At 36.3% G+C, this 144,179-nt stretch overlaps 1 protein-coding gene across 9 annotated transcripts; it reads left to right on the top strand.

Annotated features, from left to right (window-relative positions):
* The first annotated feature begins 226 nt into the window (after nt 1-226).
* Nucleotides 227-80,741, top strand: LOC145690672 (zinc finger MYM-type protein 1-like). Of its 9 annotated transcripts, none has more exons than XM_081765805.1 (4): nt 227-371; nt 9,038-9,232; nt 65,235-67,394; nt 74,543-74,679. In XM_081765805.1, exons 2-3 carry the CDS (start codon nt 9,082-9,084, stop codon nt 67,391-67,393), a joined length of 2,310 nt encoding a protein of 769 aa, XP_081621931.1. In that variant the 5' UTR covers nt 227-371; nt 9,038-9,081; the 3' UTR covers nt 67,394; nt 74,543-74,679. The 9 variants fall into 9 exon arrangements, with proteins under 9 accessions (XP_081621931.1, XP_081621925.1, XP_081621928.1 ...); XM_081765799.1 differs by lacking the exon at nt 227-371 and adding an exon at nt 501-641; XM_081765802.1 differs by lacking the exon at nt 227-371 and adding an exon at nt 507-625.
* The last annotated feature ends 63,438 nt before the right edge of the window (nt 80,742-144,179 follow it).

A 144,179-nucleotide genomic window follows, 5' to 3' on the forward strand; every position in this document is an offset into this window, starting at 1 on the left:
TGTGTAATGACATCAGCAAAGGCGGGGCATTAGAAATACTTATCATTCTTGGTCTGATAGAGAAATTGATACCATCAATCACATAAAATTGTTTGAAAGTGAATCATTCAAATCAAATAGGTATAAATTATTACATCAAATTCATCAGCTACTTGGATTGAACTTTTTTCATATAGTCGAACAGCTGTGTACAATTGGAAAGCTACAAGAATCATTATTAAATTTTTAACTGTTTCTGGGATAAGATAGAAATAATCTGGCACAGATTCATGGAATAATATTAACAGTAATAAGTAAACAAAGAGTAAAGAAATTTAAAATAAATTTGACAAAAGAATTCCAGATAAAATTTGTGACATTGTAGATGAAGAGTAAGTTGACTGAAGAAGATTTAATTATAGCATCGAAATACTCCTCCAGCCACTTATACTATTAGAAAACAAATATAAATCCATTGTTTAATCAATTTTTCTCTATAGCTCATAGAGTCTGGATAACTCTAGTCTGGAGAAATAATTTTTAAGAACACCTTGCAAGTATTGCATAAGAAAGTTCCAAAAGCAACAAAATTCTGAGATACTAGAGATACAGTTTATTTTATTTTGTATTTTCACAGTCACCGTAGGTGATGATTGTTTATGGTTTGTTTTCGTTGTTAGTTATGTGAATTATGTATCATAGTTGGTAAAATATTTTGAATAGTGAACTTCAATGTATTTGTATTTCAGGGTGATTATTTTTTTGGGTGATATAATGAGTAGTTCATAGGGAAACTGTGCTGAGAATAACGTTACCAAATCTTTGACAGCTTCTTAGCTTACATCTGTTCCATAATCCGTAGTGTGCTGTATAATCCAGTTTCTTGGTATAGGAAAGAATAGCTTATTATTATTTTAAAGCTGTGACTTGTACTGCTTAAATCATTACCTAGGACGTTCTGGCCTATTATTCCCCTGGCGCATGCCCAAATTGGGTACAGATTGATAATGTGCTTGTGAACTAATTGTCCTGAAAATTATTAGGGGGTTAAGTTCCAAAGTTTGTCGTCCGTTTCTAGCAAAATTTTGAAAATGTACCGGGAAGAAATGGATAAACTGCCTGTTTGCGTGTTTGATAAAATGTAAGGAGAACGGAAGTTGTTTAATTTTTAGATAAGCGGTTATAAACATGGAACTAAATGGCAAGCAGGGGGAACTACTTCGCGCAAGGTTACCGCGTGGTTGGATTCTGGAGAGGTAACGAGCATTTGTATTCTGAACATGATTGCAGGTGTACAGAGACGCTCCAGTTGGTATTCTCACGCAAATACGAGAAATTATACTTCATTAACTTTAACGAAGTTGGCCCAAACATCCCTAATCCTAAGCTAACCCAGCCCTACTCTACCGTACTTATTCGTACCTTACTCTTCCGTACCCTACTGTGTTATACCCTCTTAAAGCGATCCTAAAAAATTGATAATTTTTAAATTTTCGGATGCAGTTTTACTATACGGATCCACAGATTTTAAAATATACGGAAAAATTTGGAAAAGTCTGTAATTTGCCCATTTTTTGTCGAGAACAAAACCCAACAAACCCCTGCGATACTTCTAACCCGTTCCTCCTCCTCCTCCTTATAGTAAAACTGCACGAATGTTTGTATTGGTTATTACGCTTTTAGTCGAAAATCAGGCGGATAACCTACTTCGGAATAAATTCCTTATTACGTGCTATCCTATTACATGCAATTATTTTATTACGATATTTACTCGTAATACTATAGAAATTGTTGCATAGGCTAGGAGTTTTATTAATAGGTTCAGATTTATTTTACGAGGACTTCTTCCTTACGAGCTAAAATACCGTCTGGACGTATGTTATAAAGATGACGGTGAGAAACAGCAACTTGTAGTAAGTGCTCAGCGAAAGTGAGAGTGTTATATAACCGAGTCAGGGGAGCAGAGCAGCAGGGAGGAGGCGCATAAATGAAGATAGTGAAACAAACACTTGGACACCACACTAGCTCTTTTTAAAACTATGTCGTTTGATGTGATAAAATTTGTGGATGGGGGGGGGGGAGTAATAAGTTAACCTAATCTTACCTGAACCAAAAAAAAAAAAAAAAACAAGAACGTACGGTAAGAAATTATACGTAACCCAAAAAATTTTGGCTTTCCAAATCCCAATATTACAATTGTATACGGGTTAAGAGCTAGACACGGCGACCCTGAAGCTGAAAATGTACGGAGAAATAAACAGAATTGGATGAAATGTCAGCACAAGAGTAACAAAAAGGGTAATAAATATGGGCGGCGGTAATTTCGTCACCAAAATATTGCCATATAGGTAATTTCGTCACCGCACGATAATTTCATCACAGGTTTCTTTATAGCATAATACAAGTACAAAGAATGAACTCGAAAAAGTTTTTGAAGTTGCTTTCCTTAATCTTCAACTGAAGCAAAACTATGCAGCATAATCGATAGATTATTAAATAAAGAAGTACATATTTTAGATATCGTATTTGAGATAAGAAAAAAAGGTTTCCGGCAGTTCTATCACAGAAATATTATCACATAGGAAATTTTGTCACGGTTATTTTTCGCCCTCGAACTAAATAGAGGGAAAGCAAATGACCAAAACAGCTTACGTTATTTTAATCAAACTTGGAAAACAATTCGCCCCCATAAAATTTGAACTCTGCAAAATTGAAGTTTCAGGTACTCGACGTAGGAGCAAGCGCCAGTAGAAGAAAATAGTGCCAGCTTCAGCAAATGTTAAAAGCACAGGCAACATGGTGAATATATCATTATTTACAAGTATTAATTTTCGCCAATATCAAAATTTCAGAACAGAAAATAGCAAACAAATATGGGTACATATCCAATCCGTTAATTTTCCTGCAAAGTAGTCGAAAATTTACATCGTTGTTGTACCGTTCTCTGACCTCAAACTCTTGGACCTTCCTCCACGTTAACTGAGTCATGTGAAAAGAGTGATCATTTTTAGGAGCTATTGAAGAAAGAATATTATATTTCAACTCTGAGTAAACATTGGCAAATTGGTATTGGATATGTGTGAAGAAAACAAATTTATATAAAGGAAGAGAAACGTGTAAGTATTTCTGGAAGTTTCCTTTAAATATAGCCTTACGGAGCTATTGAGAAGTGAAACATGCATGGTGGACGACAACTTTTCAATGGTTCCTTTTTTAAAAAAGTTTCACGTACGTATATATTACTTGAAGTGAGACTTCCTTTACTAGGTGTACGCCCTAATGCAGAGCAAGACACAAAACTCATATGAAGAACTGTTTCGTGCGGTGGTGCATCACTGCAGTGAATTAAGTGAATATCCGACCCCTGTAACTGTGGTTATGGATTTCGAGATAGCGGAAATGCAGGCTACTCAGTCAATGTTGAGGAAGGTCCGAAAGCTTGAATTCACTGAACGGCACAAGAGAAATGAAAATGTTCGTTTATTTTTCGAGAAAATGAACGGATTGGCATTTCTTCCCGTAGCAGATGTGCATCAGGAATACAAGAGTCTTCGGAACAAGAGCTAGAACTTATGGACTACTTCGATAGTACTTACGTGTTTGGCACGTATTGCCGTGTTAAAGCTCGGTCTGAGAATATTCGTTTACGTGCCCCCTCTAAATCACCCAGACATTTGGAATGTTCACCAAGCCACCCTGCACAGCAATTCTAGGACAAATAACATTTGTGAATCGTGGAACTAGAAGTTTCATTATCTGGTAGGAATGTCCCAACCACCTATTTGGAAGTTTATTAATGGAATTCAACAAGTTGAAGCAACAGTTTCAACTGTGCTTCGTCAGGATGCTGTGGGTCAAACATCAGAAAAGAAAATTAGAAGAGTGTTTCATATTTTGCAGAAACGGTTCCAGTCTTTATGCATAACGTATAACACTATAAAACTAAATGTTTGAAAAAAACTGATAGTTGTTTCCTATAATGTTATGAATAGTAGAAAATGAACATGTTTTGCTATTTTCTGTTCTGAAATTCTGATCTTGGCCAAATATTTGTAAATAGTGATATATAAATCGGTTAGCTGCCCATTTTGTGTGTGATTTAACATTTACTGAAGCTGACATTATGTTCTTTTACTGCTGTTTGTTCTTGCGTCGAGTATCCGAAACTTCGATTTTCCAGAGTCGAAACCAACTGAATTGTTTTCCAAGTTTGATTAAGATAAGGTTAGCTGTTTTGGTTGTGTACTTATTCTCTACTTAGTTCAACAAAGGTGAAAAAATGACCATGACAAAATTTCCTACAAGCTAATATTTTGGTGACGAAATTATGTCAATATTTGTGGTGACGAAATTTCCTAAGTTCAATAAATATATCAGTATAGGGTGATTAATTAGTTAGAAAATGAAAATTACATTTTGGACTATATTGCATGTTGATGCCATATTAATTAAACAGTCAATAGATCATAATATGGCAATATTTCAAACTGTCTTATTAATTAACACCAAGGATGTGTATGTTGCAGTAATCGAGGGAAATACAGGAATGTAGAGCGGAAACTAATAAGGGGGAATTGGTATTTGAACCAAATGTGGTGAAAAGGGGCAAAATGTTCGGTGCTATCAAATTTTATGGGGGCATATATATGTAAAACTCACGGAAGAAATACTTTAAAAATACTGGACTACGTAGCTTTATTGTACGATGCAGCCACTCGGCCGTGGGCTTACATATTATTAATTCCAAATTTGGATGATTTTTTTGAATTTAATAAAATGTTATTTGGCTTATATGACAAATATGCACCCGTTCGTAAAAGTCCCCTGTTATTATCACAGTTACGATAAAATGTAAGAGAAGAAACCGTCTCCAAATATAATGTTTTCAATCTAAAGTGAAGGAATTTTTAAAATCGGACGAGTCGTTTGGGATGTACAGTCTTTATGTTCCACAATGCTAAATGAAAATGTAACGTTGCCATTTACTTGGGGCTGGGGGAGGGAAGGACGGGACGGGAGGTTTACAATTTTTGTAAGAGTTAGTGAATGGGGGCATGCTTGAAATGGAGCCTGGCCATCGACACGTTAGCATAACAGACAGTAACTAACTTCATTCACTTACGTTGTGGATCCAGGTAAATAGCAACGTTTCATTTTCATTTAACTTTCGGCGCATAAAGAGTGTACAGCCCAAACTGCTCGTCCGATTTAAAAAAAAAAAAAAAAAAAAATCCTTCACTTTAGGCTGAAAACGTCATATTTGGAGACGAAGGGCCGATGTGGCTCAGTGGTAGAGCGTGCACCTCTGGTGCTTGGGATCCCAGGTTCGATCCCAGCCCCCGCGAAGTAAACTTTGTGGTGGACAAACACCGTGTGCGTGGGTTTTCCCGTTTCCTCCCACTTTCTTCATTCCACCATTTCATTCATTACTCATCATCACCGTCTCCTTTAGCCTAACCGGCATAATCGTGGGACGTAAAACTCAAAGATTTCATTTCATTTTTCATATTTGGAGACGGTTTTCCCTCTTACATTTTGTTGTAGCTCTGATAATAACAAGAGTTATCCTATGTCACGGAACTTTTGAGACACCCTGATATATATATATATATATATATATATATATATATATATATATATAGAGAGAGAGAGAGAGAGAGAGAGAGAGAGAGTATGCTACACCATCATTAGTTTAGTTTTCTATAGCTCAAAACATTTGTCTTGATTCACATATATCAGCCAGGGCTTCAAGTTAGGGAAACAGCATTTGGAACCAATTCATTTAAGAATGATTTTTGGCTAAATGTACCGTATCAGCTTTTGCCTTACGGCCACAGTTCTAAGAGAGTAAAGGAATATAATAAATGTATCTTTTTCGAAAGAAAGAAATTTATCTAATTTGTATATATATATATAATGAATATACAGGGTGGTACATTTATCTTATTACGCTCTGCATGTACATTTGTAATACATAGTAACCTGATATAGTGCCATTTGAAAAACCATACCTTTATGTTGGGGTAACAACTCTGTCAACTTCGAGGTATCAAGGAGTATGCTAAAGAATATTCCCCTACTAGTATTTGCATAGTACAAATGTTCAGCCTGTTTTTTCCCATTAGTTTAAAGGTTACAAGGGTGTATCAAGTAGGGATGGCCAGAACTGGTTCCTGGCGGAACCGAATTTCGGCTAAATGGATCAGGTTCTAGAAGATCCGGTTCCGGAACTGGTTTTTCGGATCCAGGTTTGGAACCGGTTCTTCGGATCCAGGTCTGCAACCGGTTCCCAAGATCCTGTTCTGGAATCGGGTTTTCGGATCCAGATCTGGAACCGGTTCCGGAACTTTGTGGCCATCCCTACGCTAAACTGAAGCTGCTGGCAGGCTGTGAACAGTGTGCTAGATGAAATGGTGGAAACGACAGATAGGCGGCGGCCACTTGTATCATTTGCCTAAACAAACTGTGTAACTGGCAAACTTATTGGCTAAACTGGCAAACTCATTTGGCTAAATACCTACTGGTGAACCAATTTTTTTTCTGGGGGTACAAGCGGGTCTGGGCGGGGAGGCACAAGCGCGCGATCCTCTTTGCAGTGTTTTGAAGGTAAAATTTGTACCTCCTTTACGGATCTTTGGGGGCTTCGGGATCCAGGGATGGAACCGGTTCCTAAGATCCGGTTCTGAAAACCGGATTTCCAAGAACCGGTTCCGTCAGAACCTAAAATTTGTGGCCAACCCTAGTATCAAGATAAATGGTCCACCCGGTATATACGTATGCACAGAGTGTTAATGAACATCACTGACAAATTATAAGAGGTAACACCTCGGGTCAAAGTGAGAGAAAAAGAAGTATCTGGAAAACCGTAATTTCAGAGCTATGAGTATTTCAAAGCGTAGAAAACTTACTTACTTCAGTACACCTTTCTCGTACATTTGAAATCGTGGATTTGCAACCCATATCAGCGTAAAGCAAATACTATCGAAAAATGTACGGTATGCTTCTGTAATGTGCAGTGGGTGCAAACAGATTCTCCATAGGGCATAATTCGCAGATATACTCGTAGTTAAAAGCGGTCAATGTGGACAAAAAACAAGTCTTGACAGCAGTGAACATGTTATGCGTCGTCGGGAAGTCGGAAGTGTTAGAGACCACCAGGTCAACGGTTCCTCGTATTTGGAAAGTCGCTTGCTGCGATGTGTTTTTGCACAGTGATTCAGATTTTGTTTTTTCGACTTTAAAGCATAAAAAAAAAAAAAAAAAAGGTACGCGTTCATCCGACCGAACACGAGGAACCTAGTAGTCTCTTAACACTTGATTGATCTCCGACGCAGAACGTGTTCACTGCTGCTAAGTCTTGATTTTTGCTACGTTGACCCACCTTTAAATACGAACATATGTGGGAATTCCGTTTGGAAGCATGTCTGGGAAATATATCCTGTGGGGAATCCTTTTGTGCCCATTCCATCCACATTACTGAAATATACATTTTGTAAAGCGTATATGTGACTTTACGACGATATAGACCGCCACACCACGATTGCCTGTACTCGAAATAAAGCATGTTGAAATTTATGTTTTTCACTTATGGATGGCCCTAGCTCTGTAACTTTCCACTTTTATATACTGGTCCAAAACAGTGAAATCCTATTTATGTTAATACATCTATAACAATTAAAAAACTATGATGTTTTACATCATTGAATGAGATGGAATAGTTAAAATATAGTTTATGCGTCATTTTTGTCAAGTTTCATATTTCTACGTGTTATCTAAATATATTTCAGTAGGAATCTATTCCGAAACGACTTGATAAAATTTCTTAAATTTCTTTGTTGTTTAATGTCTCATTTCAAAAATCTGCACTGATTGTATGCGGCCAAGAGTTGCACCTGAAATTTAAGTTGGAAGCCGGTTCTAATGTATCTGCTTCAGCTTGGAATCAATCTGAATCTTTTGTAGCAAATGTGAAGAAGCTCAATAAGTTCAGACCTATCCTGTTGTGTCACAAGTTTTCTTCTTCTATTACTACTACTACTATAACTATTTCTACTTCTTCCTGCAAAGCGCGTCCAGAAAGTAAGTTTTCTTACAGTAGTAAACATAAAGAAGACACAATGACGCCTAAAAATTTATTGCCACAGATATAACAAGGTGACATTACCTTTCAACATATTTATCGCCGGAATTCAGACTTTTCATACCGTGGGATCAACTTCTGTATTCCGATGTCATAAAAGTCATCTGCCAATGTATGACTGTTGTCCGCAATTATTCATCATTTTCAAAATGCTTACCAGACAGAAATTTATTAAGGTGTAATGTAAGACATGAATATCGCTACAAGCAAGATCCAGACTATGCGGCGAGTGACAATTGATCTACACTTGATCCACTGGGACATATTTGACTACCCACCGTATAGCCCTGATCTTGCTCCGAGCAATTTTAATGTCTTCTTACACCTCAAGACATTTTTGTTCGGTAACCACTTCGATAGTGATGAGCAATCTTGCAGACAGCTGTCAGACTTCTTCCAGAGTTTTCTCATGGCTAAGCGGTTAGCGTATGCGCCTTTGGCGTGAGGGATCCAGATTCGATTCCCGGCGGGAGCTCATATAGTTCGGATTGTACGTTAAGCTGTAGGTCCACGTTTCATATAGCCTCGCTGCTAAAAGGAATGCGAAGCTGAAAATCAAATCATAATGGTTCCACTCTCACGGCTGAATGTTACAACATCAGAGGACAAAAGTTGATCTCACGATATGTCAAGCATCAAAATTTCGGTGGTGAATGTCACCTGTGCTGCAAAGTGGCAATAAATATTTCAAGGTCTATGTGTCATCTTTGTGTTTATCGCCCTAAGGAAGCTTACATTCTAGACGCGCCTTGGATTGTAGAAATGAGATAAAATTAATATACACATAGTTTCTAAGGTGATGTATGTGCTCTGTGGAAAATATTATAAATGCTGTAATGATATATTTGTAGGGTAAAACTTATGGTTAAAGAATTTTTTAAAAGATTTTTTCATGCTTACATGAACTTCCTCTTGCAGGGCGTGTTGTACACTCATGTAAGTGAGGCTGCCGAAAGTGAATCATGGATAATATTAAAATTGAAGAAGTGATTATTAAGGATGAACCTCTGGACGATGAAGATGAACCTGTGGACGATGAAAATGTACCAGAGGAGAGTAGAGGGTGTAAGCGGAAGCTGGAAGAGGACGAAGCTGTTGTAGTTGACCCATTAGGTCAGTTGTTTTCTGTTCTGCCATTTAATTCGTAGTAGGAGATCTCTGTGGATTCCTTTCTATTCATATTTTTCTGAAATGTCAATATCAATATTTGGTATAAGATTTAAAATAAGCTATGAAATAAAACGGTCAATATGTATACTATGAAATTCTACAGTAGCATTAGCATTTAACTGGAAAAAAAAGTCTAAAAATGAGAGATATACCAATTTATAGACATCAGTGATTTAAACAAACGTATCATGCGGAATTTTCCTGAAAATTGAGAAAAACTACTTTTTTAAACCTAGCTGTATGATAACTACTTCAGCTATTAATATGAAACTGACACAACTATTCATTAGTCAAACTTTTCATTGTATCCAGTATGTGATATAGCTCAATTACGAGTAGCACTGAAACTGTAATTTTTGTTCAACTGTGATATTGTCCAAAGCTAAGACATACAGCTATTAATAGATGACGTCGAACTGAAGAAAATGACATGCTTGAGAGAGTAAATTTTCATGCGTAGTTCTCGAGAAAAACGGATTTGGATAGCGTTAGTAAGTATATCGTTCATCGTTCTTTGCCAATTTGATGCAGTTGATGGTTTTTCTTCTGTTAGAATAGGTTATTTATTTATTCTTCACTGTAAGTGAAAAATATACATTGTTTCTACAAGTCTGGAAAAGTCAGTGAATTTTATAATTTCTGGAAATGTTAAGGAATTTTCTGTATATTCTGGAAATTTTTATTAAAGTTACGTTTATTTCATTGTTTTATATTCTATCTGCACAGTGTGTGGCAAACAACTTTTTCACTACAGCAGAAGTCATCATACATTGAAGAACTTGTGAAACGAGTTGGCAGCCCTTGCGACTGGAGCTCGTGGTTTCTGATCTCCACGTTCAAAAATGATCTTCATGTCCAGGGCTGTAGCTAAACTATTGCAACCGGTGACCCCCAATAAGGTTCTAAATAATACATGTTCTGATAGTGTTGATTTTAATGTAGCTGTAAATGAGAGCCTAACTATGTATGGTTAACTCTAATTTATAATATAATGCGTACCTACATCAGTTAGATTTAAAACTCCTATTCCATTTCCTCCATATTCCATTTTCAGTGTGGCGTTCCGCTTGTCTTTTGTGATGTTTATTATTATTTTACAGGTAATTTCTGTGAATATTTTTGGTATGCTTGTAACTTTTAAATAAGATCATTTGTTCTAGCAAGTGGTCATATTCTTATAGAAAGCGTGATAGATAGAGCTCAGCGATTATTGCCACACTTGAAGTATGTCGATTCGGTTTCAGGTAGTAATCGAGAACCATCTTGTGACAGCTTTAAAATTGTTGAATCATGGCTGAAAGATTCTTTGCTTGGAGCTAAATTAGCTTTCTTCCAAACGTTGCTGCAAACCGCATACAATCTTCTCTTACGAAATTTCAATCAGATTCACCAATGCTTCCTTTGCTTAATGGTGAAATACTTAAACGTCTGAAGTCCCTTATGATTAGATTTTTTAAAATATCCTTTGTAATTGAAGCAGCAAGCTCTGAAGAACTGATGAAAGTTTGCTAAAAGTTGGTAGTAAGGATTTGTATTCGGCTAAGCAGGTTGATGCCAGATTTGCATCACGTACAGCACTAAAATCAGGGAAGTTATCTGAACGATATCCGTCGTTTTAGGAGGGAATGTTTGCATATTTCAACAGATTTTTGTAAGAAGATTTTGTGTAAATTGCCATTGAAATACAGACTTATTTATGGTGCTGCATGCCTCTTCCGATTCAGTTTTAAACAAGAGACTTTGGGAGGAACAAATAATCGTAGCATTGAAAATGCTTGTAGAGAATCATCATTTGTCTGGCCCTGCTACCGATGAAGTAAAAGGACTTTACAGTGAAATTTGTACTCAAGATTCAATTATCACAAGGATGAAAAATTTTCATGTGACTAAGAATCGTTTAGATCACTTGTGGTTCTATATTCTTGACAACACTAACATCAGCAACAACTTTTCAGCGTTCGTTAAGAAAATTCTAGTGTTATCACACGGAAACGCTTCATTGAACGCATTTTCTGATTGAATAAGGAGTTTTTTGTGGATAATCTACACGAAGAGTCTAGTTTCGTAGAGAATAGTACAAGACTGTCACGTTTTACCGAAGTGTACCAATCTCTAAACAGTTAATTCTTGCAACTAGAAATGCAAATGCCAAATGGAAAGAGGCTCTCAGAAGGAAGCAGACAACAACTGAGACGGAAAGGAAGAAAGAAAGAGAGCAGCTGCAGAACTGGAAGAACTGAAGAAAAAGAATGAAAAATCTTGAAAAGGCAGCAAAAGAAATTAACGAAGTTGATGAGTACACAAAAAATCTTAAGAGAAATATCCAGTAACGTGATCATAATTGGAAATCTCGTCTATATTTTAGTGTTCAGATTATAAAAATATTCGGTATTTAATATTCTACATAGAAATACTAAATATATAATACTTTTATAATCTAGAATAAAAAAAAATCCACAATGTTCGTAGTATTTGTATCTCGCAACGACATTCTTGTTATATCTGTGTGTATTGTCGTGTATGTATTAGCCCTACTTCTTGTCCTGGAACAGTAAAAAAATCTAATAGAAGTAAATCACTTGAATGGTCCAGTTTACATAACTGAGTGTACCTCACAAATACATGATATAAAATGTAAAATCTTTATACACATTTTTGTGTATTATGTATGTTTTGTCATTCACACTTTTTGTATTTGAAAAAATATATACATGGTGTATCTTTAATGATGGGTCAAACTTCAAGGGATATTGGAGAATAACAAAAGAACTTATTTAAGATAAGAAGTTATCCGAAAATCCCTCAGTTCTGAGCTATAGCCCGCCGAAAATGTACCAAAATAGAACAAAAATGAATAGATCTAGAGAACGAATTGTCGGAGAAAGGTCAAGTCAAAGGAAATAGTGCATTATTTGACTTGGAGATTCGATTCAGGTACAACTCGATGAGGAACAGTGGAGGCGCAAGAGGTCTCATATCACATCTCTGGTTGGGATCGGAAACATTGGGTGAAACTTACCGGGAAGATGGAAAAGGACACAGAAAGCAATTCGAGAGACGGATTCCTATTTCGGAAATACAACATCCCGAGCTATAGCAACTGCGATTGACTAATACAAACGAGCGAGAACGAGAGAACGAATTGTCGGAGAAATGTTGGGTCAAAAGAAATAGTGCATTATTGGACCTGGAGATTCGATTCATATACAAATCGATGAGGAACATTGGCGGCGTAAGGGTATGTTCACAGGAAATGGACATACTCTTCGTATCGGAGGCAAATATCCGACATGGAAACTGAGTTGTAATTCTCGTACGAAAACCGTTTGAAATATCAGGAGCGAACAATATAAATACAGGGTGTACACAGTGGTATTTGTGTGGAAAAGACATGGCTGCGCTAGTATCGAAGTAGGTTGCACTAGCTACCGATAGTACAAATGGAGGTGAGTTATCATCATCACCATCAGTGGTCTACTAGACTTGGCGACCACTAGCCACAAGAGAGCTCCTGTGCCCTACAGCTCGAACATTTTGATATGCAAACATTGCCTTTTAGTATCATTCTTGATGCATTGTGGTTGCGTGGTAAAGCACTCAGATCTGAATGCAGGAGTCCTGGAGTCGATCTCAAAATCATGTAAGGTTTTGTGTTCGACGACATCGTTGTACTGATGTCTCCGGGTTTCTCCTAGTTCCGTATTCCACCATTTATTGTAAATAACATCTCTGACTTTCAATAGCCACAAGTTGCGTTTTATTCCTCTTTCGCGACGCTGTGGCAAAGTACAATGTTCCACACCCAATCTTGTATAAATCGTTTCTTGGAAGTAACCCACAACAAAACACGTTTCGTCTTATTAAAAGCGTCATTCGATACCTGTTCTAGTTTGAATATCATGCGTTACCTACGTTTTTGTTTGCTTCACACCAACAGAGGAAACAACGAGAATCTCTGTAGCTGTACGCCCGCTGTATTACAATACTCGGAGGACATGGACATCATCGTTTGGCAGATGAAGTGTTTCATTCACTAAACTGAAGAAGACTTGTTTCTATTCCGTTGGTAGTCCCTCAGTATCTGCACCTGTGCGTTGTCTGTGCTCTTGGTCGGTAGAGGGATTAGTGCGAGAGTGAAATGGAGTTCACGTTTGAAGAACTTGAAGATATGGTGTTTGTGTATGGGCTAGCTAATAGAAACAGTCGTGCAGCTGCAAGGTTGTATCACAATAGGTATCCAGACAGGCGACATCCAAAGTGCTCCATGTTTCCGAGGCTATTTCGTCGTTTACCCATTGCGTCATGACTGCGAAAGGAGACGAAGAACCAGGACTCCAGACCTTGAAGAAGAGGTTCTTGATCGTGTTACAGAATAACTTTCAATAAGCACTAGAACTTTAGCACATGAAGTGGGTGTTGATCACAGTACTGTTTGGAGAGTATTCCGTGTACAACAATCACACCCCTATCATCCACAGAACGTTCAAGACCTGCATCCTACAGACTTCGCACCCCGTGTGGTGTTTAGTAAATTGCTAGTGCAGTGCTGTTTGTACGACTCACAGTTTCATGCTGCGGTACTCTTCACAGAAGAAGCCTGTTTTACGAGAGAGGGTGTATTCAGTAGCCGGAATAGTCATGTGTGGACCGACGTAAATCCCCTTGGTACCATTGTGCATGGACATCAACAGAGATTTGGGGTAAATATCTGGGCAGACATCGTCGGTGACAAGCTTATAGGACCATATCTCTTACCGCCTCGCTTAACTGCACCAGTGTACGCATTGTTCATGCAAGAAACACTCCCTGAAATATTAGATGTACCTTTTGATGTTCGTCAACGTATGTGGGTTCAGCATGACGGGCTCCCAGCTCTTTTTGGAGAAGCTGCTCGTCAGTGCCTTGACTATTCCTTTCCGCATAGGTGGATCGAAAGGAGAGGTCCTATTTCTTGGCCGGCACGATTCCCTGATCTGAACTCAATTGATTTCTTCTTGTGGGATTATGTAAAATCTCTCGCCTACGACACACCTGTTCAGAACAAAGAAATCCTCCTTGCATGAATCCTCGCTGGCTGTGATATTAGCACGAAACTAGGCATCTTCGAGAGGATGAGACAAAACTTATTACGGCGATGCCATATCTGTATCGAAATCAGAGGACGCCATTTTGAGCATCTGCTGTGAATGTAAGTACATTTGCTCTTCCTACCAGTGTAATTTTCAGTCTTGTCTAGTCTTAGTATATGTCGTCCTCCATTACCATACACGCACTGTACGATTGTTGCACCCGACCTCCTACATCACTCCGTTGTCGTTTATGCCATACGTATTTCTTGCTCCAAGAATCCTGCTTCCTAGGATCGCTCTCAATCTTCGGCGATGTCCGGGTTTTGATATCCCACATTTTGCACACCCCTGTCAATTGCCACAATATATACCGCTTTCATGACGCCAGCAAGTCGCCTCCTGTTTTGTTATGGCCTCTTGAATCACTATCAATTCTCCCTGGCCCTTTTCCGAACGCTCCAATAGAAATACAGTACATTTCTGTGATTCTTCTCTTGCACCGCCACTTCCTCATCGATTTGTACATGAATCGATTGTCCATGTCCAATAATGCACTATTTCCTTTGATCCAACATTTCTCCGATAATTCGTTCTCTTGTTCTCGCTCGTTTGTATTAGTCAATCGCAGTTGCTATAGCTCGGGATGTTGTATTTCCGAAATAGGAATCCGTCTCTCGAATTGCTTTCTGTGTCCTTTTCCATCTTCCCGGTAAGTTTCACCCAATGTTTCCGATCCCAACCAGAGATGTGATATGAGACCTCTTGCGCCTCCACTGTTCCTCATCGAGTTGTACCTGAATCGAATCTCCAAGTCAAATAATGCACTATTTTCTTTGACTTGACCTTTCTCCGACAATTCGTTCTCTAGTTCTATTCATTTTTGTTCTATTGTGGTACATTTTCGGCGGGCTATAGCTCAGAACTGAGTGATTTTCGGATAACTTCTTATCTTAAATAAGTTCTTTTGTTATTCTCCATCATCCTTTGAAGTTTGACCCATCATTAAAGATACACCATGTATATACAGTATATATATATATATATATTATAGTATTGAAACAAGGAACGGAGAGGGATGGCAATCAGGGAAGATTGGAGACCATCAGAAAATACATTGTATTAAACAATATTGTTCTTCCCAGGAATAAATAGATACTTATTTTAGCGTTGTTCATATTTATATAACAAGCTGTCGCAACTAAGAGAACGGATATAAAATTACAAGTGTTTAGAGAATAGCGGTTACTTAACCTCACTAAAATATAGTCTGGAAAATCTGGAAAAGTTGAAATTTTATTTGTCTGAAATAGTAGACACGCTGATATACACCATTAACCCTAGGAACGCCAAGGTATTTTCGCGTTACGTGAAACACTAATGGGGAGGGGAGGGACGGGGGCTCTGAAGCTCACAACTTACAGGTCATTATTTTTCACGGAAGCTAATTCATGTTGTCTTATATCAACTTGGAATGTATAAGACATCATATATTTTTATTCTCTATTATTACTAGGTTTCTAAGTACAGTGTTGCCAGCTATGTGTGTGTAATTGTTTAAATTACAGTTTTTTATTGATGTCAGTAACTATAACATTTTATTTATTTCTATTGAAAAACTATGATAGAGATCAATAGCATCATAGCAGTGTAGTATGTGTGTAAAGTCAACTTCTAATAACATTGCGTTGGTGGTACGGTATAGTAGGGGTGTAATGAAGAAGAGTGAGACATATTTCAGTATTCCAATGAATTCAGAGTTAACCTTTTATATTTTCCATCCCGGTTATCCTTGGAATGAGAAATTCTTTTAAACTTTGTTTCCGCGAAAAGATAGAGAGTGTGAGGGACCTTCACTGGGCACTGTAGGGAATGTCACGAGAAGAGCAGTGTTGGCAACCCAACATAAAATTACAATTTTTCTATTAGCACAACGTCAGGTTATTGAACCTGTAGAATACACATCATAAAACGTAAGCAAACGAGCTACCACTTATCTGTCAGTGTTACAACTAATGCCACTACAGCATCACGAATATTACAAGGTATTCACTGCAACAAACGTACCACTGTTTCCATTTCTTCCATTTGCATTATCAGATAAAATGTTCAAATCACTATCCTCTGCTCAAAACCTGACAGGTTTATTTCCTCTTTGTTAATTTCGAGCTCACTACTTTCTATGTCAGATTCATTTAAAAGTTCTTGAAGTTCTTTCTCAATTGAGAAGAGCACGATTTGTCATTGTTCCAACGCTGCTGCAGGTTCCCACATATAGACACAGAATAAGAAACTGACAATTTCCTATCAAATATGCGTCTTCAGTCAGTGCTGCAGGCTGCTGCTTGTAAATTCTACGATTAACAATACTTGATAACACCAGAGTTACAGCAGCATAGTACTTTTCCATCACTGTTGAAACTTGATTCTTCTCTCTTTATATATATTTTAACAGGTTTGAAAGAATAATTTAATCGAAAATAAAATACTTAGCTACCAAGGAAATAATCAAAAAAATATAATACTAAATATTTATGATGTGTAGTTGGCGACACTGCATCATCATAATTTCAATGCAGAATGCCCCTGCATGATGTAATACCAAAATTATTTCAAAGGAAAATAAAATAAATAGCCAGAACACGCGAATGTAACATTTAACATATCCAGTGAACAGCCCCTTAATACTACCAACGAGGGGACCTCTGAGGCCCACAATATTTTGTGTATTTATAAATAGTAAAACAAAACACTAAAAACTATGCAAGTACATTTTATAATGAATGGGGTCAAGTCTGAAAATATCAATTCTTTTTATCGAATTAGAAATGTTACAAAATGTTAAAACAAAAAAGAAAGAAAAAAATTTATGGGCCTCCTCCCGCTTCTTGGTATTGCTAGGGTTAAGTAGCAGACTTTTCTATTGTCGGTTGATTGTCATAATAGTGACGCAATACTCCTAACAGGGACACACATATTACGTGTAATATCTTTGATACATTATCATCGAGTAAATCGACTCCACAATTATTAAGTTACACAGTAGCCGCATTAAAAACCCATCAGTCATATTGACCGTTGCATTTCATAGCACGCTGTAAATACTGCATTATTAGAGTTTAAATTTTAAAATAAATGTTTCGTTCTTTCATTTGTTTTAATGGCGAATCCACAATGATTTTCTTTTAGCTGTCGAATTTTGCATTACTGTAGTCATTCTCATGAAACCTGTAATCTTTTGTAAAGAAACAGAAAAAAACAGGCTATTGAAAATTTCGAAATATGAAGAAATCCCTTTTGACGTGTTCATGACTTTTTTTTTTCTTTTTTTGTTAATTAATGGTTGAAGCTTCTCTCTAAAAATTCGTGGTTTTTTAATTGTAGGACTAGATAAGAGCTGCAGAATTATAAAAAGAAAATCGTGTACAATTAGAAACTGTTCATGTTATCAATAAAGTTAATACTAACCTTTCTCAAGTCCTAACGAAATAACATCCAATATTTCGGTAACTTTGTCAGTGCTACATTATCGAGGACAGGAGAGGCTTATAAAGATATTCAGCAAAGAGGTGTTCATATGTTTAAAACTTCGTTTTCAATGGGTCTTCAATTTTTTTTTTTAAACCTGATTATTTTTTTTTAACCTGGTGACTTTGTGGATAGCTAACTTTATTTTTGGGGGGAAGGGGGGAAGCTAATTATATAATTCCTCTTTTTATGAATTATGGTTAATAAGTGCACTTAATAGTAAAAAAAAATTCCTATTACAATTTTTTTTTCTTTTGCACGTGTGAAACCAATTAAATCTGATTCCGAAATTTGATTTCACGTTTATTCATTGATAAAATTGTGTTAAAATATAATCAGTGATTTATTAAATTATAAATTTCCTGGTTACCAGTGATTTATTAAATTATAAATTTCCTGGTTACAGCGAATTTTCCAGATTTCGAAGAATTCTAACTGCTATTAAAATTAATAATCATAGATGCATATAGATACAAAATATGGCAGTATTGTACTAGTTTGAATTCGATAGGGCATGAAGTGGGAGACCGAAGAAAATGTGAAGAACTTTACAAAATACTCCTACTTACCTGCTAAAGAAAAAGAAATTGCAATAGGTAGTATCTTTTAGTATTAGGTGCACTTACACAAAGTTTCATTTATAAAAAGTGGGATTATAGTTCAGGGTAGTCCCTTAAAAATAAACTGATATATCTAAAGAAGTTACCAGGTTAAAAATAAGATGAGTTAAAAAAAAAATCATGGTGTCCATTGAAGACGAAGTTTTAAGCATATGAAGATCTCTTTGCTGAATATGTTATAAGCCTCTACAGTCCCTGATGATGGAAATTCGATAAAGTTTCCGATATATTGGATGTTATTTCTTTAGGAATATGGAGAGGTTAGCTCTAACTTTATTGGTAATATGTATTCCATTCGCTGTATTAGTTATTATTCATGTTACGATGAGTAAACCTATATGGGAAAATACTGTAATTTTAGTAAAGTTTCGAGACATTTCTATTGATTATTACTAGCGGATCATCATTCAACGTCGTAAATTCCCGAGAATGCTACTACTCAAAGCAAATGTGAAGCATGGTGACGACCAAATTCAATATACGTATACATACAAGGTCTTCGAGAAGATGGTAGGGTTTCGTGGGGCTGGTCTGCTAAATTGACAGTACTTAGGTGGTTGAATGATGAACCATTTTGTTTGACAATTAAAATAGTTTCTTCAATGCAGAAACAAATGTAGTGCTACCAAAATCCATTATACTGTGACAAAAATCATGTCAAAGTGTATTTGCATGTCAATTGTTTCTATGCGTGGGCCACGCACAGCACGACACGTCTTAGCGATGAACAATTTCATACCGGACCCTGTCGAACGTGTCTGATGGAGAATTTCAGTAGCATTACGTTTGTTTTTGCTTTGAATAAACTATTTGAGTTGCCAAACAAAATAATGTATCAATCAGTCACCAAAGTATTATGCCTGCGCAGCATCGCCCTAAACCCCACCATTATTTCTCAAAAAGTCTTACATAATAAAATTTACCAATCCTCTAGAATCGTTTAATAAAGTATTCAGTCAGTTTTAATACACTTAAGACATATCAGTCTTTTTAATGGATATCTGTAATCATATAGTTGCAAACAGCAAGATATTAGGAGTTACGAATTTCGGGAAAATGGAGAAGTTGTGTTACAGTTACAGTTACAGTTTGTAGGCGTTGTCAACAAACTTGATGTCTTTGTTTACCTTTGGTGCTAAAAACCTTAGTTTCATTCTGGGTAAAAAACTACAGAATAAACAAAACAGAAACCTAAATACTCAGAAAACATCCGAACAGCAAATTGACCCAAATGTCACAGTGACAACTTTCTCGCCATTCTTATAACGTATTCCTTAAAAAGTCTATGTTGCTTGAAGAACTACGTATTGTGATAGGTTTCTTCCACTGTAGAAATAATGCTTGTAGTTCTTGAATTATTGTTGTTAAATTCGTTGTTAATGACTATGATGTCTCCTCATTACCATTATCTAAAACCTAAGCAAATAAAATCAGAATAGTAGGTGGTGATTTAAACATTACATTTAAGCTTTCTGGATATTTTAAGTTATGCTGTTATCCCATTAAGTGTATTTAGAATTGTTGTTGATACAGATTGCGTAAAGCCATATACTGGGTGGAAGGCAACTCCACCGAAAAACTTTCGGAGGTGATTCCTTATATAAAATGAAAGAAAATAGTTCTATACATTGTTCGGCGTAAGCTCTAAACTGCGATAAACAAAGCCACGTAAAACTAAATCTCGCTGATTTGCTGTTGTCCTACCGACGCTTGTACTCCTCCGCAAAATAGTTCATGTGATTGCATTATTACTTTTACTATGAAGCTTCATATAAAACTGCTATATTATTATAAATGACAAAAATATAATATGGATTATCTAATAATGCTGCAATCGAGTGTGGCTAATGAAACAATAGAAATAAACATTAAGCATGCGCAGTGATTATGGCGCCAACTCAACTGTGGACCGATGTTCTGCTTTGAAAGTCTGAAAGATGACTGGCATGAATCCAGGTTCCGCGAGTGTTGTGGTGAAACACCAACAAGGCAAACCTTTACTCACTAAGCAACAATTGTTCACGAGCGAAATTCAAATACTTTTTTTTTTTAAATCTTTCGAGTTTCTTTTCTTTCTTTTCTGCTGCTGCTGTATCTGGACAACACGAGACAGCATTGTCAAAATGCACGTGTATAATTTGCTTCTCCCCGATACATCACTAGCCAATCGTATTTGTGACAAGCGGAAGCATACAAATATTTTGTTTATCGTTTAGAGCTTACGCTGAACAATGTTTAATAAACATGGGTCCAAAAACGTCTCCTTTCAGACTTATGAACCGCCGAATATTCGAAAAATCACGTTTCGAAACGCCGTGACTTAGAAACTATAGAACCCACCCCAAGCGGTTTTAGGAATTACATAGGAACTAGTATGCGCTCTATCTAAATATCCATGTTTCAAAATTCACCGCTACCAGCGAAACGAACGCACCATTAGTACTTAAAGGAGTATCCCTATACCTCAATTCCCTTTTTATAGTTCGTTTCGCTGCCGATAACGGAGGTTTCTAAATCAGGGCGTTTTGAAACGTGATTTTTTTTTTTTTTTTTTTTTTTTGAATTTTCGGTGGTTCATAAGTCTGAAAGGAGACGTTTTTGGACCCATGTTTATTAGAACTTTTTTCTTTCATTTCATATGAGGAATCACCTTCCAAGGTTTTTCAGTGGAGTTACCCTCGACCCTGTATATATATCTGGGCACAACAACCTTAATATTTCTACTTCACTTTGTCCTGAATAACCGGTACAAAAATCTGCCTAAATAACGTGAGTTGGGTTGAGTTGATTTTGAGTTTAACGTCCCTTTCAACAGCAAGCTCCCGCCGGGAATCGAACCCGGGTGCCCCATGCTAAAGCCTAAATAACGTGGAAGAGACTTCTAGAACCTCGTTACTTTTTCTTACTGGTAGTCAAATTCGAATTGAGAAGATATCGAATAGGAATACTTAAGGTTGTTCCGCTTCATTTTGCTGTAGATCTTCGAACTATAATTGAATTTTTCACCTGTAATCTATTCTTTAAAAGTAACTCGCACGCATAAGTACTCAGAATACCACTCACATGCGCTTTTTTTTTTTTTTTTTTTTTTAATTTTAAAACCATGCAGTTCCGATTCCACTTTAAAATCCAGGAATGCTTTCCACCGTAAAATGCAGTATGTTTAGAAAATCCGAAAAGTAGACTTTGTAGACATTGAAGATGAAGATTTCTCCAAAGTTCAGCTGATTGTAGCTGTAATCAACAAAATTTAGCTCAATAAATATTTAATATGTATATGATTACAGATGTCTAGATTTGTGAATCAATTAAAATGTCTTCAAACATATTATATGGTTACACAGTACAAAATGGATAAGTTATTCACAAATATTATCAATAACGTCATAACAAATTCAATTTTTCCAACTCAGCATTCGGTTTCAAAAGGCATTCTGTAGAAGTTATTACTTTTTTTAAAATTATTTTTTTATGAACCTTCTGAACGATCAGTTCTCCAAGCCACCAACCACCTCTCGTCACAACCTCTCGGGTTTTACTAGAACGGAATTATTGCTCCATAAGAGTAATGTATTTGTACCCATTTCTCCTCCCACCAGCAACCCTCTTCAAAATGACCACTTTACTACAAACATTCGTTGCGTCTGGTGAGTTAACGTGTAATGTTAACAAATAGTACCGAATGTTAGTAATCTGAACTGGTGGATGGCTCTGGAGAGTCGTAAAAGTATTTGATATCTCGTTGAGTTTGTGGAAGAGACATTCCTTCGTAAGTATGGTGCTTCTGATGCGATGTCAGCTGCCACCAACCCTACTTTTAGACATTCTGGGTAAATCATTCCTCAGAACCCTTTTTAAAAAGACCACCTCTCTAGACAACCGATTTTAATTGTTAATTTGTGTGGTCGAGTTATGGAGGTTTCACACTATGCCACCATGATGGTGAGCAAAATACATACTTCATACAAATTACTATTTCAAACTTTAAGTGAACAATGGGAAGACACAGTTTACTCCTTGATTGTCATTGCAAATTACATAAGAAAACCTATTGGTCGTGATGGAAGTAGTTTCCAAGAAAATCATCGTAAATTCACTTAAAAATATGAGCTGACTAAATAACGTTGACAAATGAAAAAATTATTTTTCAGTAATTTTGCGTATAATTAGTTAAAATGATCGTTGAAAGTGCTTTAATCAAAATGAACAAATTTTCTCATATATTTTACATTTATAATAGAGAAGTAAACGGTTTGTCTTCCCGTACTTCTTTCAGTTCGAAATACTGCTTCGTGTGAGGTTTTCGTATTTTGCTCTGCTTGTTTATGTATGCAACATTCTGTCTGAATATGTTATAACGTAGTATAGTGTCATTTAAAAGCAAGTAAGTTTCTACCGACATAGTACACACTGCCGTTTGTCATAATCTTTTTCCATCGTTAGTGTGCTCTTTGTTATATTCTAAATACTACCAATGAATGCCAGGGAACACATTCTGAGTGTTCATAGAACAAAACATTTACAAAACTCTTTTCTGAAATTACTACTTATTTTCAGGTATTCTCTAGTGATTCTTAAATCCTTCAGAGACAGTTAAACGACAAACAGATTTGTTTCCGTCTTAAATCGGAACTATTGGGCACTCTAGGAGTAGTCGTATGTTTAGTGATACTATGAGCGTCATTTGAGGAAGGGGTTGAAAAACAGGCTTTTTAAAAATAGTAATAAGAGTAAGAGTAAAAATTGTATATTAATATACTGTAAAGAAGTGAAATTTTGATGCCATTAGCTTATCTTGCCCCTCAACCTCTCTGGCCAAATTTGAAATGATGAATTGAGTGATATTTGACCAATGTAACTACAATTTATATAAGTCTAGTGTTAAGAAATAGTTTTGAAGACACTCACCAGTATAATCATTCTTCTTCTTGGACTCCGTTACACTGAATCATTGTGTATAAGGTAGAAGAATATATTCGAATCTAAAATTAATGTTTTTCCACGTAATTTAGTACGAGCAGGTTTTTTTTTTTTTTTTTTTTTTTATATATATATAGTCTTAGAATACAAATTTGAACGATTGCATAGTGATGTATGTTCTGTTGTGACTTTGGGTGAAAAAATCTCCATAAAATTATCTCTCCAATTTGGTTAAATATCAAAAATATTAAAATCTGAAATATTGTTTCAACTGCCGAACAATGTTCCTTGTGCGTCGGCGAAATGGTCTCTGATTTTTTAACTTAGTAAATTTTATTTTAACTTAGTGTTTAGTTCTGTCCTTTACATTAATCGTGAGTATTTTCTCCTTAACCTTATTTTTGTAGCTTGCATAAAGGTAACCAAGAAAGTTCTGTCGCTTTTTGTGGAGGTCTGCGTGCCAGTGGCCCTCACACCATGAGTTGATGCGAATGGAGATAAGGCGAAGGTCAGTTGTTGGTATATTCAACATATTACCTGGTTGTGGCAGTTCAGTTACACCGTAAACGTGCGTAAGGACAGAGTGAACATGAGACCTCAACAGAGCGTCATAAGGAGTGTACGCTGTACGAGTTCAAACTTGGGTCAAACGCCGCTACAGCGAGGTGGAAGATACGCTAGACCTTTGGTGAGGGTGTCGTAACTACGCGGACAGCGCAGTGGTTGTTTGACAAGTTTAAGGACAGTGACAAACACTCGAAGACGCACCATGTACCGGAAGACCAACACATGTACAAAATGAAGGTCAGGCAGCAATTAAAGCGAACAGTGGCCAGATATATGAGGAACTGGGACTACAATTCAGTGTGAGTGGAGAATCCATTCAGCATTACCTCCATCAACTTGAGAAGCACTATCAGTTGGGTCGATGGGTCCCACATGATTTGACTCCGGTCCAGCTTTGTTTCTTTGCTGTCTCGTCTGAGGAAGTAGCCATTTCTAGACAGGATGTTGACATGTGATAAGAAGTGGGTCCTGTGCGAAGCTCCTCGGCGCCGTCATCATTGGTTAGCATCCCATGAACCGGTTCCAAAACAGCCGAAATTAGCACTGCAACAGAAGAAGATCCTCCTGTGTACTTGGTGGACTGTTCGCGGCATCGTGAATCAGGAACTGCTACCAGCTGGTCAGAGCATCAATGCAGCTGTGTGCTATCAGCAGTTGAGCGGTGTTCAAGGAAAACTCAGAACTGAAGCCGACACTTTTGAATCGCAAAGAGGTCCTCCTGTTGCAGGACAACGCTAAGCCTCACGTGGCTAGGATGACCCGGGACACCATTCTACGCCTTGGATGGGGGAACACTTGCATCCGTCATACTCCCCGGACATTGCACCATCTGATTATCACATGTTGCATTCCTTGGACAGTCACCTTAGAAACGCCAGTTCAAATCCCTTGTAGAGGTGCCAAATTCACGTGATACGTTATTCGCTTCATGACCCACCAAGTTCTACCGCAACGGAATCCATGGCCTTCCAGAACGTTGGCAGAAGGTCTTCGATGCTGATGGGGACTGTTGTTGATCTTCCAGGTATGTCGTAGGTGACATTGATATTCGAAGGTGGTGGGTGAAATAGCGACAGAACTTTCTTAGTTATCTTTATATCATGATGAATCACCTTAGTTCTGATCTCCTGATTAATGTTCAACCAGTGAATCAATCTGTCCGATGTTAGTTTTATTTTCAGCAATCATACAATTCTAAAATAATAGTGAAAAGAACATATGTATTTGAAAAAATTAAGATCTATCGTTTGCGTGAGAATTATGCGTAAAGTATGCGTGAGAATTATGCGTAAAGTATGAATACTGTTGTAGAAGCCTTTGGGAAAGAGACATTTGAATGGATCATGAAGATGTAAGAAAAATGAGAGAATGATTGTCAAGAAATACGTAACACTGAATTGTCTAATTAATCATAACGATATTTTCTATCAGTGCCACACGTGGCTATACGCTGCAAGGATACAGTTTGAGCTGTCAGCTGTTGACATATTGTGGCATTAGGAGATTTTACACTTCCAAACTTACCGCTTGCATTATAAATATGGCTGACAATGAAGAAGATATGAATATTGTTGAGTGTGATTGTAGCAGCGTGAGTCCTGATCACCAAGAAGTGCTGATACAGATTCCTCAGGTAACTAAATATTATATCACGTAAATTGACTAAGGCAGTGATTCTCAAACTGTGCGTCGCTGCACCTAATATGAATCCTCGTTTCTTATATTGGAACGGCCGAAAATTCTGCTGTAATGTTATTAAAATTAATATCGTTTAAAATCGAGTCAAAATTGCACCGTTACTAAGTAAACTGGGGTAGTATGCGTACTGTTGATGTGCTTATTACACTCAGATTATTCAGTATGGAATAGTAATACTGTACACAGTTGTAATATTGTTTATGAGTATATGCGTGAATGTAGAGAAGTTGTCAGTTATGTTATTTTCTGTATTTTTTTAACAGCAAAACAAAGGCGCAGGAAGTTTGAGAGTCTCTGGCTTAAAGCATGCTTTGGGTGCTAATTACTTTTCATATAAACGCATGTAGTAGTTTGGTGTATGTGACACAAATGTCCTGTTTCCCCATCTTTTATTAAATACTTGCTTCTGTAACTATAACAATAAAACAGGAAATAACATTCGATCAAAGTCGGCTACTGTAAACAATTGTTATATATTTTTAAAATTAAAAAAAAAAAAATGTCTTTCTATATTAAAATTAACAGATTATTAGCAAAACAATACAACCACTACTCTGTATGATGAGTTCGGTATATAGCTATTAGAAAGATAGATAAAGAAGCTGTACTGTAATAAAAAAAAAATGCTAATAACTTTGCAAATATGTTCTCGATTTACATAAAAGTTCTGTAAACCTTACACTGGTATTATTTAACTTCTGATCTCAGATTGTACTTTTTATTTTATAGGTGGGGGTGAAGTATACCGTTCCTTTAGATCTCACAAAACTAAATCAACCAACAGCTATTTATGACATTTTTTTTTATATATATATACACAATCTATGCATGTCTATAATAATACGAAAATGGCCCAAGATCGAAAAGCCAAGTTGGTAGCCAGTATGGTTGCTCGTAAAAGGATAATACTGTTTTTCTGATCTTAGAAGCCGTTGAAGACATCGAAAAAGTGATTAAGATAAATCTCTGGTGTATATAAAGTACCTGACAAAAATAAACAATAAAAAACGTAATTAGTGTTAATGGAGCTTTTGGTCGTTTATTTTTGCCCCCATACTTTATATGTATAAAGATAGCTATCAAAGTAATGGGAACATTCCTATTGGAACACTTAATTTTGAGGCAACAACAGTAGAAACGTGCTCTGCGACTGCTATGTGTTAATGTTATGTTGGTTGATACTGAATAGTACGGTGGGGTAGTATAGATTTGTTGGTTGAATTTAGCGTCCCTTTCAGCAGGACCTACAGCTTAACGTGGGATCCACACCAAATGAGCTCCCACTGGAAATCTAACCTGGTCTCTCACCAAAGGCGCGTACGCTAATTATACAGCCGTGAAAACGCTCAGAACGGATTTTTGTATGCAATAGACCGACATTGATAGTACAGCATGGGAGATCTCAGGATTTTCTAAGAGAACAAATTTTGGGTGCGCGATTAGTTGGTACAACTGTATCCAAAACTGCAAGTGTGTTAGATGTATCGAGAGCAGTAGTGATGACGGCAAGACCTCAGTAGAGAGAAATAGTGAATGAAAATTAAGCTTAGGTAAAACGGATCACCGAACATTGAAGAGAATTGTCACAGAAACCGTAAATGTAATGCGGCAGACCTCAATCAGCATCTGTAATGAACTGTAATCACAGTTGGACGAGAGCAGCATAACCTCAATATCTGCGATTTGGTTGCAATCTCGAAACCGCTTTTCACTGCCGCAAACGTGATAGCTCAATAAAGAGGGTATTAAGAATATAAAGCCATAAACTGGCGATGATTGAAAGAAGACAATATGCTTTGATTTGTCATCTTTGCCTTTGTTTCCAAAAACAAATCGAGTTTATATACATGGCGGCATCTCTGTTGGTATGGGGTTCAACTTTGTTGGACCAAGGACGAATTACTACTGATTATGTGAACATTTTAGGTAACCAGGTGCATCCTATGGTATAGATGTCAACGACGCGGTCTGCCAAGTTGACAGTTCGCCAATATACACAGATCTGTTCAGCCACAGTTTTGGGAACATCAGGATGAATTTGAACACTTCCCCTTGTCCGCTTAATACCTCGACGTGAACTTATTGAACATCTGTGGTTTGTTTTAGAGCAGCAGCTAGTCCATCGCTGCTAGAGTCTCCCTCCATCGCTGATGCAACTGAATGTTACATTGCATGAAGAGTGGCTTACTGTTCAACTAAAAATGGTTCGTGAATTGTATGCCTAAATTCTGCGAGGGCTTTACTTCATGTTAAAGGTGGTCGATGCTGTATTAATGAGGTAAATTGCATTTTGTTACGGTGTTTCCATTATTTTCATAACTATCTGAATATATAATCAACAGAAAATAATTTTTAAAAACAGTGATAAATGATTAATTTTCTAATTCGGCTTCCTGATTCCTTTCCAAACGATATTGTAGAGTTCTGCTAAACCAGATAGAAAGTAGATCAATTACACACGGGAGTCGTTTTCTCCTACTACCAGTTTTATTACAAAACTTCCAGATATAATACAATTCCACTAAATAAGTAAAATGTTTCACTAAAATTTAAAAATTTACAAATACTGTACACTGACACTGTACGAGTGAATTCAGTAAGTTTTGCGTCACAAAGCGTGGCAAATTCTGTGGTTCAACTGCGGAGACGATGGCAAAACCTGGCTACAGTACGTGGTATCTGAGTCTCAAGACCAAGAGGCAGATACTGACAAACGTAATGGCGTGTCTGTAATAATCAAAATTGGAAAGTGTGAAAGTTGTGCAGCAGAAGTACCAATAAGTAACATGCTAGGTTGTTCGTGAATGTATTCTGTCGTACTATACGGATCGAACAGCCCTAAAGGAAATACTAGATTTGAAGCCACAATTTCACAGCTTTAAAATCCAGACCACTAGTGCTGCCAGTGAATCTTGTTCTGCACCCAGTCAGTGCAATCTAAACTATTCTTTCTACCAATTTTCATTATCTGTTTGATGGTCTTTTCCCAGAGGCTTTTCACCCAAAAACTGTCTGCTTTCCGTACTTTTCTATCTCATGCGAGCAACCTATCCTTCCGTTTTACGTTCATGAGGAATACATATTGTAGAGTTACACATTGTGTTGTCTTTTATCCCGAAGTTTCCATTAGAACTTTGGTTTCGAAAACTTAACAGTTTTTTCGTTCAAGTTAGTGCACAGCTTTAACATCAGCACAGTACAACAGACACATATGCGTATTATGCATTATATACTCTGAGTTTCAATTTTATCGATACTATCCGCGACTATAAAAATATTTGTGACGTGGCTGCAGTACATGTTTCTCACTATTAAACAGTTTCTTACTTCCACATTAACTGAAAGAGGTCCATCTCTTTTAGATATTGTTACTAATGAAAAATATTCTCGTTCTTTTGATGAATAACTCGATTTCGACTTGTCACCATGGATGTACTACGAGACCAATATTTCATATGCTGACGAAATGTGTTTTTTCTTGCTCCCACATATCCCTAACAAGTCGACAGGAGATACTATTTACTACGAACCATTAGTGAAATATTGAGATAATCGGATGGAGTAATTGTAATGGACTACCCATAGTTATTGGGAGGCGCGGTGGCTCAGTGGTAGAGCGTTCACCTCTGGTGCTTGGGGTCCCGGGTTCGATCCCAGCCCCCGCCAAGTGAACTTTGTGGTGGACAAACACCGTGCTCGTGGGTTTTCTCGGGGTTCTCCCGTTTCCTCCCACTTTCTTCATTCCACCAATTCATTCATCTCTCATCATCACCGTCTCCTTTAGCCTAACCGGCATAACCGTGGGACGTAAAACTCAAAGATTTCATTTCATTTACCCATAGTTATTATTATTTTCAGCAAAGATGCGTTGATTTCGTGGTTGTAATTACGAGACATTGGAACAACCGAACTTCATCTTCATTGAAAGGAGTTCCTCATTTTTGATACACATACTGTACGTAAGTGACTCGACACAAGATGTTGGGCTGTCTGGAATTACTTTCCAGAAGCCCTTAAACTTTGTAACTTCTTTTTAAGGAATAGCAAGAGATGACCTATCTTAATAAACCACAATTTATGTATCACCTGAAGAAATACATTTGTCATGTTCTTACTAATGATATACTGGAGTTCTTGCTGAATTTTTCCCAAGCGCGTTCAGAAATTGATATCTATATGCGAATTATCATTACGTTCTCCAGATATAAACTTATTTCACTGAAATCGATCAACAGTTACTAGGTACATTAAGGTACAATTTTAAAAGGAGCTACTTTTTACCAACCCTGAATATTGAATATTTTAAAACCCTGCAACTTCATATAATACTTGAAAATTCTAATTACTACTTTTATATATACACAGTAACTGGCAATTGTTTGCAAGATTAATTTTCGTTTCTCTCTTCAAGTTATGGTAAAAATATTCAAATTTCTTTCTATAGGTGATCGATAGTTTCGATGCAAAGGAGTTCCAATTTTTCCACTCAAATTTTGATTCTCTATAGCTGACACCATCTTACCCATATAATATAAACGACATTTAGTAACAATAAAGGCACATAGTTAATAAATTATAATTTGATCTAAATATAATCTAGTACAAATCTGTCAGAAGCCAGATGTTGATGTCCAAACAAAGTGATTCTGTAGCTATTATACTATGGAAACAAATTAAGGAATTTTTTAAAAAAATTTATTTATTTATTCGAAGTGTTCAAAGTGAAAAAAGGAAACAATTCAGTGTGCCATCTTAAGATTTCTCATAGGACAACAAGTAACCATTGTTAAAATAAAACGTACCTTTCAACATCACACACTTCAATTTTCAAGTGATAACTTTATTGCAACTTTTTTTTTTTTTTTTAAAGTAAATTGCATAATCTTGTTTCAACTATTTCCCTAAAGTTTTTCACTATGCTCCTACTACTTTGATTACTATTAATATTTTAAGTAACCCAAATACAACAAACAGTGCATAATCATGGAATGTTAGCTTAAAAAATGTACGATAATTATGGAAAGCAAACTTTTAATACGTACCAAGTGATTTTAAATAAATTAACTTTCAGGACCTTTTATATAGTCTGCTTCAACCTTGACATCATATCGGCATATCTAGGTCAGTATCATGGTGATTACTGAAATTGAACACGTTTCGATGAAGGAAAGGCTTGGTAGCAGTGAAACTATGTAGAATTGTTGAAAATTAGGAGAGATTTATACCAGGATTTAAAAATAGAAAATGTTTACTCAAACCCTGTTGTTCTGGTTGCATCTAATACAGATTTAATGTTCTGAAAGGAAAGTTGAAGTCAACGAGTATGTTGCTGACACATCATTTTCCTATACTGTGAGGCAACCGTGCACTCTAGGAAGACAGGTGTATGGTCTTGCCATGCTGAACTTCAACGTCCCATGTTGTCTAAAGAAGAACGAATTTGGCTCTTGGTAAAGTTGCTCTCTGTACACAGCAGCCATGTTTTACTCATACTTCCTCACACTATTCACTCTTGGTTTGGCCTGTATAACGTTCGACAGTACACGTTAGTAAATGCCACTTACCACAATAGCATGTAATGTACGTGCTGCCATCACTGTAGGACTCGTCGGAAAGCACGACTGTATACAACTCAGGACACCAGCGACTGTATTCACGCGCGTTGTTGTGCAAGGTGTTTGTGGTACTTGGTCAATGAAAACCGATGCAAAGCAAGCGTACCGCCAGTCTTACATTCATCAGACGCCATCGAATCGTCGATACAGACAAGTACACACCTGTTAGCGTTAGATTGCGGTTCACTACCCTCATCATAGCTGTGTGCGGGTCTCTTCTGTCCATTGCTTCCACAATACATCATTGTCATGGCGGCATGCTCTGTGCGTGCACTAATTTCGCAGTACAAGCCACCTTCCTGTAGACCGATCGTGTGATACCTTTTGAACATAGTTGTCTTGAGCACTTTGACGTCGGCTGTACGTACATTGCCCATACGTTTCCTCTTCGCTTGTCTGCACTTCAGTACTTGAGTGCTGCATAAACTCCTTTTTATGGCACTACTGAGCATATCGATCTTCGAGAGTAAGATGTTTATAACAGTTACGTAATAACATTTATTTGTTGTGATATTTTAAGCTTCAAGCATAAAATAAATAAGATAACTTCAAATTATGTTAAATTAATATGGATCCTACTCATTTCTTGCTTGACAAATAAAATTGAATGCAATTTAATATACTTAGATCAATAATGAAAATACCGTAATATTCATCTGCATAAAGGTGTTACTTCGTTTCTGTCAAAATTAAAGATAATTATTCACAATATATAGTACAGGGACGATAAGTTGTACTGCTTTGCATACGGTCCTGGTACTAAACGGAAAATTGGTTATGTTAGGTTAGTGCGAAGGAAATCGCCATCCCAAATGTGTAACTTCAAAAATCCAAAAATAAATAAAATAAAAACTACAATGCCAGATTACCAAATTAGTCACCATTTGCAGCCACATACTTTTGCCATCATTGCGTTCCGTGGAGTCTACAATGCGAAGAACTCCTCAACCGCATGTTAACACCCCTTGCCCGGATCATCAGAAAAGTCTTTCCCTTTCAAGAAGAGATCAAAATGCCGCAAGATGTGGTAGTGAATGGGATTGATCCGGAAAATACAGTGATTGAGGAGGAGGGGGGGGGGCTAATGTTTCATACTGCAATTCATTAAGCCTCTTCACCACCCTTTGTGTGATATTTGGGCTAGCTCTGTCGAGCAACAAAAGGAAATAAAGCTGGGACCATTGCTGGACGCTTGGGGACAAGTTTGCGATGCATTTAGAGTTCAGCACTACAACGACGTGCATTGATGTTTCACCTTGTCTGAGAAAGATCGTACCAGCAACACCTTCTGCTGGTTTTGGAAACCATCCTGACGTTAATTACCATCTAACCACTGTTTACGATTGTTTTAGCAGATCCGTTTTTCATTAGAATTGACGATCCGATGCAAGAAGCCTTCCCGGTTATTCCGTATACTCAGAGAACTGCACACCACCAGATGGCGATCCTTGTTGGCCAGTGTCAACTCGTGGGGCACCCATAAATTTAACTTTTTCACCATACGATTTAATGGAGTCGCCGAACGACAGTGTTTGAACACTTTTCCGAGGGTCTGCTTTCACAATGTTCCTTAGAAGCTCACCCGAATATGATGGTGGTCGGAGCCTACGGGGGTCATTTTAACAATGTTGTTTCAGGAATTAAATTTGACAAAGTAACGGGAAATGCGAATGCGTTCATTCGCCATTCCTGGACCAAATGCATTGCTAATGTTTTATTTCATTTATTATTATTATTTTCGCTGCTTGCAGTGGAGAATGTCGCAGTTTAAAGAAAATCCCTCGCAGTTGTGTATTCTTTCATGGCGCACTTCGATACTGTGATAAATAATTCGCACTGCCTGACTGTCTGGATATCGGCTACACCAGTCTGTTTGCTGGACGTGTACAAGCTTTGTATCGTTAGACACCGACCTCAGTTCATTCATGTGTTCTGTTGCTAAGGTGAATTTTCTACCTCACGTCAAATTTGACATCTCATTCGCACCAAATTAATACTTCTTTGTGGTCTCTCCTATTACATTGGTGTAACCATGTCTTCTTCTTCTTCTTTTTTTTTGTCTTATTTTAATTTTAAATGGTTTTCAGCGAACATAGTTTGTACCGCGCAAAAGATGCACTTCTAGTTTCATCATTCATTCGCAAGTTTGTTCGCGTCAGTTCATTGCAACGCTGTTGTCACCATGGTAACTGACAGGATGTAGCGTATGACGTGACATCTAGACACCGGATTTAACATCGCAGTTAAAGGGAGATATTTGTGTGAAAGCTGTTTATTTCATACATGAAAGTAGTCTTGACCTCTTTTTAAAATTCTGGTTTCTTTGTCATAGTATACTCAGACCCAGAAGTTAAGGGACATTATGGCAAAGTAGCACACGAATGAAGACGAGTGACCGATGCCGATCTGTACAATCGGACGTATGAGTGAAAGATCCAGGGACCAAATTGAAGGGCAAATGACTCAAACGCAGCAAATGACGTCTTTAAGGCACCTACCTCGTTTAAGTTCATCGTGTTGGTTGCACATCGATCCCGTTTGATGTCCACAGAAACTTTCAGTGATGAGGTGTGACCACCCTGAAAGACTATACAGGTTGCACAGGTTGTTCCTATATTGTGGATGAGACTATCTAAGAGCTCCTGTAATAATACGTCCCATTCTTGCACAAGTACCCGTTGCAGTTCATCCAGAGTCCGGGACGGTCGATTTCGGGTTCCAGATCGACGTCCAAAGACGTCTTAGACATATGCAATCAGATCCGGGAGCATAATGGCCACTTCAAACGCGTGATATATTCATGTTCTAGATATTACTCTACCACTTGGGTCTTATGTGAACTAGCATTATCGTCCATTAGACGAAGCCTAGGGCCATGTACACTATAGAAGAGTTGCATATAGTGTTGCAGTATACCATCCCGATATATTGCACTCATTGTAATAACCTGGACGAATATATGCAGAGGTGTCCGTACTCATAATGCCATCCCAGACCATAACCCGGCACCACCATAACGATTTTATTCCATTAAATTGGTAGGGTCATATTATGCTGCTCCCCGCCATATGTACAGATACTGAAAATCAAGTTCCATATTGAAATGGGATTCTTCAATGAAGAGTGTCTCAGCCTACTGTTTTTGGGTCAGTAAGATAGGCACTATGTTAAGCAGTTCTAATGTTGTAGTGTGAATGAAGTGCGTCTAGGACAGTGTTGTTTCAGGGAATGGCCCGGAGGTATTTTTCCCTCTTTCCTATGAAATTCTCACCCGGATCATCAACGCTGATTACCAATACTTTGACAATCCTACTTTAACCCTGTATACTGAAAGCCTCCTCCTACGGGGGAAATCTGAAGCCATTAATGTTCTAGTGGGTCGCCTTGAATAAAGTCATTAGTTTAGCCGTCGATAGTTTTGTCAAAAGACAGTCTCAGGTGCTGCTGCAAGATCTCGAACTAAGAAAGATGCAGTGCTGGTTGGATGTCATCGGGGATTTAATGCCATATAGCGCTCCTTATGCTGGTTTGTAGTACGTGGACAATCCATCCTTTATTGCCTTGGATTTTTGATGGGATTTTGTCCAAAGTCGCAAAATTACAATAGACTCCGAACCCATAGCCCCATTTCTTGTCTTCTTCCGATGACACGGCTACTCGTAATGTCGTTCGAATGCTTTTTTTGTGCTTCCTGTACAGTTTTTGATGATTCGTATCCATCCAACTAAACACACCTTACGAGAATTTTGAATTTCTAAGAAATGAAGTGTCAGAGACTTTCCCTGTTGCTATTCCAGTGGGTACGTGATATTGATGAACGACGTTTGAAAGCCTATTTAATTTCAAAGGGAAGTAATGAGTACTTAAATTAACTTAAACTAAATCACGACAAAAGTAGCCGACATCTCAAAAATGTGGATTCGCTCATTGCGCTGAAATATGGACTCTCTACATTATAACATCGTGAACTTTGCACTTAGAATTGTGTTGTATAAGAAAAATCTAGAAACAGTTCTTAGTTCATATAATAGCATTTGGTAGGGACTAGAGGGCACACTGCCGAAATTTCCTCATTGTCTATGCATTATACACTAAATTTCTAAAAAGTGATGGGGAATGGTGCGGAAAGCCGTGAGATATTTTTTATGGAGTTGTCTAAGAGGAATACATAGTACGGTCGCCCATATGTGTTCTGATTTCACAATAAATATTTGTTAAGGGTTGTCGCCAGTATTTTAGTGATTGATATTTCTATTTTAAAAGCTTGATTTATCTATTTTAAAAGCAGAATGTGTCAGTCTGTGTATAACGCTGTGCATATCCGATAGATTATGTACTTGATGCCTGCTTGCCATCAATAGATGACGCTAGCGTCTAAGTTTTGTTTAATCTCGTGGTCTCGTGTAGCGTAGTCGCTAACGCTCTTGTCTTTGGTGAGAGTTTAGAACAATTCCCAGTAGGTGTATTCGGTCTTAAAGGTGTAGCAGCTTTTTCAGTTAAGGCGTTCTTAGTAAAGTATTTCCAGGGCTTTCTTCATTCACACCAAGCAAATGCCGAGTAGTACCTAACATACAGGTCCCCAGCCGCTTCCTCCTTCCCGTATATGCGCTAGTCGAAGGATGTCATCCCTCATATGTGACGGGCTTAAGGCCATAGGTGCCGGTAATGCATAGAAATATGCATAAGTAAATTGATTAATCTCGCTTTTAACTTGTAACATACAACGAACCTAAAGTTTTGGGGAACAATTAATTGTAATTTTAAAATAGTTGAGCAGACTTAAGGAAATGATATTTGCTTAAACTAAAATAGTAGTTAAGCTACAGAAGTAAATTTAAAACCCTCTCAGGCTTATAATAATAATAATAATAATAATAATAATAATAATAATAATAATAATAATAATAATAATAATTTTATTAACGTACTGAGAATAACTGAAAACAAAACTACAACACAAGAACGTCATTTCAGATTTTGTTTGGAGTGGGGGGCAGAACCCTCCGATAGAAGTATAATTTCAGGTTTTTCATTGATATATTATTATCTTATTCATTAAAATGTATATAAATGTGAAACTTAGGAGAAAGGTAATTGCCTCCCCTCCCCCCCCCTTAGAGCTCGAAATGACTCTTACTGCACCAGTAGTCGCAAATTTAATGTAATTTATTGTAATACTATACATTAGATATAAACTAAGAAAACAGGAAATATTGTGCTAGTTGTTAGATATAAATGAACAAATAAAATCTCTGATAATATAGTGAGCGTCAGTTCCCGAAATACATTGAACAATAAAGTCAAATATAGTTCTAAGATATAATTATTGTAGTTAGTTACAAGCTTTGCAAGAATAATAATGATAATAGATATACTAGTAGTACAATAACGTTTCAGCTGTCGTATCACTTTCGTAGAGGGTTTTGAAAGGTGGACTAAGTTACCTGGGATCTAAGTTGATTTTCCTCAAACCGTTCTATCAAACACCTCATTAATCGTAAGAATTATATGGATTTTATTGTATTAGCCTTGGCTGGACAAATCTTCCATGTAAAAATTATATTAAAAGTATAATTGAAGGGTGTGGTGGAACCTACGTTGTATTCATTGTATTTGTCAGATGTGCGTTTCTCAAAATAATTTAATCGTTATGAGAATCATTAACAATTTAAGCATAGAAAGTCCCTGAATAAAGAGCAGTTAAAGAGATAAATTCGAGCAGGTTGTTAGATGCTGTTTTGCTTATTAATTTATAACTTCGAACACCTTTATGTAACACCTTTTTAACTTCGAACACCTTTTGGTTCTTATATGCTGACCCATATTTACGTATGAGCCACAGGGCAGCATATTGTAATGACTTTAGGTAGAGTCAGTAATGGACCGAGATTTATCCCTTCACCAATTTTATTATAAAATTAAGTCTTTTGTGTCTACAAAAGTTCTAACAATAAAATCTCTCTTCAATGACCAAGGTTACAGGTTATAGTGTTCTGTACGGATAACTCCTTAGCTTCAGTGTAGCCTCTGGGAGTCTTAAGGATTTGGTTCTAGGAACCTCCGCTCATAGCAACCCTCACGAGGTATGGTATTCAAGGTGATCCCCTTAGCTTCATAGCAGCCTCCAAGGATTAGTTATGGCTAGGATAACCCCTTAGCTTCATAGCAGCCTCCAGGGTTTAGGATAGGTTACGATCAGTTGGTCGACTGATGCTGGGTCCCTCGGTGGTCCGGCTTCTATCCGTCCTCTTCGGGTTCTTCCATGAGGTCCGTCTTCTTTCGGCGTTCCTCGGTGTCTTTCGTGTCGGCTTCTCGTCTGCTATGCTGTTTACAATCAATAACACGTGTTATGTTGACATGTGCTCTTGTCGTGGTGTGGAGATCCTTACAATATTAAAAGAAAAAATCGACAGTGAAGTGTGGTATGTGGAAAGGAGAGTCTGACCACGAAAATTTTTTTAAAGAAAAATCCGTATTGGAAACAATATTGATACCACAACGCAACCAAGTTTTCCTTTTACGACGTTATTGGCGCTAGAAGGGGCTGAGAGTATTGCTTACTTTTATCTGCTAGCGTAATCGTGCATTTCGTTCTGTACTATTCGCTCCGTTGCTGACGGCCATATTGTTTAAGTCTTTACTGAATAAGAACAAATGAGAGGAGGGCGCAGGGATGTAAAATATCTTAATATCGGCTTGCTTGTAAGTTATCAACTTTTTTAACTACACCCCTCAATTACTGCTTCAATAATATTGAATTCAACAGAATACTTCCTTCATACCCGTATAAGTTAAGTGCTGTGTTAATCTTTTATTGTTTCTTCGTACTTGAGTAGTCTCCCCTCTTGTCCTTAATTGTCAATTGGTTTATATTTTCAGATCTTGTAGCAGTAGAACAGCTATCTTCGAGTGGAAGCGATACTGAAGAACATGAAAGAAGAGGCGATCACACAACAGGAAGGGGACGGAAGAGGAATCCTGAAAAGCATAAAAAGAACATTAGAAAATTGAAACGTGAACGTGGTGAGGAATATGTGTCTACAACGGGTAAAATTGTTCGTAGAAAGACGTGTTCTACAAAACCGTGTACGTGCAAAAGGAATTGTATAAAGCGTATAAATCAAGCTAGGAGGGAAGCACTTTTCAAGGACTTCTATAGCATGGACTGGTCAATGAAAAATGCCTTTATCGCTGCTCAGGTACAAGTTACTGACGTGAAAAGGCGACGATCAGAAAGTGGGACCTCAAAAAGAAATAACAGCAGAATTTACAGGTTGCAGGATGAACGTGGAGTGGACCAAGTTGTCTGTAAAAAGTTCTTTAGAGACACATTTGATATATCAGATGGAACAATAACATTGTCCTTGGAGAGGAAGTCTGATACTGGTGTACCTTGTCAAGACAAAAGAGGAAGACATGAACCTCATAACAAAACAGACCCAGAGACAATTGCTGATGCATGTGCTTTTATTCAAAATTTTCTCAGCGAGGAAAGATTCTATTACAGGAAAGACAGTTCTGGTAAATACATATCGCTAAACACGACACTCATGTACAGATTATATGAGGAAAGGTGCAAAAATAATGGTAGAAAGCCGGCTTCGATATTTGTTTTCCGGCGTATCGTGAATACAAACCGTTACTCATAACGATATTATTAATGTGTCGTCAAGTCCTAGTGAAAAGTGGAAGTGTCTGTGGAACAAAAGTCGAAGAGATTATCACGAAAGTGTGCCCTAATAAGGCAGAGCAAATGTCGGAACAGGAGAGAAATTAACGTAGATAAAACTTTTATAAGTGACTGAAAAAAAGGAGGTTTTTGTGTTTGATATACATAACATGTTGTCTACCTTTTGTAGTTGTAATTTCCGGTTCGATCCCTGATTGGGATACATATAATTTGGATCCGGCGTTGAACTGAAAGTCTATTTTCTATAATATAGGATGACCAAAAAGTTACGCAACCCATAGAGGTACTACATGTATAACAATATTTGAAATGGACATCATTTACTGCTTCATATATGTGTACCCTTCTGATCATGTTCCTGATTACGCTTTGGAACGTTGGACGTGAAATTTTATCCCCTCAGTTCTTTGAATGTAACTTTACGGTTCTTCCAAAATATGCGGATGGGTTGTATAAGCTGCCAATATTTGAGTGAAGTCGAGAGACAAGGGTGATCACAGTTGTTTGGTAATGATACGATGTGTGTAAGAAAAGTAATAAGACTGGCAACACTGCGGGCAATCTGGCAACGTTGTGTCTTCCGGCCTATGTTAGACCATTTTGTTTATCCCTTCCACTTCCTCAGTACGAGTTACAACTCCGTATAGCTAACACATTATTTTTGACAGCGCCATCAGTGAAGTTGTGTTTTTGTTGTGTTACAGAAATGGAGCATCGGAATTTAAAGCAACGGAATTTCCATCAGTGAATTTTTTTACCTCAAAACGCATTATTACTGTTCCTCAACCCCCCTATTCACTGATTTGAGTCCTTGTGACTTTTTTCCGAAATTGAAACATGTCCTAAAAGGACGTCATTTTGGAACTCTGGAGAACATTCAAAAGACAGTGACCGACCAGTTAAAAGCCATACCAGTTGAAGACTTCCAGCGCTGCTACCAAGAGTGGGAACAACGACTCCGCCCGTGTATAGCTGCCCAAGGAAACTACTTTGAAGGGGATAACATTGTTGTTTGAAAAACATAAAAGCTTTAGTTAGTACAAAATCAGTCTCATTACTTTTCTAACACACCTTGGTATCATTGATTCCATATTCTCCATGGTCACATGAGTCAGAAAATAAAAAGCGCCATGGATTGAGTGACTTTTTGATCACTCTAGCTTTAGCGTATACATTTCTTTTTGCTCATCACCATTATTTTTATAAAAATCAATTTTAGTGAATAATGAAAAGTTTTATGAATCCATAAAGAAAAGTCGTCTATATCCATAAAGCGTTACTGATAAACTTTACAAAATATTAAAAAAAAACTTCAAGTTTATTAAGGAAACTAATAGATGATATCAAAACCTATACGAGTATATGATACGCGTTAGAAAATTGAACGATATAAAATTGCCTTTCATAGATGTGGATATGTACGGAGGTTGTTCAGCTTACGTTTGGCCGATTTTGTTCCTTCCTCCTCCCGGGCAGAATGGACTCACCCGACCTGGCTCGTGGCGTCCTGCAGTGTTGTGTAGTGGCTTCCTGGGAACGGAGTTGTTTTTCCGCGCGGACGACAATAACGCACAAATCAGGACCATTGTTGTGTGTGTTGTGCAAGAAGAATGGTTGCAACATCAGTTTAAGTGGAATAAAAAATTTATTAAAAAGTACAAGGGCAACGAAGCTCTACCATTTGGATCACCAACGAAGTTGCCTAGGAAGCGGGAATGCACCAAGGCCACTTCCACCATGCAGAGGAAACTTCGCAAAATGGCAATGCAAGAAAATCCGCCAACACAAAGGTGTATGGCTAATCGTCTTGACGTGTCTTTGGGACTGTGAGCCGGACGTTAGACCATCAACTCAAGCTGGAAAAAGTCATGAAAGCTCGCGGCCATCTTCTCACGGATGCCCACCAAAAGGAACGAAAGTGTAACGCCCGGAAGCTGTACGAACGGCATCTGGCAAAACAAAGATGGATATACATAGTAACGCTCGATGAAGTATGGATTTACCTTTCCGACTGCGGCAAACCGAGAGCCATCATGTACCGAGAGAAAGGCGCCAAGAACTTCAGAAAGTGGGTCCGTGTCTGTAAAGAATCTTTCCCAAAAGGGTTCATGGTCGTTACTGGCTACTGTTACCGAGATAAACTGAAGATTCGTAGGGTGGCGAAGAACTGCAAAATAAATTCGCAGTATTTTCAGGAGCAGATCTTGCGGCCGATCTACGAGCATGAGATTCCAACAATAAGAAAATGACGCCAATATGGTGTGCATTCACATGGACAAGGCCTCATCACATATCTCACGGTTGTCCCTCACATTCTACAGGGAGATGGAGGAGGCACGTGGTATACAGGTGATAGCTTTCAATGAGGTACCTGTTAAATCTCCAGATGCAAGTCCTATGGACTATTGTGGATTTGGATTGCTGAAGCGGGCTTTGGGAAAACGGCGTGTGACAACTGTGGAAGGACTTTGGAAAGCTGTGCAAAGAGAATGGGACAAGAATCCCCGCCCAATTCTTCAGAGAAGCCTATTACAGTGGAAATTACGCTGTCGGACTATTGTTAGGAACCAAGGGAAACACATCGAGCACTTACGGACCTGGCGCCATGGATTCTTCTAATTTTTTAGGTAAGTCGAAATTGGCCAAATGTAGACTGAACAACCTCTATATACATGTATACCATTTGAGTTGGCTATCACTTGTGGATGAAACAGAATTACATGTCCTTTTTTTAAAATTTCTGAGAGAATTGAATTATTAAGAATATGTTTACTTACAAATTACTATCAATTCGGAGACCAATATTACAATCAGAAAGATAGTTCAGCCACATTTAGGGTGTATAGTTTTGGGTATTTTTTATAAATCTGTGAAACCCTAGACTTACAATACATTTTTTATTTTAGATATGTAGGGTTTTATTTTCCAGAGGATGCCCAGTCAGACTCTTCGTTCAATAAATTAAGCTGCATTTGTCTTTCATGACTGAACGTAAAAAAATTATTACTATTGTTATGCCGTTTCTACTATTATTGTCTACCTTGTCTACTACTGTATCTTCACTACTTTTCCTAGTGAGTTAAAAGAGATAATGAGGACTCCTGTATATTTTCGTGATGTTTTTGTTTCTCTTAGTCTCATTTTGATCATCAGTGAACAAAGCTCCAGGGAGAGCGGAAGGACTATTCGGTAACGAATTTGTCACTAGGGTTTATATGATAAAATATCTAGTTTTCAGTGTACACATTCTTCTTTGGCACACTTGTTTTAAGCGAAGGCCAACCTTGGATGATATTTTTTAAAAGAGCGTCAAACTCATGTCCATCATCTATGACTTTTAAGATAAAAAGAACACGTTTTAAGCTTAGAAAAATTTAGAATTGAAATGTACAGAAGTGATTAATTTTGGGTAAGGTTGAACATAATAAAAACAAGCATAATTGACACCAGAGAGAAGTCCCATCCACCAAACCACTGATTAAGCTTCATACTTTATTCTAGTGTCTTTGAAACTAGTTCTGCGTAAACATCACTGCAGTATTTCCCGTAATCGCGTAAAAAGTCACGTACCGGAATCAAGAACTATTTTGTTGAATTCGACTAATCCAGTGTTCAGGAAGGTACAGTACTCGGCATAGAAAATGTTACAAAAAGTTTAAGTCCAAATTACTAACAAAGTCCTGCGTCTGTGCGTATGCATTCAGAAACACACGTCTCGATCGACTAATTACTCCTGGTATTCAATCCAACCCGCCCTCCTCCTCGTCGTCTTCTGTAAAGCAATCTTTGTGACGTCTTTCCATTCAAACGTAAAAAACAGGAACTATGTTTACAAGCTTTATAGCTCTAAAACTGACTTTTTCATTCGTTTGTTCTGAAATGTCTTATAGAACCTGAATAAAAAATTGTCACAAAATGTTTCCATAACTTCATAAATGCCTTTATTTGAATTCACTCCGTTCTTCAGAGACTGCATATCACATCAAGCTAGGAAGATGCTCCTTATGAAATCTATGGAAATTGTCAATCAAGGCAGTAGCTTTTGTGCTTCTCAAAGTCTGTAATGCGGGCGCAGAGCTCTAAAAACTATTGAAAGAAATGAATGGTGTTCAATGATAAATTTAATTTTGTTTCCCAGTAATTGCAAGCAAATGTTCCAGAGGCGTCATTTGGGCAGGACAGGAAGGTGTAATTGCCCCCTTCCTTGAGTTTGGTAACACATATTGTTTGATCAAATTTATAGCAAAACATTGATATAAAAAGTGAAACGCTTATGTTGGCGGAGAAGTTCCCCCCCTCCCCGAACAAAATCTACAATAACGCTGTTTTTAGCAACAAACCTGTAGAGTTACAATAGCACATTGCTAGAGCACGTACATTTGGTTTCAAGAATCGAAGGTTTGATCCCAAGCCATGTGCATTCGTAGTGGAATATGGAGACAGAGTGATGATTTACATATGCAAGTTTAGAATTAGAGAAACAATGATCGGACAGCATCCAGATTATGACGAAATTTGTAATTTTGTGAAACAAAAGAAGGAAAGTTTACGAACTGCAAGGATCACATCAGGCATTTGTCGAATTAAGGTGGAGAACTCTTTTTTAGAGCATCAGATGATTGCAAAAGAGAGAAAGATCTTAAGATCCAGCAGAGAATTAAGAATTTGAAAAATCGTCAGCTTCTGAGACGGGTTTCGATTCACGAACCTCTTAACTATCGAACCATGACTTGATCCATTCAGCCACGGAGAATTCTACGCAGTCATTCATATACTTTTCCTTTAGATACGTTGTAAAACTAATAAAACTAATAAAATGGAATATTCCAAAAATTGACTCGGTGAGTGCGCCGTAGACATTGAACGTAGACCTCTTGTAGCTTAGTTACAGGGTGCATAATGAACTTCCCCTTGTTCAGGAACACGTTTTAAGGGAGTAAAACTTTGTTAGTACTGTGTTAATTAATTTATATTTGATAGAACCGTCTAGTAAAGTAGTGCCAAATACTCAGACATAAATCACCTTTTGCGAAGCTCTAAGGAAAAATGAAACAAATCGTCGTGAGCATGTTAGACTTTTGGAAAGAAAAGGTAAATAAAATAATAATAATAATAATAAAAAGCATTGAAAATGCGCATAATAGCGTCACTTGGATGCGAACCTACAACCTTAAAAAATAGCACGTTTGCGTCATTATGTGTTAGATAAATGGTTAATGTAAAGTACTCCCACGTAGATGGTCCTAGCTTCTGATCCCAACCGTTCTTTTTTTCTTTTAGCTGCATCCATAGTGTGCATTCTAGAAGTTAATTTTGAATTAAATGTAGTCGCAGCTAGTTTCGTATGTTGGGCACCGAAAGTACTAATAAACTGAACATTCGCCTGTGTATGTACTCTCTTTTAATTTCTTAGAAATCTTTTCAGAAGATGTTTTAATACGTATTATTATGTTTAGACAGTCAATAAACGAAAGGGAAAAAGGAAAATATAGTATAAAATTACGGGAAGCGGTGGAACTTTTTTTTTTGTTTGTTTTTTGTCTAGGTTATTGTTTGTTCTTCATTACTCATTTCCCAGTCCATATTTCCTTCTTCGTGTAATCGACCATAAACTCTATAAAGTGATCTATTCTCTTAATGTGCTTTTATCTAGAATCAGGTCAGATATATCGTGTTCTTCCGTATTACCCAGTATCTAATCCCTTTTCATCTAGACCATTACGAGGGTCACTAAAAAGTTTTGATACATGCAGCTGTGAGAAGACACAACTATTTTCGAGCTGTTACATTTTCTCAAGGAATTCTCCTGGCATTCCAAATAAAGTTTCATTCTTTTAAACAATCCTAGAAACACCGGTGTCACTCCTTATCCAATATTACATTTCATTCTTCGTAGGCGTTGAAACATCACCAGGAGGAACAGAAAATGTCACACTGTGCCAGGTCGAACTGTTAGATTGGAAGAATGAATCGTCTATCGAAGAGTTGCCTTGGTGAAACAGGATCCCCCTCAAACTGATCCTAGGGCATCGTTTATGGAATTTGCAGAACATTTCTAGAAGATAAGACACTTGGATACAATCTTGCAGTAACTGTTTTCTTATTTTCTAAGAGAATCGTAGCCACGTGTTCACTTAGTCACAAGAATGTTGCCACCATTTTCTTCCCACGTTTCTTCGCTTCTCCACTTTGCTGTTTGGGGAAAATCCAAACAGATGACTCGCGCTCAGAATCAATCTAATAAAACTGTGTCACTACTGCTCACAATATCCGAAACTCTCCTAGAGTCTCCATTTTGAGATTTTCTTGAACATGCCTTCGCCATTCTAGTCCTGCCTGCTTGTGTATTTCTTTCAAATTGTTCGGTACCAAAGGAGAAGCCTCCTCTCCACACGAAGGTATTTGTGCAAGGTTTCTTGAAGCACTCGGTGAACTAATGCCAGAGGTACATTCAATGTCAGTATATGTTAAGCGTGAATCATCCATAATCATATTCTCCACAGCTTCAGTGTTGTCATCGGGCACTGCTAGGGTCAGCATCGCTAATCTCAACAAACCATCGCAACACTGTGCACGTAAAGATGCAGTATCTCTAAAGGAAAAGGACAACCGTCCAAGTGACTGCGATTCATTTAAACCAGTTCTATAGCAATTGAGAATCATTACTCGAAAATCCCTTCTTTCCAACTTCATGGCTCATCCAACTGACACCACCTAAACCCACGTGCCAGCGCCGCTCCACGCATCACGTAACGTGGCAGGCTTATTTACTTACGAAGAATGAGTCATTCTTGTGATAACAAACTTCTTCTCTCTAGTGTATATAAAACTATTCTATTTTATTCCTGTTTCGTTTATAAAACTCAGTTAATCGTATTACAAAGCCTTTTAAATATTTCAAACATATTTTATTGGACTCCAAATAAAACATGGGTCACTAATACAATAATAATAATAATAATAATAATAATAATAATAATAATAATAATAATAATAATAATAATAATAATAATAATAATACATTGTTCGCGTAAAATTTTCATCTTTTCTCTGTTATTAGTTATTATTATTATGTTCCAACTTCCTTCGGTTCTTATTCGTAACTTGGTTCTCAGTTCAATATCTTCTGGATAAAGTATGTACCACAACACTTCTTCCGTTACTCCTTCTGCTGGTGCTCTTCCCGCTGGTCTAGTGGCTAAAACGTGTGCTTTTGGTGCACGTGGTCCTGGGTTGGATTCCCGATGGTAAACACAGAAAATAAAAATTCACAGTCATTCATTTTCATTGATTATCTGTCTCCTTTATAAGCAATAATCTTGGGACGTTAAAATAAATAAGTTAATAAATAAATAAATAAAGTGTATTTTTCCCTTCTGCTGCTACATTCATCACTGTATTAAATAAAAATGCATTTACAACTGGGCCTTGGTATAACTTTATTAATTTAATTTTTAACTCTCCAACACTCATCCCAGTGTGTGCTCTAGTCCCTAGCTAAGAAGATAAAGCGAGAATTCATTGTCAAGATGGGAAATACATTTTCCATAGTAATTCTTTACAGTTTGTTACTTATCAGGAAACACAACTAGAATTCATTGTGAAGTTGGGAAATATATTTTCAGTATTAGTGTTTTGCAGGTTGTTACTAATCAGGAAATATCCGTTGAAAATTACAAACGTTCATAGAATTAAAATTGTGATTTCTTGTAACTATTTGATCATGAAGTAGAGCTGCAAATTGTGGGCAAGATTCTGAATTTCAGGAGATTGGTCTGTTCAAATAGTTTTGACGCAGATGGAGGTGTTTTCTAATGAGATGAAACTAAACTCTCACAACCACATATACTAGCAATCTCTAAAGCAAAGAAGAATGGTCCAGTCGAACTATGACTTCACATTCTGGCGGACTATCATAAGTCTTTTTTTTTTTTTTTTAAATTTATTTATTCTGGTAACTTTTATTAAATATTGTGACTTTCCCACTTTTTATATAAAGCAGGTAGTCCATACATTGTAACTTACAGAAATTTACATCAGTTTTCTAAAGACATTTGAGGTGCAGTACCGTGAATAATGATGATTTTTTAAAAAGTCAAAATAAATTTCTGTATAAAAAAAAAAAAAATGTGATGTCAGTATACTTGAAAATGTACAAATGTTCTATTTATTCATCTTCCTACTTTTAGATGGAAACTATATGAGCAAGTGTAAATGTCATTCAAAATAAAGTAAACTTTGTAATATTTAGTGTTACAGCTGAATAATTTTGACACCTTATTGCTTTGTTTTCTACTATCTAAATATTTATCTGACAGATATACGCGAAGCACACAAATGAATAAATTAAAATAAATTAAGATAACCCTGCTATGTTATATTTGGATAATGTAGACAATTTTCTACTGTTTTCTTATACAGGTCGTGGCAATTTCAGTTACTATATATGCTAAATAAGTAAGTATATATGGCGTCTTCCTTAATATATGAAATCCTTCTCGTAGTTGATGATACTTTTTTTCTTGAAATGTTATGTGTTTTTGAAGATGCGCAAGTAAAATAGTTCGACAAATGCAAGGATTTCGTTTCGATGTTGAATTATTTCAGAAAATAAATTTGCAGTATCCAAAATTCCTTAGCCTCTGCATTTTAAGAACTCGCTAGAAGGCAACAGTAAATAATTGTGTAAATTATTCAGCTATATAACATTGAACACTACAGGGGCAGTTTAGTTTTACTTTGAGTAATATACGGTATGCCATTTGCGTACAATTATCATACGGAAATACAGTATGTAGTATTCTTTAGATTAATCTTTAGTAAGACGTCAAACATGCTTCTTTTGTTGCTGACATTAAAATTTGTTGTCTATTATTATCATAAGTATTATTCCAAAAAGACTAATATTTTCAGTCGTAGGTATTTTGAAACTGATTTTGTTAACTTCAAACTGATACTTCGAGTGCGCTGCTTTTACTCTTTAACGGGCTTTGTTGTGAATGAGTATCCACGTCCTAAACCTCCTTTTTGATTCCTACATCTCTAGAAACAGTAAACTTTGCTTGTCTTGGGAAGTAAATAACTTTCGCTTGCAAACAATACAGAAAACGTAGATAATACTTTATTAACTTTGTGTGTTGAATCGAAACACGAATCTGAATTGTAAACAAATAAAACGTTTTCCGTTATTCAGAGTCAGAATGGTTCTTATTTTCACATTGAACAGGTTCTGCTTAATACAAGAGCAGTTGTGTGGAATTATATAGAAAAAAGTCATTGGATCTTAAAGATATTTCCGTGAACACAGGTTTCCACTAAGGACAGTTTCCGTTATTCACAGCGTTTGTACAGTTATAGATGAGTTACTTCATGAGATTAACAGTAGTATGCAGGGATGGAAAAGAGAACTGGTTCAGGCACCAAGAATCCATGCTAAAAATAGGAACCTGTCCGGAGCGTTTTCACAAGAACCAGTTCGTTTTTCATCCCTGGTAGTATGAAAATTCAAAATATAACTTTCATTCAAATAGATTGAGTAATAATTGTTAAACACATCAAAACGAATCATATTGTCTGCTAACATTTGAATTATTATCTAAAATGGCTTCTTTTATTAAATTAATTTGAGATTCTAAAACTTCTGGATAACGGACATTGATGGGATATGATAATTTGTCCGTAAATGTAAGGTTACCTTATAGAGGAATAATACAAATTTAAATTACTGCTAGCTCATTTGGTGGTTGTATATAGTATATACTACATTTATAAATATAAATACTGTACGAAAATTTGAAATACAAATATCGAAATATTGATCTCCACACATTGTTCGAATTAGTGAGAAAATAAGATTGATATCCTCCTCTGTAAAGAAAAGAAAGTGTCGCTGGGGGATGTGATTATATGGGTATGTACTACAAAATATATACTGTATGAACGGTTGTGCAATTCACAAGTACGTATCATACCTTTGTAAAAATCCGTTAATGCACATAATGACTGTACTAAAAGTAAACAAAATTCAATAAGAAATGCAGCATTATTATTAGATACTGAAGTCGTAGATAAAACTCATCAATCATGACAGTTTATGAATTTCTTGGGAAACGTTTTGCAATAGTTACCTTTCGTATACCTGGGGTGCACGGCGTCTCAGTGGTGGAGCGCTTACCGCTGATGCGTGTGGTTCCCGGCTACCTTTCCAAATTTGATCCTCCACATTTTATTTCAGATTGCTATAACTAAGGGATTGCTTTATTACATGCTTTCTTGAAAATAATAATAGTAATAAATAGCTTTCTGAGCAAAGCAACAAAGACAACATTGCAGCAGATATTATTTACTATAATTTTACTTTAATTTCAGTTATGTTACGTGACACTAAATACGTAATAAGTCTAGATGATTGCTAACGCACTCGCCTTCGATGCGAGCGGTCCCGTGTTCGATTCCCGGTGGGGTCACTCGGTCGAAAAAGTGTAACAGGCTTTTTCAGGCCAGCCATCCTGAATGAGGTTTTCCTGGGTTTTCCTCATTCACACCAGGCAAATGCCGGGGTGGTACTTAACTTATAGGTCCCAGACCGCTTCCTTCCTTCCCCAATCCTTTCTTCCTTCCCTTTCCCCGGATTGTGTGCTCGCCGAGGGAGGTCATTCCTCAAATCGTGAAGGGCTAAATGGCTTTAGATGCCGAAAGCCCAGAAACTTAAATTCTAAATCCCCTAAGTATAAACGACCTTCCTAGTTCCAGTGACTGGTTTCAGTGTAAAAAAAAAGTTATTTATCTTCAAGATAAAGTAGCAGATTTTTCTTACAATTCTAATTGTAGAACATCGTGTTTCATGATACTCATGTTTCGTAGACTTGATGCCGGTATTTAATTGTATTGTTACTACTGAGAATTCGTCACATCCTTCTCCGCGAAAGTAATATACCAGAGACCATGTTGGCGTGCAGCTGATTTTATAAATATTTTAAAGAATTATATTAAATGAGAAAATATACAATGTGATTGAGAAAATTTTGTATTCTAAGGTGAATTATTTGTACGAATATTCAGTGAAATATTTCGCGTTTTATTTTCACTATTAATGTAATTATCATAGAGGATGAGCGAAAATGCTTTTCCAGCACTAGATAAATCAAATTAAATATTTCAGTTTAACGTCCCACGATTATGCCCATTAGGCTAAGGGAGACGATAATTAAAGCAAGTGAATGATAATGGAAGAATTGGTGGAATGAGAAAGTGGGCGAGACGGGAGTACCCAGAGAAAACCCGCGGACACGATGTTGTCTACCACAAACTTACTTTGCAGGGGATCAAACCAGGGGTGCCACGCACCAGAGGTAAGCGCTCTATTACTGAGCCACCGTGTTCCCTTATCACCACTACATTTGATTTGATTTTTAGCTTAGCGTCCCTTTCAGTAGCGAGGCTGCATGAGACGTGACCCTATATCTTAACGTGAAATCCGAACCACATGAGCTCCTGCCGGTAATCGAACCCAGGTCTTCCACGCAAAAGGCGTGCCACCACTAGATATTCTTTCTCAATAACTTACTAGTTAATTGACCAATTTGAATATTCTTTTTCGGTAAATTTCAGAGTCTTACGTTTTTCTGTATGTCAAAGAAAGCGAAACTCAGATTGATTTGTTCGTTTGAAAGTTCTACGATTTTATTAGGGAAGAATATCCAAAGACTAAACGTGTACCAACGTTTCGATTCCATACAGCTGGTTGAGTGTAAATTCTCATGCGAAGTTTTCAGAAAATCGAGATAAATGAGTTGTAAACCTAAAAATTGATGTTGTACAATAACCGTCACACTTACTAACATGAACTTCATACTGAAATGTCCCTTAATACAATATACAGTATGACTATTGAGATATAGCCCAAAATTATTTTTCGCTCTTAAACTTTTAATTTTTATGCAATTATAGTATTCTCCAACTATGAAAGTTAACAGTCAATTGATCACATCGAGCTAAACAAAATGATATATTTGACGGTAAATTTCCATTCGTTGTTTCCAAGAATTTTTTTATGGCTCTAAAATGTGTCATTCGTTGACGATAACAATTTATAGTATTTATTCTTATTTATTTACGTGTATGAAAAAATGCTCTGATAACTAACATTCTAGGGTTCTTGTTCGTCTCTACCTAAACGTTACACATATTGTGCAAACAATGGCGTACATAATATTTATATTATTACAAATGTTTAAGTGTTTTATACCAATCCGTTTTGTAAAACTTGCAGCTTAATAATATTATAATTATGACGAGAACAAAAATAATTATTACAACCTGTTTGTTCAAGGCCAAATAGACGGTTCAATCAATCAACCTTAAAAGGACAAATTTTATAAATTTCCTCTGAATGAAATTTTTGATGTGAAAGGTTATAAGTTGTTTCAGATCAAATAGAAATCCATACAATAAGCAAGACCGCTTATTTGAAATTATTAGTGTGTAGTCTGAAAACAGATTACTTTATTTAAGAAGTTGTAAATTCGTTTTAAGTTCCTGTACTATGAGTAAGTCAATTGAAACAGTCTTGAATGGGTTCTGTCTTGTTCTTCGAAACTTTTGTCTCAATTATAATTACAACTAATTAATTCTACAACATTGTTGGATCAAGTCATAATAGTTTCACAAATTTTTACATTGAGCCATACTTTTAAAACAACACATTTGACCAATTTCTTATAACACCTTCCACCAAATGATTGTAAACTTGTTTCCACTTACTCCATTGTAAGGTAATGTTTTCGTGGTTGTTAGTATGGTTGTGTAGGTTAATGCGTATCTGTACTTGTACTATTGTCAAGTAAATATCGTACTGTACATAAGTGTAATTTAATGTTCTAATAGGCATGGAGAAACACACGACTGCAGACCAGAGGAAAAACAGTGTGCAGAGTATGATAGCTTGCAATGCATCTTCATTACCACCAGAGGAGAAGTTCGAAATAAAAGTACTAGGAAGACCAACACCATTTTTGAACATACATATAAAGTTCAAACTCACAAAAAGGTTGATATCAAGGAAGTTTAACATGACTATTTATGAAAAATACGAGTGGATTTGTGGTTGTGAAGTGTCTAATAAGTTATATTGTTTTCCATGCTTATTGTTTGATTACGGGTCCTCAGAATCTCCGTTCACTAAAACAGGAGTGGATGATTTAATTCATTTGTCTGAGAAAGCTAAAATACATAAATCGTCAAAGAGCCACATCGAGGCTCAGTTGGACTTCAATCTTCTGGAGAAGTTTAATATTAGAAAGGAGCAAGACAGCTCTTACAATGGAGTAAGCATTCAACGACAAAACGACGAAGTAAGGAAACATCGATATATTCTCTCTAAAATTATTGATTGCATGAGATTTTGTGGGGCTTTCGAAATAGCGTTTGTAGCTCATGACAATGCTAGAGAGTCAGTCAATGACGGAATATTTCACGGCCTTGTCGATTTCAGTTCACAACTAGATGCTGCTTTAAAAGAGCATCTGTCAACAACTACAGTCTTCCAGAACTCATCAAAAGAGATCGTAAATGACTTACTTTCATGTATGCTTCACGTTTGTCATGAACGAATTATAAAAGATATTTCGAAAGCAGATTATGTCTCGGTTATTACTAGTGAAACAGTCGATATGTCATCTGTTCCTCAACTGGCTATTGTTTTCCGTTATGTATTGCCAAATGGTAAATTGGTAGAGAGGTTCTGGGGTTTTGTTGTTCCTTCTGCCCACGATTCCAAATCTACAGCTCAATGTATTAAAGACATTTTGGATAAAGTGACTATAATTCCTGATAAATTAATATCACAGAGCTATGATGGAGCAAATATCATCAATAATCGTTACGGAAGTGTTCAAAAGTTAATAAGTGAGAGTTATAAGAATGCACGTTATATTCATTGCTACGCCCATGAACTGACTGAAGTTTTATCGCAAGTGTGTAGCCAAAACAGTGAAATTCGCATTTTTCTTTCAGATTTAGATGATATTTCATCAGTGTTTTGCAACTCTTCACTGCGCACAGCTAAGTTAATCGATATCGTGAACAAAAAATTAGGACGTTTTTCTAATCAAGTATGGGGTTTCAATGCTCAGACAATCCAGTTTGTGTTCGAGAATAAAAATTCTTTAACTGAATGCTTTAGAGAAATAGAAGAAACCTTTCGTAATCAGATGGTCATTTCTCAAGCTAGGAGTGTTCGCTTGAAATTAGAAGAACATAGCTTTCAGTTGTGGTTAGCAGTGTTCAATTGTATAATGATACACGTCGACACTTTATATAACCAGATTTCAAAGATACCAAGCAATCTGTGGAAAATTATGAAAGCAGTTTCAGATTTCGAAACTGCCATTGAAAAAGTGCGAGACCTTCACATCGATAAGATATTCCATGAATGTGATTCAGTCCCAGGACGGAAGAAAAAGCAGTATCTGGAATCAGATATCTCAACCAATATAGCAGCAAAGGAAATATGTAACATTATTATATCTGAGGTAAAACAACGTTTCGAATTTAATAATCATCTCCTAGCAGCTGACCTGTTTATTCCCGAAAACTTTAACATGTACGAAAAAGACTTTCCATGCTACTTGCTTGATAAAGCTTGTGAAGCATTTCCTTTCTTAGACAGAAGCAAACTCCGCCCAGAATTGCAAGTTCTCTATAAGTGGCATGATTTTAGAAGAGCATCTGGTTCAGTTACACTCCTGCAGTTCTTGTTAGAAAATAATCTACAGGACACATTTGCTGAGTGTGTCAAATTACTGAAGGTGATTGTGACAATTCCTATGCCATCTACGGAAATAGACAGATGTTTCTCTACGTTAAAGAGGATTAAGATCTTTCTTCGGAGTTGTGCGACGGATGAAAGATTAGCTGCTCTAGCAATGCTCTCGATTGGGAAGGATTTTGTGAGTGAGATATATGATTTCAACGAGGCTGTAATAGACACATTTGCCATGAAAAAGGAGAGAAGAAATCAGTTTCTTTACAAGTATATCCATTAAGGTAAGAAATAGATAACTGTTAATTATATTGGTGTTACAGTACAGTCATTTGAAGATAATAACGCTTAATACACCACATGCATTTCCAGTTCTTTTTTATAAAGATAGTTGAAACTAACATAGACAGAGGCAACGTTTATGAATGTGCCAAACAGTAGTAAAATTATTCTAGAGGTCTCTAATGTACCAAGAATTTCAAAAGCTTTGTCAGTGTACTTGGCGTTCTTATGGGATAGATCAGTGCTTCTCATTAGGTTAAAACTATTACACACCACTTGGTTAACACTAATTTCTGTGAAGTAGATACAGGGAGTAGACAAAAAAAAAAAAAAAAATCTAAAAACACTTCATACAGGACACGTAAGTTTGGCCCTCCACTGTACAACGCGTGTTGCGGTTGCCGATCGTTTTTTTTGTTTTCAATGTGCCATGTGGATCTTCCTCTTCCGTCGTCCGTAACCCGTTCACCTGTGAGTGTCGTGGTGTGAAAGAGGTAAAATTGGCGACCTGACAGACTTCCAAAGAGGCATGATCGTTGCTGCCAGTCTGGTTGGAGCTTCAGTGGTAACAGTGGCGAACTTGGGGGTATCGAAAGGCACTGTGTCCAATGTCACGATGCCATACACAATTCATGGGCAAACGACGTCTGCAAAGCGCAACAGTGGTCGAAAGACAACCTTGTCAGATAGGGACCGGAGGGCATTAAAACGGATTGTAGCAGCTAAAAATAAGACCACTGCAATGTAAATTACGTCTAAACTCAATACCGGCCTACAGAACCCGGTTTCATTGAAAACAGTGCGACGGGAACTTCATAAAATGAAATTCATGGCAGGGCCGCTATCGCCAAACCCCTGGTCATAGCAGTAAATGCGAAGAGGCGTATCCAGTGGTGCAAGGACCGCAAGGCGTGGACTCATGAGCAGTGGAAACACGTAATGTGGTCCGATGAATCGACCTTCACCTTGTTTCCAACAACCGGTCGTGTTTACGTATGGAGAACACCGTCGCAGGCCTATGATACAGACTGTCTGCTCCCAACTGTAAAGTATGGGGGTAGTTCTGTTACAGTATGGGCAGTGATATCGTGGTTTTCTACAGGTCCCATCATAGCCCTGCATGGAATGATGAATGCTAAGGCTTATGATGCCAGCTTGGGGGACCAGGTTCTACAAATGGCCCAAATATTGTTCCCTGATGGTGATGGCATCTACCAAGATGATTTGGCACCCTGTCACGCTGCAAAAACGGTGAAATCATGGTTTGAGGAGCATGACCAGGAGCTGTCACACCTCCCCTGGGTCCCACAATCACCAGATCTGAACATAATTGAGCCATTGTGGTCTGAGTTAGAAAGGCGTGTTCGGTCTCATCACCCTCCACCAGCATTCCTTAAGGAACTGGAGCATGGTTTGGAGCAGCAATGGTACAACATTCCACGCACCACAATTCAGAAGCTGTATACGTCCATTTCACGTCGGATCCAAGCTGTTTTGGACGCAAAAGGAGGCCCTACATCACACTTTCGCAAACGTTTTAGATTTTTTTGGCCAACCCCTGTATATGTAATATTATATTCTAATTAACTAAGCTTCGGCATATTCCTACAGTAACCAAAACTGCTATAAATACTCAACAAAATACTCGATTGTCCTTCCTCATTAGAAAAAAAAAGAAAGAAACAGTCTTACATCATACTATACAATAAGTTGGTCATGTACTGTGGTATAATAGATATAATTCTAGTTTCATGCATCATAGTGTGGGATCAACTTTTTGCATAGGATGAAATAAGACAGTTTTTTCGTACTGAGGAAGTACAATTGACTATGTCCGAAATATATAGACCAGTTGAGAAGTTTTCATTACCATAGAAATATGTGTAAGGTAAGTAAATTTCATTATATTCTATAGGTTGTTCATTACGTTCTATAAACAGATATATGTAAGTTGTGGTAGATATTTGTATTTGAGGAAAAAATAATAATAATTTCCACAAATCTGTTATTTACAAATATTAGTGTATATACATGTACGAAGGGCATGTCGAAAGATGTCAGATACTAAAATTCAAATAGGGTCGCCGTATTGAAGCGTGTCACGTTTAAAAGCGTATGTCATCTAGTGTTGGAAGGTATAACTGCAAGACTGCAGGTTTGTTTGTTTGAAAATTAGAGGGCTGGAAGTGTAGCTTAGTTTGAGCCTGTGAGTTGACAACAATGGAGCTCAAGCGACGTTATTTTGATTTTAAGTACGGTTTAACGTGCGAGCAGTGACATGTTCGTATAAAAAGTGTTTCTGTTACATTGCTCTCACGCGCAACCATTTTTCTCAAATATATTTTAAAAGTTTCGGCATGCTCCTCGTATATAAATATATATGCTGTTACAAAGTAATGGAAACACTCAAAGTAAATGCAGCTTACCTGATTAATAACGCCATGAGACAACAGTTAGTTGCATTACAACTCTGATTCGCTGTGGAGTGGAGGCTTGTAAATCATGAATGGCTTCCAGAGGAACTTTTGTACTATTCCTCATGCAGTGACCTGCTTAGATCTATGGATGGTGATATTGACGATAGTCTGATAATGACTAGTCTGACGATAGTTGTTCAGTAATGTTTACGTCAGGGATTAGATGGGCCTTGAGAAGTGTTGTAGTTTATCTCGATGTTCATGAGAACACTCTGCAACTGCTCCAGCAGTGCGAATTGGCGCATTGTCATTTTAGATAACTGCGCCATTGACCGGAAACAGCACATATGCCAAAGTATGCACGTTGCTATCTAAATGATTAGGTATGCACGTTGTTATTCGAAATAATTAGTGGCAAAAATGTGTTTGTGAACCTGATCACAGAACCTATGGAATACCATGAGATTATGGGCCACAACATCACAGGACTGCCGCCGTATTTCGTGGTAGGGAGAAGACGGTTCAGAGTATGAGTTTCTTTGGGCGTTCACCACAGTCTGTTGAAAATAAAGTGACATTCGACCATTCGAACCATATTACACTTTCTAGTCATCTGATGTGTTTTAAGGAGCATTTTCTCCTTCGTTAAAGCGTGAGATGAGGCTTTTCGGCGGTGATCAGTTGTTAAGAAATTGCAACCCAATCGAGAATATCCATTCACGTTACACTATGGTTGTCGCAATAGGTTGTTCCAGGTGTTATTTGACTTCCGTAGTCATCGTTGCCGCATTCGCTCTACTGTCCTCTCAATAGTCGGTGATCACTGTTGCTGAGGTTTCTGTCTTCCATCCACTTTTATTGGTCATCGATGTTGTTTAGACATGAGTTGTGTAGGTCGTCACCACTTTGGTCAAGCTTTCTTGCAACACACTTAACACACTGGCCACCTTAAATACACTTACTGCAAATAACTACACACCACAATTTGGTCTTTGAAACTCTAAGAGGTCTCATATTTTGCATCACCACTGTTTCCCGTCTCAAGATATGCTACTAACAACGGTCAAGCGAAGAACACACCCTCTGTGTTACTGTTGGTATGTAGTCTGCGCAGAAAGTAGCATAAAATTATACACATGCCGTTCTGTGATCGTTGTTACAAGTATAATCTGGGAAATGTTTAGATAAAGGATAGTCACTTGATTATTAAGAGGTAATTAATGTTATGTCCGTATTAAGATTATTGGTTATTTAATAGTTACCTTACATAGAGAGAATATATCAAGCAGATAGTACTTAAATTGTCTCTGTTGATTGTATATACCAAACAAGGTATAGACTATTATCATCAGTGGAAGATAGTGTTAATGATTTTGACACGATTATACTACAAACATAGATACTCAGAAGAGTTCTTATTTTAAGAAGACGATACTGGCGCAATCGTTCATTTAATAATCCCTCCATTTTAAAGATGTTCAGCATTCCAAACTTCCCAATTTTCAATGTAGGAACACACCGTTTGCAATCATATTTGGATAGGTTTGAACATATGTGCATTTCCATACAAATTCCAGAGGAACGAAAAGTTTCAATGTTATTTACAGTAATGAGAACTCAAGCTTACGATCAACTATGCAACATCTGCTGGCCAGCGAAATTATATGATGAAATCAAGAAAGTGATCAAACAATACTATTAATACTATTCAGCAAAAGTGAATATAATTTCTGAGCGTTATTTTCAGACCATGCGACAAAAGGCCAACCAATTCATTACAGCTTTTGTACTGGATTTGAAACAACGGTCGTTCTTTTGTGAGTATATCTACTGCTTGGACGCATATTTCAGGACTAATTTGTGTTTGAGTTAGTGGATGGAGCAATTAGATAAAAGGTATTCATTCAAGAGATCTTACGTTTATTAAAGCAACAGAGATAGCTCTATCTATGGAAAGTACTGAACAACAAGTTTGGTTATAGAAGTAGTCCAGAAACAGCGAAGTAAATTCCATCCAATATCCAAAGTGTCATCAAAATAAGGATACTTTATCACAGTGAAATAATTCCACATCGTATTCAATTAAGTCTCTACTTAAGTCAAATAATAGTTGTCGATTTTGTTAGTTGCAGCATAGAAGTGGATCATGTCTGACATGGAGGAAGGTTTCTCTGCGCTGTGGCCAAAAACATAATTTTGTCCTACCGTGCAAATATGATTCGTTTGTGTCCTCCGACTCAGAGCATCAAGCACAAGCATTAGTACAGACACCAAAAAAGTACAATCATTAACCAAAGGAAGATTCACGAGTTGAATACTTAACTAACTTTCTACTAGATTCCATATCAGTGGGAAATCCAGATTCTAGTACATCGTTGGGTGACATGTGCAGTGAATATGTTCACGGGAATAACAGGCAATACACATATAATTATGGAACAGTCAGAGAATTAGGCAAGAGGAATTGGAACTTCAGAACAAACCCTGGCATGAGGAAGCATTGGCACTTCAAAATAATACAGCATCAAACGAAGATATTTTGAAACTACTTTCCAGCGTAAGGCCAACAACAGGAACAAAAGAACAACACCACATAAGCCATAAAATCAGCTATTGAAATACGAGGAGGAAAGGAAAAAGTATAATAGAAAACAAGTCCATAGATCTGGGAATCAGAAACGGTATCTTGATCGAGATCGAATTTTATTTATGATTATTAAAAACAAGAGGACTTACAAGCACAGATTGATGAGTGGAAGACCTGGTGGAAAGTACCGAAGAAGGAAGACAAATGAGATTCACTATCCAGACTGATCACTGACTTTGTAATTTAATTTAGTATTGGAAGATAGCGGTACAAAAAGATAGTGGAGTTAGAACTTTAAAAAGTGTGTTGTGGAAAAATAATACTGATTGTTTATTTTAATGCTTGAATCCAGTGGTTTTGGATATTTATTAATGTAGCGGGAGGAGAGTGTTGGGATGTATTCTGGGCAGAAAGTAGCATGAAATTATACACGTGTTGTTCTGTAGCCGTTGTTATAATCTGTGAAATGTAGATAACAGATAGTCCTTAGATTATTGAGAGGTAATTAATGTTATGTGTTACCGAATATAGAGAGAATATATCAAACAAATAATACTTAAATTATTCCAGTGTATTGATTGTGTATACCATATAAGGTATAGAATAAAATCTATAGTTAGTTGAAAATAATTTCATGATTTTTACATGACTGTAGTACATAGATTCTCAGAAGAGTTCTCATATTAAGAATACATAACTTACCACTTCACACATCTTTGATGTTTCAAACTATAGGTGTTTCCATTATTTTGATAGCCATATATATAATCAGTGTTGATATTCTAAAATTTTCAGTGTTACTAACTTTAAAACGTTGTAGTATGTAATGTTTCCATTATTTCGGTTCATATATACACAATTATAAAAATAATGGGAACGTATTGATGGTGACACGGAGACACCATTAACGGGAACACTATTAACGACACGTTTTGTTCTTTTATATCTTCAATCAAGCTACAATTGAATCAGTGATTGCAGAAATTGCTTAAGACCATTTTGTGTACCTTTGAGATACTAAAGAAAAACTGTTTAAATCCAAGACTGCAGAGTTTTCTTCCACTCTACGTATAGTTCAGTGTTGCATTTACCCCGTTGTAATACCTTCTACATGCCTTTCTTATACACAAAATTGTGTATATCCGTAGAGAAATGGAAAATTTTATAATCCAAGTTTCAGAAGAAAATGACTTAGGTCTTTTCTGCAATCATCAATTCAGTTGACTCAAAACACATTTTACATTAGCGCCCGCTATTCTGTTCTTTAAGAGATTGTCGTTTGAGATTGTAAACAAGGTTTTTAAACATGACCGCTTCACTTCAAAGAAACAGACGAAAATTAAGGAGCGATAAATCTTGAACAACCCTGCCACCAATAACAGTAACGGAAAACTTCCTTGTTCGAGAATTTTCTGTGGGGGCAGTTGGCAGTTGGGGAAGTAAAAAAAAGGACATTAACACAAACTTCGAGGCAAATTGACACCGAAATGTTCACTTTGGAAAAACTGCAAGTTACTTCTATGAAAACCTTCGTGAAGGGTTTGAAGTTCACCGAAAAAAAAAAAAAAAAAAAAAAAAATTGCAGAATATCTATTTCATACACATTTTTAGAAAAAAATACCAATAAATTCTTGCTCGTTGATGAATGTTTTTAACGATATTCAATTAAAACTTGACTTCTGGAAAATTTAATTGTTTAAATTAAAAATTAACAATAAACAATAGCTGATGAATTTAATCATTAATTTTTTACCAGATTAATTACAAGTCTGGTGTCTACTAACAAACTGAGTAGAGCTCCCTCGTAGCTAAGCGGTTACCGTACACGCTTTTGGCTTGGGGACCCGAGTTTGATTCTCGGCGGAAGCTCATGTGGTTCGGATCCCACGTTAAGATGTAAATCCACGTCTCATATAGCGTCGCTGCTGAAAGAGGCACTAAACGGAAATCAAATCAACTCAACAAGTTGAAGACAACGGCAGTTCATAAGTAACATGATTCGTTTGTTGTCTTGTGAATCAAATCCTTGATACTGATGTGATGATATAACATATGTAAAACAGTATTTCCTTACTAGTTTCTACATATATGTCTCTTTATTGATTTTTAATGCTCTAATGAACTAAACTGGTATGTTCTATATTATAAATTACAGAATTTTATTTATTTATTTATTATTATTATTATTATTTTTACATAGTACACATTCTTCACATGTTCAGTACTCAATTGATTTTGGATAATTGTCAGATTCGTATAAGAATAATAGAACTTTGATGTGGCCACAGTTATCCTCAACTTCAAAAATTGTAGGTTGTTGCATCCCTATTGTCTTTTGTCCACGCTACTTATCCCTGTAACATAGTAGCTGACTGACTAGGATAACATGTTATGTTTGTAGTCTAACAGTTGTTAGTATGCTTATGAGAATTCGTGATGTCCAGTGGAATGATGTGCACTCTACGTTAAACAGCTATGTACTGTATACATGCATTTTAACAAACAGTTTAGCCTTCATGTCGAACGTCTCAAACTTTTTCCTTTCACTAATGCTATAATCATGTTTCGTTTTGTAATCTATAATTATCTCCGCAATAATTAACGATCAATATCGAAGTATAGTTACTCGAATCAGAAAAAAAAAACCTTCTAGTTGAAAAAAATTGGATTCTTCATGTCCTTTTTATTATTAAAATTTGGTATCAGACTTCCAAAAATTTCTGAATCCCCATGATCTTTAAAGTTTAAGTTTTAAAAAAGAAAAAGAAAATAACATTCAAATGAAGAATATTAATTTTCTTTAAATTATTCGCAGTTCTTTACTTTTTTTTTTTCTTTTCTGTCTCTCCTACTAAAATGTGATTACCACAACCGAAGACGCAAAGGGATCCCAGCCTTGGACCTCCTTACATTTACTCAATTTTCCGGGGTCATTCGCAAATACCAGCCATTCCAAGTTTCTCCTCCAGGCCGCTTCTGCAGTTATATATATATATATATATATATATATATATATATATATATAATGAGGTTGCAACTCGTTCCCAGTATTCTTCCACTCGACTGACCAAAAGACTGTGTATGTGCTGAATGTTCTCTCAAAGCTCGTATATTACAAATTATGTGACACCAAAACTCCTTACCGCGTGCGTGTGTTCTCTCGGGATTCTCCCATTTCCTCCTTCTGTTCTTTCCACCATTTCATTCATTTCTCATCATCATTGTCTCCTTTAGCTTAACCGGCGTAATCGTCGGACGTAAAACTGTTTTTTTAAATGTTATTTTTTTTTATTTATTTTTTATTAACCAAAACTCCTTAGATTCCGAGAATTTTCTATTCAAGATCTACGTGGCAACGAGTTGCAGGACAATGAAGCCCATGCTCCATTTCACGTTGGTAATTTTTGGTGCTGTCAGGTCACGTTGATCAATCATAAGTAACTCTTCTATTGTAGCGTCCCTTTGGAGTTTTGCTTATTGCGATAGCAGAACTGCGATAGACCGTCAGTTGAACTTGTAATAACGGTCCAACATAACAAATCTTCGTCATCAAAAATCATCCTCTGAGTATTCTCTTTCATTTTAATAATTCATCGTTGCCGTATTTTGAAAAATAAATAAATAAATAAATAATAATTAAAAAAAATTGTTCGATGAAATTTGTGCATTTATTTGCTAAGATGACTTGCTAACTATGTAGCTGTTCGTAAATCGAAACACTATCGTAGTCTCTCTTGGCTGCAGCACGAAAATAGTCGTAAATGTGAAATCAGCCTTAAATTCGTAAAGCATATGTAATAACAATTTTACGATAAGTACATTTTGAAAGAAATAGAGCGACATAAATGTAGTTATACGAATAAATAAGCCGGCATTCATGTTTATATTATACATACAAAGCATTAGTTATTTGTGCGATGTATAAGAGAGAAAGTAATCATATTCGTGAGTAATACAATGTTTCGTTGTTAGTTATCTATCAACAGTTATAAATCGCTGCCTCTTTCCTAATTTGCTTCATCCATAATTTATTCCACCTACATTTTTATGTGCTATAACTAAGAGGTTTCTGTATTGCATGTTCCCTTGAAAATAATAATGAATATTTTTCTGATGAAAGCAGCGAAGACAACATTGCAGCAAATTTTCGTTTAATTCCAAATTATGTTACGTGGCACTAAATACGCAATAAATCTAAACGATGTCTCCAGTTCCATTGAGTGGTTTCAGTCTAATGAAATTGTTTATCGTTAAGATAAAGTTACATATCGTTCTTATAATTCTAATTGTAGACCATCTCATGTGAGACAGTGGTACTTAAGTTTCGTAGATTTGATGTTTGTATTTAATTGTATCGTCACTACTGAGGGTACGTCAAATCCATTTCTGCAAAGTAGCATAGCAGAGAACATGTACTGCTGCTGATTTTCGGAATATTTTAAAGGATTTTACGATGTGATTGAAAAAAAATTGTATTGTAAGGTGAATTATTTTTACGAATATTCAATGAAATATTTTGCGTTTTGTTTTCATTATTGATATAATTATCATAGAAAATTAGCGAAAATGTTTTGTCATCGCTAGATTTGAAGGCTACATGGGAAAAAGAAGGTAAGTCAGTTTTTTATAACTTTACACAAATGCCCTGTTTTCTACTGACTTACTTGCTTCTTCCGTTGTGAGCGCAATCTTAAAAATTAAATTTCTTAGTAACTAACCTTCTTCTTATTGTGGATTTACTCCATGCAAACTTCACCTTTCAGGCTACATAATTCTGCTGTTAACTCATTTTCGACCACTTCTTGACTTAACCTCCTTTTTCCCCCTGTAGTCTTCATTTCCTTTCTCAATAACTTACTAGTTAATTGACCAATTTGAATACTCTTTTTCGGTAAATTTCAGTCTTACGTTTTTCTGTATGTCAAAGAAAGCGGAACTCAGATCGATTTGTTCGTTTGAAAGTTCTAAAATAATATTAGGGAAGAATATCCAAAGACGAAACGTGTGCCAACCTTTCGATTCCATTCAGCTGGTTGAGTGTAAATTCTCATGCGAAGTTTTCAGAAAATCGAGATAAATTAGTTGTTTTGCAAACCTAAAAATTGATGCTGTACAATAACCGCCACACTTACTAAGATGACCTTCATACTGAAATGTCCCTTAATACAATATACAGTATGATTATTGAGATATAGCCCAAAATTATTATTCACTTTTAAACTTTTAATTTTTATGCAATTATAGTATTCTCCAATTATGCAATTGAAAGTTATCAGTCAATTGATCACATCGAGCTAAACAAAATGATATCTTTGAGGGTAAATTTCCATTCGTTGTTTCCAAGAATTTTTTATGGCTCTAAAATGTGTCATTCGTTGACCATAACAATTTATAGTATTTATTCTTCTTTATTTACGTGTATGAAAAAATGCTTTGATAAGTAACATTCTAGGGTTGTTGTTTGTCTCTACCTAAACGTTACACATATTGTGCAAACAATGGCGTACGTAATATTTATATTATTTCAAATATTTAAGTGTTTTATACCGATCCGTTTTGTAAAATTTGCAGCTTAATAATATTATAATCATGACGAAAACAAAAATAATAATTATAACCTGTTTGTTTAAGGCCAAATAAACGGTTCAATCAATCAACTTTAAAAGGACAAAATTTATAAATTTCCTCTGAATGAAATTTTTGATGTGAAAGGTTATAAGTAGTTTCAGATCAAATAGAAATTCAGACAATAAGCAAGAGCGCTTATTTGAAATTATTAGTGTGTAGTCTGAAAAGAGATTACTTTATTTGAGAAGTTGTAAATTCGTTTAAGGCCCTGTACTATGAGTAACTCAGAGTTAAACAACTTTTAATGGGTTTTGTCTTGCTCTTCAAAATTTCTGTCTGAATTATAATTACAACTAATTAATTCTTCAATTTCGTTTAATCAAGTAATAATAGTTTGATAAATTTGACACAAAACTACATTAGACCAGTACTTCTAAAACAGCACAGTTGACCATTTTCTTGTAAAAATTGCATCAATTGATTGTAAATTTGTTTTCACTTACTCCGTTGTATGTTTATTTTTTCGTGGTTGTTAATATGTTTGCGTGGGTTAATGTGTATATGTACTTGTATCATTGCCAAGTAAATATCATTCTGTACATAAGTGTAATTTAATGTTCTAATAGGCATGGAGAAACACGCGACTGCAGACCAGAGGAAAAACAGTGTGCAGAGTATGATAGCTTGCAATGCATCTTCATTACCACCAGAGGAGAAGTTCAAAATAAAACTACTAGGAAGACCAACACCATTATTGAACATATATATCACGTTCAAACTCAAAAATAGGACATTTTCAAGGAAGTTTAACATGACTATTTATGAAAAATACGAGTGGATTTGTGGTTGTGAAGTGTCTAATAAGTTATATTGTTTTCCATGCTTATTGTTTGATTACGGGTCCTCAGAATCTGCATTCACCAAAACAGGAGTGAATGATTTGAGTCATTTGCCTGAGAGAGCTAGAATACATAAATCGTCAAAGAGCCACATCGAGGCTCAGTTGGACTTCAATCTTCTGGAGAAGTTTAATATTAGAAAGGAGCAAGACAGCTCTTACAATGGAGTAAGCATTCAGCAACAAAACAACGAAGTAAGAAAACATCGATATATTCTCTCTAAAATTATTGATTGCATGAGATTTTGTGGGGCTTTCGAAATAGCGTTTGTAGCTCATGACAATGCTAGAGAGTCAGTCAATGATGGAATATTTCACGGCCTTGTTGACTTCAGTTCACAACTAGATGCTGCTTTAAAAGAGCATCTGTCAACAACTACAGTCTTTCAGAACTCATCAAAAGAGATCGTAAATGACTTACTTTCATGTATGCTTCACGTTTGTCATGAACGAATTATAAAAGATATTTCGAAAGCAGATTATGTCTCGATTATTACTAGTGAAATAATGGATAAGTCATCTGTTCCTCAATTGGCTATTGTTTTCCGTTATGTATTGCCAAATGGTAAATTGGTAGAGAGGTTCTGGGGCTTTGATGTTCCTTCTTGCCGTAACGCCAAATCTACAGCTCAATGTATTAAAGACATTTTGGATAAAGTGATTATAGTTCCTGATAAATTAATATCACAGAGCTATGATGGAGCAAATATCATCAATAATCGTTACAGAGGTGTTCGAAAATTAATAAGTGAATGTTATAAGAATGCACGTTATATTCATTGCTACGCGCATGAACTGACTGAAGTTTTAGCTCAAATGTGTAGTCAAAATAGTGAAATTCGCATTTTTCTTTCAGATTTAGATGATATTTCATCAGTGTTTTGCAACTCTTCACTGCGCACAGCTAAGTTAATGGATATTGTGAACAAAAAATTAGGACGTGTTTCTAATCAAATATGGGGTTTCAATGCTCAGACAATCCAGTTTGTATTCGAGAATAAAGATTCTTTAATTGAATGCTTTAGAGAAATGGAAGAAACCTTTCGTAATCAGATGGTCATTTCTCAAGCTAGGAGTGTTCGCTTGAAATTAGAAGAACATAGTTTTCAATTGTGGCTAAGAGTATTCAATTGTATAATGATACACGTCGACACATTATATAACCAGCTTCAAAAGATACCAAGCAATATGTGGAAAGTGACGAAAGCAGTTTCAGATTTCGAAACTGCCATTCAAGAAGTGCGAGACCTTCACATCGATAAGATATTCCATGAATGTGATTCAGTCCCAGGACGGAAGAAGAAGCAGTATCTGGAATCAGATATCTCAACCAATGTAGCAGCAAAGGGAATATGTAACATTATTATATCTGAGGTAAAACAACGTTTTAAATTTACTGACCATCTCCTAGCAGCTGCCCTTTTCATTCCCGAAAACTTTAATATATACGAAAAAGACTTTCCATGCTACTTGTTTGATAAAGCTTATGAAGCATTTCCTTTCTTAGACAGAAGCAAACTCCGCCCAGAATTGGAAGTTATCTATAAGTGGCATGGTTTCAGAAGAGCATCTGGTTCAGCCACACTCCTTCAGTCCTTGATGGAAAACAATCTACAAAATACATTTCCTGAGTGTGTCAAATTACTGAAGATGGTTGTGACAATTCCTATGCCATCTACGGAAATAGACAGGTGTTTCTCTACGTTAAAGAGGATTAAGACCTTTCTTCGGAGTAGCACGACGGATGAAAGATTAACTGCTCTAGCAATGCTCTCTATTGGGAAAGATTTTATAAGAGAGATATCTGATTTCAATGAGGCTGTAATAGACATATTTGCCATGAAGAAGGAGAGAAGAAATCAGTTTCTTTATAAGCATATCCATTAAGGTAAGAAATAGATAACTGTTAATTATGTTGATATTATAGTAGAGTCATTTGAAGGTAACAACTCTTAATACACCACCTGTATTTCCAGTTCTTTTTTATGAAGATACTTGAAACGAACGTAGACGGAGACAACGCTTATGAGTGTCCCAACAGTAGTATCATTCTAGATGTCTTTAAAATACCAAGAATTTTGCAATTTTCTCAGTGTACTTGGTATTCATATGCCATACATCAATGTTTCTCATTAGCTAAAAACTATTACGCACTACTTTGTACCAGTAGTTTCTGTGAAGTAAATATATGTAACATTATATTCTAATTAAGTGAGCTTAGGCGTATTCCTACAGCAACCAAAACTGTTATAAATACTCAACAAAATACTCGATTGTCCTTCCTCAGCAGCGAAAAAGCAGTCTTATTTCATACTATACAATAAGTCGGTCACATGTTATGATACAGTGAAATTAATTGTAATTTCATGCATCGTAGTGTGTGACAGAGTTTTTGCATAGAATGAAATAAGACTGCTTTTCCACTACTGGAGAAGGACAATCGAGTATGTCCGAAAGACTAGTTGTAAGGGTTTCATTGCCATAGGAATATGTCTAAGGTTAGTAAATTTGTTTATAATATTCTGTAAGTTGTTTGTCACGTTCTGTAAGCAGATATATGTAAGGTAAGCTAGATATTTGAATTTAAGAATATATAATTTCCACAAATCTGTTATTTAGAAAGGTTACAGGGTGTACCGTTTATATAATGTTCAGTCGTGAAAACGAAGAAACCAAAAGAGAGAGGAAAGCGAAACTTTGCACGAAGCAACTATAAGGAGGGGGACATCTAAACGCCTAACAAACCGTGTTTTCCCAATGCAAAGTTATATTTTTCAAATGGTACTACGTCAGTTTATTACATATGATATTTCAAATCAACATGTCAAACGAAAACTCAAAATACCACATTTATTATTCAGTGTTACAATTTAAGGATGTTATAGTATCACGAACATCCAAAGTTTGGAAGGCTCTGTTGCACACAGCACAACGAAGATGCACAGGATAATACACATCGAAAGTACCTTAGCGTTGGATGTTATGGTCATGGTATGACTTGTTTCGAATGAATAGGAACGAAGTTACCAGGGCTTGAAAATTTGATTTTTTGTTTTGAAACGCTTTGTTTCGAAAAAAAATGCTCAGATAAGTATCTTTCTAGTTACTTGTATGGTTTGTAACGGATGTGTAAATTATTTTGCCTATTACAGCATTTTGATATCTCAAACCGTTGCCGAGATTTGATAAACATTGCTGAAGTTTGCAACACTGCTTAAATTATGTAATTGCGATAACTGTTGTAATTACAGCTACTAAAAGCTATTGCTGTAATGCTATAAAAGAGAAGGAAAACAACAATTGTTTTCCACAAGTTCGTCATTCTTAGCATTGTTGCGAACTTTACCAGTGTTTATCATACCTTCGGAACAGTTTGAAATATCAAAGTGCTGTAAACGGCAAAATAAGCTAGATATCCATTACAAACTATACAAGTAACTAGATATGATACTTTTCTAAGCATTTTCTCGAAATAAAGCATTTCAAAAAATTCAAATTTTGAAGCCCTAGAAACTTCATTCCTACTCTTTCGAAACAAGTCATACCATGACCATGGTACCCAACGCTAAGGTACTTTTGTTGTGTATTATCCTATCCATCTCTGTTTTGATGTACATGTCTTACAAGCTTTTCAAGGTAGGATTCATTGGTAAGTAGCCAATTTTTTGTTAATTTGGATTATCTCCCCATGCGCCCATGTAATTATGTCTTAAAAGCTTCCAAACTTTGGATGTTCGTTATACTATAACGTCCTTAGTTTGCAGCAACACTGAATAATAAATGTGATATTTTGAGTTTTCGTTTGACATGTTGATTTGAAACCTGTAATAATCTGACGTGGTGCCATTTGAAAAATATAACTTTATATTAGGTTGGCAACACTGTTTATGGAGTCTTTCTGTTTAATACATGCAAAAATGTCCCGCTCCTTATAGCTGCTTCGTGCAAAGTTTCACTTTTCTCCCCCTCTTGGTTTCTTCATTATCATGGTTGAACATTATATACAGGATAATTATAAATGATTTGAAACGATATCATAAATCCACTGTAGCTCTAGTAATTGAAATATTGTAACAAAACTCAACAGTAACGTAGAAAAACTCAAAAAGTTTTGTTCTCCCATGACAGTGCATCAGTGAGCAGTGAGGCAAGATGATGACAGGCGCCGAGAAAGCATTTCGTGTCATGGCCTCCACGCTCTCCAGTGCCATCATTGTTTATGAAAGTGTTTTGGAAAATCTTCCCCTTCACGTGTAACCGTTTCTAATTGGTTTCCGGAATTTAAACGCAGCTGACAATGCCCAACAGATGAGCCTAGCTCTGGGAGCCCTAGAGCCGCAGTTACGGATGAAAATGTCGCAGCAATAACAAATTTTGTGAAAGAGGATCACCATATCACATACGAGAAAATTCAGTCAACCTTGAATACTGGATCAACTGCAGCCAGTCCATGATAAGAGACCTTTCCTTTCCATCTTGGCCTTTCCATGTGTTGCAGTCGCAGGGCCAACATGTGCTTACACCTGAGTAAAAAGATGACCACGTGGAGTAGTGCCACTATATGCTTAAATGATTTTCGGAGGGGCAAAGTAAAGACTGTTTATAATATCGCTAGAGTGACTAATCATGGATTTACAACTATGATCTCGAGACAAAACAGCAGTCGACAGTATAGTGTTTTCAAAATGAAACTCCACTAACGAAAGTTGAACGAGCACAAAGCGTGGGCAAAGTTATGGTGACATTTTTTTTCACTAAGACCGGTCATGTACTAACTATACAGTTAGATGATCGACGTACAATGACAACAGAGTTGTACGTTACTTATTGCCTTCCAAATGTCTTTAAAGTTTTGGAGTTCTGCCCACGGAAAGTCTCTACTCTTTCAATTTCTTTTTCTTCACGACAATGCCGCAGGAAAGTAGAGTCTGTTTTCAAACAAGGAAAGAGGCTATCGCAGCGTATAATGAAATTTTTTGAATCTCCCCCCCCCCCCCTAAAGAAACCCATTTTTTGAAAGATATTTGCCTCGTGGTTTTTAAGAATGCGAGAGTGTATTGATGATTGTGGGGACTGTTTTGAGAAATTGTATTAAAAAAAAAAAAATAAAAGAAAGAGTAAATACATTTATTTTTCAAACAATATTTAAAATCTTTCGGCATGCCCCTAGTATGAAGAACTATTGAAATCAACTGGTTTACCCTCCTTTGTAGAAAAGGAATATTATCACGGATTTCAAGGCAAACTAAGTTCAAAATGTTGATTTTGGAAAACCTGCAAATTACTGGAATGAAAACCCTCATGAAGCGCTTGAAGTTCGCCACATAAATGTACTTGTAGTATATCCATTTCATGCAAAATTTGTACGCGCCTTTAGCTGAGAGACCCGGGTTCGATTCCCGTTGGGACCTCATGTGATTCAGGTCCCGCGTTAAGATGTGGCTCCACGTGTCATATAGCGTCGCTGCTGAAAGAGAAACTAAACGGAAATCAAATCAACTCAAGAAGTTGAACACAACGACAGTTCATAAGTAACGGTTTTTGTTTGTTATCTTGTGAATCCTTGATTCTGATATTATAACATGTGTAGAAACACTTATTTCCCTACTAGTTTCCTCATATACAATATGTGATCAAAAGTATCCGGACACCCCCCCCAAAACATACGTTTTTTATATTAGGTGCATTGTGCTGCTACCTACTGCCAGGTACTCGTTATCAGCGACCTCAGTAGTCATTAGACATCGTGAGAAAGCAGAATGGGGCACTCCGTGGAACTCACCGGCTTCGAACGTGGTCAGGTGATTGGGTGTCACTTGTATCAGAAGTCCGTACGCGAGATTTCCACACTCCTAAACATCCCTGGGTCCACTGTGTCCGATGTGATAGTGAAGTGGAAACGTGAAGGGACATGTACAGCACAAAAGCGTACAGGCCGACCTCGTCTGTTGACTGACAGAGACCGCCGATATTTGAAGAGGGTCGTAAAGTGAAATAGGTAGACATCTATCCAGACCATTACACAGGAATTCCAAACTGCACCACGATCCACTCCAAGTACTATGACAGTTAGGCGTGAGGTGAGAAAACTTAGATTTCATGGTCGAGTGGCTACTCATAAGCCACACATCACGCAGGTAAATGTCAAACGACGCCTCGCTTAGTGTAAGGAGCGTAAACATTGGACGATTGAACAGTAGAAAAACGTTATGTGGAGTGACGAATCACGGTACACAATGTGGCGATCCGATGGCAGGGTGTGGGTGTGACGAATGCCCGGTGAACGTCATCTGTCAGCGTGTGTTGTGCCAACAGTAAAATTCGAGGGTGGTGGTATTATGGTGTGGTCGTGTTTTTCTTGGGGGAGGAGGGGAGCTTTCACCCCTTGTTGTTTTGCGTGACACTCTCACAGCATAGACCTACATTGATGTTTTAAGCACCTTCTTGCTTCCCACTGAAGAGCAATTCGGGGATGTCGATTGCATCTTTCAATACGATCGAGCACCTGTTCATACTTCACGGCCTGTGGCGGAGTGGTTGTACGACCATAACATCCCTGTAATGGACTGGCCTACACAGAATCTTGACTTGAATCCTATAGAACATCTTTGGGATGTTTTGGAAAGTCGACTTCGTGCCAGGCCTCACCGACCTACATCAATACCTCTCCTCAGTTCAGCACTCCGTGAAGAATGGGCTGTCATTCCCCAAGAAACCTCTCAGCACCTGATTGAAAGTATGCCTGCGAGAGTGAAAGCTATGATCAAGGCTAAGGGTGGGCCAACAACATATTGAATTCCAGCTGTACCGATGGAGAGCTCCACGAACTTGTAAGTCATTTTCAGCCAGGTGTCCGGATACTTTTGATCACATAATGTACGTCTCTATTGATTTACAAATGTTTATATTTAAAATATAGACAATTATGTACAAGTTTTTCTTCTCTAATCAATTAAACTGATATTTCCTATATTATAAATTACCATTTTATTTATTTATTTTACATAGTACACATTCTTCACATGTTCAGTACTCTATTGATTTTGGATAATTGTCAAATACGAATACGAATAACACAGCTTCGATGTGGCCACAGCTATCCTCAATTTCAGAAAATGTAGGTCGTTGCACGCTGTCTCTTTTGTGCACGCTGCTTATCCCTGTAATTTTGTAAGTGACTGACGGACGTACAACATGGTATGTCTGTTCTAGGATAACATTTTCGATCCCTGGCCATCATGTTATCAGAACAAACAGTTCTTAGTATGCTTATGAAAATTCGTGATCTATAGTGGAGTGAGATGCATTCTATGGTAAAGAAGTACATATACGTACATCTTAACAAACAGTTTAGCCTTGATGTCAAAGGTCTCAAAATTTTCCTTTTACTGAGTGCTATAATCACTTGTCTTGCGATCCATAGTTATCTCCGCAATAATTAACGATCAATATGAAAGTATAATTACTTAAAACAGCAAACAGGAAAAAATAGAGTGAAAAATATTTTCCTTTTTATTATTAAAATTTGGTTTCTAATTAAAAAATCTGAATCCCTATTATTTAAGATTTTAAATAGATTTTAAGAATTTTTTTTAAAAAGGTTCAAATGAAGAATATTAATTTTCTGTAAATATCCGCAGTTGTTTACAGTTTAAAGTTTTTTGTCTTTCAACTAAAATGCCGTTACTGCAATTGAAGATGCATGGGCTTCCTTATATATACCCAATTTTCCGAGGTCACTTGCAAACTCCAGCCATTCCAGGTTTCTCCAGGCTTCTGCAGATTTCAGTCATTCCACGATTCTCTTCCAGGCTGTTCCTATACACTCCAGCCGCACTTGATTCTCCTCCAGATCGCACTTGAAGACATGCCATTGCAGGCTACTCCAACCAGTTCATCTGGATTCGTGACTATTTCTTCAAGGTCCAGCATCCTTCCTCTTGAATGTCTTCCGTTTCTTCCAGTACTTCTATCACTTACTCCGCCAAGGCCTTATCATGTTGTCTCCAGTAGGCATACGGCAGTTTCAGCATCCCTGGATTCTTATTACAAATACTTATGCATGAGCGACCTATTAGATTAATCAATCACATTTAATAGTCTCCACAGTATATGATTAATAGAAAATATAGTGTTTCAATGACAGTGTCCTTTTGAAGAAGGAATTGAAGTAACAAATAAGAGTTGGGTTGAAGATGTTGTCAAGTGTTATTCTTTTCGAAGTAGGGAAGTGTAACATACACTTCGAGAAAAATTTAGAGCATTATTTAATTTGATTAAATTGTACCTATTCTTGTGTTTTCCTTTTTCTTTTCTGCTTTGTTTCTTTAAGAATTGTTTTCTAGGACAAAATTAGTAAAGCAAAGTGAATAAAACTTTTATTAAGAAATTTCTCTATCTGAGAGTTCGAGTTTTCTAAAACCAAATAAATCATTTTTGAATAATAAGAATGCAATTACGCACCGAGGATCTTGTGTTAAAGTATATATTAAAAAAAAAACAAAAAAAAAAAACGAAGTTATTAGGATGGTCCTTGCGGTAAAAGACTAAAAGTGATAAATTTTCAAAAATAAAATTTCCGACATTTTGTAAATAGGGTAATTAGTTTTTTAATGTATGTATGGTGTGGTCTTGACTGGTGATGTTGACTTTTAACTTGGTGTTGACTGAATTGTCGGTCGGTTCGATTAAATGCTGACTGACGTTGCGTGTAGTTACAATTAACTTGCAAAAGACTGTTTCGGTAGCTATTCATACTACAATTTACTATACTCTCTCTAGATCGTTAAGAGAAAACAAAAACCTTCGACATTAAGATGGCCAGCTCGTAGAGAGTGCCATAAAGTCGCTACAATTATTTTTGGAAAAAAGCACATGATTGCTAAGTAAGACTGCTCAACACAAAGCAGCAAGATTGTCAGTCATCTACAAAAGATTGTCAAAGTCCTTCCGGATTTTAAAGCATCATGGATTTTAAACGAAGATTATTCTATTGTTGGTTCAATGCGTGAAAACATAAATGTATGTATATTTCAGGTACCCTACCCCCTAGTCCAAAGAAACAAAAATTGTCCGATGAAACTGAACCGAAGGAACCAAGTGAGGAGGCTTTACAAGAAGATGGAAATGAAGGCTTATGTTTTACAAAAATAGGAGAAAGTTTTGCTGCAAAGAAGAACGAAGAAGTGTGGGACACAGTAGAAGAACAAATGTCGGTGACCAGTGACGAATGGCTTGAGGGAATGAAATTTGAGCAGACAATGGTGGAGGAAGAACACACAGATTTTCAAACTAGGTAAGAATGAATACCTGTTGTTACTAAAAGTAGACCAACAATTCCTTTCCGAACAACGAATGATTAAATTTTAGAATTTCTTCCAGTTAATTGCATGTTTTCAGGAGGGCGGATCAATAAATAATACATACTTTTTTTTAAAAAAAAAAAATAGAAAATATGTTGATCTGGAGTAGGAAAAGTGAAAGAGAAGTTCTTTGAAGTTCGAATTGTAGTCGGCAGTGGTCAATCAAGTGTACCTTCAGTAACAGAAACGTTAACTACTAAGCAAATATAGCGTGTGTTATAATCATCTACTGTGAAGAGCAAAAAGGTCCTTGCTTTTTTTTTTTTTTTGGTAGGAGGGGTAATGACAAAACCCGAGTGAAATTCACAGAGAAATTGTATATATATATGTGGGGAAGTCTGCATGGACCGTAGGAATATTCTCGAGTTGAAGCAAATTTTTTGAAGAAAGCTGTGTGAACCTTGCTGATTTGACACGTGCTCGGCGTCCAGTGACAGCATCAAACAAATAGGATAATGGCCATTGAAGAGGCAATTCATAATTACTGGCATACCCACCTTCGATCTTTGTCAAACTTGTACAACATTTCGTACAGTACAGTGTATTATGATATAAGAAACTGACATTTCGTAAGTGAATGTCAAAGAACCTCACAGCATTCATACGGGACAGCGAATCACGAGGTACTTGGACCCCTGGCATGGACATACTTTTCTATGGGATATCGTCTTCAAAGATGAAAAGCCCTGAGCATATTATTCACACCTGAAACAAAACAGGCATCCATTGAATGGAAACATGCCGATTTCCCACTAAGAACAAATTCAAGGTGGCTCTTTCTGCGAAAAAAAGTGCTCGTGATGTATTCTGGAATATGCAGACGATTCTGCTGCTTTATTTTCTAACATGTGAGGCCACTGTGAATACCGCATCGTATACATCAGCATCGATAAGTTATGTTGTGCTTTTCATGACTGCATTTCCCGTGTTGCTGCTTCTGTTTGTGAGAAACTCGAGAGGTTCGGAAAAAGGTGCTGACGGAATTGGTGGCTGTGTGTAAAAGTAGCTTTACTATAAACCTTTGTATATGTTCTTTATGTATTGTTACAAGTTTTTCTTCATATATTGTAGCACATTACTTATTGGTCCGCTCTCGTATCTGATAACATAATCCATTCAAATTATCTTTCCCAGCAGGATTTGTCTCATAGTTCAGCTTATTAACACGTTCGCTGCGTTACGAGTTACCGGTGGCTCGTGCGATATTTCTTTCTGTGCGGTGCGTGCGTTTGTGGTATTTTCTTTTGTACAGATTTTAAACATTACTAGCATCCATGTTCTACACGAGTCCGAGACACACGGTGACGGTGACTTGTATAGCACTGAGATCCAAACTCAGTTTTACACTGCCGCAGCGAACGTGTTAAAGCTCGGATTGCAGCAAATAATTAGAAGTCGAATGGAAACTCGAATTGCATTATGTATATCACTTTGGGGTTGGTCTGTATAAGTCTTAGAGTTTGTAGTAGTATATTTCTTGATATTAAAATATCTTGTAGTATGAACACATTGTTAAACCAACAGCTGGAAACAATACTAACAAAAGAAAGCTTACTTTTATCATGTACAAGTTTCTAACATTAAATACACTTGGACATGAAATTAGAATTTGTGTGAAAATGTACTCAGAATGAACAGTTGAAATCCATGTGAAAGATCTTTTTACATGTTCCATACAAAAGTAAGTCATAGAATGATCATACAGAAAGTTGCCCAACGATAAAAAATAGTTTACTTTCACTGGCCTTCATTTAACCGTTACGTCCTGATACATTGCTGGCTTCACTGGAATCTGTGGAATAATGAAGGTAAAAGAGACAGCTTTCTAAGAGATACTCATTTGTGGACCCATTACAGCCACTCAGCAATAATGAAACGCTGCAAAGAAGAGAGTTTAATCGTGTGGGTTTGATCATCCGACGATGTGCTCAACAGTCTTTTCTGTTACGTGATCGACCGGAAATTGTGATGAGAACACTACCAACCCTAATACAGTACGCTTCATTAGGAGAGCGGTGGCATAAGACAATCTACCAACGGAGAGAGTGGCTATACGACTCAATATTTCGAAAGGCACAGTTACCAACATCATCCGGAAGAACCTCGCTTTGGAAGAGCGTCACAAAGCGCGCGGATACCACCTTTCAGAGTGCCACAGCCAGAAGAGGTTTAGAAAATTGTACGAAATACCTCGTAGGGTACAGATAGAATGAGTGTCTACCTTAAATGAGGAGTGACTCTACCTTGATGAGACCAACAAAGTTCGATCTATTTTCCAGATCACAAGACCCGTTCTGACTTTATGCTGCAGTGCGAGGAAAAGTTTTTCAAGGGATTTCTGGTGGCTGCGGAATATTGCAGTCGGGGAACGCTGGTAGTCGGCAAAGGGATTTCCAACACCAAAGTCAACACAACTTACTTCCAGGAGAACGTCATGAATCTTTTGTATCACCAACATATTCCCCGCCCCCCTCCCGTACGATGAGCGGACCACAAATGTATGGATCTATATATACAAGGCCTTCAGCCATAGCGCTTGATCATCCCAGACGTTCTATGCAAGAAAGACAGGAAAATTCGAGTGATCCCATTTTCGTCCATTTCTGTGAAATCTTGGAACGCCCCGCCAATGGGCTATTATGGTTCGGATTCTTCAAACAGACACTTGCTCAATGCTGTCCTCTTACCTTGCAGAGTCTTCGGAAAGTTGCCAAAGCAGGATGGCGAAACATTCTTCTTCCCATTCTGCACAAAAGTCTCTTCTGGGTGATAATTCGGGCCGTGACCGTCACTTCGAACTCTGTGTTTTTCTTAATTTCAATTATAATCCATGGAGAATACTTGTTTTATCTCCAAAAGTTTATGTCTGAGTATTCTTTTGAACTAATTTTATGTTGAGTGTTTTTGTAATACATATTTTGACATTGCTAAAACCTGGTGTTCTGTTTTTGTATTCGAAAAATGTTTGCTCATGTTTCTGTATTTTTTCTTCATGATATATGTCTTTGAAACTACATATTCTTTCTGAAATCTGATTTATGATTCTGACCTGTTTAAAAGCTCTTTAGCTAAGTTAATTTTTATGTGAAAATTTTGATGGGTTTGGTGTTGCTTCTAGTTTATATGGTGCACATGCTTTATTCGATATGGTTGCCTATCTCGAAAATATAGGTATGCACTTTTATTTACGGATTCTTTCTTTCAAATTTCTCACTCAAATATTTCTTTTTATTGCAAATGTTCCATACTATTCTTATTATAATAATGATAGGTATTCATTCATAATATCTTACCTAAATAAGTAATCCACCTTCTCTCGTAAATGTTTCCAGAGAAGTGAGTCAAAATAAAATCAGAAAGAAAAGTTAGTTTTTTCCCTTTAAATGTTTGAATTGGGAACAAATAGTGTACTCAACTGTAGTAAATATACTCCACACCAACTGTAGACTTGCGGTAAATGAATCTTTCATATTATTGTATCTTCCATTATATAAGGCAAGTGTAAAGGATTGCTGGTTCTCAATAAATGACAAGAGGTTAGCAAGAAATCCCTTAGTACCTTTCGAATCTATTTCTTGCGGATTGCAATACGCATTGTTCATTCATTCATTTTCAAAAGATGAATTTTGAAACTTCGCTTTGAATCAACAACCAGAATGTAATTCGTATACTTTATTTTGTTTCATCTAATGTTAAGACGGGCTATATTCTTGATTTCATCATTATATTTCCAGCAATTTTAATAATAAACTTAACGAAATCAAAGTAAGTGCTTATTATTCTTGGATTATTGTTTTTTTTTTTTTTTTTTTAAACAAAGTTTTAAATTTCACTCCTTGAAATTGACTGAATTGTTGTGAATATTGTGATTCCGTAGTAAATACATGAGAAACAGAGATAATTAGCTGACATCTCCCATGCTAGCACACATTTTAAACCTCGATAAAAGATTTTTCCTTCGTTTTTGTCGTCGTAGTAAATTTTAAGTTGGATGGATTGTATTTAGTTTCTCAGTGTTACCTTATATGTATACATTGAAGGTCATAATTTACTAAATTGAAAGATTTACCTTTCATATGTATGTGTATGGTAACGAATTTGATTTTACACAGATTGTGTAGCACGTGCTGAAAAAAAAACATAACCTTCAAACAAGTTAACTATTGATTCAAAGACTTCTTCATATTTCGTACCAAATTAGCATATTTTTAAGGTCGTGTGGTTCGGTAATATCTTTTATCATGCAACCTAAAGTTGATCTTGTTTAGGTACTCTTCCACATTTCTATTCCTTTACATATTTCCCTCTGCTTCTTGAAGAGATAAGCTTATCTGTATTCAAATGTTGCAGACAGAAATTAAGTCTGAGCGACCCAGTTGTAGTCTGCTGGATGTGCACAAATAAAGCAGATAGTTAAGCGTGGATTTTCAGATAAAATGCCAGTAAGAAGTATGCATATGAGATGTAAGAGTTGAACACTGTATTAATTAGATTATTCATTATTCATTGTATCTACTATAATATTAGACATCATTAATTAAAAGCAGTTATTAATACGTAAATATTTTTGTACCTTATTTGTAGTATTCCAGGCCAGGAGGATAGATTCCAGGCAATGGACGCAGACGAAGATAGCGGAAGTGGTATTTCAACATGTAGTGTCTGCAACAAGAGCGAAGTTAGTCCTTTACAACAGTCAATTCACAAACGGCTTCATACAAAGTCCATAACATATTCTTGTGTTACATGTGGCAAAATTTTTGGTTCATTCTCCAAGGCAAAATGTCATGAGTTGTCCCATAAGAACGAAAATTCCTACGAGTGTTCAACTTGTGGGGAAAAGTGTATTGGTGATGTTCAGTTGGGAAAACACCGCAAGGAAGTGCATGGTCATGTGGGTTATTATCAATGTAAGCAGTGTCGTGTAGCAGCTGACAGTCCTTTCCATATGATACTACATCAGCGAACTCACAGAGATGATACAATATGTTGTGGAGTGTGCAGATATGAATTCAAAAGTGTAAGAGAGTTGCAAAATCATAGGCCGCATTGCATAGGAAACCCTGTGTTTATTTGTAAAACTTGCAATGAGAATTTTCCACGAATATCGATGTTAAAAAAACATGAACTGATACATAAATCAAAGCCTCCTGCAGAGTGTAGCATATGCCATTGGAAGAGCAAGTCGGAATTTGCAATGTGGAAGCATGCGTTAACACATCCTGAGAAATATGAAAATGAATGCGGTACTTGTAACCAGAAATTCCGATTTTTGTTTGAATTAAGGCGGCACGAGAAGATGTGCTGTAAAAAATAGATATATTGTAATCCAATTTTTAAATATATCATGTAGAGGACAGTATGCAACAGAAAATAATATGTCAAAGATAGAATCCTAAAGCAGTAACTTATATAATAAGTATTAAAATTGTTAATTACCTGTGAATAAGTTGTTAAGATGAGAACTTCTGCGATATTGGGTTATCGTAGTTTAACTTTTTCAAGCCCGATTTTCATTGAATTATACTATTTTATAACAAAAAATGTGGTTTTAAAGTAGTCTTTTAATCTCCGAAAATATTTTCAATTTTATTTTTAACAGGATACAAAAGTTATTACATGGACTGAAAGATTGATTCTTCTAGTATTCATGAGGTGGCATGAAATTGTGTTCAGTCATATATAGATATGACGGAAAGAAACATCGATAACAATATTAAAGAACATATCAGATACTCTTAAAGAGAAGAATCGAGGGTCTGAGGATTATCCATACACCTAGATAAATCAAAACATGCCATAAAACTTCCTCGTTAATTGAAAGACTCATTAGGAAGAAGGATCCAAAATAAACCAGAATAAAGGTAGCCTAGATAAGTAGTGAGATATATTATTCTTACCCGGGATGATTCCAAAGTTAAACCTTGAATCTGGGGACAATGTATGTACCCTAAAAGGATTTGTCGAGAAAGTTTCAAAACAGGTTTCAATTTTTTTTTTTTTTTTTTTTTTTTTTTTTTTTGCCCGGAAATGACCCCGTCCTTTCAAGGGTGGAAATATATAGAACAGCTTGACTCATATGTCCTATATATCAGTGCTCCGCATGACTAGTAGATTAAGAGTCTTCATCCCGGCGAAATTAAAATACCGCTAATTTTACACTAATTATGTGATATCTTCAAATAGATAAAAGATAATCGAAGTGTGGAACAAGAGCGCCCTAGGCAATATTATTTTACTTAAGAAACCGTTATCACGACTCACTTACCTGCTTTTGATTTCGATCCATTTTGAAAATCGGCATTTATTTTCGCGTTTCTAAACAGCTGAAAACGGAAAGCCACTAGGTGACTTGTGATAACGGTACCTCACGCAAAATAATATTGTCTAGGGCGCTCTTGTTCCATATTTCAATTATCTTTTATCTATTTGAAGATATCACATAATTAATGTAAAATTGACGGTATTTTAATTTCGCCGGGATGAAGACTCTTAAGAATATAATACTATCCAATTATATCCCATATCCAGGCAATAAAAAAGATATTTCACTATAAATGTATATTAGTGGACCTATAAAGTTGAGGAAAGCATATCCATAATGTCCAGTCAACAGCAAGTCATTTGGTATCACAACTAATGTGACCCATTGTTATGGCTAAATGTGATACATTCGGTGTATTTCAATTTCTATATTTTCCTCGATTTCGCCTTACACGTTGTCAGATCAGTACGTTAATTATATATTCGTCAACTGCTCATCTAGACGAGTTGTTTGATAGGTCACACGGTACGAAAACGTTCAATAGATTTTGAGTTACTAATTAGGTGAAAACTAGTCATGATGGTAATTTGAGCTCATTTACTTGATCAGAAAAGCTCTTTCTTTATAGCCATATAAGATCCGATTGATCACCCTTCAGGGTTTAAGCCCTTTCATCACAAGTCTTGGATAATGCAAGGGAAGAAGACTCCGGCTGGATGTTATTTGCCGTAGTTTGGCTTAGGTGCCATATTTTTGGCCATCTGTGAGAGACATGTAACTCACACGCCACGATCCTGACAAGATGGTGCTGCCAGGACATGGCCTTTGTTTTTGAGATGTAAAGGACACATAACTCAAACTGCCTCACTATTACTCTGCGGCGTAATAGTGATGTGCCAGTGTCTCGCAAAGAGGTTCTGCCATGCTGTTGTTTATGAAGGAGTGATGGAAACACAGTGGTTGGAGACACCAACTACATTGAATGAAGCACTTCTCTGTGCAGTGTTCATCGTCCGGGAGCGAACATTTTAAGAGAGACGGATCCTTTTCGTGGAAACTGAAGGACAGGTCTCTCACTGACTGGCAGGGAATTGAAACCTTTTTCGGAAGTTGCTCGACAAACCCTTTCTGGATATATATATATATATATACCGAGCGAGTCAAAAGTCCCTTGTCATAGATCAGCTCGGTAACTATTGAAAATATGAAAAAATGATAAGAGAGCATTTTGATTGCCAAGTGTGGGTTGTCAATCTAAAATGGTGGAATTTTCATAATCGGACCATCCGTTTAAGCTCGACGCTGGTATAGCACCCAATAATAAAAAAAAAAATGCAACGTTGCCACGTCAGTGGGGGACGATGGAATGAAATAATCTGGAGCGTGAAATACCCTGGGCCAAGGAAAATAGAAAGGGGAGCAAATTAAAGAACAAAGGAGCAGACTTATTTGTAGGGCCCACGACAGTGGCGTCAGCACCACAATGGGGGAGGGGGAGGAGAAAGGAAGTATATGAAGACAAACAAATGAAAATAAGTCGTGTCGTTTTCTGACAGGTTTACTGTACGTGTTAGTGAGAAGAAACGTACCTACCTCACACACGCACGACACTTGCTTCCAGACGCAACAGCCCTGGGCACTATGCCAATAGGTGCTCAAATTGGTATCTCTCCTGCTGGTGGCACAAACAGATACGGCATCGCACACTATCACGCACAGGCCGGAGTGTTTGGGGTGTTATTGCTCTATACACGTTCCGAATATTCTCCTGTAGCTCTTCCACGGTTCTGGGTCTTTTTGGATACACAACGGACTTTAGATACTCTCACAAGTAAAAGTCTAATGGCGTTAGATCAGGTGATCTGGGCGGCCATTTCACGGGACCTCTTCGACCAATCCATCGGCCAGGAATCACCTCGCTGAGCCATTGTCGCACCGTGTGGCCGTAATGTGACGGTGCTCGATCGTGCTGGAAATAAAATACACGCCGCGATACCAAAGGCATTTCATCCAGATACGGCTGTAATGTGGTGTGCAGATGATGTAAATACTGGTGTGATGTTAACCTATCGCGCAAAAACACGGGCCCTAATATGACGTTGCCCTATATTCCACACCACACACTCACTCGCGGATCGGCTTGATTGTGCGCTTTAACAACTATGTGGGGGTTCTCGCGAGACCAATACACAGCGTTGTGTCTGTTGACTGTGCCGTTGAGGTGGAATGATGTAGCGCTGCTCCACGGGGCTGCCAGCTCCACACTGCCAGTCTTGTTGCTATCGTCCATCGCTGCTCTCTGACATTCTTTCTTCTCAACTGCCCGTTGTCGCAGTAAAGTATTAGGACTACTCTTTTGGAACACGGACGCCAAGCTGAGCACAGCAACACACGGGGAAAAAAATCCCGTTATAAATTGAACGTACCTCGTAGTTATTTTTACCGTTAAAGATGATGAAGGATAGTTCTACCTATATTACCTACTGAGGAAACTAAGGAAATATCATGGTAAGTCAGTATTGTAGTAGCTGTTCATAATGTCACCAGTGCTCAATAAAAATGATTATGCACGAAAGCTAAAGAATTGGTGGATTATATTGAGTTTAGCGTTCCCTTCAGTAGCGAGGGTATATGAGACATGGGCCTACAACTTAACGTGGGATCTGAACCACATGACCTCCCGCTGGGAATCTAACCGGCGGATAGCGTGCGCGTGAAACGCTCGTACACTATCCACACAGTTACAAGGAAGTTCACGAAGGCTAGGGAAGACGGTGATAATTATGTGGACGATAATGGTGGAAAGACGAAAATGGGAGAAATCAAGAAAACGCATGCACACGATGTTTGTCCACCACCAAACTCACTTGACCGAAACTTAGATCAAACCACGAACTCCATGCACCAGAGGTAAGCATTCCACCACTGAGTGTAGTCAAATGATTTCTGGTAAAATTACTTTCTAAAGCATTGAGTCTTCAATATTGTGGGCTTATGTGCTTGTATCTCTCCTTTTAAAAGTACAGGGGGTTAAAATCACGTAGAGAACTTCTCAAAGGGCTATTACTTGCAAATATTTGCAAGTAGAATCACCTCTGGAAGTTTTCCTGTCTGCTTTGGAGTCACCCTGTATATGACTACTTACTTGTTCGTGTGCCATGCAGAAACCACTAAGGTGTTAAATTAAATTCATTTCGCCTACAGTTTTCGATAGTGATGAAAGTACACCGAAACCGGTTATATATATATATATATATATATATAAACCTACATCAGCTAACATTAAAAATGTTATACTGGTTTTGATAATATGCGAACCCATAAATAGTAATACGACTAAACGAAGTCTCTTCTGTGCACACGAATCTTGTGTAGTCAAATAACAAAATAACGAAAAAGCGTCTGATTCGGTTTTTCCAGTTCATATGACAAATTTATAATTAATATCAAAACTCCCGAAATAATAATAATAATAATAATAATAATAATAATAATAATAATAATAATAATAATAATAATAATAATAATAATAATAATAATAATAAAGATTCACGTATAGTATAGACAGCTGAATTAAATTTAAGATACAGAAAAATTGCTTACTACACGGCTTGAAGTTGGAGAGCTGTGTTTTTTGTGTCAACTGAGAATCATCTGAATTTTCAATCATACGTTTTCCATCTTCCTTTTATCTTATGATTGCAGCACTTTCTGATATATTCACAAGTCGTCTATCTTCTACTGTTGTGTTCAGGCATTTTCAAGAGACAAAGTCTCCTTAGATTTCTTCACAACCCTCTAAATTTCCAGAAAAATATGTTCGTAGTGTAATGATGGAAGTAGATACTGCTAAAGACGTTGAAATCTATTCAAATGTTGTAGGTTGTAGGAGGGAAAATTCGTTGTTTCTTGACAAATGAAATAACTTGAATTTCTTTATGTAAGTTATTCATTCTGAATGAATGAATTGATTGAAAGTTTAACGTCCCTTTCAGCAGCGAGGCTATATTAGACGGGACCTACTGATTACGTGAAATCCGAACCACATGAGCTCTCACTGGGAATCGAACCTGGGTCTCCCACGCCAAAGGCGCGTACACTAACCGCTTTGCCACGAAGGAGCTCTTTATTTTGAATCAAGGTACCCTATAGAAAAAAATTATGCACTGCGAAGTTATACGATACTGCACTAAAATCAGCTCTAACAAATAGTCAATGCTGTAATACACCAACTGAACAAAAGAAATTTTACTTCGTCAAAGATGGTTGTCCACGGATTCAATTGTCTTTAAGCAACTAAGTGCAGGCACCTACACAGAAAATTTATTCCGGTCCGCATTCAATATGAGGATAAATTATATTCAAATTTATAAAATCACCCCTAAAATAAGACTACATTTGCAGAAAAGTCGGAATTTCGGGAGGTGAGGTTCAGACCCCCACGACTCACCTCCAACGTAGATCCTTGCCACAGTGGAATTAAAACTTCAAAGGGTTATGTCAGTCCAAAACTATTTTTATCTGGGTGAAGCAAGGATAGTCCATCGGGTCCGATCGCCGTATATTCTTCGTTTCTTGAGTAGATTAATTCGTACGCAATACGTTTTCTAATTTACGTAAAAGTGATTAGTAAAAGGAATTTTAAAGTAATAATTGAAAAGTACAAATGCGAAATTTTATCACTGAAAGTCGTCTAATTTTAAGCGTTTGTTGATTGTTCGTGTGAGGACGAACTATGGACGAATAGATACTTTCTTTTACACTCTTTTCATGAATTTGATACACTTGACTTTTTTGACTTTGTGCACTTTTTCCTTCAGAGAAAAATTATAATTTTATATGAATTTTCATTTATATTAAAATGTGAACTTAGTGTAAATGTGAACTTTTTAAAATTGATTCCCCGTCGTAAGGAAAGATTATATATAACAGTGTATGATTCAAGGTTCGATTCGTAAATAGCCCTGGAAGAAATTCCACACACTGCTGTTAACTAATTTCTGGCAGTCTTCCTTACCTAGCTACTGTATGTCATGGATTCGATTCCGTCCCGAAAGGTGACTTGGGAGGTGTCGATTCCAAGTATTAGGCCTCAATAGCATTCAACTCGATCTATCTCCCAAACAAGACAAAACATATACACAAACCCAAGGTTCTGTGGAACGTTGTCCTCTTTTTGTGTATGCCTTGTAATCTCTGTTATCAGCTGATAGTACAAATACATATAACGGCGAGCTGTTGTGTATGTGAAACGTTTGCCAATACAGTATTGTGAACTAAGAGCTACAAACTCTTCATTTTGCGAATAATTCGGTTTACGAACGTAGTACAGCGATTTTGGAAGTCTTAATGATCGCCTGAAAATAGTTTCTCAATTTAACTTTAAACATAAAATGACGTAGTAAACTAATCAATATGATATTACAGAAAAAGAAAGAAAGAAAAAGAAAAAATCTTTCAGCGAACTTCCAGATATTGTAAATCGTGTGTACGATGATAAACACAGAACGAATACTGGAAAGAGTCTTCGCCGTGCATTCACCTTACACTAATACATCTGAGCTACTAAACAAATAAAGCCTAGTAACAATAATAATTGTAACAATATATAAAAATTTAACACACTATCTTCATCCGTAAAATAAAGTTTAAAATGGCATTAATTATTCGGTAAAATTTTAGGTCTAAAATATCGATTTCAGCCATGGCGCTCAGATGGTATTCTAACGGAAAAAAAAAAAAAAAACTTTAAAGAATTTTCGTTTAAAATCCCTGGACCGTAAAGATAATTACAATAATGTCACAGACGAAGACTTTTGTAACACTATGTATGCGTTTGACTTGGTGATGAAGTTCACAATGAGGAACCAAGTCGTTGAATTTTAGAACGCACTATATAATCAACACTAAGGTTGACCAATCCTTATATATTCAATGTGATTGCACTAAGGATAAGAATAAGATTAAACATTATCCAGACTATGCCATTATACTAGAGATCTTTTTCCACATTGCGTAACACAATTAACTCAAAGATACCTCAGGATCACATAATAGGAGAGAATTTTGATAGTAATTTCTGTAGTAGCACTTGACGTGACGAAACGTCTGTATTTTATTTCGTCTTCGTCAATCAAAATAGTGTCCCACTGATCTGCACTAATCAAATGGTTATCTAACCTGATATAAACATTGTGATAAACTGGATTAAGTGCATTACTAGCTTTAGTATACTTCCTACTTTGCTCCCTGCCATGCACACTCTTTACGCACGGCGAAACTGGTTTGGGAATTGAAACCGCAAGTGCTGATTAGAGTTTACAGAAGTGTTCACAAAAGTAAGGCACGGAGGCCTAAAATTGTTGCATTACGAAAATTTTTATGGTTTACATACATTTGTCCATTGTTAGGAGATAAACTGACGCTTCAACTGTTATCAACAGGTCTGTTGTTTACTTCTGACATTCATTTGATTTTGATTCACATTATTTACATTAGAAGTCCCTTCATGACTACAATTACGAAGTTGTTCTTTCTGCTTATCAGCTTTCCTATTCCCATGATATGAACCTTTTTTCCCTTTTACCGTATTACTAAATAAATTCCTATTTGATTGATTTTGAGAAAAAAAATCACAACGGTCATTCTTCTTCTTCTTCTTCTTCTTCTTCTTCTTCTTATTATTATTATTATTATTATTATTATTATTATTATTATTATTATTATTATTATTATTATTATTATTTTAGCAACTTCTACTGCTTTTTTCAATATATACCCAGTTTATTTTCAAGTATCTTTGTTATTACTCTTATTATCTACCCTAGGGATTGCCTCTAGTGAGAGTCGACAAAGTAGTAAGCTGACACCTAAAATAATGAGTCATCAAATTTAAGAGCATGCTTACAGCCGAAGACTTCTTAATATCTGAATTAATTTCCTGATTTTTTTTAAACCTATATAACAAAATGATATACGCTTCCATCTATTTTAGGATCCTACGGTTTTTAGTGTAACATTAGCTGAACCTGCTCTCTCTGTTCAGCGCATCATTCTATTATGACCATGAATCTCCTTCCCACTGTGTATGTCCTCTTACTCACATAAGTAAAGGATAGGAGACTCACAAAGGAAGTGAATTGCTGTGTATAGATGTTGGAGTGAGTTCGTAGCAAATTTGTAGAAGTAACACGATATCAAGTGGAAATATTCTTTTTCTAATAAATCCATATCCGTTCAAGTATGCCTCATAGCGTCTCTTGAAGCCTTTGAAGTTGCCAGCATGCAATAGATTTAGCCATTCAGATTTAAGCAAAGCGCCTGTAACGTCCGTTAACCCGCCATACGTAACTTTTTTACTGGTTGCCTAACCGTGGTTTCAGCCTGCAACAATGTTAATCTTATGGGCTGAAAATGGCCCATAAAATGCTAAATAGAACAATAACTACATGTTTTTTTTTTTTTTTTTTTTTAAATTTGAATGAGAACTGGACAATCTACAAAAAATTTGGAATCGACAAGCGAAAACTGCACGTTTCTAGCATTTGTGGTTTTCGAGATCTCATTGCCGAAAGGATTGACGACATATAAACCTAGCATTTTAATATATAGACTAGCGGAACCTGCGCTCTCTACAAAGCGCATCATTCACATATGAGCATGAATCTCCTTGTCATTCCTCACATCTGTACATTTTCCTTTACAGACAAATGAAAGAGATTCTTGATGAAGTCAGCAAGGGGTGCCATAAAGGGGAGATTTTTTCAATATCTCGCACCGTTTGCAAGATTTGAGCGTACTTCCTGTCTAAGTTTCTAATTTATGTATGATCAGTGTTTTCTTTCTTGCATGCAGTATGTAATAAGCAAATACATTACAAACACAATTAATTATAATGTCGGTGATATATGGTGTTCATTGAGCAAAACACTCCAAATAATAAAGATTCATCTTAGACTGGAGAAATTGTTATCCTTCGTTTTTCATTAACCTTGAAATAAACGCCCGAGGCATATGCAACCTCTGTATAGAACAATGTGGTGTTGGATTCTTTAACTCTTAGTATAAGATGCTTTACTTTTTTTCAAATTTCAACACTTCCAGTGTACCTCTAGAAAATGTAATAAAGAAATAACAGCCACGTTTTTTAAGTATTCAGTTAGAACTAAACATCTACACAAAATTTGGAATCGACCAGTGCAAACGGCACGTTGCTAGTACTCGTGGTTTTCGAGATGTCTTTGTGGAAAGGATTGGAGACAAACATATAGACTTTTCTTTGGAGACAAACATATAAACCGAGCATTTTAATATATAGACTAGCTGAACCTGAGGTCTCTACATAGCGTATCATTCACATATGAGCATGAATCTCCTTGTCATTCCTCTCATCATCTACACATATCCCTTTACAGACACAGAGATGTTTTGATAAAAGTCGCAAGGGGTACAATAAAGGGGAGACTTTTCGATTATTTTTTCAATATCTCGCATCGTTTGCAGGATTTGAGCCTACTTCCAGTTGGAGTTTCTAATTTATGTATGATCAGTGTTTTCTTTCTTGCATGCAGTAAGTAATGAGCAAATACATTACACACACAATTAATTATAATGTCAGTGATATATGGTGTTCATTGGGCAAAACACTCCAAACAATAAAGATTCAATTTACTGTTAGGGTGGAGAAATGGTCATCCTTCGTTTTTCATTGTCATTTGGCCATGAAACAAACGCCTGAGAGGTATGCAACCCCTGTATACAATTATGTGGGTGTTGGAATGTTTAATGTGTAGGATATGATGCTTTAGTTTATTATTATTATTTTAACACTTCCAGTGTACCCGTAAAAATATAATAAAGAAACAATTGCCATGTTTTTTAAATATTCAATTATAACTGGACAATCTACACAAAATTTGCAATCGATCAGTGAAATGTCATCTTTCTAGAGCCTGTAGTTTCCGAGATCTCATTGTCGAAAGGATTGGCCACAAACATAAACGTCCACAACGTATAGTTTAAAAGAATTTCAAAGATGACAGCACAATTCATTTGCATTGATTTTGGAAAAGTCTTATTAAACTAAAGGCTTTGAACAATAATTAAAAAAAAATAAACAATATGAAAAAGATCTACTTGAATAATTTATTTAAAGTACACATAGTTTAAAATACAGTAGAGCGTCGATTATCCGAAGTAATTGGGGGGCATGGGTGTTCGGAAAACTGGTTTGTTCGGATAATCGAACTGTACATGTTTATTTGCCATGCGCGGAGCGGCACGCCTCAACTCTAAGCTGGCGCAGCTATTGCTGTGAACAGCTTTGATACTGTTGCTACTTCTACAGCCAGTGCCAAACCGACAGAAGTGTGCTGATTGTTGAAACACAGCGACTGGCGGCTTGGCCGGTCAGCAGCGCCTTATGAAGGCCCCATTAGAAGCAATGTTCCGCCAGCGGTGGCTCAGTGCGGCGACTACTGTGGGAAACTTGGTTTGGGAGTGAGGGGGATGATGGACGGTAGGGTGGGAGAGTAACAGGTGCGAGCGAGTACACAGTTCGGTTAAGCGGTCATTCGGTTGACCGACGTTCGGATAATCGACGCTCTACTGTATTTGTTTCTGTTAAACGTGAAATCACAAATAACCGTAACTCAAAGGTTATAGGTTGGAGCTCAGGCGCTTTTGTTGCTATTGTAGCATTTTAATAGATGGATCATAAACTTGTTACCTTTGACCTGTTCATTTTCAAATTCTAACATAAATAAGCAGGGGCGGATAGTCATCATTAGGAGTGCGCGGACACTTTTTCCCATAAGGGCCACTAGTATTTCAATGTCACAAATCAAGTTGCATAGTTTTTTTTTTTTCTACAGTAAGTCAATAGTGTTAACAATTAACAACTAAAACCTTATATTCTTTTATCAACATATTATTCTGAATTGTTCAAAGTATTACATGAAGTTAAAGGAGTACGTGTATTATATTATAAAATTAGCAGATGCTTCAATGTACTACTTTTTGATACTACTATATCAATCATCTTTTCATTCCAAACGTTCCTTAACAATTTTTTTTCAATAGACATAACATAAATCTTCCAAACGTTTCTGAGACATGGTACTCCTGAACATATTTTTAATGTATTTCAGTTTATTACCTGAGTTACGGGCAAAGTCAATAGAAATGTGTATGCTAGTAGCAAATCTGGAATAACCATTACTGTACATATTACAACACTGCAAAATTAGAAAAGCACATTGGACCATTTTTGCACTCGCCTTCCTTATGAAGAAATGTATTTTTTTCTAATTCTGAATCACTTGCGCCATTAGCACAATCAGTCGTTTCTTCTCGGTTGTACTCGTCATCAAGACTAAGTTTCAAGAAATTCCACTTCCTTGAAAATTCCAAGAGAAGACTTTTATAAAATTCTTTGAAACTTCTTTACTGAATTTTTTCAGAAAGTGAGTTTATCGAAAGCCGTGTCTGGAAGTTCTCTTACTTGGTTGAAGTTTCTAGGGTCCAAACAATCCATAAAGTATCTTGCTTTTTGAATCTTGAAGACATACTCGAAATTACCGTATCCAATATTGTGTTGAATGCTTCGATGCAGTATCTGGTTATTGGATCAGAAGTAGCTTCATCTTCACATTCATAGTCAAACATCCTTTTCCACCTCTGAAGGCGAGTTGTCGAGAGGTCAGGGGAAACAAAGAAATCGCGTTCTAATTCTTCAAATTTCGCATTGGTCCATTCTGTAAATCTTAACGCTGCATTCTTAACAAATTCAAAATCAGTTCTCTGATCTTTCAGTTGGGATAGAGTAGTCTGCACTATTGGATACGACTACACTAGCACCCTGTGATTGGAGATAGTTTGACAGAAGGGTCGTCACTTGCAATATTCTCAGGAACACTTGTGCTGTCGGAATTGTCTTGAACTTCAGAAGATCTTTTATATCCTTTCACTTTACATCTAACTTCTGGTTTGATATTTTCTTCATTGTTAAGGTCGACTTTATGTACAAAGCACTTTCTGAGTTCGAAAAATGACAAAACCTTTTCTGCAAAGCAGAGTGTTTTCCACCATTTTGTTTCCACAATAACGGGCAGAAGCCTTTGTTGACATCTGATCTTCCAAATGTCCATTCGTAGATAGTACTCAAGCATAAATACCGTACAGTCATTTAGCAAAAAACAATGACACTGGATCAATGCAACATTTTGTCAGATCACACATGACAAGCTTGAGCGTAACACAACACGTGTAATTGAGATTTATTTGAAAAATCCGAATATTGTCCTTGCATGTTACTTGCGCTATCGGTTGATTTCCAATACACTTCTTAATATTAAGGTTGAACTTCTGCAGAATTTCCAGCAGTAAACCGCAAAGATATTAGCTGTGATAGATATGCATTTTACAATGGCAACAATTCTTTCTTTAACAGCAGTTTCAACAACACACTGTAAAATATTAAAGCGCTAGTCTGTTGAATAGTGTCTAATAGAACAGAAAACATTCCAGCTTGAGAGACTTCTTTCGAAATATCTTCTCTGATAAGTATGTTGATAACATCCAAAACTTAATTCACTGTGTTTTTTGAATGTGACCGACATCCTGCTTACTTCCTCATTCGACTCACTTTACTCTTCTCGATGACCTTCTTCAAATTACTTTTAAGCGAAAGATCAAATTTGCTTAACAAAATAATAATACCCAAGAAGATTCCATGATTTCTAGGTGTGTCTTGCAGCCTATGGGCTGCTTCATTTCCTTTTCCTTTGTAAGTGAGCCCTCTTTTACCAATGAGTTTCAGCACTTCGACAACTCGATGCATTACTTGTCTGTTCTTCTCAACCTGATACTGCCGTTGTTTTATCTGTCCATGAGGAAGTAGTTTCTTAACACTATATTCCCTTTTGTTAGATACGTAAGCGTTCGCGCTGGTCTGATGTACTTTGAAAGACTCACGTTCTCTTACTCGCTGATAAGCGTGTTTAGTGTTACATTCCTCACGTACAGAACCTTTAAGAAACGTGTTTGTTTGATCTGCAGAGTAAGCTGTGAACACGCTGCATAAAACGCATTTTGAGCAGTACAATATGACAGCCAGGTCCCGTTGGTGCCATCTGCTCGTTTATAAGCAAACTCAGGATTAAAGGGTATGCTTTATTTTGGCTGATGGGGATGGATTTCAAAAACTTGAGGATACCATCCTCTTGTGGACGTATGAAAGAATTCGTTGCTGTCTCCTGCTGCATCACGCTTTTCAATGTTTTCATGACTGGAATCAGCATCACTAGAACTGGAGCTTTTCGACAGCAACAGTCGTAGCTGATATTGAAAGCGCATTAATATCAAGACTCATGGGAGTGAAACCTTCTTGATCATTTTCCACTCTGACAGTGACATTCGTAGCTGATGGGTGGGAGCATTGCTTTCAGCATTCATGGACCTAGATTTTTCATGTTTATTTTCCACTCTGACAGTAGCATTCGTAGCAGATGACGTAGGATCGCTAACTTCAATACTGTGCTCAGTCTGTTGGCAGTCAGTAGTTGATAGTCTTGCAGTTTTGGAGGCACTAAATATTTAGGTATGTGATCTTTTTGCAGGCATCAACATCTGCTTCTAATAGCTTTGGCTTCTTTCCAGGACACCGTATCAATTTTGAAGATTTAAAGCTTGGTCCATTCAGTCCGAAATTTTCTTTTATATTTTGCATCTTGGGGTCGATTCGCTGGAGGGGGGCGCACCGGGATCTGCCTGGTGGCCCTATCCACCCCTGCAAATAAGATTACAATTTTTCATGTGTATTGAACGAAGAACTGTTATTAATGAATCAGTTTTGTGCTGACCTTGTTAACGAAAATTTCATAATATATAAATATTGACGACTAGGAATAGACATAAGCGAAGCTTGATCTTCGAATCTACGCAAGAACGCAGTTGCCGTAAGTTCATTTTGGTGTCTCGAAAAATGTTTCAAAAGTATCTAAATTGCATAATTTTACTAGTACTTTCTTCTTATTGATTTTTTTTCTTTTTATAGTGTGAAAGATCTTTCATTACTTTTAGAACTAATGGACTCTATCGCTTACATTCGACTTTTGATTATCAAAACAAATAGATTTTAAATTATGTTATTACATCCTTCAATTATTTATTTATTTATTTTAATTTACACTCAGATGAAATATAATACCTTCCGCGCTTAAGCGCCCCGAAATTTAATTTACTATATTAAAATAAGTTAAATATCTTGCAGAATTTTCACATTTCCAGAACTAAACTTTGTAAAGCCCCTCCGAAACAAAATCGTAAATACGCCACTGGCAGAACTATATTTGTTGTAGTAAGTAACGACAAATTTCTCCATGTTGTCCGGAAGCAGTTTAAATCTTCTGTCTGTCAAGATAGTTGAGTTGAGTTGATTTTAGTTTAGCGTCCCTTTCAGCAGCGAGGCTATATGAGACGTGGACCTACTGATTAACGTGGAATCCGAACCACATGAGCTCCCGCCGGGAATTCTGTCAAGATAGTTTTGCATGATGAAAAGCTTCGTCTCTCATTATAGGAAATGATGGGAGCATACTTGTGTATCTTGCTACATTCTTTAGATTAATATCTGCTAGAGTGGATGTGCGCTTATATTCTAGTTCAATCCTTGCTTGGAGGAGTATTGAATATGATATATTGTTTTGAAGAACATTTTCCATTTTAACAAAGGCTCTTCCTACATTTCCAGTAACTGTGTCGATGTGATTTTTTTTTTTTTTTTTTTTTTTTTTTTTTTTTTTTACATACTGCAAAGAAGTGTGCAGCGGTAGATTACATTCTCTCCTTTTTTTTCCCCAAAGGTTGTGGAACTTTTCTAAAATAGATATGGTCGTGAGCAAACTCGTTCTTAATACGAAGGTTGGGGCAAAAGTCATGGCAACTATTTTTTTTTCTTGAAGATACCAGTCCGGTTGGGAAATGTGACATATACAGACGAAAGGACAAGGTGTTAATTACATGTGTGGACAATGAATAGCACTGAAATATCGTAACAAACTAATTTATTACGGTAGTATACAGGGTAATATGGCCTTCACGGTGTAAAAGAATGACAACACAGTACGCATACAGTTGACATGACAAACCTGGGCCGAAACAACCTCAAAGTAGTTCCCTATTACTTGCGCCACACGCTGCCAACGATGTGGGAGGCGCTGAATACCATCCGCCTCAGCATTTGCCGCACCATGTGTGAATTGGGTCACCTGTTCGCGCACAGCATTAGCAATGTCCTCGCGTGTTGCAAACCGCCTACCACGTAGTGGTTCCTTATTCTCTCGAATGAGATCAAAGTCACAGGGCGAAATGTCAGGAAAATGCGGTGGGTGCTCCAATTCTTCCTATTCCCAACGTCGCAGTAGCTGCCCTACACACTCTGCTTTATGTGGTTTTGCATTCTTGTGCAGGATTATTGAACTGTCCACAAGATCCGGACGTTTCTCCCGAACGCCACGTCGTACCTGTCGCACCAGGAAGTCCCTGTAGTACTGTTCTGCCATGTGGAACAAAGTGGCAAACAATGACGCCCCTGACGTCATACGCGACGATCACCATCAATTTGACTGGGGAGGGATTCTGACGGAACTTCTGCCTCCTTGGTGATCCAGCATGTCACCACTCCGCGGACTGACGTTTCAGTTCTGGTTCGTATGCCGTGGCCCAAAATTAATCGATGGCGATTATTCGTGACAAGAATTGATCGCCGTCCTGTTGCCAGCGTGCAAGGTGGTCGGAGCATATTGCATAGCGCATCCACCTTTACACTTCCGTCAGTGCACGCGGTACCCACCGCGATGTGATTTTGTGTAGTTGCAGCTCATTACGCAATATCCTGTGGACGGTGCGTTTCTCGATGTCACTTGCCTCCGTCAACTCCAGTAGTGCCCATCGTCTGTCTTCATCCAGGAGCTGCTCGATGACGGAACGTGCCATGTCGGTCCGCACACTGACAGGTCGTCCTGAACGTTGCTTATCACTGGTTGGCACACGTCCTTGCTGAAACTTTCCTACCCACCGTGTCACTGTCCGGTATGGTAGGGCATTATTCCCAAGCACTTCCACTAATTCACTGTGACATTCCATCGCATTTCTCCCTCGGAGAACGGCTATTTTGATGTAAGCGCGCTGCTCAACACGGGTTACTTCCATCTCGCACGACACTCACCAACTGACTGATTTCACAGCCCTCGCTGTCTACTACTAGCTATCACAGAGCCACCTGTTGTGCTGCATACACACTATGCCTGCAGAACTTCCATATGACATATAGAAGTTTGTGATCCGCTCACATATCTGCAAGAAAAAACTAGTTGCGATGACTTTTGCCCCAACCCTCGTATTTTTATCTGTAAAAAGTTTTGTGCCTACGTTACACAGTTGGCAAAATCTGGGTCAAGGTTGCCAATTACGTGCAATGAAAAACACAGATCTTACTGTGATATTCAGTTTAATATCAGAAAATAAAGATATAAATTCGGAAGAGAATTTAACTCACATGAATAAAATTAACTGATACTAGTGAAGAAAATAAAGGATTTGAGATACATTAAAAATAACGTCTATTTGAAAATCCGAAAACATAAGTCTTAAGTAAAAGCTTTTGTCTATTTGAAAATTCGAAAACGTTAAGTCTTAAGTAAAAGCTTTAAATACAGAATTAAGAAGTATTTTTAAGTATCAAAAATTATGAATAACCACAATCTCCGAATATCTCTAGCTGAACATAATGTTAGATAATAATTACTACAAAATTAATAATCTGAAAGTGTCAAAGTCTTGCACTGTACAGATTCTGAAATAAATATTTGACACACGATTACTTAATGGTTTGGTTTCATTGAAGTGCTCGGCATAAAACAAAGTTGTGTTTAACCATGTTCCCCATCTGGTAACACTGGTTCTGGCGGAAGAGTTAGATCTCCATTCATTTCCCTGTACCTGATGTGTGACGGTGCTTTTAAAAGTATCTTCTTGGATTGGGTGATGAACTGATCAAAATCACAATATTCTAATCTGATGTCTTCGACTATACGACGACTGCGTGCGCCAAACATGTTAACTGATCATATTTGGATAGTAAGCTTTGATGGTCTTTCCTTCGTTTTTCATGTAAGGAGCTGCATGCTTTACCATGAGTAGTAGTCTATCGTTATACTCATCGTCATCCTATAGAATGCCTAAATGGACATGATACTCATATTACTTATACATAGCACACATCTCGTGATTCGAAAGGAAAAGAAATCAATTAAAATACTTCCTTAAAGTGACTATGCTGCAGGCAGCTACATAAAATTAAATGAAAATGTAAACTATTACAGCTGTTACAACTCGTCGCCAAATCATAATTTAAAAATCACCCAAAAAGTTGCTAATCAGAAATGTTTTTTGTCGCTATTCTGAAGTCGAATACCCTAGATTTAGCGACTTTTCTCCCAAATTGGCAACACTGGAAGGGAGTTCACAAGGTTCTGCAAATGTGACTGTAACGACATTTACGGGACCTAAGGAAAGAACTTTGTGTTTGCTCACGGGTGTCTAATTTATTTTTCTTTTTCGGTAAACATTTCAATTCACCATATATAAGTTTAAAAGAAGAAAAATAAAATGTAGCAGGTGTAACTTCCAAATTCAAATGCCAATATCGTCCCTTTCTGGTAATAAGGCAGTAAGCACGTCAGTCCTCTGGAGTACCGGTAGTTACACCGATCACAGATTCTAACTAGGATTAACTTAAACCACAGTCGGCAATATAGCCCAGAAATACAAGTTAACTTTAACGTAGTAAGCAGCTTTTTAAAAGTAATTCACATTTCGAATAATTCTTGTTCAAAATATTAGTAAAACTCCCTCCTGTGTTGTATCTTTAGTTGTAAAAATAAACAAATGAAATGTCCAGAGAAGCTCAAATTTATAATGTTTGCTACAATAGCAAAATAATTTTTATAATAAAATGAGTAAAAATATACATACCCCTTTTGTACAGTAGATGCACAAACATTTTTAATATTTGTATGATAACATGCAAATTCAGAGCACCAATCTTAAATTCAAGCTTTCGGCATCTGTATAATTTATTTCTAGCATACAACTCTTCATATCCTGCTCACAACAGTCACAAATCACAACAAGCAATGACCCACAGCAACTAATGGACAGAGAAATGCAATTCCCCTCCCTCCCATAAACTCGATGGGTTTGAGAACTAGCTATCTTCAACAGTCGCTTAATATAAACACTGATTTATGGTGTAATTCAGCGTACTGTCGCAGCATTTTGCTCCAGAAATGCACAGTAAAACCCAAAGAACAATAAACAAGTTACCGGCAATTCTACGAAGAGTTTTATACTTAAGACAACTTCGGCTTAAACATTGAAATATGAACAAAATGTGAAGACTTTTTTTAAAATATGAAGCTTTTGTCAAAATATATGAATCTTTTTCATGCGGAATGGAGTCTATGCCAATCGAAACGTATAGATCTCAAGTTTTTTTTCGCTGTCCTGTAAAAAATAAAGGATACGAAATTTCATAAAACTAAGTAAAACTAATAGGAAATAATAAAGAAAACTATATAACATACTTGATATATATAAAGATTGGGAAAAAGAATGGAATTCACTTAAGGTTTCTAGATTCATTTAGGTCTACGTCAAAGAGCTTAGCGAAATTAGCAAGTAATTTAAGACCACAACAATTTAAAGAAACATAAAAATACTTTTCAAATGAGCAATTATCTAGTAATTAGAAAGAATGCATATCCATATCATTAATTTTATTATCAATTGAAAAGTTAAAAGAAACAACTTCCTCCAAAAGAAAACTTCTTTAATGAACTTAACAAACTCATATAAGTAATAAGGAGTATGAACATGCAAGAAATGTTTGGAAATCATTCAATATTAAAAAAAAACGTAGAATATACTATTTACAACAAAACAGATGTGTTAATTCTATCAGTTGTGTTTTAACTTTAGAGATGTGTGTTTAAAGGCATATGGGTCATGCGCGCCCGAAGGGGGGAGCGGGACTCCTGGGCTTACTAAAATGTATACTTAATATAGCAAACCACGTATATTACGTATCAGAAATACCATACGTAATATAGCAATCGTGATGGGCCTCCCTAGAAAATTTTCTTCGGGCGCCCCTGATATTTGTTAGATCCTGTTTGATATTCTGCACCTGGCTTATCATGGGAATCAATTTTTAAAATAACTAAAATTAAACTAGAAATATTAACTGATTATGATAGATAAAGGTATAAGAGGTGGAATCACATAATGCAGTGAAAAATATGTAAAAGCAAATAACAAATACGTACAGGATTTTAATAAAGATGCTTGTTCAACATATCTGAGATATCTAGACGCGAATAACTTGTATGTTTAGCGATGGTTCAAAAATAACTTTTAAAAATTTTAAATTGATTAGTCGTTACATAGATATAATGAATAATTAAGATGGTTGTTAAACTGGTTACATATTTGAAGTTGACTTAGAGCAGGCACGTAGCTAAGGGGTGGATCCGGGGGATCCAGACCCCTCTTCAGATCCAGAAATGAAAAATATTAAGGAAGGATGAAACAAAAAGAAACGAGAAAAAGATGAATCAGCGTAAAAAAATATAAAGCTACACCAAGCGTTTGGTTCTCTTTCTTATGAGAATCTTTGTGTGGAGGAAACGGGGGAGGGACAAGTTGAAAATGGATATTATTGTAACGAAACATTCGGAATTCTATCTATCTCCATGCTAATCCTATGGACTACAAATGACGATCGATAAACCGGTTCGATAAGATAAACTCTCAGGTAGAACTTAAGAATTGCCCAGAATCACAAATAATGTGAGCCATTTTGAATTTCGTGGCAACACTAATACATTTTATAGGATGTCTTTACTCCCGAAAAAGATCTCGTTGCTATCGTTGACGGCATTAAACGAAGATAAGAAAAAGAAGAAGAAAGAAGACAAGTAGAACCGAGTTCGAGTGACCTCGAAAGACTATATCGTTTTAGTACTTTTTTACATTCTTTTACTCAAGATTTCTTCAGTTTTTTTATTAAAATACTTACTAACACATCCTCATTTTATTGTCCTAACAAACCAATATGGATATGTTGCCAGTAAAATAGTTTAGATTGATTGATCTCCTGGTGTGTAACTACAGTATTTCATGTCACGCCCCCCCCCCCATTACGAAATCCTGTCTACACGAACGAATATATGTTGTCAGTAAAATAGTTTAGAATCGTTGAGCTTCTGGTGTAATAACCACAGTATTTCGTCACGGACTCACCCTATTGCGAAATCCTGGCTACGTGCCTGCTTGAAGTATCCAAAATATTTACATAACAAACACTGATTTGCCATTAGCTCCAAAAAGTATAAAACTACTAGAATCAAAACAGACCAAGCTATTAACAACTCTATAACAAGGAAAGCTATTTTATTCACTATAGAAACTTAAAACTGTATATGTCACTTGGAATGAGATTTAAAGAGGTTCATAGAGTATTACTACAGTTTAAACAATAAGATTGGTTAAAATATATTAATTTAAATATAGATATGAGAACAAAAGATAAGAATAATTTCGAAAAAGATTTCTACAATTTAATGAACAATAGTGTATTTGGGAAGACAACGGAGAATATTAAAAGAGACCATGCATTAGCCTAGAATGTGATCCAAAAAATAGAGAAATTGATAACGAAGTGGATGTGGATTACCCCATCCGTCTTACTACTGTAGGACTTTCCAGAACTTGATGATTCTTCAATGTTTGTGAAACTGTAGAGTCCAAGTTTGCAACACTGGATAACAAGTGGAGTATTATTTTTTTTCGTTTTATGTGCAGAATATAATAACCTCACGTAGTGCCATTTGAAAAAATAAAACTTTGTGTTGGGTTTGCATCATTGTTAATCTTGTGTTATCACAAAGTATGCGGAATAATATATGTCTGGCAATATTTTCATGGTACAAACTTCCAGTGTTATTTGTGCATTAATTTAAGAGTTATATGTCCGTATCAAAACAAATGGTCCACCCTGAATATATATAGGGAATCTAAAAGTCATTTTTAAAAGTCCTTACCTACTAGAATTCTTAGTCCTACTATAATAATAGTATGAAAATATTCCATGAGGAAAACAAAGTTAATGACAATACACATAAGAAGTAATGAACACAATATTACTTCCTGTGTTTTGGAGAAGTTCCTTTGAATGGATAAGTGTTCTCTCATCCCTTGGATATATTGATCTTCCAAACCTTAATAACACAAAAAGATATACAGAAAGATTTTCTAAGTAAAGAAGATCAAGTACAAAAATATCGTATTTAGTTGCTGTCAAACATAGATAGGATAATCTTTATATCCTTTAATACATTCATCACGTGTATTCGTTTTATTATTTTTCGCTTGCATTTTGGATTTAGATTATTCCTATTTTATCTGAATAACTCATGTAGGTGTGTATAGTCTTGATTATAACAAATCTGTTCACCGTCTTCTGAATCATTGCATTTTTGTACAACTGTAGATGAAATTAAATTAAATCTTTGATCAAGGAAGGAAATCTATTTCTTAAAACTAAAGTATTGTAATTTACTGTTTACAGCTGGAAGAATATATCCTTTAAAATATACGTGGGTAGCTAGATTTTTGAAACAAAATGTGCATGTATTAAACATACCATAATGATATTTTCTCAACATGCAGTTATTATTTACTAATATTAATTAGGTAACATATGTACCCTCGTGGTTAAGGGGTTAGCGTACGTAAAATGAAATCTTTCAGTTCTACGTCCCACGTTATGCTCTGTACGCTAAAAAAACACAGTAATGTTAAAAATGAATTAAATAGTGGAATGAAGCAAGTGGGAGGAAACGGAAGAACCCCGAGAAAATCTACACACGTGGTGTTTGTGTACCACAAAGATCACGTGTGACGACCTGGAATCGAATCAGAGACCACACACACACCAAAGGTAAACGTTCATCAACACGGTCAGCGCTCCCCATGGCTAGCTCTAGTTCACCTTACATTTGTACTTTCTTAGTGCGTAAATATTACCATATGAAATAGATTTTCCTTAGTGAGATACGTAAAAACGAAAGCATTTGAAATGCATTGAACAATCAGCGCAATTTAATGTGAATTTAACATCCTCTAAACATTTAAAATTGCTTACAAAATGAATACATAATTTTATCAGGTGAATATAAAGCATGCTGCCAACACAAGACAAAACTATATAAAATTGTCATAAAAAAAACGAAATAGCAAAGCAATCAGAGCAGTAAATAAACGAAATACAGGTTTAGATGAAATACTTGAATTTCGGAAAACAAAAATGACTAAACCCATCCTTCCGTCAGCGATGTACGCAATCAATGTCTAGTCAATAAAGATAGCCCCGCGATAACAGAGAAACTTTTGTCAAGCCAATGAGGAAAGAAACCTACATAAATTCATATTGACGGAAAGTTATGTATATATATTTGTCAGTGATGTAAATACGGATGCGCACAATACAAAGCTACAGAAGTGAACCTATAATTTCATCTTCAGAGAATACTTCTATGTAGTCAGCATGTGCTAAGCAATCTTTCAGTTTCATTTGAGAGTATGCAGTGTCGCCATACTCCTAGCTCTGGAGTGGGCTGAAAAATAGTACCAAGTTGAAACAAAAAGGGCTGAATTCATTATTTTGTATCAGTGTAATACATGGTTCTATAACACGAAACTAAAAGAGGTAAAGTTCTAGAACACACACCCCCTCTGCCAAGTCCAAATCAAGAAAGTGCTCTTTTTAAAAATTATTTTTTAAAAAACATCCAAATAGTAGGACCCAGTGGCATAACAATGGCCTTTGGCGCCCCTAAGCAAAATACCTAGTGGTGCCCCCACACCCATTTAATAGACCAATGTATGGCCATCTGTAACTTACGCGTATGCGCCACACCCCATATTTGACTAGCTTTGGGCAGTGTTCCCAATATGAAATTTTTCTTTCCGCTAAAACAGGGCTAAAAATTCGCTAACTTCAAAAAAAAAAGAAAAGAAAAAAGAAAAAAAGAAAAAGAAAAAAGAAAAGAAAAAAAGAAAAAGTTATCACGTCGTTGAGATTAGAACCTAAATAGGTCGGTATCGTCGTCATCCATTTAACACTACGTCATCTCAGTCAACATCAGGAGCGACGAAGGTAAAATTTTCACCCTGCCAATGAGTCTCCCCCCCCACCTAGTCGTAGCCTATATTTTACATTTTATTACAGTGATGTTAGAAAATATGTTCGAAAATTTATTTTCGGGTGCTCGTTTGGGCGCCCCTGACGTTAGCGTCCCGGGCAGTTGCCCGGTTTGCCCAACCTTTGGAGCTTGGAGAATTTCTCGTTATTGCTGAAAGCCTGTTGCGCAGGGGAATTTTATTTATAGTTAGTAAGCTCAGTACATGTAATATAGGACTGGTATCGTATTATTACGGTAATAATTAACTACCAGGAGGATTAATTTCTTAATCATACAGTGCTATAACCTCGACGAGTTTAGAGTAATGCCAATAATTTGATACACAGATGTAATAAACTGCGAGAGAGGGGGGAAGGAATTTTTATTCTTGCCATGTTTGAAAGTGAAGAACACGAAAACTTGGGGCTCCATTTATGTAATTTCTTTCTTTTTTATTAAAAACCTGGGGCTCCCCCTAATATACCGAAACGTCCTGCGCCCGTAGGCAATGCCTACCCTGGCTACCCTATTGCTACGCCGCTGGGATGATCCCAAACAACCGTGGAAGTAGATGAAACTTTTCTCGCACGTAGGAAGTATAACAGAGGCCGCAAATTAAGAGAAAACAGTTATCATCTTCGGTATGTATTGCAAGGAAACCAAACGCGCCTCTATATCAAAGTGACCATAAATCAAAACGGTATTATGGCCATATATGAAAAAATATATATAAAAGGAGAAACAAATCAATCATCTCCGAGTTCGCTCCTCATGACATCACACAGTATGAGTAACGTGAGACGTAGGAAAAGTCTTACTGACACTTTTGAAAATCTGACAAGTATTTGTTAAATGGTGCTGAATTGGGTAGAATTGTACCAACTTTTTCACAAAAAGGGCTGAAAATGCCAGCGTGGTACCAACGGGCCGATGAATGACAAAAAGGGCTGAATTTGGTACAATTGTACCAAGTGTGGCAACAGTGAGAGTATGTAACATCCCCAGGTTTCTGAACAAACTACGATACTAAAGTGAAGTGAGAAGGGCACTTACCTTACAGTGCACTGTTTGAAAAGCAACCAAACTAACTACAAAATTGAATTTTCCAGGAGTGAAGTTCAATACCTCATAAACAATCTATGTTTCTGTATGTTATGAACCAAAGCCTTAACTATGTAGTTTATAATTTATAACTTACAGTTTACAACATTTTTTTAAAAGGTACTATCTATAGACGTGCATGTACGTATTAGTCCATTTTTTTTTATAATTTGGAGTTAGGCCACTTGGCACCTAAGCGGCCCATTTATTGTAATATATTATGTACAGCTACGAATATTAGAAACTGGAGGTTGGATATATAAGAAATGATAGCTTTTTCCAGTAGCAGAATAGTTTCACTGTATGTCTGATAGTTGAACAACCAATATGACAGCAAATACATTCCCGAAAACATAACATGCCAGGATATTACTCCACTTGGAGGAAAACGTATTACTATCTGAGAGCAACCACGAGATAAATCTGCAGGAATTCCATTCACGTTAAGTTCAAAGAGATAGGAATTAATGCAAAGAAAACGAAAATAATACGCATCGTGCAGACCAAAAATTTATGGAAATCTAAACAAAATAAGAAAAGAAGGAAAGAGGGAGAGGAAAGAGCAAAAGACATGGGAATAAATAAAATTTTAACACTTAAAGATAAACAATCTCCGTCTTTCCCCTGCCCCCTGTATCTGTCTTGGTTTTTCTCCCTTCATAGAATAAATCTCTTTCAGTATCAAACGCGAACATCATTTATAGTGTTTAATTCTTTGAAAAAAAATGTAACTCAGTCTAGGCTGAGTCTCGAACACAGGATCCTTACAACGATAGTCACACACGGTACCCACTTATCTACACATGTTATATGAACCGCGTTTATAAATCAGCCATTACACGCGCTGATATCAAACGTGTTAAATCAGCCATTGTCGGTGAGTTACCCCAGTTACACTTGAAGTTTGAATTTTATTTACTGCCTTTAGCCATCTACGGCAACAGGCCCCATGTTTTCATTAAAAGCATTTGTAATGTAGATTAAAATCAAGAATAAATTAATCTACTGTGAATTAATCTTTTGGGTGCACCAACACATACACAAACGACACATAGGCACACAGACACACATACATAGTATATATATATATATATATATATATATATATATATATATATAGATAGATAGATAGATAGATAGATAGATAGATAGATATTATCGGATTGATTAAGGATTAAATGAGTTATTTCGTAAATTTATGAAACGGGTCTTGAAGGAGGTCGTCACAACAGTAATGATATCTTGTAGCGTTGTTACGTAACACACGCAATATAAATAAAGCTTCAAAACCAGAAGTTACAAATTCTGCCGTGGGTAAGTCGGTAGGATGTCTGCTTTTTGAGTGGAACAACTCGGGGTCAAATCTCGGCTGGTTCACTTTGATTTTTCCTTCTATCAAAATACATTTCTATATGTTTGTATTTGTATTGCATTTTTTGTAGATTAATTCAAATTAGTGGAGGATGAGTGCTTTATCCGTATGTGCAGTCCAGAGATGGAGTGAGTCAGTGGGTCAATTGGGTCAAGATTTGTAAGTGGGTCGTGGTCAACAGGATGTGACTCACTGCGACACACAACCCACCGCGACCACTCTGACCCAACAACCCATTCTGACACACGCTGACCCAGTGATCCACTCTGACTCACCAACCAATTCTGCTCAGTGCATTGAAGACAGCTTCGAGCACTGGTGAATTTGTCTACCTTTTACTTTCAAGGCCTCCCTTTTTCTTCTTTTTTCATTTGTTCCTATTGAAGAAAGAACTTGAGGCACTCTTGCAGAACTTCAGGCAATTGACTATATTTTCAATAGTAATAATAGCAATAGGACTTACTTCTTGACTTTTCAGACACAGCCTGTGAGTTTTTTTTAGAGGAGCTAACTACTGGAAGAAAATTTTGAATCACCTATAATGTATGAATTATTACATATAAAAAAGAATATAACTATGTGTGTGTGATCATCATGATCAAATTGCAAAGTCAACTGAAATGACATTTGGCATATACATAGTAGTACAGGAAAAATTGACTAAAAAAGTGTTATTCTGAAAAAAAAATTATTCCCAATATGAAATTTTGGTCAGGGGTCACATTTGGTATTGGATTTAAGAATCTAATGAGTCAGTAGTAGGCCCCCCCGTTGGCGCGAATGACTCATCCTCACTCTCTTTTATGACCGGGGTGAAAGGTCAATGACCTGGCCAGGGGTCAATGACCTAGGGGTACCTAGGACCACCCCCTCTAAATTTTGGCAGGGGTACCTTGGCCCACCCCCTAAATTTTGGCAGGGGTACGTAGGACCACCCCCCTTAAATTTCGGAAATTGCCAAATCTAAAAATTTGGTGTGGTAGCCTAGGACCATAGTATGTACCTCTATCAGTATTGGGTGTCTATGTCGTTCCCTTTCATGGGTAAAAAATTGCCAAAAATTCAAATTTCGGGGGTTTTTGACCTAATTTATCCCCTTTGATGAGGTGTTATTACCCTATATAGTTATATGGGCGTATACAGGGGTCCATTACCTTTCATAAGACATGGGTATATTAATGCACCCCTTGAAAAATTTGGGAGGGGTACCTTGGCCCACCCCTTCAATTTTGGAAATTGCCCAATTTCAACATTGGGTATTATAGTATAGGACCCTAATATGTATTATGATAAATTTGGGTGGTCCACCTCATTCCCTTCTAGGGGTACAAAATTGCCAAAACTATAAACGTAAGCAATACGTTGTACCACGTGTTTGGTTTTTGACCTAATTTATCTCCTTGGATGAGGTCCTATTACCTTATATGATTATATGGTCATGTATAGGGGTCCGTTACCTATCATAAGACATAGGTACATTTGTGCACCCCTTTAAATTTTTGGGAGGGGTACCTTGGCCCACCCCCTTTAATTTTGGAAATTGCCCAATTTCAACATTGGGTATTATAGTATAGGACACTAATATAGATCACTATAAATTTGGGTGGTCCACCTCGTTCCCTTTTAGGGGTACAAAATTGCCAAAATTTTAGTACAACCACGTGTTTGGTATTTGGTACATTTTATCCCCCTTTGATGAGGTTCTATTACCTTATATGGTTATATGGTCATGTATAGGGGTTCATTATCTATCATAAGACATAGGTACATTGGTGCACCCCGGTAGGGGTACAAAATTGCCAAAACTATAAACGTAAGCAATACGTTGTACCACGTGTTTGGTTTTTGACCTAATTTATCTCCTTGGATGAGGTCCTATTACCTTATATGATTATATGGTCATGTATAGCGGTCCATTACCTATCATAAGACATAGGTACATTTGTGCAGCCCTTGAAAAAATTTGGGAGGGGTACCTTGGCCCAACCCTTTAATTTTGAAAATTGCCCAATTTAAACATTTGGTATTATAGTATAGGACACTAATATAGATCACTATAAATTTGGGTGGTCCACCTCGTTCCCTTTTAGGGGTACAAAATTGCCAAAATTTTAGTACAACCACGTGTTTGGTATTTGGTACATTTTATCCCCCTTTGATGAGGTTCTATTACCTTATATGGTTATATGGTCATGTATAGGGGTTCATTATCTATCATAAGACATAGGTACATTGGTGCACTCCTTTAAACATTTAGGAGGGGTACTTTGGCCCACCCCTTAAATTTTAGAAATTGCTCATTTTATATATTTGGTATTATAGTACTGGACCCTAACATGTATTATGATAAATTTGGGTGGTCCACCTCGTTCCCTTTTAGGGGTACAAATTGCCAAAATATAAACGTAAGCAATACGTTGTACCACGTGTTTGGTTTGACCTAAGTTATCCCCTTGGATGAGGTTCTATTACCTTATATGGTTATATGGTTATGTATAGGGGTCTATTCCCTATCATAAGACATAGGTACATTTGTGCACTCCTTTAAAAATTTGGGAGGGGTACTTTGGCCCACCCTTAAATTTTAGAAATTGCTCATTTTATATATTTGGTATTATAGTACTGGACCCTAACATGTATTATGATAAATTTGGGTGGTCCACCTCGTTCTCTTCTAGGGGTACAAATTTGCCAAAATATAAACGTAAGCAATACGTTGTACCACGTGTTTGGTCTTTTGGCCCAATTTATCCCCTTTGATGAGGTTCTATTACCTTATATGGTTATATGGTCATGTATAGGGGTTCATTATCTATCATAAGACATAGGTACATTGGTGCACTCCTTTAAAAATTTGGGAGGGGTACTTTGGCCCCCCCTTAAATTTTGGAAATTGACCAATTTAAACATTTGGTATTATAGTACCGGACCCTAACATGTATTATGATAAATTTGGGTGGTCCACCTCGTTCTCTTCTAGGGGTACAAATTTGCCAAAATATAAACGTAAGCAATACGTTGTACCACGTGTTTGGTATTTTGGCCCAATTTATTTCCTTGGATGAAGTCCTATTACCTTATATGGTTATGTATAGGGATCTATTCCCTATCATAAGACATAGGTACATTTGTGCACCCCCAGGAGGGGTACCTTGGCCCACCCCTTAAATTTTGGAAATTGCCCAATTTAAACATTTGGTATTATAGTACCGGATCCTAACATGTATTATGATAAATTTGGATGGTCCACCTCGTTTCCTTCTAGGGGTACAAAATTGTCAAAATATAAACGTAAGCAATACGTTGTACCACGTGTTTGGTCTTTTGGCCCAATTTATCCTCTTGGATGAGGTTCTATTACCTTATATGGTTATATGGTTATGTATAGGGGTCTATTTCCTATCATAAGACATAGGTACATTTGTGCACTCCTTTAAAAATTTGGGAGGGGTACTTTGGCCCACCCCTTAAATTTTAGAAATTGCTCATTTTATATATTTGGTATTATAGTACTGGACCCTAACATGTATTATGATAAATTTGGGTGGTCCACCTCGTTCCCTTTTAGGGGTACAAATTGCCAAAATATAAACGTAAGCAATACGTTGTACCACGTGTTTGGTTTGACCTAAGTTATCCCCTTGGATGAGGTTCTATTACCTTATATGGTTATATGGTTATGTATAGGGGTCTATTCCCTATCATAAGACATAGGTACATTTGTGCACTCCTTTAAAAATTTGGGAGGGGTACTTTGGCCCACCCCTTTAATTTTGGAAATTGCCCCTTTTACATGTTTGGTATTATTGTATAGAACCCTAATATATATTACTATAAATTTGGGTGGTTCACCACGTTTCCTTTGATGGGTACGAAATTGCCAAATTTTAGTACAACCACGTGTTTGGTTTTGGCTCAATTTATCCCCGTGGATGAGGTCCTATTACCTTATATGGTTATATGATCATGTATAGGGGTCCATTCCATATCCCCTTAAATTTTGGAAATTTTCCAATTTAAGCATTCGGTATCATAGTACATGACCTCAACATGTATCATGATAAATTTGGGTGGTCCATCTTGTTCCCTTTCATGGGTAAAAATTACTAAAATATAAACATAAGCAATATGTTGTACCATGCGTTTGGTTTTTGGCCCAATTTCTTCCCTTTGATGGGGTTTGTAACCCACCCAAGTTTCATAATAAAATGAAACGTTGTAAAGGAAAATTTTTGTGAGATGAAACTCCAGTTTACTGTTAAGTTGGTTCTTTCTCTTGGAGTTGGAAGCACTGCTTAACCTTCGGTTGGATTTGCGCGAGTCGTCGATCGGGATGACGTCACGTTGCAGCCGAGGTTCTGGCTTTAAGACTGAAGCGCTTCGCAGTGTATAAAATGAGGTAAGAGTGATAGGTCCTCTGAAGGAAAAAAAAATGGGTCGTTAAAATTAATATTCTTTCCGTATAATCGTATAATTTTGTTAACTTCTTTTGAGAACTATAACAGTTCCTGACTATGGTTATTATTTAGAAGACATTATTATTATTCAATATATTTTGGAAGCACTTATTTCTAAAATATTGCGAAAGGAAAAGTAAGAAAGTAAAAATAGTTAATTGAATAGTTCATGTTACTGGTTTTGTGTAGGCAGAATTATGCCTTGAGTTAAAACATGTTGATTCTTGTTTTTCCTTGATAAAACTAAAGTAAAGTCGCTAGTCAGGAAGTTTAATATATTGAAATTACGGAAAATATTAAGGCTAGTGGAGACTTCAAATGAATGATTTATGTCTTTGGTCCGCTTTGAAAAGGAAAGAAAAAAAAGAGGAATCTATAGAGTTACAGATGAGCTGTTGCTCGTAACTCATGTATTTTGACCCATATTTAAGGAATCTTTTCCTCCCACATTTTCATTCCAAAGAAAGCCACTTTGCAGTAACTTCGAGTTCCATACATTTTTAATGAAATTATTGTATATGTTTCTAAATTCTATATTTGGATTTACGATTGGCTATAATATTTCAGAAAATTTTGTCACTTGGAAAAAAAAATCCTTTTTGGGAAAAATGTTACTTGCTAACGGCGATTTCGATTAATGATATTATTACTTGTTAAAATTGTTGAATGTTTTCTATATTACTATTTATATAACACGTTTCGGATTTGTTATAATAAAATTTTCCATTTTGTTAGAAAACTTTTTACATTTTCAAGTAGTTATAGACATATTCCTGATTATCTTAATAGTGACATTTAGCATACAGTATAAGCCTTTTCCAGTATTGAACCTCACTCTTCACGTCGTCATTATTCTCAGCCGTGGGGGAGTGGAATTCTCCTTTCTCTCTCCTTTTAAAATTCTTGTATTCTAAAGGGGGAAGTGGGGTGACGTCCGTTCTCGCAGGACTGTGGGTAGTGGGGGCTATTTAAAGATTATATGTGTATCGTTCATCCGTTACATATATAATTTTTAAATAAAAATAAATTTTATACACTGCCCTGGAAAGGCAAATTGATGCTGGCTTCGAGGTCCGGTTCGGGGAGGTCCAGCCAAAAGTGTTTCCCTTTATATTCAGATATCAATGTGTATTTCTTTGGTGAAATTAACCTCTAAATTAAATAACATATTTTCATTATACTATGCCTTTCTTGTTGAGTAATATAAATGTTGTATATGAATGTTAACGTAAAATACTTAATACAGTGTTGCCGGGGTCGGATACAAAATTTATGGTTTAGTAGGTCATTGTGTAATAAGCAGATAATTATTGATAAGGTTGTAAAAATAGTAGTAATTATTCTTTTGGTTTCTTTGAGCTTAATATTTTGTGGTGTGCTTGTAAGGATGGCACAATCAAAGGAGACGCATGTAAAGTCTAGATTTTCGGATTCTTCAAGTTCTAGTGGGGATGAATTTCTTGGATATTCTTATGAATTTAGTAATCCTATGTTTGATCATTTAAGGCCTTCAGCCCATATTCAAGTGAATCCTCACGAACCTTTACTAGGTGGTCAAAGTAGACCATTTCAGAATCAAAATTTTAACGTGGATCCACAAAGTAATGTGGGACACAGTTCACGGTTTGCGAATTCCTCGCCTAATTTAAGAGCAGGAGGGAGTCAGAGCTTTCAAAATAAATATAGAGATCGACCATTTAATATGGCAGCTTCGTTAAATTTAAATTTTGAGAAATTTGCTTCGGAAGGAATCTATAAATCTTTGTTGCATGATATTAATAGTCTACCTATAATAGATGGTACCAATACTGAGTCTACATTTCAGTTTTTATTAAAACTTGATAGTATTGTCAGAGGTAAGGGTTTGCCTTTAGATCTTGTGTTGGTAGCTTGTCTTTCTCGTACAAAAGGAGAAATGGAAGAAGTTATACAATCGTTTATTGGGGACGCTTCCCCTTGGCAAATAGTTTGTAGACATTTAGTGGTGCGATTTATTTCCACTATTGGTAGAACACAATTCATGCGATTATTTTTCTATGTTCCCATGCGGGAGGATCATTCATTATATGAGTTCGTAGATAATAAATTATCGATTATTCACGTACTTGATATGTCCTTTGATGAAGCCACCATTTGTAGTTTAATCACTAATATGGTAACGCCTTCTGCCCATCAATTTCTAGCTGAAAGAGGTATGCCTATCGATTTAAATCAATTGTATTTAGCTGCAGAACACTATGACGCTTTGCATAGATATAGGAAAGATTATTATCGATTACGTAATCAAGGTAGTAGCGTACGGGACTTGGTACCACCCCGTAAATCATCTTCCTTTATCGGAGCGAAGAACACAAAACAGCAAGTAGTGTTGCAATCTCGTGAACCAATAAATTTGCATAAAAATTTAGTTTCTCCAGCTATGAAATCTTTACCATCTAACTATAAAAATTTTGATAAGGCGGAATTTTCTCATAACCATAATTTAGAATCTCAGTACTTAACTCAAAATAACTTAGACTTAAAACAAAATGGTAGTAAATTGGAAAATTTATTAGCGATTCCTGTTTACATTACGGGCATGCGTTTTAAGTGCTTAATTGATACTGGGAGTACGAACTCTTATTTGGCTCGACATCTTTATGATGAACTTAGAAAAAAATGTAAAATAAGAGCAGAAAAGGTGAACGTTCAGACGATTGGCTTAGGAAATGTACAAGTAACAGTGGATATGAGAGTAAGACTATATTTTAAAATTGGAAGACACCAATTTAGTGAAATTTTCTTCATCGTGGACTCTAATGAGTTTGATCTTCTGCTTGGAAATGACTTTCATACAAAATACAATTCCGTAATAGACATTGCTGGTAATTTATATAATATAAAAGCTCGGAAGTTAGTGGTTCCTATGATCCGAGCTGATGAACTTTTGTGTGCCCAGACTTCTCTCGCTTCTGCATATACTTCTAGGAATGGGGTGAGTGGAAAGCAGCCGCCATGCGACCTTGGTTGTCCGAAAGCTACACCCCAGCCTAGATCTTTTGGCAATTCTCATCAGATTTTGACTCCATCGACATCAGTAACCCGAGACAGCGGAGTTAATACCACGTTTGACCCAGGAGTGGAATTCGTTTTTGATCAGTCCATATTGCATCCACCGGAGACTAAACCGGAGGAATCTCAAGGTAATTATACGGTTCCTGATCAATTATTAATATGTGATTCTAATTTACAGGAATATGTTAATAACTTGTTAACTTCATATTCTGATGTTATTGGAAACAAAATTGGTAGAGTAAAAAATTTCACTTACAAAATAGAACTTGCCGATAAAACTCCCATTCGATTGCAACCTTATCAGCTTCCAACGCATAAGCAAAAGGAATTAGATGCTTTTATTGCCCAGCTTTTAAAAGACGATATTATAGAGGAAGTAGATTATTCTCCCTACACGTCACCCTGCTTTCTAGTAACAAATTCAGACGGAAGCAGGCGGCTTGTAATTTCATACGGAGAAGTGAACAAAAAGGTTATGGTAAACAGCTATCCTTCTCCTAACATGGAGAATGTAATATCTAGTATTTCGGACAACAATATCTTTTCAAAACTTGATTGTAAATCCTGTTTTCATCAAATTCCTCTGTCTGAAGAGAGTAGAAATATTACTGCTTTTGTGACAAAAAACAAAATCTATCGATATAAATCGGTACCAATGGGATTAGTATTATCACCTTTTGTTTTAAGTAATTTGATGTCAAAAGTCTTTGAAGGGTTAATTGGTAAGAATTTAGAGATATATTTTGATGACATAATTTTATTTAGCAAAGATATTGAGAGTCATAAAGCTCTATTAGAGGCGGTATTATCTCGACTAAGAAATTGGGGAATTACTATTTCAGAAAAGAAGTCCTGTCTATTTCAAACTAGTATTAAATATATTTAGGGTTTCGTTTTGAAAATGGCAACATGTCAATAGACCCTGAGAGAATTAAAGCTATCCAGGAGATACCAAAACCAAAGAATAGAAAAGGAGTGAACAGAATATGTTCATTTTTCTCGTTCTATTCTAAATTTATTTATGGGTATTCAGAGTTAATTGCTCCCCTTCAAGAATTAAGATCTGTAAAAAAGCCTTTTAAATGGACTAAAGTTCATGATGAAGCCCTACAAAAATTAAAAGAGGCCTTTTGTAGTCAGGTTATTTTAAAAGTCCCAGATATGAATTCCAACTTCGTAATACATTGTGATAGCTCTTTGCGTCATTTTTCTGGGGTTCTCAGCCAATACGATTCGGAAGGGAATCTTAGACCTGTATCTATGTTTAGTCGGGCAATTCCACAATCTGATTGGAGTAAAAATATATACGAATTAGAACTTAAGGCTCTTTCTTTATCTTTGGAAAAATTCGAGTATTATTTGGCAAATCCCTTTGTAGTATATACTGATAGTAAGAGTTTAACTTGGTTACTTAATAACCATAAAAGACAAAGGAGATATGGAACTATGTTAGAGAAAATCTCGAGGTTTAAATTTCGTATAGTCCATGTAAGATCAAAAATAAATAGTATAGCCGATTTCCTTTCAAGGGTTGGAAACCATCTAGAATTCTATACAAAAGATGAAAATACAATGGAAGTCATAAAAGATCATAATAAAACAGTAAATTTGTCTTTCATTAATTTTTTAACAAAATCCTGTGTTTAATGTACCTCTTACAGATCACCAGAGGAAGGATCCTGAATTAAGAGAGATTATCAATAGGTTAGAGCATAAGGAAGAAGTTCCTCCGTATGTATTAAGAAATAAGATCTTGTTTAAAAAGACAAAAGGTAAAGGGAATAATGGATTTAGAATTGTAATACCTAATTCTTTAATTCAGTCGATCATTGAGTATTCTCATTGTCCAATAATTCATGGTGGGCATATGGGATCTCGAAAAACCATTGCTAAGGTTGCTGAAAAATATACCTGGCCTACTTTATATTCTGACATTAAGAATTTTATACAATCTTGTCATTTGTGCCAAACCTGTAAAGATTCTAATCGAAAACTTATGGGTCAATATTTTACAAAAAAGGTAATGCACCCAAATTATACCTGGTTTATTGATATTGCAGGGAAATTGCCTAGTAGTTCTGGATTTGAATATATTTTAATTGTTACTGACGCCTATAGTCGTTTTGTCTTTTTAGAACCTTTAAGACGACTAACCTCAAAAATCATCTGTAATAAGTTGCAGGAATTATTTCTTCGATACGGCTTTCCTGGTAAAGTCCTAAGTGATGGCGCTTCTTATTTCGTGAGTGATTACTTCTTGAAATTCTTGTATAGTTATGGTATACAGAGTGTAAAATTCTCCCCATATATATATACAATCGAACAGAGCCGAACGTACGGTGAGATCGGTTAAAAATTTAATTCGTATTTATGTTGATAAGTCTCAACAGAATTGGGCCCAATTACTATCTAAAATTGCTTTTACTATTAACATAAGTATGAATGAAACTACTGGGACCAGTCCATGTGAACTTTATATGGGACGGAAATTTTACCATCCATTAGATGTTAAATGGTTGATGGATTTAGATCTTTTAGACGACGACCAGAATAAAGAGCAAAAATTAGTCAATATAAATAATAACATTGAACGCGCTTGGAAACATAGTGCGAAGGTATATAGTCAAAAACATAATCCTGTTAATTTAAATATTGATGATTTAGTATTGGTTAAAAGGTTCATGAAAATTTCAGCAGAGAAACATTTCAATCCAAAAATCGCCCCTCAGTGGGAAGGCCCATACCGCCTTATTTCTAAACCGACACCTAATACAGTTTGGCTAGAAAATATTGAAAGACCATATGTTCATATAAAACTTCATGTTCGTTTTTGTAAGAAATATTTTCCACCGAGACAAGTTAATCAACCTAACCCATAAGGTAACACGAAAAAAAAAGATTTGATATGAGAATTGAGGTTAAGTAAATTATTAATATTGTACTTATTTATATGTTTTAGGATGTTTGTTCGAACAAATTTTGTTTTGTATATTTTTTTTATTCCTGCAGGAATGCCTCGTCCGAGAAAGTGAGAGGTCAACCCTTTTCATTTTGTAAATACCTCATCATCATCCTTTGTATATGTTATGTAAGGAATTGGAAAATTTACTGTAGAAGTTTGTAAAGAAGGCGTTAGCATTTGAATATTTATGGAAGATTTGGTAATGTATTGAAATTATTTTATTATTCAACTTGGGATTTGTTATGGTTAGGAATTTTTTTTTGACCGACCCTCGGATATTATGTAACCCACCCAAGTTTCATAATAAAATGAAACGTTGTAAAGGAAAATTTTTGTGAGATGAAACTCCAGTTTACTGTTAAGTTGGTTCTTTCTCTTGGAGTTGGAAGCACTGCTTAACCTTCGGTTGGATTTGCGCGAGTCGTCGATCGGGATGACGTCACGTTGCAGCCGAGGTTCTGGCTTTAAGACTGAAGCGCTTCGCAGTGTATAAAATGAGGTAAGAGTGATAGGTCCTCTGAAGGAAAAAAAATGGGTCGTTAAAATTAATATTCTTTCCGTATAATCGTATAATTTTGTTAACTTCTTTTGAGAACTATAACAGTTCCTGACTATGGTTATTATTTAGAAGACATTATTATTATTCAATATATTTTGGAAGCACTTATTTCTAAAATATTGCGAAAGGAAAAGTAAGAAAGTAAAAATAGTTAATTGAATAGTTCATGTTACTGGTTTTGTGTAGGCAGAATTATGCCTTGAGTTAAAACATGTTGATTCTTGTTTTTCCTTGATAAAACTAAAGTAGAGTCGCTAGTCAGGAAGTTTAATATATTGAAATTACGGAAAATATTAAGGCTAGTGGAGACTTCAAATGAATGATTTATGTCTTTGGTCCGCTTTGAAAAGGAAAGAAAAAAAAAGAGGAATCTATAGAGTTACAGATGAGCTGTTGCTCGTAACTCATGTATTTTGACCCATATTTAAGGAATCTTTTCCTCCCACATTTTCATTCCAAAGAAAGCCACTTTGCAGTAACTTCGAGTTCCATACATTTTTAATGAAATTATTGTATATGTTTCTAAATTCTATATTTGGATTTACGATTGGCTATAATATTTCAGAAAATTTTGTCACTTGGAAAAAAAAATCCTTTTTGGGAAAAATGTTACTTGCTAACGGCGATTTCGATTAATGATATTATTACTTGTTAAAATTGTTGAATGTTTTCTATATTACTATTTATATAACACGTTTCGGATTTGTTATAATAAAATTTTCCATTTTGTTAGAAAACTTTTTACATTTTCAAGTAGTTATAGACATATTCCTGATTATCTTAATAGTGACATTTAGCATACAGTATAAGCCTTTTCCAGTATTGAACCTCACTCTTCACGTCGTCATTATTCTCAGCCGTGGGGGAGTGGAATTCTCCTTTCTCTCTCCTTTTAAAATTCTTGTATTCTAAAGGGGGAAGTGGGGTGACGTCCGTTCTCGCAGGACTGTGGGTAGTGGGGGCTATTTAAAGATTATATGTGTATCGTTCATCCGTTACAGGTTCTATTACCTTATATGGTTATATGGTCATGTATATGGGTTCATTTCCTATCATAAGACATGGGTACATTGACGCACCCCTTGAAAAATTTGGGAGGGGTATCTTGGCTTATCCACTCGGTTTTAGAAATTGTTTTAATATAAGCATTTGGTATCATAGTACAGGACTTCAATATGTACCACTATAAATTTGGATGGTCCACATCGTTCCCTTTCATGGGTAAAGAACTACCAAAAATCGAATTTCGGAGGTTATTGACACCTATTTAGCACGTTATATGGTTTATTACCTTTATATGTTTATGTTCCTTTTTAAATTTGGGAATTATCAAATAACAAAATTCGGTAAACGTTTTCTAGGACCCATTGGTGTTCCTCTTATGGCCAAATATTCAAAATTTAAATGTTATTGACCGGCTTTATTATTGAATAAGTACAGGATTTATTACTTTTTTCATAAGACACAGGTGTATTTGTGTACCAATCTTAAATTTTGGGAGGGGGTACATTTCTTATTGTCATATCAATAATTGGTAATTGTTCTTTGGGTAAATCATTGTGATCACGTGATCAGTTATTGACCTATGATGGGATTAGGAGTCCAGGACATTGGTACATTGAAACTTTGTAGGATAATTTGAGAATGCGTCATTGGTATTGATTATTACAGCCAAATATAAACGTAAGCAAGACGTTGTACCACGTGATTGACCTTGATGAGGTAGTGTACAGGGATACATAGCTAACCTTATTGAAACTTATGACTCATAGTCTTAAGGGAATACATGCTACAACACTGGCAAAGTTATTGTTGATGCAATTTGATTGGCTGATCACTATCTTTCGTGCAATCTGATTGGTTGATCACTATCTTTCGTGCAATCTGATTGGTTGATGAGTTTTAAATCTTTGCTGTATTCAGTTTTTAAGTTTTGTTTTACATTTAAAAATCTTGTTTTTGTTCAACATTTTGCACTCAATGATAAATATGATCAAAACCGTTTATTTGTTAATCGAATAGTTAAAAACCGGATAAAGTTTGACGGTTAACCGTGAAACGTAAACATTTTTTAGTTTGAAATTTTTTTTGCTTGAAACATTTTGTTTGAAAATTCTTGCTTTCAAATTTTTTGTTTGAATTTTTTGTTTGAGAATTTTGTTTGAAATTTTTTTTGACAACTTTTGTTTCAAAATTTTTTGTTTAAAATTTTTTTGTTTGAAATTTTTTTCGTTTCAAAATTTTGTTTAAAATTTTTGTTTGAAATTTTTTTGTTTTGAAATTTTTCGTTTCCAAATTTTTTTTGTTTAAATTTTTTTAAGTTTGTGCACTCATTAGTGAAGAACCGAAACTGCTTAAAAGAAAATTTTGTTTGAATGTTTTTTCGTTTCAAAATTTTGTTTCAAAGATTTTTGTTTGAAATTTTTTGTTTCAAAGTTTGGTTTGACATTTTTAAAGTTTGTGCACTCATTAGTAAAGAACCGGAACTGTTTAGAACAAAAACCTCTGGCAACATTATGGGGCAATAGTACACGTCAGAACATGGTGCAATAGTACACGTCAGAACATGATAACGCAACGTCATCAGTTTTGCATCATATATAAGTATCGTTCGCGTTAGTATTCATGATAACGTCATCATGGCTACTTGTCTGCATTTTCTAAACACACGTGATGTGATGAAATCATTTACCAAGATTACTGATTTACAACAGAATGTACCTTATAGAATCTTAGCTAGCCAAATGATCCCTACAGAGTTTGGATTAAGAATCGTAGTGAAGCTTGAAAATGATAAGAATATAATTTTACCAGCAAGATATTTTCCCATGGAGGCATCAAAACAAGAAGAACTGCTGCGTTTCTTAAATACTGGATCTGTATCTTTATGCTATAAAAGACTCTTGGGTCGAAGTCATCAATTTGAATTTAGTACACAGCCGGATTCGTCAGCAAAATCATGAATTCAAACATCAACACGTCAGACGTAGTTGTATGAATGTGGTTGGTCGGCATGACGTCAGTAACTGTGATGAAATCATGAATTCAAACGTCAGCACATTCCTTTCCAATGACGTCAGTCGTAGTTCTATAAATCAACCAATACAGTGAAATCATTTGAGCAAGTGCTTTTCAGGAGGAAAGATGTGTACTTCTAACGATAAAGAGTTCATCTTCGCAAGCTATTATCCAATAAATATATTTCAAACAAAACATGCGATGATTGGTATCAGTGCTAGAACATTTGAACCAGTGATTCGATTGGGCAAAGCAGAACAATTTGGTGTACAACTGACCTGTGAAGAATGGCAAATATTATGTTCACGAATCGACCAAATGAACGATTATTTTCATGATGAGCTAAATGTGACCATAGTCAAATCATTAGGCTCAAATCATGAAGTGGTGCTGCGTACAGTCCTCGAAGAGAAGATGGTGCTGTTACGTAAAAAGAGTACATTTCATGTCCCTCGCAATATGGTGTATCTAACGGAAACAGAATGGAACAAATTCATCAGCGTATTTCAGTGTGTGAAACATGCAGTGGAAGTGTGCAACAAAACAAGTATATTCCTGAAAAAGTACTATTTTGAAAAATGTGTTATGCATATTGTACAACATGTATCTAGATATTGTGATGGTTGTCAACATCGTTCGTGGGTGCATACCTGTATTGATAAACAGTTTATTTGTGATCAAATGGACATTGAGTTTCCACCAATAGATATTGCAATAGACCTTAAAAGACTTCAACTGGAATTAAAATTATACGCTAAAGACAAACTAGTGCAAGAAGTTCAAAATACACTGTATCGACAATATCCAGAACCACTATCTGGTATGGATGTATGTGGAGTGTAATAAAATGATCCCTTTCAATGAATTGTGTTTTTTCATTTCAAGTACAACCCCAGGTTCTGACGTGTACTATTGCACCATAATGTTGCCAGAGGTTTTTGTTCTAAACAGTTCCGGTTCTTTACTAATAAGCGCACAAACTTTTAAAAATGTCAAACCAAAATTTTGAAACAAAATTTTTTAAACGAAAAAAATTCAAACCAAATTTTCTTTTAAGCAGTTTCGGTTCTTCACTAATGAGTGCACAAACTTAAAAAAATTTAAACAAAAAAAATTTGGAAACGAAAAATTTCAAAACAAAAAAATTTCGAACAAAAAAAATTTTAAACAAAAAAAATTGAAACAAAAAATTTACAAAAAAAATTTCAAACAAAATTTTGAAACAAAAATTTCAAACAAAAATTTTTTCAAACAAAAATTTCAAACGAAAAGTTTCAAACAAAATATTGAAACAAAATTTTCAAACAAAACTTTCGAAACAAATTTTTAAACTAAAAATATCACACGAAAAAATGTCAAACCAAAGTTTCAAACAAAAAATTCAAAAACTTTTTAAATGTTAAAACAAAACTGAATTCAGCAAAGATTTGAAACTTATCAACCAATCAGATTGCACGAAAGATAGTGATCAACCAATCAGATTGCACGAAAGATAGTGATCAGCCAATCAAATTGCATCAACAATAACTTTGCCAGTGTTGTAGCATGTATTCCCTTAAGACTATGAGTCATAAGTTTCAATAAGGTTAGCTATGTATCCCTGTACACTACCTCATCAAGGTCAATCACGTGGTACAACGTCTTGCTTACGTTTATATTTGGCTGTAATAATCAATACCAATGACGCATTCTCAAATTATCCTACAAAGTTTCAATGTACCAATGTCCTGGACTCCTAATCCCATCATAGGTCAATAACTGATCACGTGATCACAATGATTTACCCAAAGAACAATTACCAATTATTGATATGACAATAAGAAATGTACCCCCTCCCAAAATTTAAGATTGGTACACAAATACACCTGTGTCTTATGAAAAAAGTAATAAATCCTGTACTTATTCAATAATAAAGCCGGTCAATAACATTTAAATTTTGAATATTTGGCCATAAGAGGAACACCAATAGGTCCTAGAAAACGTTTACCGAATTTTGTTATTTGATAATTCCCAAATTTAAAAAGGAACATAAACATATAAAGGTAATAAACCATATAACGTGCTAAATAGGTGTCAATAACCTCCGAAATTCGATTTTTGGTAGTTCTTTACCCATGAAAGGGAACGATGTGGACCATCCAAATTTATAGTGGTACATATTGAAGTCCTGTACTATGATACCAAATGCTTATATTAAAACAATTTCTAAAACCGAGTGGATAAGCCAAGATACCCCTCCCAAATTTTTCAAGGGGTGCGTCAATGTACCCATGTCTTATGATAGGAAATGAACCCATATACATGACCATATAACCATATAAGGTAATAGAACCCCATCAAAGGGAAGAAATTGGGCCAAAAACCAAACGCATGGTACAACATATTGCTTATGTTTATATTTTAGTAATTTTTACCCATGAAAGGGAACAAGATGGACCACCCAAATTTATCATGATACATGTTGAGGTCATGTACTATGATACCGAATGCTTAAATTGGAAAATTTCCAAAATTTAAGGGGATATGGAATGGACCCCTATACATGATCATATAACCATATAAGGTAATAGAACCTCATCCAAGGGGATAACTTAGGTCAAACCAAACACGTGGTACAACGTATTGCTTACGTTTATATTTTGGCAATTTGTACCCCTAAAAGGGAACGAGGTGGACCACCCAAATTTATCATAATACATGTTAGGGTCCAGTACTATAATACCAAATATATAAAATGAGCAATTTCTAAAATTTAAGGGGTGGGCCAAAGTACCCCTCCCAAATTTTTAAAGGAGTGCACAAATGTACCTATGTCTTATGATAGGGAATAGACCCCTATACATAACCATATAACCATATAAGGTAATAGAACCTCATCCAAGAGGATAAATTGGGCCAAAAGACCAAACACGTGGTACAACGTATTGCTTACGTTTATATTTTGACAATTTTGTACCCCTAGAAGGAAACGAGGTGGACCATCCAAATTTATCATAATACATGTTAGGATCCGGTACTATAATACCAAATGTTTAAATTGGGCAATTTCCAAAATTTAAGGGGTGGGCCAAGGTACCCCTCCTGGGGGTGCACAAATGTACCTATGTCTTATGATAGGGAATAGACCCCTATACATAACCATATAAGGTAATAGGACTTCATCCAAGGAAATAAATTGGGCCAAAATACCAAACACGTGGTACAACGTATTGCTTACGTTTATATTTTGGCAAATTTGTACCCCTAGAAGAGAACGAGGTGGACCACCCAAATTTATCATAATACATGTTAGGGTCCGGTACTATAATACCAAATGTTTAAATTGGTCAATTTCCAAAATTTAAGGGGTGGGCCAAAGTACCCCTCCCAAATTTTTAAAGGAGTGTACCAATGTACCTATGTCTTATGATAGATAATGAACCCCTATACATGACCATATAACCATATAAGGTAATAGAACCTCATCAAAGGGGGATAAAATGTACCAAATACCAAACACGTGGTTGTACTAAAATTTTGGCAATTTTGTACCCCTAAAAGGGAACTAGGTGGACCACCCAAATTTATAGTGATCTATATTAGTGTCCTATACTATAATACCAAATGTTTAAATTGGGCAATTTTCAAAATTAAAGGGTTGGGCCAAGGTACCCCTCCCAAATTTTTTCAAGGGGTGCACAAATGTACCTATGTCTTATGATAGGTAATGGACCCCTATACATGACCATATAATCATATAAGGTAATAGGACCTCATCCAAGGAGATAAATTAGGTCAAAAACCAAACACGTGGTACAACGTATTGCTTACGTTTATAGTTTTGGCAATTTTGTACCCCTACCGGGGTGCACCAATGTACCTATGTCTTATGATAGATAATGAACCCCTATACATGACCATATAACCATATAAGGTAATAGAACCTCATCAAAGGGGGATAAAATGTACCAAATACCAAACACGTGGTTGTACTAAAATTTTGGCAATTTTGTACCCCTAAAAGGGAACGAGGTGGACCACCCAAATTTATAGTGATCTATATTAGTGTCCTATACTATAATACCCAATGTTGAAATTGGGCAATTTCCAAAATTAAAGGGGGTGGGCCAAGGTACCCCTCCCAAAAATTTAAAGGGGTGCACAAATGTACCTATGTCTTATGATAGGTAACGGACCCCTATACATGACCATATAATCATATAAGGTAATAGGACCTCATCCAAGGAGATAAATTAGGTCAAAAACCAAACACGTGGTACAACGTATTGCTTACGTTTATAGTTTTGGCAATTTTGTACCCCTAGAAGGGAATGAGGTGGACCACCCAAATTTATCATAATACATATTAGGGTCCTATACTATAATACCCAATGTTGAAATTGGGCAATTTCCAAAATTGAAGGGGTGGGCCAAGGTACCCCTCCCAAATTTTTCAAGGGGTGCATTAATATACCCATGTCTTATGAAAGGTAATGGACCCCTGTATACGCCCATATAACTATATAGGGTAATAACGCCTCATCAAAGGGGATAAATTAGGTCAAAAACCCCCGAAATTTGAATTTTTGGCAATTTTTTACCCATGAAAGGGAACGACATAGACACCCAACACTGATAGAGGTACATACTATGGTCCTAGGCTACCACACCAAATTTTTAGATTTGGCAATTTCCGAAATTTAAGGGGGGTGGTCCTACGTACCCCTGCCAAAATTTAGGGGGTGGGCCAAGGTACCCCTGCCAAAATTTAGAGGGTGTGGTCCTAGGTACCCCTAGGTCATTGACCCCTGGCCAGGTCATTGACCTTTCACCCCGGTCATAAAAGAGAGTGAGGATGAGTCATTCGCGCCAACGGGGGGCCTACTACTGAGTCCATAAAAATTCGAGGGGGGGAAAGTCGTTTTATTGGGGGAGGGGGAACTCGTAAAAAATGAAAAAAATATTCCCAATATGAAATTTTGGTAAAGGGTCACATTTGGTATTGGATTTAAGAATCTAATGAGTCCATAAAAAATCGAGGGGGGTTCGTTTTGGGGGGGAGAGGGGGAACTCGAGGAATAGTAAAAACTTAAAAGGTATGTGATATAGGGTGTCTGCTAATAGGTTTTGAGGTACGCTGAATCGATTAAAGCTAGTATCAAATTGATAAAACAAGTAGTTTTTAATATAAAAATGTTTAGTATAAATACGTGCAGTTGTTTTTTGTGATGGAGAATAGTATATCAGCATAACGCTTTTTGGAAAATCTTGCAATTCTAATGAAAACTGCGACCTGTTCTTTTAACATTTTGAGAAAATCATTCTTAGTTGCTGTCTGTAGATGAAACTGTAATGTAATTCAAGATATAGGTTTAGATCAGATTTAACTGGAAGTTGGCATGGAGATCACCAGAATGAGAGATCAATGTTTTGTTTACATTGTTGGAGTCGATATCTGTTTAAGAAAAGTTAACGAATGTCGATCATTAAAGAAATATTAAGATTTCGTGTTTATGGAACGTTTGTTGTGATGAAATTGTGTGTTTCATATTTTTTAAATGTGTAGTCATCTTGTAACTTCTGCTGGTACTCGTTTCATGCGTGATTTTACGTTCCCTGATTTATGTAGTTCAGTCTTCTTTTAAGGATAGTAGCACTTCTGTGAATAAATATTTTACTAATGATGTCATCAGCATGACTTGGTTCTTAATTTGAATCTCATTCTGAGATTATTAAAGAATAGTTTAATACAGCATTTGTTACTTCATTTACTGAAGGCGTTGATACATTATATGTTATTTTGTTGTTTTGCAAGAGTTTTTGAAAATCACGAATCGATATTTAATAGAGTATGCAATATAAATAACCACTGCATTGACTACTAAATGCGTTGTTTTCTTTTTTACTTTCAGGGTATTTGTGAACTGGATGATGAATCCACATCGTAAAGGAAGCTTTTGGATACCGTAGAAGCTGGGCAAAAATCTAATAACTTGCGAACTGAAAATGTGTGACACTGATTGTGAAGGTGATGACAGGGAAACCTACGACCTATGTTTTATTTGTGATGAACTAGTGGAGAGTGAAAAAGTAGTTCCAAGTCCTGCAGCTATACAGACTATTATAAAGTGTAGCAAAGAAAGAGGAGATGGGAAGTACAAGTTGGTAAAGGAAGATAGCAGGATAGTAGTCCATCCATCCTGCAGGAACAAGTATACAAAATCATTTTATGTCCATAAGGCTAAAAGAGAGCCAGGAGAAACGGAAGATGAATTTGCCTACTCACCACAGAAATGGTTAAGATCAATAGGTAGTTTTGATTTTGTTGGTGTCAGTTTTTTCTGCTGTGAGAAAGTTGCTGCTGATCTAAGTAATTAAAATGTGAACAGAAAAATTCGTGTTGCTAGGTCTGATAGTTTCAAGAAATTAGTGGAAACAATTGCCCTTAAACGGAGAGACAAATGGGGACGGGAAGTTTATGGAAGAATCTGCACAGTGAAGATTGAGGTCGTGCAACCGAAATATCACTATGCTTGTTGGAAAAACTTCCAAAATATAGGTGCTTCTCACATCAACGCCAGGACGTCCTCAAAGTGATGAAATCACCCAAGGTATGCAGGTTATATACTCATTTCTTGAAGTGATGATTGCCAATTCTCAATGAATGAACTGAGCGAAGTAGCGTCAGATTATTCGATCAGCATACCAACAATAAAGATGAAGTTGCGTGAGCGCTATGGGGATGAAATAATAATAACGAGCGATGAAAGAAAACGAACAGTTGTATGTTTCCGTAATACAGGTGAACAAATCATAAGTGATCGCTGGTATGAAGAGAGAAAGAAAAACCAGGAGGATGAAGAAATGAGAATCATGATGAAGGCCGGGGAAATAGCTAGAAAATGTATTGAGAACACAATATATAAACAAAGGTCATACAGTAACACACGTAATTACGTAAAAGATATATTTGAGAATGTTCCAAAACCTCTACAAGTTTTTTTTGACACTGTTACCCACAAAAAAGATCACGTAAGTCAGAATCACTGAAAAAAAATGTGCTGTTTTAAGCCACTGCTTGATTTCACTTGTGAAACCAACTTGTTTTTGTCTCCTGTTCTGCTTGGTATAGCATCTTTCATACATCAAAAAGTTGGATCTAGGTTACTCATTCAAATGCTCTCAAACTTGGGTGTCTGTGCAAGTTACCATGATTTAAAGGTACTGGAATCATCTATTATCGAAGCTCCATTTCTGACAGTTGATCCTGGCACTTTCGCTCAATTTGTTTTCGATAACTGTGACGTAAATGTGAATACCATAGATGGTTCTGGGACATTTCACAATATGGCTGGTATTATGTGCGTCACCCCAGCCGAAGCTGTTCAACACTCTGGCGATCAAATAACCAAGCAAACAAAATTAACACTCTTGTATAGCTGCAAAGAAAGGACTAGTTGCAGTCATGAAATGCCCAATCACAAATGGAGTTGGACTGAGTAAATTCACTTTTGCAGATGTAGATAAATTAATGCCTGAGACTAATAAGTATGATGATTTCCCAACACCTGTAGATGCTTTATGGATGTTTCAAATGTGGAACAAACATGGAATACCTGGCTGGCAGGGCTTTTTGGAAAAAGTGGCATCAAGTGAATATAGTGATGTTTCCAAAATAATACAGTTGCCGTTCATCATGGCTCCACCATCTGATCCTGATACTGTTTATACGGCTCTTATGATGGCAATCGAAGAGGGAAACAAAATAGATCTGATAATGTTAATGCACTGGAACATTTCTGTGGAATTAGCTTTTGTACGTCGGAGCAGCATGTTGATTGTCGAGAAAGTCGCGTACAAAGAGACGAATTAGATGTACACAAATTGTATTCATGGTTAGAGTTGCATGATCCTTTTTTCAAATTCTACTTCCGTTCTTGTATCCCTTGGGACTGGCGTGACAGGGAATGATTTGATCAATTGCCATTTATCAAAAGAAGTTGGAACTCGAAGGATGAAGGAACTAGTAGGACAGCAACTCCAGGACGTAAAGTTAAAGAGATGTGATAATATCAGGCCCTAACAGCAGTTCACTCGTCGCTAAAAGTGCATGACCGAGTCATCAATGTTGATCCATTAATTTTGTATCAACGAATGCTCCTCAAATGAGACGAAGATCTGTCAACTTTCTTCAAGTATGAAATAGCTCCTTATCCCTTATCGCTATTTGTGAGCTCAGGCATGCGGAAAAATTTAAAATCTGCTTTGTACGATGAGTTTATAAGTTGTGAACCAGACAGTAGAGACCTGCACGGGCCGAATTTTTCGGCCCGAGCCCAATCCAGCCCGAACGTACCTAGGCCCGGCCCAGCCCGGGCCCGAAAAGTTTTGGAGATTTTCGGCCCGAGCCCGGCCCGGCCCGATAAGTTTTTCAAAATTCTTGGCCCAAGCCCGGCCCGGGCCCGATAAATTTTAAAAGTTTTTGGCCCGACCCCGGCTCGATAATTTTTTTAAAAAATTAGCTCGAGCCCGAATCTTTCTCAAAATTTAGTACTAAATTTGACCTAACCCTCAGAAAAATTTCCTAAACTCTTTTTCACAACCTGACGCTTGCCTCCTGAATGGTACCATTGCCCCCTAGAACTTTGCCTGTCACCAAGAGAACAAAAACTCCATTCCCTGTAACAAAAATCTAACTTAATTGATTTTTAGCATAAAGTGAAGATGGCAATATTGTTTAGCGACAGCAACATTCTTGTTATATTTTGAGTTCAGTGAAGGTCAATTTACCGCACAATGCCTGCAATCGTCTATAGTGAAAGTGGAGCCGCTAAGCAACACAAACTGTAAATAGCTATTGCATTCTTTGTAATATTTTTCACGGACACACTTCTTCAACGTTTGGCTTTATTCCAATTATCGTTTAACGAAAGTCGATAATTATTAAAGAATTGCAATTGATCGGCCCCTGCCCGGCCCGACCTGAAGAGAAATCAGTGTCGGCTCGCCCAAGCCCGGCCCGGCCCAAAGAAATAGCAGAGTCGGCCCGCCCAAGCCCGGCCCGCGGGCCGGGCCGGGCTTCGGGCCAGGCCCGGCCCGTGCAGGTCTCTACCAGACAGTGAGGATATTTTGTTGCAAAATGTGGCAAGGTACGTCATTGATGGCGGCCACTTGCTATATGCACTGAAGTGGGACACCAAAGAGAAAAATCAAACATACAAGGACTTGTGCAGCTCCTACGTTAATTATGTTCAAAAGAACTTCGTCACGGCATCAATCACAAATTCTCAAAATGTCAGTCAGGCCCTAAAACATGTTGTAGTAGTGTTTGATGGATATGATGATCCAAACAGCACAAAATCAGATGAACATGCGCGCAGGTACAAATTGTCCTGTCCCCGTGTTAATGTCGAAGAGCACTTGCCTGTGTTTGGAAACCAGATAAGGTTCTTGTCTAATGAGGAAAACAAAAAGCAGTTGATAGTTTACTGACAAAAGCTTTCCAAAGCAGTGGGATTGAAGTTCGACAGTCGACTGGAGATGCTGACAGACTAATCGTGCAGACTGCCATTGAAGTACCTTCTAGTGCCTTGTCACTCAAGATACAGACATTCTAGTCATAACAACAGCTCTTGCTCCAGTCGATCAGGAAACTTATGTGCTTAAGCCAAAGATTGGGCGACGCAAACGGAAATTATATTCTTCTCGAAGCCTCCAAGAGCAACATGTCGGTGTGAGAGACTATATTCTCCTGGCTCACGCGTTCAGCGGCTGTGATACCACCATCGCTATTTATGATAAAGGCAAGGCGCAGAGCCTAAAGTTGCTTGAGACAGACAACCGTTTAAAAACCAGTATCCATATACTTAATAAAAGGGATTCAACGCACGAGGAGGTCATGAACGCTGGAGAAACTATTTTTCTGTGTCTGTATGGTTCTAATGATAGGACACACACAGGATGCTTTTAGATATATTATGTTCCAAAAGTCTTTAAGGAAAATTACAGCAAAGCTAGAATCACTTCCACCAACGTCCGCAAGTGCAGCACAACATTCCTATCGTACGTACTATCAAGTACAACTTTGGATGGGAAATAAGTTGAATCCGGAAAACTGGGGATGGACTCGACAAAAAATTGGAATTTTGCAAGCCACCAGGACCACACTCGAGCCTGCTCCAGAAGCTGTACTCAAATTGGTATTTTGCTCTTGCAAAGGAACTTGCTCGACTTCGCAGTGTACTTGCATGAAAAGTGGCGTCAAGTGTAAAGGAGGAGCATGTCTCAACATGGAAACAGAAGAGGATACTGCAACTACCCATATCGAAGATGAGGTCGAACTTGTGTGTGGTGTTGATGAAGCTATTGTTGATGATGACGATGAGAATTATTTACTATGTTAATACGATTGTTACCTATGCTATAATATGCTTCATACAAATTAATTCATCACAGTCTAATTGTAGCACATTTTCACTGTTTCTAATCACTTATTATATACATTCCCCTTACTTGTCTATTCACATTATTTCAGTAGAAAAATCATTTTTATATTAAAAACTACTTGTTTTATCAATTTGATACTAGCTTTAATCGATTCAGCGTACCTCAAAACCTATTAGCAGACACCCTATATGACATACTTTTTAAGTTTTTACTATTCCTCGAGTTCCCCCTTTCCCCCAAAAAGTGAATTCCCCCCCAAAACGAATCCCCCCTCGAATTTTTATGGACTCATTAGATTCTTAAATCCAATACCAAATGTGACCCTTGACCAAACTTCCATGTTGGGAATATTTTTTTTCACGATTTCCCCCTCCCCCAATAAAACGACTTCCCCCCCTCGAATTTTTATGGACTCATTAGATTCTTAAATCTAATACCAAATGTGACCCCTGACCAAAATTTCATGTTGGGAATAATTTTTTTTCAGAACCAAACAATTTTTCCTGTACTATAGGCCCAAATCTCAATATCATTTTTTAAAACTCTCTTTTATTGTGGGGGGCATTTTCTATATATAGGGTTGATTTCTAAAAATAATCGAAAACGATCCATATTAGTTCAGAAACAAACTGAAAAGCTATTATTGAGAAATAAAAGCTACAGTATTACGCATTTTACATCTACTGCTTTTTATTATAAGAATTGCTGAAACATATGTTTACATATGGAGCGTTCATAGCATAAGGGTATCTCGTCATAAAGTTGTGAGGAAAATTGACATTCACTTTGTACTGTAAGTTTAATTACGTGGGAATTTTAAATTTGTACGGGATGCTTAATTATATGGCCAATTTTAGACTTCTCTTTACTTTGGTCTAGTTTAACTTGATTTGAGACTTTCAAATTTCATCCTATTTTCCACTGAAAATGTCTGTAAGTCAACAAAGAAATAATTATATATGGTAATTAAATTTAAATTCATCGCAATTTGGTCCATGACAAACACTTTACCATTGTATATCGTAAAGTTCAGATCCGCTGGTATCGTAACAGAGCGGTGCTTGAGCGCTGAACCGTAGAAATTCAAACTCCGATTAGTAATAATTTCACAGCCTTGTTTATTACAAGTGTAAACTTTACTCAGTGGAGAAGAGAGCGTGGATCATGGGTCAGAGTTGATAACGATGGGTTTTGTTGGGTCGGAGTTGGTCACAGTGGTTCAGAGTGGTTCATGGTGGGTGGTGGGTTCGAGTGGGTCACTGTGGGTGGTGGGTCATGGTGCTTTGCAGGTCACGGCGAATCGTGAGTCACAATGAATGGTGTGTCGTGGATCAAGTTTTCATTGATTCATGCCATCTCTAGACAGTCATATATATCCTTACACATTTGTTTCTTTCTTTCGACCATGTGGATTACTGTCCCGCGCTAGGAAATGTTCTTGAAGGGATTGTGCTATGTTTAACATACAGATTTTATTCGAACTAATGACCGACTCCGATGGCATATTGTTCCAATTTCGCCTATTCGCAATGTAAATAATATAGACAAACAAATATTTATAAGGATATTTTGGTCGCCTGGTAGTTAACGCCGGAGATGGCGTGGGTCAATGGAAACTTGACCCACAACCCACCACCCACCGTGATCCACGACCCACTCTGACCCAAAACCCACCATGACCAACCACCCAGCGTGACTACTTTGACCCATGATCCACCAGGACCCACAACCCATTATGACCCCCTCTGACCTACCACCTAGCATGAACCACTGACCCACCAAAACACATCATCAGCAACTCTGACACATTATCCACGGCCTTTTCTCTACCGACTAAAGAGTTTACACTTGTAATAAAAACAGGTTGTGAAATTCTAACTAATTAGAGTTTGAATTTCTACAGCCAATCGCTCAAGCACTGCTCTGTTACAATAACGATGGATCTGACTTTTACGATATAAAATGGTAAAGTGTTTGCCATGGGCAAAATTACGATGAATTTCAATTAAAATTATCGTCTAATTATTTCCTTGTTGTATTATCGATACTTTTCAGTGGAGAAAAGGATGAAATTTTTAAAGTCCCAAATCAAGGTAAGTAGACCAACGTACAGAAGCTTACATTACAAATTTTATGTCTATTTTTCTCACAACTTTATGAGTTGATTGCCTGTGCTCTAAGCGCTTTATATAATAAACAAGTTTCAGCAATTATTATAGTAGAAATTGCATGGTAAGCACATAGGGATATATGATGCGAAGCACTATATTTTTTGTTACTAGCGCAATTGCCAGTAATTATAATTGCTTTTGGTTTGGGTTCAAACCCGGGCAAATGAATTTTTTATTTTTATATTTTATTTTTAAAATTTTCATAACACTTTTTTCATTAAAATACGATGAAAATAATACTCAAAAAAGTGATTTACTTACGTTGCGTGTGCAGTTTTGCTATACGAATCCGCAATATAAGTAGTAGTAGTAGCAGTAGTAGTATTAGAAGTAGTAGTAGTAGTAATAGTAGTAGTAAGAGTAGTAGTAATGGTAGTAGGAACGGATTAGAAGCCCGCAGGGCTCGTTTTGTTCCACTCTGACTGCCATAATATAAATTTAACCTCAACTGCGTCTTCAATGTTCCTTTTCTTCAATTCCAACAAAATGACAATTTCCTTCTATTATTACTATACTACGCAATATATACACCAGAAGGTTTGGACAATCGCAAACTGCAACCAATCGGAAACGTGTTTTTAGTTTCTATGGCTATGGTCGAGGGTGAAAAAATATGCTTTTCAGAAGATGCTGTCTACAATGCAGTGAGCAGAGTGGGTCATGGTTGGTGGTGGGTCGCAATGGATCATAGTGGGTGGTGGGTCCCAGTGGGTCACATGCTGTTGACCCACGACCCTCTCAGAAAACTAGACCCGCTTAACCAACTGACCCACTCCAACTCTGGTTAACGCTTCGACATCTGGAGTAAACAAGTTCTGCCAGGGAAACGTTTTTCTTTCAAAAAATATGTTTATATGTTCATATTCATTAATTACTTTCTTGCATTTTTCCTACATTATCTTAGATTAGTGACTGTGGTTAAGGATAGTTTATATAATGTGAAATACGGTTATGTATGTTTACACTTTCGTTTCTTTCTTTCAAAATACACTCCTATCTGTTCAAGTAGTCCAAAAGTAGGCATACACCTCTGCATTGATCAACTATAACATTCTAGTTTATGAGTTTATTTGCTTCGGCTCTTCTCAGCTTAAGATGTAAGTAAAAATATATTAAGAATAAATAATAAAGAAACTAAGTGTACCTGATGGATAAAAATAATAAATTATATAAAATGCAATGAGCTGATCAGTAGGGTACTGTATACCTATTTTTGGGCCACCCTGTATATTATTAATAATTTATTTCTAGCATTTATTAATAACTAGCTCAAATACGCACTTTTTGCATGGGTCAGATAAAATATCTATGTAAACAAACTGAACAACGGATAGAAAAAATATCGGTCATTTTCTACTAGTTTTACATATCCTGGTAAACGCCCCCTGGTTCGAAATTTAAAAAAACGCCTCTCGCCCCGAGGCGATTGGGCTGTATTTGGAAGTCAAATCCTTTGGAAGAATCACCATTCATCTCAGCGACCGTGAAAACTAAGGATTTGACACTAATATAGATCATTTTGGAATATTTTTATATATTTCGGTACCTCACCCGGGTGACTCCGACCGGTAGCTATTTTGAAAGTCATCGCTAATGGAAGTGTCACCATTAATTTCAGCGACCGTGAAAACTATGGATTTGACACTAATATCGGTCATTTTGGATTATTTTTACATGTCTAGGTAAAAATAATCCTCTTCCCGCGGTGACCCCTGCCCGCAAACAATGGTAGCTGATTTTGAAAGTCGTCGCTAATGCAAATGTCATCTTTGGTCTCAGTGACCGCGATAACTATAAATTCAACACAAATATCGGTCATTTTCTAATATTTTTACGTCCCGGTAAACGCCCCCTTCTCCTGAAACCCCTGGTTTGAATTTTAAAAAACGCTTCATCTTGGTCTGGGGCCTGGATAAAGGTATCCGTGACAAAAATGTAGTAAGTCTTTCGGTCAACTCGTCTGATTCCCAGGCCGCACACAGACCCACACAGACAGACACACAAACTCGTATTTCATACACACAACAGATAGAACAACTCAGAGCATTCTTTTATATAGCACAGCGTTTTCCGCATAGAACGTTGCTATGTTGCTTGCACCCAGTTAAGCCTTCTACTAAGTGTCGGAGGCATTAGTTACGATGTAAACACGACTGTTGTATCTCTCTTTTCTATCGAAGTAATGGGTCGCGTATACTGGTAGTATTAAAAGCTATTTTTTGATTGATCTTGAAGAACGAACAAATGGATTTTCATTGAGTCACGAATCGCTTTTGTCCGTGAAGTTTATATGCAATAGAAATAACCTACGCATTATTAACCCGATGTAAAATAGAAAGGTTATATTGGTTTTACTTGAACATCCACAAATTTGATATAGCAAGAGTCCTTCCCACAACTGCTTCCAATCTGGAATACATTTAACGGCTAACTTTTTGAATTATACACAAGAGTATCATTGATATGTTAGTGTTGATAATATTTATGGAACCGAAGATAGGTTTTAAACTTTCAAACTATGCCGTGCATAAAAGTCGGAAGTCTTATAGAGTGGTTTCATCCGTGTGTCTGTCGACAGATACCAGAGCAAAGACGGTAAGTGATATCGAGAAGTGATTTTCTGCCATTGATTCTCCACCCAAAGAATAGGTTCCATCCCATCCGTTAACTCCATATTCAAGCCAGAAGTGGTTCAAATTAGATATTTCCGGTTATAACATTTAACCCATAGATGAAAACAACAACATACAGGGAGAAAATGTTTTTTCGTAAACGATTTCGTGTGCATAAGCAACATGCCATGGTCATCCACAATACTCTACTAAAATTGAAAATGATTTAAGTTTATTAATACTTCCGGTTTCAATACCAGTTTCGGCTTTTATCGTCATAGTATGAAACGGTAACATAGCGAGAACTGACTTTTGAAAACGAGTTACCATCTAGAGAACATCATGAGTATCCAAAATACACTACCAAAACCATAAATGGTTGCAATTTATTATTACTTCCGGTTTCAGTTCCCGATTTCCGCCTAACAAAAATAGTAAATGCTTCAAGATGTTGTCTTTTGCAATTAATTCAGTATCCAAAGAATAGATTTTATTTCCTCCGTTAACCTTCTACTCAAACCGGAATTGCTTCAAATTCAATTTGCGGTTAGAACGTTTGGCAATATACAAAGAAAATGATAAGGGACAGTGAGAAGCGGTTTCTGCAAACGATTTAGAGTGTAAAGACAACATATGACTATGTAGAACACTCTACCAAATTGGGCTGTAACTTCTGGTTTCAATAACGGTTTCAACGTTTATCTCTATAGAACGAAAACGGCAGCAGATACCAAGAAGCAGTTTTAGGCAAACATTCAGCCTCTCAACAAACATATCGTTATTATTCATATAACTCTACCAAAACTTAAAATTGTTCAAATTTACTAGTACTTCCGGTTCCAATACTGATTTTCGTAGAACAAAAATGATAAAAATATTAAAAAGTGTCTTTTTTCAATCGATTCATTATTTTAAAATAGTCTCCTTGTCCGTGGTAGCTTTGATCAAAGCAGTTGTTAAAATTATCCATATTCTGTTTGAACGTTCCTCGCCATAGAACGAAAACAGTAACAGATAGCGAGAACATTTTTGTCCAAACGATTTAGAGTCTCAAGACAACATACCATTATTATTGTCAACACCTTACCGGAACAGGAAATGGTTCAAATTAACTATTACTTCCTATTTCAATTCTTATTTCCATAGATCAAAACAATAGGAGATATCAGGATACGGCTTTTTTTTACAATCAATTCGGGGTCCTAAGAAAATGTTCCTCCAAGAATTCAGCATCCCAAGAATATTTTCCACCAATCCCTATTCAAACCAAAATAGTTGAAGTAAGCCAAGTTCGTTTTCAACGTGTATCGCTATAGAACAAAAACGAGAACAGGCAACAAGAAGCAGTTTTGCAAACATGTCATTACTATACACACACTATCATCACTCTACCAAAACCAGAAGTGGTTCAGTTTAGTATTACTTACGGTTTGAATACGTTCGTAACCCTTATCGCCATAGAACAAAACTGGTAACAGATAGCGAGAAGCAGTTTTACTCAAACAAATCAGCCTCTCAATACAATGTATAATGACTATCAACAACACTCTGTTAAAGTCTTAACTGATTCTATTTATTATTCTTTCTGGTAGTAATACTGGTCGCCATAGATCACAAATGCTAAAAACCTATCAAAATGTTGTTTCTTGCATTCGATTCATATCTTAAGAATAGGTTTTATTTTCCCGTGTAATATTCTATTTAAAACGGAAGAAGTCAAATTGACTATTACTTCCTGTGTCAATACTGATTTCCATAAAGCAAAAACGGAGAATGCTATCAAAATGTGCCCTTCTGCAATTATTTCAGCGTTTAAAGAATGGATTCAATCTTTTCCGTTGAACCTCTATTCAAATTGTAAGGGATTAAAATTAGCCATTTCCGATTACAACGTTTATCAGTATAAATGCGGGGGAACAAGGCGGGTCGCCGTCCCCTACCTCGAAAAAGTGTACGTCGTCCCCCCATTTTCTAAAAACTTTACAATGGTCAAAGATAGGCAGGGGGAACGGTGTGACGTCATGCCGCTACCTACCTCTCCCCCATATTTTCAGATCCACTTTTTCCCTGTATAGAAATCAAACGCAACAGATAGCGAGAAGCGTCTTTTTACAAACGAACCAGCGTCTTAAGATAACATCCAATGACTATCGACAACACTCTACCAAAACAGAAAGCGATTCCAAGTTACTATTACCTCCGGTTGCAATAATTACTTCTGTAGTCAGAATCTGAAGTGTGTTGCTTCAGACAAATATATAACACATACTTACTTATTGCCAATCCCTGTTTTACTTAATTTGTATGTAACATTTACAATAATATGCCGACGTTCTGTAAACACGCACCGTAACTCAAATGTATATTTTAAACATAACGATTACTTATGCCTTGAAATGGTTGTATGAATATATATATATATATATATATATATATATATATATATATATATATATATATATATATATATCAAATGTAATATTTTATATAATTATTGATGCATTGAGGAATTTATCATAACATTCCAAAATGTTTGACCCCATCGAGATCGTTCTTACGACCTCACAATGACAAGTCGCACGCTTTACCACTGAACTAAACATTTCAAGCTATTTATTTACAATATAATTAGTACATGATAGAAGGCGACAAGTGATTACATACGTATCAAAGTAAGGAGAAAAAATTTTCTTTAAAAACACCAAAACATTTTATTCCCAGAATGACACCTACCATAATCAAGTTAAAAGAGTTTAAAATTTTACAAAATGTTTCTGCTTATGAACTAGTGATTGGTTGTATAAGAATGTGTGAGGTTTGCAAAGTAAATATCCGAATGGCAAGAGCTTGGTGTAGTTAAAACATACATCATTGGCTGGAAAACGAACCAAATGACAGCATTGTTCTTAGTGATAGGATAATAGTTAAAATCAGAATAAACGATTAAATTGGTGTCACTGAAGGACGAAGGATAAAGGCGGCATATTTTGCTTAACAATTCACACAACTTATACATATAAACTTGCCTTATACATATAAGAGAAATAGCTTTTGTTGTTATGCTGCACTGAATTTTTATCCAGTTTCTTGGACAGACCATTGCAACAGCCAAAAGTAATCATTATGTATTCTTTTTTAGGACTCTCAAATAAGAGGTACTTTCAAGTGGTTATTTTTGGACTTTCTGTTGAACTTGGCTAAACTTCTTTTGGTTGTATTCAGATCCACTTGGAGAACAGTTATGGAAATTTACAACCATTTACAACGTTTCATACTATCGATCAGTAGCATCTCCTGACGTGGATGTTAGGGCGTTGGCAAAAAAGGAAAAATATATTAACCCTCTCAACCATAGGCGATACTAGAGGGGAAACCCCCTGTACCCAGGAGCAAAGATGGGCGCACCCACATTTTTTATTGATCGAAAATATTGTGATAATTTTATCTCAATTTACGCATATCTAGTTTAGTGGCATTCGCATTCAGTATACGAGTATTTAATAGTGACTATACTTTGCCCACCCAACGATTTTCTGAATATAGTCTGTACCTGGAAATTCTCGCAAATTTCGAAAGTAAGGAACCATGATCGTCATCCCATAATGTCCTGGTTACGCCAACCTATAAGTAGCAATTTACTTCTAACAATTTAGTCTGGAAATTATAAAGAAGAATGAAGGAGGAAATTATTACGTAAGGAATATATATAATTATAATAATTATAGTATAAGTAAATATACCCTCAAAATATGAAACTGAAAATAAAAAGCAATTATTTACTTACAATTACGTGAATTTCAGATGAAGTCGTCTTTCTTTGCGTAGAAAACTCTGGTAACTATTCTATCAGGCCTTGTTTCCATTTTGTACTAATACACATTAACACACTGAGCAAGGCTATGTGATAATATGTAAAAAAAAAAAGCACTATCACGTAACATTCTAGACACTATCACGTAACAGTTTGAACACAGCAACTGTGCCTTCATCAGACTTCCACTCTACTAAGAGAAGGAGTGGAAGTCTGATGAAGACACAGTTATTGTGTTGAAACTGTTACGTGATAGTGTTTTTTTTTACATATTATCACATAGCCTTGCTCAATGTGTTATTGTGTATAAGAAAACTCTGGATTACTGCTTTAGAAACAGTAATAGAAACCCGAAACCATAAGTCTTAAGGATGATCCACTAACGACAAAGTAAATGAAAATTAGGAAAATAAAAAGGCAGAATGGAAATCCGTTCTGTAGCTTAACGTCCAGGCTTTTTTGACATCAGCTGACACTTCGAACACAACTTGGATCGAGAAAAAAATTATGCTTTTCTTCACCGTACTCCTTACATGTATTTTAGGAAGAAGTCGATTGCATCATTAACTTTTGAATTGAATGATATGTTTAGCAACAAAAAAGTGCATAGATCATACCTCCTCTACCCCAAAAAATGTTTCCATATTGCTATAAAATATCTGTACATCCACAAATAAATCTACTGATTTGGCAACGCTTGAGAGAAGCAGAAAACCGAAGACGTTGAATTCCTAACCAACGCCTTGGAACACACAAGCACGAGGTGAGAATAGGAGTCTTCTAAAGTAGTGAAAATTCAGCCAAAGCGTTCCCAACAACTTACTCGCAGAATTGCGTTCTCAAAATATGACGGAGACTGCATAGCACTTCTCTGTTTGTTAAGGTTTGTCTCAAAAAAATCTTGGATGTAGTCGCCACTTTGTTAAGTTTTACTTTCCCGGAATGAACGAAAAAAATATATCAAAATGAACAAATCCTAGCTGGTGTAGTCAATGCTAGATTTTTCCCAACTTATTTAAAATTGAAAATAGTGTAAAATAAGTAACATCTTAATGTCAACAAAATGCAGTTATCTTGTCCAGCCAAGTATTCCAGAAGTTTCATATTTATTCTCATTTTCCCATTTTTATTTTCAAGTTTGTATTCAACGCATTCTACCTCTTTTCCCCAGAATTATTACTAAAATAGTAACCGCTTGTGAAGAATTTATAAAACACCATTCCGTTATCTCTACTAAACTTTCACAGTATTGTAACTTAATTGATTCATAAGACTGAATTAGACTGCTCCATTTTCATATTATTGATCTTATTTATTGTTTTCAGGTAACAACGCACAAAAGAGGATTTAACTTTATGAATAATATGGATAACAGTAAATATCATCTGATTGAAGGAAAAATATTTATATAATACTTATTTACAATAATTTTATACGGTCTATGTTCTTTATGTGTATATAATTTCATAACAAAAGTTCTGCTGTATTCTTTTCGTAGCGAAATAAAATATTGAACATTTTTACTTTGCTTGTTTGCGTTGAAAAGAATAAAAGAAAGTAGGAAAAAATCAAATCTTACTTCTCTGTTTAAAGTACCTCATTGTGGTAACATATGCAACGTATATACTATATTCCAGACTGATCTAGGATTTCTATAACTTAATCATAAACAAAAATGACACATTACAATCCTCCTCCTTTAACAACATTCCATTTCATGACTCTTCATGACTCCAATTAACATTTAAGCTGTCTCGTTAACTATATTGATTCAAATGAGCGATAATATCCCCTTTACTGCACTCCACAATCACACACCTTCTCAATTTCAGTACTAGAAGGAACTAGTGGCAAACATGAGGCATCACTCTACAGTATATGGCCATAACATTGAATTGCTCAATTCAGCCACAAAACCAAACATGATGAAATAATGAAATATGTACAAATGAACATGTATAAAACAATATCCTACCAGACACCATATTAAAGTTAATTCCTAATACATATCAAATGTTGTGAGGGGAATTGTAAAAACAAAATTTCAACACAGATGAAGTGCCAGAGAAAAGAAAAAAATCCTATCTTTTTAATATAACATATCAGTCTTTCATAAATAAGTGCAACAAGCTGATGCCGTAAGTGCATCTACAGATGAGGTAATATTCTATTATTTGATGTCATAAGATAATTTCTTATACAAAAAATATGGTTAAGCTCCAGACTTTAATTGATTTCTGGATTTCTCACACTTATACCTAAGATTTTAAATTATTTCGGAAGAAGGAAACATGGACTTGGAAGTTACGCACAGCTGACATAGCAACGGAAGTTATCCATGATCGCTATCATTGTTCTAGAGAATTCTAACAGACTACATTAGTGGAGAGACAATGAGAAAATGTTTAAGATGTGTGACGCCGTATACAGTTTAACCTAACATTTCTGTATTCATCGCCTTCCAACATATAAATAAACTAATAACACAGTTACTCAAGTTATTTCAATAAAAATTATTATTATGGTAGCGTGGAAGTCGCCATCTTGGTTTTAATAATTCCGAGTTCCTGACTGTCTAAAAGTTAAAGATGATTTGGGTTACCTGAGTTTCACAAACTTAAACATCGGTAGCAATCTCTTGATACCACCAAACTCCACTCCTCTTCAGGGGTGATTCTTGGTCGGGTCCTGATGCTACTCACGATTTCTTGGTCTACGACACCAATTCTATGATGGACGAAGCGGACACTCAATAGTGACGACGAGATTCGCAATTAGGTTTAATAAATTTTGATCGGAGCTCTCTTTATATTTCTAAACGTAGCAAAGGTTGTTCCAAAAGCTGAAATTTATATAGCTTCGCCGAAATTATGCAATTTCGCAACTAATTTCAAAAATTAAGAACTCCGCTCGTCACTCTGGTTTTAATTAATAACGTAGTTTTCTTTTCTCTTTCGTATGCACTCGACATGCTTACTAGCACATTGTGCATGATAGATCACATCACGAATAATAATAAATGCAAACATCATTCCCCACTCAGATTTAAAGATTTGTATTACTCTTATTATCTATATACATAAATCCTAAACTAAAATCTTTAACGTGTATAACAAATTTATTTATTGTTTTCATTTAATCTCGCCATGTGACACGTGTCGATACTCTTCTCAAACAAAAGAGTAGCGTAATACTTGTAATAGTCAGGTTTGCCACACTCGAGACTCGCGATGATCCCAAACACGGGTCTGAATTATGCTAGATTTTTGTAAATTATGCCAGATTTTCAAATTTTCTTTTCTAACTAATTTTAAAGACCCACCCCTACTTTTTTTCATTATTTTAATGAAGTGTTTCAACTGTATTCACGTACAAAGCTAATATGACGCTGTCAGGACTGATAATGAAATAAATTGGTAAATGGCACATAGGGGAGGAAGGTCGAATTTATATTTTATGAATGGATAACATTTTAAGAAACATATACACAATATGCCGCTTCCGACACAGCCCTCAAGCATTTCTTTTAGTATATCACTAGCTATCTCCTGATGCTCATATCCCTCCTCTCTCAAGTTGTAAATTGAAAGGGACAGAAACATTCCAGATAACCACACATTCAGGTTTGAGTTGACAGTAATAAAAGTATGGGTAAGTAAATGTTTTGTAGTCACGTTTTGCTATTTTTGAACATTTCTCTGAATTCAACAATAAATTATAACCGCGAAAATAGACTGGTTTCATTGCTCCAACCATCGCTACAACTAAGAAGAATAATTCCACACAGTCCTTGAACCATCTAAATTTTCGTTCTTTTTCTGTTCACCAGACGGAAGAATGAAATCATGCTAGATTTGGCCAAGATGCTAGATGCTAAATGTATGTAAGTTATACTAGATCTAGCACCAAGATCCTAGATGTGGCTTCACTGGTAATAGTGCAATCAAGTGAAAAGCGGAAAAGAAAAGGGAACGTAATTAAGGAAACTTAATTGAAACTAACATTGCAGTCAATGTTAGTGGTTGACTAAATACGTAATATTTAAAAGCAAGTAATTTCCTTGTGCCAATGATAATCATATTAATAAAATGCACGAATTTAGTTGAGTAAAAAAATAAGGTATGTATGCAAGTATATATTTCACATAACAGGACAATTTACGTTAATATGCACATGTTGTTACGTGTCTTAATATTATAACGTTAGAAGGTCACGCACACTACGTAATAGTGCAATGTATCATTATATTAAATTATAGTCTGTTGGGTTTAATTATACGATTACCGGTAGGTAGTAATTAGTTAATGGATTCTGTCTCGTTGAAAATAAAAAATCCCAAGTTCTGACGATCCGTTTAATTAAATTAAAATACACTGCTAACGATACTGCTACTGCTGTCGATAAGAAATGAAATTTCAATACACTAGAAACCATGTTTTTTTATTGTTCGAAATAGTTGACAACAATACTTTTCAGTGATAATTGTAAACCTTTGTAACAAATTCATTCTGTACGTGACCACACACATAGCTTTTTAATTTCGTTTCTCTCGGGGTAAAAATATTTTGTGAAATGTAACGGAAATTCAGAAGGAGCTTTCTTTGCAATATTGATCAATGGAGGTGAAGAATATGCTTAATGTTTTTATTTAAAATTCAGAAAATAGTTTGGCTACTGAATATGTTTGAGACTATTGTGATTACTTAATTTCCTAATGAAGTTCTGAATTTAGTTACTTAGGCTTGTTTTAGATGGAAGCATTAATCGTAGTAAAAATCGTTATCCTACCGTGTAAAGTAGCAAGTACTATAGCATTTCCCATGCCATGGCATATCCTATTGCATTTCTCGTCGATAGAACCTGCAGTATTTCGTAGCATTTTTCTCAGCATTAGTGGTCCGATTGCAGCGCCGTTGTGTGTTAAAATGAAGCGAAAGATTTTGTGCCAAATATCCATGCTTTTTGTTTTGTGTGGGAAATTGAATTGTAGTAAAGAAAAATGAGTTGGAGTATAACGACCACAGTTCGTATATTTATATAAACAAGACTAATAATATATAAATATGCATTTACACACGGCATTATCGTATTACCTCTTATTCTAAGATGTGACACATTAAATTTTTTACACAGCTTAAAAATTGTACATATAGTGTTCACAAGTGGATTCGCAATTATGCATTATTTATTTTGTGTTGCT

Source organism: Thermobia domestica, chromosome 7 (assembly GCF_964235325.1).
Source record: "Thermobia domestica chromosome 7, izTheDome1.hap1.1, whole genome shotgun sequence".
Lineage (NCBI taxonomy): Eukaryota > Metazoa > Arthropoda > Insecta > Zygentoma > Lepismatidae > Thermobia > Thermobia domestica.

Coding starts and splice junctions, on each gene's coding strand:
- LOC145690672 (XM_081765805.1), top strand. CDS start 9,082: ATGGATAATATTAAAATTGAAGAAGTGATTATTAAGGATGAACCTCTG. Junction 9,233..65,234: donor TGTTGTAGTTGACCCATTAG/GTCAGTTGTTTT, acceptor ATGTTCTAATAG/GCATGGAGAAACACGCGACT.